Genomic DNA, 135814 nt, shown 5'->3' with positions numbered 1-135814 from the left:
CAAGGTAACGGTGGTTTAGGGCATTGGCTCTGATTCATGGCCAGTTTTCCATTTCTCAGGTAACAGCCGTTTCCAGTGATTGGCCATGTGCAGCAGCAGCAGTGTTCATTTCTGCTCTTTTGATAGCGACAATGCAGGCTCTTAGGTGCCGTATTAAATCTCCAAGACAGCTTCGTGAGTAGGACCTAGTACTCACCCCCTTTTGGAAGAAGCTTACAGAGGACAAGCTTTTCGTCCAGGGTCCTACAGCCTGGAAGCCCCAAGTCAGGGTTCAGCCTCAGCCCTGGCCCCGCCATGCCTCAGGCCCATGACCATGGTCCTGTGAGCACCTCCTGATGTGAACAGTACGTGTGCTGGTGACTTACGTGCCAGCTCACCCTTGCTGTTGGCTTTCTTGTCTGGAGATACTCTGCCTCTGGCCAGTGTTGGATGTCTCTGTCCGATGACTGATATTCGTGTACTGGGAACTTGTTTTCTGTCACTTGGGGTTAGAGTCTCTCTCTGTGTGATTACAAATCAACATTCACACTGTGGGTATGTGTGCTGAGGCTCCCCCAGCTGATGTTTCTCTCATGGCTTGTCTTCACTGGAGCTATTGGCACAGTGGTTCTGATCTTAGGATCACGGAGCCTTTGAGGATCTGTTGAAAGACCTCCTCATAAAAATCAGAAATGGCCTTGCCTGTAATTTCCAAGAGTCTCCTGTGGTTCATGATCCCAAATTATGAACCCTGCGTAGGTATGTCCAAACGTTTATGTGAAGCACGTAAAGCCTGCTCGTGTTTGTCTTTTGAATCTAGTTGTCCGTCGTTGTCACAGTGTTAATGATAATGGCTGACTGGACCTGTCATTAGTGGGAGAACAGAAGTCCCCATGCAGGCCACCACTGTCTGCTTGGCGGGATCTCACTTACACTTTTGACCTTGGAAGGCTATATGTCCAGAGAGGAGACGTTCGGATATCTGGTTGACAGGGCAGGTGGAACTGAAGGGGAAGCCCACCCAGCTACAGTGCACGGTGGACATGACACCTGGCCTGGGCGAGCAGAGGCAGCGCCTTGGTTCCCAGAGCGGCGGCCGGGGCCTCGCGGTGGGAGCTGGGACGGGAAGTGGCTTAGGCCTGTGCAGAGCTCCCTGTGTGATAGGACCCCTGAAGGGCAGGGGTCGCTGTGTCTGTGCAGCTGGGGCTAGAAAGTGCTGGCTGCCAGCCGAGGGAGCAGCTCCCAGAGGAAGGAGGCCCAGGCCTTCAGGCCGCATCCGCTCTCTGTGCGTGTGCCAGCCCCCAGCGGAGGAGCAGCCTGGACACTGGCCGCAGCTGCTGAGGTTCTGAGTCAGGGCTCCGATTCCCCCAGAGCTGCCCACTGAGACAGCCCCCACCAGCAGGGGGGCGTAAGAGCCTCCTCAGGACGGGGCCCCACGGACTGGTCAGCGCAGGCTGTGGTGGGGCCTGCCTGGGGAACCTGTGGGCCCACCAGGCTAGCCCATGTGACAGTTTGGCATCTCAAGAGCTGACCTTGGCCTAATTTGATTGCTTTAAACTTTTTATTTATAGGGATTTGTTTTTATAAATGGCTTGTCTTTTACCTTTAGGGGAACACGTTGTGATGTCTCAGAGCCAAAATCATGAGTGAATTTCGGATTCACCACGATGTCAATGAGCTGCTCAGCCTGCTGCGGGTGCATGGAGGAGACGGGGCCGAGGTCTACATTGATCTGTTGCAGAAGAACAGGACCCCGTACGTCACAACCACGGTGTCTGCTCACAGCGCCAAGGTGAGTGCCGCACCGTGCTACGCGGGCGAGGTGGTACTGCCCCCGGGACTGCGCGGGCGAGGTGGTGCTGCCCCCAGGGCTGTGTGGGGTGAGGTGGTCCTGCCCCCAGGGCTGTGTGGGGCGAGGTGGTCCCGTCCTCCAGGGCTGTGTGGGGTGAGGTGGTCCTTCCCCCAGGGCTGTGTGGGCTGAGGTGGTCCTGCCCTCAGGGCTGTGTGGGCTGAGGTGGTCCCGTCCCCCACTGCTGTGTGGGGCTGAGGTGGTCCCGTCCCCCAGGGCTGAGTCGGCTGAGGTGGTCCCGTCCTCCAGGGCTGTGTGGGGCGAGGTGGTCCCGTCCTCCAGGGCTGTGTGGGTTGAGGTGGCCCCGTCCTCCAGGGCTGTGTGGGGCGAGGTGGTCCTTCCCCCAGGGCTGTGTGGGCTGAGGTGGTCCCGTCCCCCACGGCTGTGTGGGGCGAGGTGGTCCTGCCCCCAGGGCTGTGTAGGCTGAGGTGGTCCTGTCCCCCAGGGCTGTGTGGGGTGAGGTGGTCCTGCCCCCAGGGCTGTGTATGCTGAGGTGGTCCTGCCCCCAGGGCTGTGTATGCTGAGGTGGTCCTGTCCCCCAGGGCTGTTTAGGCTGAGGTGATCCCATCCCCCACAGCTACGTGGGGCGAGGTGTTTCCGTCCCCCACTGCTGTGTGGGCTGAGGTGGTCCCGTCCCCCACTGCTGTGTGGGGCTGAGGTGGTCCCGTCCCCCAGGGCTGAGTGGGCTGAGGTGGTCCCATCCCCTGGGGCTGTGTGGGGCATAGAGTTTACCTTCCTCACTGGGTGGCCACAGTGGTGCCCGTCTGATGTCGGTTGCTATCTGTGGACCGAGTCTCTGCCCAGCTCTGCCCCAGTGGTTCCTCACAGCCGCCCTCCCCCTCCGGGTGCACTGATGAGTGAGTGAAGGCTTGGGGAGCGCTGGGCTGGCAGCCTGACCTCCGTCTGGAGGCCCACATGGTCCTGGTTTCTGTTCACATCATGGCACAGATTCTCTTCTGGGTGGAAAAGCAAGCTCCTGGCTTTAGCCATGTTGAAATCCTTTTAAAGTAGATTTTTAAAAATTCGAATAATGTGCAATTTAAAATCATAGGTTTTCTGTAAAAGACAATTTTGAAGTCTATCTTAAAAACACTTTGGGAACTTTCCTGGTGGTCCAGTGGCTAAGACTCTGCATTCCCAGTGCAAGGAGTTCAATCCCTGGTCAGGGAACTAGGTCCCACATGCCACAACTAAAGATTCCGCCTGTCTCAGCTAAGACTGAGCAGCAAAGTAAGTAAATATGAATATTTAAAACAAAGCATTATGAGAGTTCATTTATTTTGACAGCCTAATGATGGTACAAGGATAACTCAGAAAACCTACTGAGTAGAATAGAATTTGAAAACACACAGTTGCATCTACTTTATTATAAAGGGGGGGCATACAGTGAGAACACATAACTCCTGAACCTGTGAGTAGTGATGAATTCCAAAGGGAATAAAGTTAAATGTAAAGAATGAATGCATAAACTACTAACAAAAACATGTGGTTGGAAGTTGCTTAGGAAGGATAAAGTGAGGGACCCACAGAGGAGATGATGGCAAGTCTGACAAATTGTTTCTTAGTTTTATTTCAGAGATGGATGAATATTTCATCTCCCTAACTTCATTCTAGGTTTTTTTGCGGGGGAGGTTAGTTATTGCACAGCCTTGTAAAGTTCCTGGTTATGGTCTCTAAATCCCTCCAAATATGCTTTTGAGGTTAAAATAGCAGAATTTTCTCGTACTCCTGAGGACTTTCTGAAGAAATACGATGAACTGAAATCTAAGAACACGAGGAACCTGGACCCCCTGGTGTACCTGCTCTCGAAGCTCACGGAGGACAGGGAGGTGCGTGCCGGGCTGGGGCAGAGCCTGTCAGAGTCTGAGGGCTGGGTGGACAGGGGTCCTGCCTGGCCTGTGTTCTCTGCTATTCCCTGGTGGTGCCCCCTTGCTGACCGTCAGCCTTGGGCCTGCGGCACTGAGGCAACTTGTGCACCTGAGCGGAAGTGGCCCATGATGGTGATAAGCACGAGGAGTGTTCCCGTGACCCATGGGGCTGAGGGACTGTCCTCCGTTGCCTGTTTTCATCTCTTACATTGAGAGTCGTGACACTGAGACGTGCACGTGAAGAGTGTGAGCTGTGGCTCCCGGGTGTGCGGGGCTGGTCAATGCTTCCTCTCGAGGCACGAGGCCCAGGGTCTGTTCAGGGGACCTGGTGGCCCCACGGGGACCCTTGAAGGGATGTGGTCTCGCACAGCAGGGGAGGCCGGCCACGTGCGGAGAACAGGCCGAGCCTCGGAAAACGGGTGTGGGGTCCTGTCCGGTGGCCTGGGGACGTGGCAGCTCTTGGTGCGCAGCCTGAGGAGACCAGGCTGCAGCTGGAGGACCTGTAGGCGGAGCTGCGGAGTGCAGCGGGGCGGCCGTGCCCAGCGAGGGCGCCCATGTGTGGCCAGCGTGATGCTGGGGCCCCGTGCTTTCAGACCCTGCAGTACCTGCAGCAGAACGCCAAGGAGAGAGCAGAGCTCGCGGCCAGCGCTGCAGCCAGCAGCACCACCAGCTTCGGCGCCCCCGCCACGGCCTCCAAGATCTCCATGCAGGAGCTAGAGGAGCTGAGGAAGCAGCTGGGGAGCGTGGCCACAGGCCCCACGTGGCAGCAGGTGAGCAGGTGGCCACAGTGTTGGCGTGTGGAGACTTGCCTGAGGGCACCGGCTCTGGGATGGGGTCCTGGGCCCCGGGCAAGAGGTTCTGGTCAGCCCTGGAGGGGGGGGCGGCGCCTGCTGCCACCTGCGCTGCAGGCTCGGCCAGCACGGACCCCGGCTCTGTCTCCCTCGGGCACGTGGGCAGCTGGTTTGAGGTGATGCTCTATTTCTCTCTCTCACTGCTCCTCTGACTCTGTCTCCGGCCCTGGTCGGCTATCTGGGTGTCTCCCCCCATCTTGTTTCTGGGCCTTCGAGCCCCTCAGAACCACACCCTGAGGCCTGAGCCGCAGGCCCATGCGAGTTGGGCACGTTCTGTGTCCAGCACCTCGTGGCTCCTCACAGCTCTGCCCCCCCAGTACCCTCCCCCCAGTGCTTTTGGAAGCGGGGCACTCTCGGGGGCCACTGCTCCCTGCCTTTGCCAGCGGGGCCGTGTCTCCCTGCTTCAGCCCAGGGGGGCCCAGGTGCGGGCACCCCTTCTCCGGCCCAGCTCTCACTGGGCACTTTGCGCAGTGGCACCTCGGGTCCACACCGGGGACCAGGGGAAGCTGTGAGGGTGCGCTGAGGGACCCGGGGGCCTGTGTGTTGGAGGGGCTTCTGCTCTACCTTGGGCCCTGCTGCCTTGGCCCCGGCCCCCTCGCCGTGATGGGCCTGGACATGCATTTCACTTCCATGTGTGTTTGCTCCTCACACGTGCTCAGGGATGTGTCTTTTTATATGGTAGGTGTGTTAACTTTTGAGTGTTTGTACTAAAGGTGTGTGTTTTCTTTCTGTCTTTAAAAACCTCCCCACCAGTCTCTGGAACTCACGAGAAAGATGCTTCGAGACAAGCAGAACAAAAAAAACTCAGGGCAGCGCCTCCCAGTCTTCCCGGCGTGGGTGTACGAGAGGCCCACACTGCTCGGGGACTTCCTGACCGGCTCGGGCACGAGCACAGATGCGGCTGTGCCCATCGGTAGGTGGAGCACAGCTTCGGACAGTGGGGCCTCGTTGGGACAGGGAGGCTGAGCTCCTCGGAGGTGATGGGTGGATGGCGTCGTGCTGCCCCCGGGCCCTCTGCTGCCCTCGGCCACGTGGCAACACGCGGTACCCGCTGGCCTCCACATCCTCCCCCCACCGGTGGGTGGTGATGTGCCAGTGTCTGGGCTGGCTTGTGCCTGGCTCTCAAGAGCATGTGTGTCTTGGGGCTCGGGCAGACTTGGGGGTGGCGGGATCACCAGGGTCCTCCTTCCCGACAGTGAGTCATGTCCCTGCAGGTTCTGCCACCGGGACGATGGCCTTGGCCACAAGCGCTTTGGGACATTGGGGCATGTGGGTGTCTGTGCCCTTCCCCCGTGTCTCGTGACCTCCTGGGGGCAGAGAGCTGTGTCTTGGCGTCCTGCTCACAGCGTACAGGGGAGACGGGGGCGGGAGGCACGGCCGTGTTCACAGGTACTAGAGGAGACTGCCCTGCAGCAGTCTCGTGTGGCGGGACTCATGGAGCCTGGTCCCCGGGGCCACATCCAAGGGCGAGAAGCGGGGTGGGGAGCTCTGATGCTGCAGCCAGGGCCCTGCCTCCTGGGGCAGATGGCTGGGTCGTCTCCACGTTCAACATGATCCAAAGAGGTTTCGTAGGAAAACCCCTGAGGGAACCTGTTCCCCGAGCTCGTGAACTCTGAGTGTTGATTTGCATGTTTGGATCAGTTAGAAGATGCAGTAGGTTCCAGGCCTGCGTGAGGCTCTGCTCGGAACTTTCTGGGGAAGCTCTACTGGGTTAAGGGGAAGAGGGTGTGGCTCTGCGGAGCAGAGGCGGCCAGGCGCTGGTTCCTCGGGCGCGGCGGGCTCCCGGGGTTTGATGTGGCAGGTTTTCTGTGTAGTGGGGTTGCTGTGCGGCCGGCCGGTAGGGGTGAGCTGTGCCTGAGGAGGGCCCCTGAGGCCACCTCGTGTGATGCTGTTTCAGGGAGGATGTGGCCAGGACAGGTGGCCTGGCCCGTTTTCCTCCAGCAGCCACACTGCATGGGCACTGGTGGCGAGATCGGCATCTGTCCCGCGGGCCCTGTGTCACCTTTCTGGCCTCCGTCACACCCTGGCCTGGCACTGCAGGCCTCGGTGGCATCCGTGCCAAGATGCCTGTGATCATCACGGTCATCCTCGGCCCTCCCTGCTGTCCCCCTGACGCAGCTTCTCCCGGGGGGCCCTGCCTCCTCGCGTGGCGTGCAGCAGCCCTGCCGGGTGTCCCCCGCCAGCCACGTGGTGCCCCCCACAGTCATCTTGCCATCCGCGTCCCTTCCTACAGCAGAGGCATGCCCCCCGCCCATGACCAGGCCGTCCTTCCTCACGCCAGCCTCCAGCTCCATCTGCTTGTCTGGGCCATCCTGCCCACGGCTGGGCGGCATAGACTCGTGTCTTCACAATTCCTGGCCTGTTTCCGAGGCCGTGGGCGCTGACATTTTGTCGCTCCTAACCGTGCGTGTGCTTTCCACTGGGTCCCCAAGCATTGGGCTCAGGTCCTGCAGACACAGCCAGCTTCCTGGAGTCTGAGCAGCACGTGGCTCTGTCCCTCACCCCTCCCCGGCCCCCACCCCAGCTTTAGGGCTTCAGGTGGAGCTCCCAGCTCTCAAGTTTCGCCTTTCTGGGGGACCCCGTCTATAAGGAGGGATCTGCTATGCCCTGTGTGGCCCAGCGCTCTGTCTGACCTCCCTCTCCTGATTTCCTCATTCGCGACGGGCTCCAGCTTCCCTGGTGTCTCCTCCTGGCCACGTGGTGACGGTGACGCCCATCTTTGTCCCTCCCACGGCACAGCCTGGTCTCGGCCTTCTGAGAGACCCAGCCTCACCAGGTTGTGAGCATTGTGAGCACGACACGTGTCAGAAGCACTTTGTCACTGTGAAGATGAAGCAGTTATTTGTGTGTGGAGGGTTTTACTTGCTTTAAGGCTCTGAGAGTCAGCTCCAGACTCGTGTGGTCCCTGCCTGTTGGGTGAGCAGCGCCTCTGCTGGTGGTGGTTTTGGACTCTCAACGTTTGGTTCCCTGATGGGATCAGTTAACCCAAGTGGTCACCTTGGTTTTTACATCCACAGTGCTGGAGAAAGTTACATAGAGGGAGGTGGGTGGGGAGAGAGAGGCCAGTGGACGGGGGCTCTGGAGGCGAGGCCCGCTGGTGTCTGCACCCACAGGCACGCTGCCCCTGGCCTCCCAGGAAGCGGCCATCGTGGAGGATCTGCTGTACGTGCTGGTGGGTGTGGACGGCAGGTACATCACGGCCCAGCCCCTTACAGGGAGGCAGAGCCGTACCTTCCTCGTGGACCCCAACCTGGACCTGTCCATCCGAGAGTTGGTGAGCAGGATCCTCCCAGTGGCCGCCAGCTACTCCACCGTGACCAGGTAGGTGCCTGGCTCACTGCGGTGACTGGAAAGCACACGCAGAGCCCTACTGGGGCAAGGTCGGCCTCCCTGCTGGGCTGGGAGACCTGGAGGAGCGAGGGAGGTGGTGTCCACAGGCCCTTGGGCCGTCCCTCCTGAGATGCAGCTCTCAGCTGCTCGGGCTCAGGGCCGCCTTCCTCTCAGGTTCATCGAGGAGAAATCCTCCTTCGAGTACGGGCAGGTGAACCATGCCTTGGCTGCCGCCATGAGAACCCTGCTAAAGGAGTACCTGATCCTGGTCACACAGCTGGAGCAGCTGCAGAGGCAGGGCCTGCTGTCCCTGCAGAAGCTCTGGTTCTACATTCAGCCAGCCATGCGCACCGTGGACATCTTGGCCTCCCTAGGTGTGAGGGCCTGGCAGGGGGGACCCCCTAGGTGCAAGGGCCTGGTGGGAGGGACCCCCTGGGTCAAGGCACTTGTCTTCTGATTTTTTCAAGAGGTCAGAGGCCGTATAGCTTTGTGTTTTACGAATTTGCGAGAGGAAGACTCTGGGAGTTTCCAGAAACCCCAGCTTCATAGTTTGAATTTATCCCAGAAAGAGCACCTGTCCCCTGAGAAGGTGGGAGATGAGCTGAGGGCTCTCGCCCAGCGTGGCCAGGGGCCCTCGGCACTGAGCGCCGCCCTCTGCCTGGCAGCCACCTCGGTGGATAAAGGCGAGTGTGTGGGGGGAGCGACCCTGAGCCTCCTGCACGACCGGAGCTTCAGCTACACGGGCGACAGCCAGGCGCAGGAGCTGTGTCTGTACCTCACGACGGCCGCCAGCGTGCCCTACTTCGAGATCCTGGAGAAGTGGATCTACAGGGGCATCATCGATGACCCGTACAGGTGGGGTGAGGGGCCATGTGATGGGGGGGCAGCATCCCGTCCAGCTCTGCGGACCCCCACCCTCTGCACCCCCGGGAGCGAGCACCCTGCCCCGAGGGGTCATGGCTGCGTGTGCATGTGCGGGGGGCTGTGGGGTCTCCCGCGCGGGGTGAGCCCTGCGTCAGGCGCCCTGCCTTGCAGTGAGTTCATGGTGGAGGAGCACGAGCTGCGCAAGGAGAAGATCCAGGAGGACTACAACGACAAGTACTGGGACCAGCGCTACACCGTGGTGCAGAGACACATCCCGTCCTTCCTGCAGAAGATGGCGGGCAAGGTGCTGAGCACGGGTGAGCGCACGCCTCCCCCCCACCGCTGGGCTCCCCAGGCCCGTGGTCTCTAAAGGAAACCGCTTTGTGCCCTCAGCGCTTCTGACCCCAGGCATGTGGATTTCCACACAACAGCCGCTTCTTAGCACTTCTGACCCCAGGCGCGTGGGTTCCCACACAACAGCGAGTTCTCAGCGCCCCTGTGGACACCAGCCAGGGGACCACCCCACTGAGCTCGGCTCTGACACTTAACTGCTGGGTCAGTGTGGGCCCCAGGGATCAGGGCTCCCTCGAGGCCTGCTCCAGCAGACACCCGTCATGAGCGTTGTGTCCCCAGGCCACCGCACATCTGTCCAGTGTGGCCACCAGTCGGGGTCCCAGGCTCCTCCCCAGGTTTGATATTTGCTATGACGGCCCCCAGACTCGGGGAAACTTAGCAGATACGCTGGTCTGTTATAAAGGATATTGTAACGGATACAGACAAACAGCCAGAAGAGGAGGTCTGCGGGGCAGGTCTGGAGGGTCCCAAACACGGGAGTGTCTGTCCCCGAGGAGCTGGGGGCCACTAGGCCCCTCCCTCCTGGCAGGTGGACGTGCTCACCAGCCTAGAAGCTCTCCATGCCCCCTCCCGTAGGGGGTTCACGTAGGTTCCAGGACAGGGCATGACTGGTCCTCTCGTGGCCGTTGGTCCCTAACTTGACCTCCAGCCCCTCCCCTCCCCAAGTATCGGGGGACGGGCTGAGGGTCTCACTGTCCTGCCATGTGGTTGGTCCCTCTGGCCGCCGACCTGCCTCCTGAAGGTCTGCAGGAGCGGCCAAGAGTCCCCTCGTGGGTGTGAACTCAGGTGGGGTGAGAGGGTTCTAGGTGCTCAGTGCTGGAACTAGGAGCAGGACCAGACGCGCGTGTCGTGTTTCTCTTAGCATCACAGGCCAGCGGAGGAAAAGCAAGAAAGGGCCCAGGCCTTGCTGGGCCGGCGGTGTTTTTAGTCATCACCTTGTGGGTCAGGAACCTGATGTAGAGACACATGTGTTACGCGTTACCTAGAGACAGGCTCCAGCCAGGGCCCCGATGTTGGTTCTAAGAGCTGGGCTGAGGGCAGGGCTGGAAAGTGGTGGAGGGTCTGGCTCTCTGAGGTGATTCTCGTGGCCTTGATGAGGTAAGTCTGGGGTAAGGAGTCACAGGAAGTCGCAGCGCTCGGTGGGTGACGGCTGTACTGTGCTGCTCTGCTCTGGGCGCGGGGGCTGGTTTCTGGGACCGTTCTCTCCCAGTGGTCCTGTTCCCGACCTCTGGCCAGCGTCGGGGCTGCGGCCTCTCGGGTTCAGGCCTGCGGGTTGTCGCTTGTGTGGCAAAAGGTGCAGTGTGCTTTTCTCCATCCCTTTCAGGAAAATACCTGAATGTGGTCAGGGAGTGCGGTCATGACGTCACTTGTCCAGCAGCCAAAGAGGTCATCTACACGCTGAAGGAGCGGGCGTACGTGGAACAAATCGAGAAGGCCTTCAGCTATGCCAGCAAGGTGCTGCTGGGCTTCCTCATGGAGGAGAAGGAGCTCGTGGCTCACCTGAGGTGCGTGGCTTCCTCCTGGGGGAGAAGGGACTCGCGGCCCATCTGAGGTGCGCGGCTTCCTCATGGGGAGAAGGGGCTCGCGGCCCACCTGAGGTGCTTCTGGGCTTCCTCCTGGGGAGAAGGGGCTCGCAGCCCATCTGACGTGAGTGGCTTCCTCATGGGGAGAAGCAGCTCATGGCTCACCTGAGGTGCACAGCTTCCTCCTGGGGGAGAAGCAGCTTGCAGCCCATCTGAGGTGCGCAGCTACCTCATGGGGAGAAGGAGCTCGTGGCCCATCTGAGGTATGTGGCTTCCTCATGGGGGAGAAGGAGCTCATGGCCCATCTGAGGTGCGCGGCTTCCTTATGGGGGAGAAGCAGCTTGCGTCCCATCTGAGGTACGTGGCTTCCTCATGGGGAGAAGGGGCTCACGGCCCACCTGAGGTGTGTGCCTTCTTCCTGGGGGAGAAGCAGCTCGCGGCCCATCTGAGGTGTGTGGCTTCCTCATGGGGGAGAAGGAGCTCGCGGCCCATCTGAGGTGTGTGGCTTCCTCATGGGGAGAAGCAGCTCGCGGCCCATCTGAGGTGCTGCTGGGCTTCCTCCTGGGGGAGAAGCAGCTCGTGGCCCATCTGAGGTGTGCGGCTTCCTCCTGGGGAGAAGGGGCTCGCGGTCTATCTGAGGTGTGTGGCTTCCTCATGGGGAGAAGCAGCTCGCGGCCCACCCGAGGTGTGTGGCTTCCTTATGGGGAGAAAGAGCTCGCGGCCCATCTGAGGTGTGTGGCTTTCTCATGGGGAGAAGCAGTTTGCAGCCCATCTGAGGTACACGGCTTCCTCATGGGGGGAAGGGGTTCGCGGCCCATCTGAAGTGCACGGCTTCCTCATGGGGAGAAGCGGCTCATGGCCCACCTGAGGTGTGCGAGCTCAGTGGCCCGCCCGCATCAGGGGCCGGCTCGGCTCACATGACGCTGGGACTTGGCCAGGTGGGGACCCACCTGGTCCTCCCACCTGATGTCTCAGCGACGCCCCCCCGCCCAGACACGTCTGCCATGTCCCCGTGTCTGCAGCGGCTGCCTGCCCTCCAGGGGCCCGTCTGCAGCCCCCTCGTGCCCTCTGGCGGATTCTCCTGCACAGCCTGGCGCAGTCGGCCTGTGCCCCCCATTCCTTTGAGCTCATTGTGAGCTGACCTCTGACTCCTGTGTGAGTGTGTTTCTAGGTGGGGGCGCTCACGTCTTCCCTGCCCCACCCAGCCCCTCATGACCCGGCACCCACCGTGGGGAGCACTGGGCGAGTCTGGGCTCTCCCCCGCCCACAGGTCCATCAAGCGCTACTTCCTCATGGACCAGGGCGACTTCTTCGTGCACTTCATGGACCTCACAGAGGAGGAGCTGAAGAAGCCAGTGGACGACATCACGCCCACCCGCCTGGAAGCGCTGTTGGAGCTGGCCCTGCGCATGAGCACCGCCAACACCGACCCCTTCAAAGACGACCTCAAGGTGGGCCTTGGAGAGCGCTGCTCACGCGGGGGGAGCGTTCCCAGGAGCCCCCGGGCTGTCAATCCTCTGCCTCTCCATGGGCCTCTGCATCGGCACTGGGCGGGGACACTGGCTTTCATCTTCTGTAGTGTCTCTGGCCTCATATGTGGAGCTGGATGGGTGCTTGTTTCCGTTTTCTGGAAGTTTCAGGAGGGCTGATGCTAATTCTTCCTGGAAGCTTCTTGTATTGTGAGGGTTTAGTTGTTACCTCCGTCTCCTCCATAGTTACAGGTCTGTTCCAATTTTCTGTTTCTTCTTGAGTCTGTTTTGGTACTTTATGTGTACCTAGGAATTTGTTTTAGGAGTTAGTCCTCATAATCCTGTTTATTTTTATGAGGTTGACAATGTCCCCACTCTCATTTCTCTTTTTAATAATTTGTGTCTTTTTTTTCTTAGTTAAATATAGCTAAAAACTCGTCAATGTCACGAATCTTTCAGAGAGCTAACTTGGTTTCATCTATTTTCTCTGTTGTGTTTTATTTATTCCTGCTCTAATCTTTACTGTCTTTCTCTTTCTGCTGATTTTGGGTTTAGTTTGTTGGTATTTAGTTTCCTGAGTTGTGGAGTGAGGCTGTTGACTCGAGGCTCTTCTTTTGACAGGCGTCTGTGGCTCTGGATTTCCCACAGCTCTGCTTTGGTGGTGTTGGCTGTCATGTCTCCATTTCCATTCGTCTGACGGTGTTTTCAAATTTCTCTTGTGATTTCTTTCTTGACCTGTTTGTTTTTAGGAGCGTGTTTCATTTTCTCTGCTCATGTTTTCTGGTTTTAACATGTTGATTTCTGACGTCACCCTGCTGTCGTCTGAGGGCGTGGTGGGATTCCTGTTTTGTCAGCCTCATTGGGTCTTTGTGGCTTCACCTGTGGTCTGTCCTGGGGCGTGTTCTGGGTGCGTTTAGTGTCTGGGCCGTGCCCTGCGGGGTCAGTCAGCCCACTGCGCGCCCCGTCCCTGGCCTGCCTGGCTGTCTGCGTTGTGGACAGCGGGCTGTCAGGTCTCCCCTCAGAGTGGGGCTGCAGCCCAGGTGGGAGGCAGCACAACTGTTCCGGGGCTGTTTCTGCAGGAGATGTGTGTGCTCACCTGCAGTTCCTGCTTGCTTCTTCCCTCTCTTTCTTATCCGTCATTCTGTCCTCTCAGCCTTCTTACCAGTTACCATCCCGCCATCGCTGGCGCATGGGAGGCCCTCGTGTGTGTGGCGGAGGTGGGGGGCTGCACTCCCTGCCTGGGCTGCCGTGCCCACCTCAGCACACCCTCCCCCCGCTGGGCCTGTGCGCGGTGGGGCTGGGCGGTAACTCACGATTCAGGGCTTCTCCCTTGCCCTTGTTTCTCATCGATACCATCAGGGGTGTTTGTAAAGTAATTTCTCTGTACTCTTTTTTCTGCTTTGTTGGGAAATGGTTTAGTTTTTTAGTTAGTTTGTCAGTGGATGTCTGGTGCATTAAGCCATCTCCCAGACTTAGAATCTGTGTCTGGAGGTGCTTCTTTGGCTCTGGACTCAGTTTTCCAGTCATGATGCAGGGGTGGGTGTGGTCAGGATGTGATGCTTTCTGTCTGTTTCCCCAAGATTGACCTGATGCCTCACGACCTCATCACCCAGCTGCTGCGGGTCCTGGCCATTGAGACCAAGCAGGAGAAAGCCATGGTCCACGCCGACCCCACTGAGCTCACACTCAGCGGTCTGGAGGCCTTCTCCTTCGATTATGTGGTCAAGTGGCCCCTGTCTCTGATCATTAACAGGTGAGCGTTGGGCTCTCATGCCTGCTCGTGCTGCCTGGGTCGCACTCTGTCTCACGAGCCTCACGTGGGGTGTCTGGTGCAGCAGCAGCTCCCAGCCGCCCGTTGGAGCCCAACTTGTCCTGTGTTCACAGGAAAGCCCTGACGCGCTACCAGATGCTCTTCAGACACATGTTCTACTGCAAGCATGTGGAGCGGCAGCTCTGCAGTGTCTGGATCAGCAACAAGACCGCCAAGCAGCACTCCCTGCACTCTGCCAAGTGGTGCGTGCCGGCGCCCGGGGCGGGCCCTATGCACACTCAGCACAGACCCGCGGCACGCGCCTGCAGCCTCCGCCGCCCCACGTTTGTGCTGTGTGCACGCGGGACAGACCCCCGGCCCCTTCAGGGCGTGGAGCAGGTGGCGTGGGTGCAGCAGGAGGCCCGGGCACTCAGGACGCCACATGCTGACGCCCTCGCCCCGCGCAGGTTTGCGGGCGCTTTCACCCTGCGGCAGCGGATGCTCAACTTCGTGCAGAACATCCAGTACTACATGATGTTCGAGGTGATGGAGCCGACCTGGCACGTCCTAGAGAAGAACCTGAGATCTGTGAGTTCAGTCCTGCTGGCCACATGCCTTGGGGGGGTCTGCAGAGTGGGGTCAGGGGTCAGGGAGGCAGGACCCGGACCCCACAGCTCCTAGGAGGGGAGGCAGGGTACCCAGGACGCACGGCCTGGGCTCAGGCTGCTGGAGGAGCACGTCCTTCCCTCAGAGCCTCGGTGGTGGCACCCCGTCCAGGGCCCTGGGCCCCTTCCGCCAAGAAGGTCATGTTACCGAACTCCAGGACCAAAAGTACAGTCATCAGTGTTTTCTGCTTGTTTTCTGTCTTTAAAAACCAAAATCTTAGACCTTGTGGGACACATTAAATGTGTTCTTTTAGCAACATTTTAAAGGTTTTCCCTAAAAGACCCCAGGGTTGTGTAAAAGAGGAGCAGAGCAGCACATGTAGCAGCCCCGTGGGGACGTGCTGCCGTCCCCTCGGGCGCCCCCCAGCGGTGCCTCCCGTGCAGGCCTCCAACATCGACGACGTGCTGGGGCACCACACCAGCTTCCTGGACAGCTGCCTGAAGGACTGCATGCTGACCAACCCCGAGCTCCTGCGCGTCTTCTCCAAGCTCATGTCCGTGTGCGTCATGTTCACCAACTGCATGCAGGTGCCGCCGGGACTTGGCGTGCGGTGGGCATGGGGCGGGGGTGGGCGTCGGGGGGGGGCGGGCGGGCGTGGGGTGGGGGCCACGATCCGAGTCTGCAGCCCGCCCTGGCCGCACAGGGGCTGCGTTTCCTCGTGGAGGTTGGTCGTGGCTGACGAGCATTCCTCCCGATCCCCAAGAGATTCACGCAGAGCATGAAGCTAGACAGCGAGCTGGGCCGCCTGACCCTGGAGCACGGCACGATGCAGGGGCCTCCGACGGAGGCTGAGCGGGCCGAGGAGCGCACCCGCAAGGAGCTCGCCCGCAAGGTGGGTGGTGCCGAGTGGCCGTCCCCGAGGCCCTCCTTTCTCACCTCGGAGTTGACACAGTGTTCGGGTCACGGCACTTAGAAACCAGCTTGCTGCATCCTTCCGTTCCTGTCTTCCTTTGATTGATAAAAAGACTATCTTTAAATTACATTCCAAGCACAAGCCATGGAGAATCTCCCTTCCCAGCTTCCCAGGGCAGGGCCGTGTCATCCAAGGTTGTGTGGTTAGGCCGGGCCATGGGGAGATCCCACAGGCCTGTGGCCCAGTGGGCACGGAGCTCTGGCCCTGTGGCCTCTGAGCAGAGTCTGTCTAGTTGGCCGAGTTGGGCACCTGACCAGGTGCAGGTGTGTGTCCTATGGGGTGGGGTGCGGTAAGGTGACCCAGGCGGGCACTTCCAGGTTGCCCACTTGCCGAGGGGCAGCTTGAAAATCTGAGCTCCCTGAGGAAGCCCCGCGGTCCACGTCCTGGCTCCTGGCTCCCCGTGCTGGGGACGCAGGGCCACCTGCCCGGATGCGCCTAGGTCCTCCCCTCTCAGGAATTTATACGATGCTGTAACTTTTTATCTTTTATTGATGACTTTCTAAGACGCGTTCTTCTGTTTAAAAAGAGGAGCGGGGTTTGAGCTGTTGGGGGCGCCGTGTCTTGCAGTGCCTGGCTGAGCATGTGGACGCGCCACAGCTGGCCTCCAGCTTCGAGGCCACCATCAATAAATTCGATAAGAATTTCTCAGCCCACCTGCTCGACCTCCTGGCCCGGCTGAGCGTCTACAGCACCAGCGACTGCGAGCACGGCATGGCCAGTGTCATCTCCAGGTGGGCCCCCCGCCCCGCTGAGTCCTTGCACTGCCCTGCGCCCTCCCGCCCCAGAGCCGCTGTGACCGAGGCCACGTCCTTGGCCTCAGTGTGCTGGTGCTGATTCCCATCACCTGCTGAAGGAAGGCCATCTGGGTGTTCACACGTGTGTGCACGTCTGTGTATGTGTACATCGATTAGCGTGTGTTCGCGTGAGTGCTCACGTGTGCACACGTGGGCCAGCACGCATGAGACTGCTGTGTCAGCACCTCCCCCAGCCCAGTTGGTCTGTGTTCTGAGGGCCAGGCCAGGGTCAGCTGCACTGGCGGCTGCGCCCTGAGCCAGGACCGGACAAGGACCACCCTGTCTCCAGACAGGCAATGAGGAGGTGCTGGGAGCATAGGCAGGGCCAGGGCGGTGCCCTCCCGCCTGCCATGGTGGGCACGTGAGGCTGGCCACGCCTCCAGGGCCATGACGGTGCTCCCCTGGGGTGCGCTGCCTGTGACCCCAGGAGCGACAAGTAGAAGGTGTGATGGGAGCAGGAGTGTGGAATCGGGGTGGGGGGGGGCATGGGCCAAACTGGAGGTGGGGAGACTGTGGAGGACAGCATGGGGCCCGAGGCCCAGGCAGCGGGGAGGACTGAGGAGGCTGGAGCACGGGGCCCGAGGCCCAGGCAGCGGGGAGGACTGGGGAGGCTGGAGCACGGAGCCCGAGGCCCAGGCAGCAGGGAGGACTGGGGAGGCTGGAGCACGGGGCCCGAGGCCCAGGCAGCGGGGAGGACTGGGGAGGCTGGAGCACGGGGCCCGAGGCCCAGGCAGCGGGGAGGACTGGGGAGGACAGAGCACGGGGCCCGAGGCCCAGGCAGCGGGGAGGACCGTGGGGCGGATGGAGCATGGAGCCCGAGGCCCAGGCAGCCAGGGGGACCATGGGGAGGATGGAGCACAGGGCCCGAGGCCCAGGCAGCGGGGAGGACTGGGGAGGACGGAGCACAGGGCCCGAGGCCCAGGCAGCGGGGAGGACTGAGGAGGCTGGAGCACGGGGCCCGAGGCCCAGGCAGCAGGGAGGACTGGGGAGGACGGAGCACGGGGCCTGAGGCCCAGGCAGCCAGGGGGACCATGGGGAGGATGGAGCACGGGGCCTGAGGCCCAGGCAGTGGGGGCCTGTGGGCCAAGCAGCAGGGTCTGCGGCTCTGGGCCGGCAGTTTCTGCTCCTCAGAGGGACGGGGTGGGCCCACTCATTCGGGGTTCGGTGAGTGAGGTCTGGGGAGGAGGGGCGGTCCTTGATCTAGAAGCTCCTGTTGGGTGGCCTCCGGTTCAGCCAGACGCTGGGACTGCTCTGTTCTCCCTGAGGGCCCTGATGTCCTGGAGCCCGGTGTTCTGAGAGCTGCAGGGCCCCGGGGCTGGAGACACTCATCTCCCCTCTGACCTGGGTTCTCTCCCCTCTGACCTGGGTGCTGTCTTGTGTCTTCAAGCTCTGCTGTCACTGGGGCTGGAGTAGGTGGCGCCTGTGTGGGTGTGTGTGCACGTGTGCTGGTGACTTGAGTGCCCTGGGCCTCGCCGTGGGTGGTAAGGGGGTCGCCAGGGTGACTGAGGCCTCCCTGGGGACCCCGCCCACTTCCCCCACAGGCTGGACTTCAATGGCTTCTACACGGAGCGGCTGGAGCGCCTGTCTGCAGAGAGGAGCCAGAAGGTGGCACCCCACGTGCCTGGCCCGCGGGGGCCCCCCGCTCCTGCGCCCAGAGTGGCTGTCCCCGCCCAGTGACGCTGCTCACCTGTCCTGGCTGAGCCTCGGTGGGTGTGCTGAGGCCTCGCCAGGTGTCTCTGGGATGTGTGTGCTGTGTGTTCTGTCCAAACATAAAGTTGACGCACCTGCACGTGTCTCCTCTTCTTCTTGGGCTCACCCTCTTCTGCAGAGCACCGGCTGGTCCGGGCAGGCACGGGGCAGGGCCGGTGTGGTCTCTGCCGTCCTCTCCCGGATCGAGCAGAGTCACTTGGAAGGATGTTTTGCCTTCAGATAAGGCAAAGTGAAAACACATGGCCTTAGAACAACTTTAGGATGGTCACTGAGGTGCTGGGCACCGGCAAGATCCAGGTGTGGTGTCCACACTGGTCCTTCAGGCTGGGGTTGGCTCTGGGCAGCAGGGGGCAGCATAGCCCCTGGTCTGTAGCGGGAGCCGCCTGGGTGCGGGTGAGTCACCAGCCCGCAGCCAAGAGGGTGCAAGAGCTGCCTGGGGCTGCCGCCTGAGCGGAGGCCCCGCCCAGCCGAATGTCCTGGGTGTGTCCGTCGGTGAGCATCTTCCTGCTGCCCTGCCCCCCGACCCCCGACCCCCGCTCCCCCACAAAAAGCTGCCCCTTCCTGCAGAATTCCGTGTGTCTCATTTTCAAAATCCAGTTCTGACCACCTGTTTCAGGCGGCCCTTGGCAGAGAATGGATGCCCTGGTTCCCCCAGGGACAGGGGTGGGGGCGGCACTCAGCCCGGCTGTGCCCAGCAGAGGGCGCTCTCCGCACAGGGGGCTGGATGAGCCAAGACAGCTTCCTCTTCTGAGCTGTGTCGGGTGTAGGCGTGACCTGGAGCAAGGAGGTTTATCTATCTGCCAGTCCGTCCAGTAGGGCTTCTGCAGCAAAGGGTCTGCCCGAGGGCACCTGCTGGCCTCCCGCCTGGCCCCGAGGCCCTCATCCCTGTCCTGGGCTCTCCTGAGACACCTCTGGGGCAGGTGGTGCCAGGGGCACGGGTGGGCTTGGTGGGCGTGTCCTCTGTGCTGGGCGGGGCTGTCGAGGGGCGGCGGGGCTTCCTGGCTGCCGGTGGCTGCCCTGTTGCTGAACTGCCTGTTGTGCTCTGGGCAGCTCGCTCGGGGGCCGTGTACTCCCAGCAGCTGGTGTTTTTGCCCAAATGGGGTCAGGCTGCCTTTGAACTTCTGCTATCAGGTAACACGAAATACCAAGGAAGAGAAGTAAAATTGCCAGATGATTTGGGCGTTTCACACGCGTCGTTTTTATGATGTGAGCTCAGGGACAGAAGCCACCTCTGCCCCCACGCTGTCACCTGCGCCCAGGACACTCCAAAGTGTGTGTGAGCCCGTCCCACCTTGTATTCCTTTTCCTGCCATTCACTTCGGGGGAAATGATGGCCTGGTGAACTTTGATCTCTGGTCTGGAACCACTCGCACCACACCATCTCACCTGAGGCCTTGACATGACCCGATGTCTGACCATGTCAGGGAGAGCCCGTCCAGAAGGAGACGTGGGTGCCGTGGACGGCTCGGCTGCAGGAAGCCTGGGTCCCTGGGTACGAGGCCAAAGGGGGGGAGCCCCGCCCTGCAGGACAGGGGAGGGCAGGACTGGCAGAAACCAGGGGAGCCGCCCGCGGGCAGGCTGCCTCCAGCCGCTGTGCAGGGCACTGGCACAGTGGCCCACTCCTGGGCCACCCACCGGCCAGGCAGCCTCGCATACACCCTCCACAGTGCAGGGTCTGTGCCCAAGTGAGGCAGCTGCCCCTGCGTGCGCCCCGCCCCAGGCTCCCTGGTGAGGCCTCAGGGCCTGGGCACAGGGCTGCCCAGGGGCCGCTGGGGCTTTCTGTTCCCAGGAAGCGGGAGGGAATGCCCTCCCAAGAGACACCCCCCCCCCCCACCCCATACACACACAGACCTTCCCAGTCAGTTACCTCCACCATCCCAGCAGGCCCCCGGCAGTCCCGGCCTGTCCCTCACGCCCCTGGGGGACGCAGCGTTGCAGGGTGACGCGTGTTAGCCCGACCACCTGACCCTGGTTAATTCTGCTCACATTTAGGAAACTTCCCAGTGCTGAGCACTGGCTATGGTCGCTGACGGGTGCCCCAGGCGACTACAGGGAGACCTGGGACGCGGTGGGGGCCCCGCCCCTCCCGGTACCCGAGGTGCTGATTGGCCGCGACCCGGGGGCTGGTCGCTGCGGGTGGGGCGCGCGGGAACGAGCCTGACTCCAGCGCAAGACGAACCTCAGTGTAGGCGCAGCCGTGGCGGTACCTGTTCTCACCGCCCTTCCCGGACCCCGGATACCTGCGCTCGGGCCCCCGAAGGCCGGCTCGCACCCCACGCCCACCGGACCCCCGCCATGCGCGGCCTCGGGCTCCTGCTGCTCGCCGCGCTGGGGCTGCGGGGTGAGTGAGAGCGGGACCGCTCTGCCTGCGCCGCCGCCTGGCCCGCGGCTCCCTGGGCGGAACTCGGCTCCTCTCGGGGAGTCGGCCAGTCAGCGGGGAGGCCCGGGCGGTGGACGCAGGGAACCTGCAAAAGGGAACTGTGTGGGTAAACGGTCACCTGGGCGTTTCCTGCGCTGGAGGAGGGCTTTGCCGGGAGGTTCAGCGTGAAGGGCCGGCTGCCCCCGCTCCATTCCAGGGCTTGGGGGCGACTGCCCACCTCTGCTGGGACCGCCAGCCTGGCGAGGAAGGGAGGATGAGAAGCGGTGACCTGGAGCGGGGGGGTCAGGGACACCCCGCGGAATTTCCCGGCCACCTGGGGACCTGCCTCTTTCTGGGGGGGGGCTGGCTGTGCTGCTAGCCTTTACCCCCACCCTGGCTCCCAAGAGCCTCCTGGGGTTCTGGGGTGAGGGCACTTCCTAGGCAGGCGCCCTCCCCTCGACCTCTCAGTCCTGGAGCTTTGCCAGACGGTGTAACGGGGGCACGACCACTAACACTGGCAAGAGGAAGACTCTCAGGGGTGAGGCCGGTGGTCGGTTCTGGGTCTGGAGTGTCTGGTCGGGTACAGGGCAGCTTCTAGCTCCAGGCTGGGTGAGCCCTGCGGAAGAGGGCTCTTGCTCCGCCTTTAGATGCAGTTGTGTGATTATGGAGATGAAAAGTGTCAGCTCTGAGGGCTGGGCGGGCAGACCCGCTTCCCCCCACCCCCCAGGGCCTGTGTGCGTCCTGACCCCTAAGAAGGGGGTGGTATTCAAGCCACCCTGGGCTCCGGGTGGCAGCTGGTAAGCTCCTAGACGGGCTGGTGCTGGGCAGTGTCTCTGGGCACTGCCCGGGTGGGGGTCCTGTGGTCTCTTTAAGGCAGGGCCCCCACTCGGGCTGGGGAGCCAGACCTCAGGGTCTGCGGTGATTCCCCCAGAGAAGGGGCCGTGCACGGCAGGCTGGGAAGGGATTCCCGGGGTGGGAGGGTGTGCTGTGCACTGCTGACCCCCCTTTCCCGCAGAGGTCGCCCCGGGGGCCGCCCTGCCCCACGTGGAGCAGTACGAGGTGGTGCAGCCCCGGCGCCTGCCTGCACCCCGCGCTCGGCGGGATCTGCCCTCCCGCCTGGTAAGTCTCAGCGGGACGCTGGCCTAGGGGTCCCCCCCACCCGCCCCAACCTGGGCCCTCAGAGTCCGTTTCCGACTCTGAGCAGGGTGACAGCTCCCTGTGTGCCCCAATCGTAGTAAGGGGGCTGAGGGCCGGGGGGCGTCCAGGCCTTTGGGCAGACTCCTGGGAGCTCACCTCCGCCCGAGCAGCCTGCCCCCGGCTCCCAGGCCTGGCCTCACCTTCTTCTGTCCTGCTCACCCCGGAGGCAGGGCCACCTTGGGTGGCCCCGGGTGGCAGCTGGCGCAGCCCCGTCTTCCTTTCTGGAGCCCGCCAGCCGGCCCGGTTTCACTCTGAGACGTGGGGTGGCTCCGCGGGCAGGGGCCGGGCTGGGATTCCCTGGGGCTGCCTGGGGGCATTCTTGCTTGTGAGGGTGGAGACAGCCCTGACCTGACCTCCATGTCCCAGAAGGAGCCGCCCACTGCCTTGGGCCCCCAGCCCCCTCTGCAGGCGCCCTGCACATGGTCCGGGGACGGGGCGGGGTGGGGGGGGGTGTCAGCTGCAGCCTGGGGGCATCCTTCCGGTCGGCCCGGGGCTGGAAGGGGCAGGGCCTCACAGGAGCCTGCCGGAGCAGGGAGGGCAGCCCGGCCCCCGCGTCCTCTCTCGGGCCGGGGTCCCCCTCCCACACGTGGCCTGGGAGGGGCGTTGTCCTCTCCCGGAGGCCTGAGGCCCAGCTCTGGGTGGAGCTGCCAGCCTGCCCCACCCCTGGGTACAGCCCAAGCCCTGCCAACCCTCCAGGTTTGAGGTGGGCGTGGCCAGGCAGGGCCTCACCCTGGACCCCTCCCTGCCCTCTGCCCAGGGCCTGTACCCAGAGAGTGTGAGCTATGTCCTGGGGGCCCGGGGGCACACCTTCACCCTGCATCTTCGGAAGAACAGGTGAGCGCCCACCCTTCCCCCGCCCCGCCCCACACCATCTCCAGCCTCTCCTCTGTACCAGGGGCGGCCAGGGCACCACGTGGCTCTTTTCCAGGGACCTGGTGGGCTCGGGCTACGCGGAGACCTACACGGCCGCCAACGGCTCCCAGGTGACAGAGCAGCTGCAGAGGCAGGTATGGCCCCAGTGCTCCTGCCCTGGGCCAGCAGTGGGTGCGGGGAGCCGGGCGCGGGAGCGGGGTCCTCACACCCTCCTCCCGCAGGACCACTGCTTCTACCAGGGCCACGTGGAGGGGCACCCACACTCGGCCGCCAGCCTCAGCACCTGTGCTGGCCTCAGGTGGGTGCTGCAGGCCGGGCGCCCCTCGCCCTCCAGAGGAGTGAGCGGGGCCCAGGAGGAAGGGGTCGGCTGGGCGCAGCAGTGGGGTCCCTGGGGCCACAGCCTTAGAGCCACCCTCGCCTCTGCCTCAGGGGCTTCTTCCAGGCAGGCCCCGCTGTCCGCCTGATCGAGCCCCTGGCGGGGGCCGGGGAGGAAGAGCCACACGCCCTGTACCTGGCGCAGCACCTGCAGCAGGAGGCTGGCACCTGCGGTGTCAACGACAGCAGCTTGGAGAGCATCCTGGGGCCGCGGGTGTCTGCAGCCTTCAGACCCCGGGTGAGTGGAGGCCCACCGCTTCCTACTGCTCTGCTTGGGCCTGCGCGCCCCCAGGCTGTTGGCTGCTAAGCGAGGGAAGGGTGGGCCTGCGCCTGGCTCCACCCTGTGAAGGCAGAGCCCCCCCGACCCCCAACGGCTCACCCAGCGCTGGCGGGAGCGGGCGCCAGCTCTAGGGCCCGGGAGATGGTCAGCGTGTGCAGACGGGCTGAGGACAGGAGGGCTGTGGCTGGTGGCTGACTGGATTCTTGTCACCGCTTTTCAAAAGTGGTCAGAACCCAGAGAGACCCGCTATGTGGAGCTGTTTGTGGTCACGGACAGCACGGAGGTACTTGGGGCGGGGTGCAGGGGTGATGGGTGGGGGCGGGGTGCAGGGGTGATGGGCGGGCGGGGGCCCCAGGCTGCCACTGAGGGTCTGCCTTCCTCCAGTTCCAGCGGTTTGGGAGCAGAGAGGCCGTGCGTCAGCGGGTGCTGGAGGTGGTCAACCACGTGGACAAGGTGGGCGCTACTTCCGCCCTGGGGGCTTCCAGCAGGGGCCGCAGGACCCCTGGGCAGCTCACGCCCAGCCTGACAAACCCCGCTGGACCGGAGGGTTGGGGCGGCCGTGGTGGTGGGCTGGCTGCAGGTAGAGCCACCCGCCAGGGGGAAGGGGAAGCCGGGACCCTGCCCCAGTCCTCGAGACCCCTCGCATCACAGCGGACACCGTGGGGCTTCAGGCCCTCCGCCAGCCTCACCGCCAAGCCTGACCCTCGCGGTTCCCTGTCCTCTGGCAGCTCTATCAGGAGCTCAATTTCCGCGTGGTGCTCGTGGGCCTGGAGATGTGGAATGGTGGGGACAAAATTCAGGTCAGCTCCCAGCCCGACGCCACACTGGACAGCTTCCTGGCCTGGAGGGCCCGAGAGCTGGTGGGCCGGCAGGCGCACGACAACGTGCAGCTCATCACGTGAGCGAGCTGGGGGCGGGGCCACACCGCCCCTGGGGGAGGGGCCTGGGGCGCGGGCCGCGGGCTCGGGCTCGGGTGGCCCGGACGGACACTGTTCTCCTTCCTAGCGGGGTCGACTTCACCGGGACCACCGTGGGACTGGCCAAGGTGTCTGCCATGTGCTCCCAGGGCTCGGGGGCTGTAAACCAGGTGCGGGGTCTGCACGGGTGTGCTGGACCGAGTTTGTAGCTGGCCTGGGGGCGGGGCCGGCCGCGAGGCCTGGGGCTTGGCAGAGCATGTGAGGCGGGGCAGGGCACTCAGGTCCAGCATTCCGCCCCCTGCTGCACTCTGGCCAGCTGAGCAGCATTGACGCTGTTACTGTTATTTGTAATAACATTACCGTATATCTACTATTTGAAAAGTGACGTTGGTGGGAGCACCGCCAAGGCCCTCAGCCTCCCTGGGGCGGACAGTTGGGGAGGAGTGGGCAGTGAGGTGGGGCATCTGCCCTGGGAGCAACCCCAGCCAGGATGGCCCCCCTGCAGGACCACAGCCCGAATCCCATCGGTGTGGCGAGCACCATGGCCCACGAGATGGGCCACAACCTGGGCATGGACCACGACGAGAATGTCGCCGGCTGCTACTGCCCGGTGCCGCGGGAGGGCGGCGGCTGCGTGATGGCGGCCAGCATCGGGTGAGGCTCGGCGGTCCAGCCTGGCCCAGGGCCCCAGGGCTGGGAGGTGCTGTCAGCGAGCAGAGCCGGCTCCACCCACCCTCCTGATAACAGAGACCCCCACCAACTCCCAGTACCCCAGGGAGCCCTCCTGATAACGGGGATGCCCCCCAACCCTCAGTACCCTAGGAAACTCTCCTGATAACTGATAACTGGAAGGCCTCCCCCCAGCTCCCAGTACCCCAGGGAGCCCTCCTGATAATGGGGATGCCCCCCAGCTCCCAGTACCCCAGGAAGCCCTCCTGATAACTGGAAGGGCCCCCCCCCCCCAGCTCCCAGTACCCCAGGAAGTTCAGTCAGTGCAGCCGGGCCGACCTGGAGACGTTCGTGGAGAAGCCCCGCACGGGCTGCCTGGTGGACACCCCGGACCTTGACCGGCTGGTGGGCGGCCCTGTGTGCGGAAACGGGTTCCTGGAGCGCGGGGAGCAGTGTGACTGTGGCCGTCCCGAGGTACAGAGCCAAACACCGCCACCCTCGCTGTCTCTGCTCGTGGGCCAAGTTCGCCTCTGCAGGCTGGGTGTCTGTTCCTGACCCCTGGGTACCCTGCGCGCTCACGGCCACACCTCCCGAAACAACCGGCAGGGCTGCTGGGTGCGAGTGACCGGTCCTCCCGCGGTGGGGGCGGGGGGCCCGGCGTGCAGCCCACTCAGACCTTCGCTGTCGCCCCTGCCCCCAGGACTGTCAGAATCGCTGCTGCAACGCCAGCACATGCCTTCTGGCCAAGGGGGCCGAGTGCGCCCACGGCGCCTGCTGCCACGAGTGCAGGGTGAGCCTGGGGCCCGGGCTCAGGGCAGGCGTGCAGGCTGGGGGCCTCCCGTTCCCATGGTGATCTTGGCACCCTGGAACCAGGTGAAGCCAGCTGGAGAGCCGTGCCGCCCCGCGAAGGACCAGTGTGACCTCGGCGAGCACTGTGATGGCCGGTGGCCCACATGCCCCGAGGACGCCTTCAGGGAGAACGGCACCCCCTGCCCGGGGGGCTACTGCTACAACGGGGCCTGCCCGACGCTGGCCCGGCGCTGCCAGGACTTGTGGGGGCCAGGTGAGGCGGGCACAGCCGCAGGACCGTCAGGGAGGCGAGGGTGGCAGCGGGTGCCAAGCCGGAGGACTGACCCACTCCTGCCTACAGGCTCGCGGGTGGCCGTGGAGACTTGCTTCCGCTACGGCATCTCCGAAGGCTGTCGGGCTGGGGTCCCCCTGCAGTCCGGCAGGTGAGTGTCCCTCGTGGCCCAGCTCCCCTAGGGCCAGGGCCCGGGATGTCGCCCTCCCTGGGGCCACAAGAAGGTCCTCTACACAAAGGAGTTTGGGGCTGAGTCGGGGCCTCTCGGATGGCGGGGGTGGAGAGGGCCATCCTACCCTGCGGGACCCTCGGGTGCTGCCCTTCTAGGAGGGTGGGCCCCTGGGGCTGGGGTGTGGATGCCTGTGGCCTCGGAGCTCCTGGCTGAGCCTGGAGCAGGAAGCCCCGCAGAGCGGCCCCACGCTCGTCCCTCTGTCCCCAGGGTCAACAGGTGTGGCACTCTCTTCTGCGAGGGGGGGCAGGAGCCCCCGGAACGCGGATACTGCATCCTCACCACCTCGTCGGGCATTTGCCGGGCTGTCGTCCAGGACGGCAGCACCGCGTACGAGCCGGTGCCCAAGGGCACCAAGTGCGGCGAGGAGCAGGTGGGCTGGACATGCCTCCCGGTCAGGCCGCTGGGCTCGGGGTGAGCTTGCAGGGCCCAGAGCAGGGCCATGGCGGCTGCTGGAGCGCTCTGCCCTGGGTAGAAAGTCAGAAGGCGCACGGGGCTGCGGGAGAAGCCCCATGTCAGTGAACGGGTTTGAAGACGGTCTGCAAGCCCTAGGGGTGGGCCGGGGGGTCCTCTGGCCCTGGTGGCCGCAGACAGCTGGCTGGGCACGGTCCTTCCCCACAGCCAAGGTTGGCCAGCAGATGACCTGCAGGCGGGGCCATTGAGAGGGTGGGGGCCGTGGCCTGTTCCCCCAGAGCCCAGATGCAAGCTGGGGGGCGGCTCTGGCTGACGGTGGAGACTGGGTGCTTCGAGCAGGGGTCTAGACTGGCCATCTCAGGAGACCCCACTGCCCTCCAGGTTTGCTGGGACGGCTTCTGCCAGGACCTGCACGTGTACAGATCCAGGAACTGCTCCGCTCGGTGCAACGGCCATGGGGTACGTGGGCCCAGGGCACAGCCCGCCACCTGTCCTCTGGGCTTGAGATATGTGCTGGCCAGGCTTGGCCCCCGCCCCAAGGCAGACAGAGGGCCAAGGCTGGCGCCCTTGGGACGTCGGGAGCTGCCGGGACCTCCTGAGGCGGGGACTGTCGGGGATCTCCCGGGTGTCAGAGCCGGTGGACACGTGGGCAGGATAGTCAGGTGTGAAGCATCTGGTTCTGAACTCTGACACTGGGAAGGCCAGGGCTCCGGGGCTGTGCCCTCCTGGGTTCCTTCCTGGGGAGGACAGCCCACCGTCAGGCTGCCCTGCCTCCCGCGGCGCTGCCTACTTTGCTCAGAAAGCCCCACAGTGTCTGGGAGGGCTGCGGCTCTCGGCACCTGTGATGAAGCCTTGGTGGCGGTGGTCCTAGACACCTCGCCCACCCTCTGTCGGGGGGCTCAGGCAGCACAGCGCGTGGGGGTCCAGAGGCCCTGACTCCCGGCCGTCCCCCAGGAGTGCAACCACAAGGGCCAGTGCCACTGCCACCCGGGCTGGGCCCCGCCCTACTGCGCAGAGCCACCGTCCGACACGCACGCAGGTAGGCTGGGCCCACCCGCCTGGGCGCCTCCTCACATGTTCTCAAGCCTGACAGGGTCTGGTCGGGGGTCCTGGGCAGGGCTGAGAGGAGGCCGTGTGCCCCTGAACCGTGAGGGGCCTGTGGAGGGTGTGGCCTTGCAGCCTGACCCCACAAGTCCGGGGTGGCCCTCCTGGAGCAGGGAGGCCTGTCCCAGAAGGAGGGCTGCAGGTGGCACGGGCTGCTCCTTGCTGGATCCTTAACCCGCCCTGGGCCCGGGACACTGGCCTCCCAGCCCCACACCGTCCCCCACTGAACACAAGGCCATGCACAGACCTGCGGCCGCCGGGGCCTGGCCCAGCCACTCCCGCATCACCAGGGCCGAGGGCCGCCCGCCACCAAGCCCCCGACTGGTCCCCCGAGAGCCCAGAGTGCCGGTGTCACGTACCGGGTCTCAGAGCCTCAGACAGGCCTGGGCTTTGGGGATGTGTGGCCAGGGCTCTGGCTGTCGGCTTCGCCGAGGAGGTGATCCCCTCCTCGCCCCTCCTCAGCTCCGGGCTGGCCTGGCCAGGGTTGAGTTGCTGCCCTCCCGGTCCCTGCTGCCTCGAGCCAGGTCCGGCCCTAGTGACGCCTGGCCTTCTGTGCTCCCACAGCCCCTGGGAGCCTCCGAACGCGTGTGCTGGCGGGCGTGGGCACCCTGGTGGTGCTGGTGCTGATCCTGGTGGGCGTTCTCATCTACCGCAAGGCCCGGAGCCCAGTCCGAAGGAGGTGGGGGAGCTGTGCTCTGGGCTCGCAGGACGTCGGCGTGTGCATGGCCAGTCGCCTGCTGGCGCTGTTGGGGGGAGAGGGGACCCCATGCTGCTGGCCCCGCCCTGGGCCCCTGCCTTCTGCCATGGGAGCAGGCTGGGCTGTGGGGATGCGTTGGTGACGAGGAAGCTCAGAGAAGGCAGCACCGGCCCACCGCCCGGACACTGCGCTCTTGAGCCCGCTGTGTGGGGACCTCGCCCCGTGCTGGCTGCAGCAGGACACGCTTGCCCGTGGCCTCCAAGCGCCCCTGCCCCGGGCCTGGCCTGACCCCAGAGCACTCCCTGTGTGGCTGTGGCCCGCACACCCCCCGGGGCAGCTGCAGCTGAGCCATCTGGGGCTGGGCCAGGGTCCCCACGCCCAGGAGCCTCAGTTCCCTGGGCTGAATCCTGAGGCCAGGACGCACTGACCCATCTTATTTCTCCTAGGAACGTGGCACCCAAGTCGGCCTTGGGGCTCTCCAACCCCCTGTTCCAGGAAGGGCTCAGCAAACCTGCGGAAGGCGGGGCTCAGGCTCCCCCCGGCGGCTCCCTAGAGCCGGCCCCTTCCTCCCAGCCCCCCAAGCCCACAGCTTCCTCAGTGACCCCTAAGCGCCCACCCCCTGCTGTAAGCGCCAGCCACCCCGACAGACTCCTGGCTACCCCCAAATCTCAGGTTCATGGGGCTTAGAATGACCACCATTTGCAGGCGAAACCAAGGCTCTAGGACGAGGGGTCTGAGCACCCGCCTGAGCCGGGAGCAGCCTCGAACCTGAGGCTCAAAGCCTCCGCAACGTCCATCCCAGGATGGTTTAGAGGCGCAGAGGCCCGTGCTGCTGCCCAGCACCTCCACGTGAACCCAGGGCTGGGGGAGGGGGTCGAGGCTCAGGCCCTGCCCAGTGTGGAGCAGGATGGGGGACCCCCACAGTGCACACACTTGGGGCCTCCTCCCCACTCTGGGAGGGGCCAGAACCTTGGGTCCTCAGCGGGTGGGGGGCAGCTCTGAGCCAGGCTTCTCTGGGGGTGGTTGCCCTGGGAGACCCAGGCTCACACCTGCTCCCTTCAGCCTCCAGCTGCCATGGCCAGCCCACCGTCCCCTCTTCCTGTGTACCCCCCGCAGGCCCTGGGCCAGGTGAGCAGGGAGGGGGCACAGCGCGGGCCCCGGGGGAGGAGGGTCTGTGGCTGTACCTGGCGGGCCAGGCGCCCAGTCTCGCAGCCCAGCGAGGACATGAACAGTACCCAGGGGGGCCTGGGGGTTCTGACCACTCCTTCCCACTCCCAGCAGCTCAGACCTGCTCCTCCCGCCAAGCCCCTTCCGGTGCTGAAGCCAAAGCAGGTGAGAGGGCCATGGGGGAGGAGCTCAGGGGCGCTGTGGGCTCCACCTCCATCCTTTTGAGGCTTCTGCGGTTTGGGAAAGATCTCTTCCAAACGCGAGTCACTGGCGCCCCAGCAGACCTCCTGCCTTGGGGCGTGTATGGGAGGCCCTTCTGCCCACCGTGAGGTCTGGCTCTGGTGGGTCGCCTCCATTGCTGGGAGCACTGCTGAGGGTCCTACACACTCCTGGACACACTCTCACCTCCCCGCAGGCGGGGGCTCCCCCACTCTGACAGACGGTGAGGCCTGGAAGACCAGGCTTTCTCTCCCCTCCTGGGGCAGGGCTTCACCCACCAGGCGTCCCACGGGCCCCGTGTCAGCCTGTCCGTCTCCGGTGGTGTGGAGTCATCACTGGTTGCAGTGGTGTCTGTGGGGACTCGAAATCACTGTTAGGGCCCTCTTCCCCTTGTGGTCAAAGCTTGGAGGTGCTTGGAGAGATGCCAGCCTGGTTCCTCCTCAAGCTAACCCATGGGGCCTCTGTGGGTGGATCTCGCCTGGGACAACCATTACTGCAGTATTTATTCAATGAAGATTCCCTATTTCTCTTTTCTTTTTTACTTTTTATTTTGAGTTAATTTTAGAGTTACAGTAAAGTTACCAAAAAAAGTCTTTTAAATAAAGTTTTAGGAGGGGGTTTGACAGGCCAAACAGGGACGGGGGTTGGGCAAACAGATTTCCGGTCCAGGAAGCTGGGGCAGCCAGGGAACTGTGCTGGAGAAGAAAGTGCAGGTCGCCCCAGCCCTCAGCCCCTCGCCCCACTCAGCGGGGCCCTCTGGGCGCTGAGCTGCACCCCACCCTGGCCTGGGCTGAGCAGGACTCCTGCTAGAGACCTTCCTTCCCCACCCCAGCCAAGGTTGCCCCTGGAAAGCTGAAATGCAAACAAACGCACATTTTAGTGGCGAATCCTTGGTTTTAGACCTTTCAAAGACCCACATTCTGGTAATTTAAGAGCTTTTCCTGGGTAATGTTGGGGTGGGGTGGGGTGGGGTGAGGTGGGGAGTTGAGGGGAGAGGGCAGGGTGGTGAGATAATCCGACAGGCCCAGGAATGGGGGTCCTGCCACGTTTGGGTTTCATTCAAGGGCGGTGCCAGCCAGGGTGGGGCGGTGTCGAGGGCAATTTTCTGTAGAGCGCGCTCAGCGCAGAGAAGCCTACAGGCCAGTCTGGGGCGGAGCACAGCACCCAGGGAACTTTCTAGAAGTGCTGGGCAGACAGCGCCCGGGCACTGCCAGCCATCAGCTGTGTCTCCATCCTTCCAGGTCATCAAGCCGACCTGCGCTCCCCCGATTCCACCCGTCAAGCCTGGAGTGAGAGGGGCCCAGCCTGGACCCACTCAGGTGAGGCCCTCACTGCCAGAGCAGTGCCCACCGGCTGAGGCAGAGCAAGCTCGCTTCCCCAGGAGGCCGTAACCTCTGCTCTGTACTCTGTCAGAGGACTTTGCAATGCTTACCGCTTCTTCTGGCTGCTAATGTCTTTTTCTGCACTGGTTTAAGTACAGACGTCTACTGCTTGTGGATAGAGAATAGACTTGATAAAGCATCAGCTGTTAATATCCAGGGCTGTCGCCGCTCTGAGCACAGTCATGTTTTGGGATGAAATGAGGATCCAAATTTTAAGAAAAGTAAAAGGAAGTTAGATTCAGTTGTGCTCTTTGTAGCAGATGGTCTTTACTATCATTTTTCCTTCCCCAAGGTTGCTCTGAAACCTCCTGTCCAGAGGAGGTGATAGGGCCCAAGCTCAAAGCACCCTGAGTGGTGTGGTCTTGTGACCTCGCCAGCAGCAGCGACACATGCAGCCACCTGGCCCCAGGCCCTCCACCCTCTCAGGGGCTGAGTCCTCTCTGAACTGTCCTAAGAGAAGAGCCAGCTCCTCAGGGCCAAGACCACTCTTCCGTGTCTCAAGGTCACAGCCTAGCGCCTCCGGACCCGGGACTCCCTGGCTGGGCCCAGGACTCCCAGCTGGGCCATCGGCTGCTGTCCTGACCTGGGGAAGGAGGTTGGGGGAGGCCAGCCCCTCAACTGCATGTGTCTTCAGACCGCCACTGGTGTCTTATCTGGTACCTGAAAACCTCAGGTGCACATTTAGCAGGGCTCAAAAATTTAATAAAATGTTTATATTTTACGATTAAGTTATTGATCAAGTTTTAAATGACCAGAAGTTTTTACTAGATGAGTGTAAAGTGTTGCATGCGAAACAAGGGAATTTAATTTATAAGACCTAAGCATTCAACGTTTGTTAAAATAGAAGTCTACTGTCAGTGTTGTTCAGTCGCTCCCGGCCCTTCACCGTCTCGGGGACCCCCAGCCTTACTGCGTCGGGTCTGACTTTCCCTCCCCATCCCGAGCCTCCCGCGGGCACCGAGCGTGGCCGCGCCCTCACCTGCGCGCCCCGCCCTTCCGGTCCCGGCCCTGCCGGCCCCGCCCGGAATTCCGGTCCCACAGGCGCTTCCGGCGTCGTCTCCTGGCAACCGCCCAACAGCCGGCCGCGCCGCGCCGCGCCGCGCCGGGTGCCGCCATGCTGAACACAGCCAGGCCGCGCCCCCGGGCCCCGCCGCCGCTGCCGCCCGGCGCCCTCCACGGCCTCTACGCCTGGCTGGACGCGCTGCCGCTCAGCCGCCGCAAGCGCCACCTGGCCCGGGACTTTAGTGACGGCGGTGAGGGGCCGGGGGCCGGGGGGCCTGCCCGGGGGTCCAGGCCGAGAGCCGAGCGCTCGTCCTCCTCGGCCAGCGGGAGTCCCGGGGCCTGATTGGCGGGACGGCCAGGCAAAGGCCGCGGCCCGGGCAAGGTCTCCGCGCCCTGGGCTCCCTGCGAAGCCGTGACGTGAAGGCCCCCGGGGAGGGGCGGGAGGGCCGCTGCCTAGATGGCCCTAGGAGGAGGAGTGGGGGCCCAGGAGTTCCTCACGCCCCACCTCCGCCTGCCCGGGGGTCCCCTAGCAGCTCCTCGGAGCCCGCCGGCCCTCACGGTCCTCCCGCCGGGGCGCCCACACCCTGCGGGGACTCCCCGGGACCCCTCTCTATCCTTCTCCGCGCGGAGGCCCTGGGGGACAAATGATGCAAAAATCCGGGGCCCCTCGGCTCACCCTGTGCCCCTGCCCGCCCCGCCCCAGTGATGCTGGCGGAGGTCGTGAAGCTCTTTCGCCCCCGGCTAGTGGACCTGCACAACTACGTCCCCACCTGCAACACCGGCCAGAAGCGCAGCAACTGGAACGTTCTCAACAGGCAGGGCTCCAAGCGGGGCTTTCCGCCCTGCCTCCCTGCTGGGCCCACTCCTCGCTCCCCAAGGCTGGCCTGCATGGGCGGCCTCCACCCCGGGGACAGGTTCTCAGTCTGTGTCCCTGCGTGGGCTTCCCTGATACTCTGTCCAGTTCCACTTGAGCCTCCTGGGGGCTCCCCACCAAGAGGCCAGCAACAGTCAGCGTGACACACGCTCTGCAGTGCATTATTCTGCCCACTGACCTTGCCTCTCATGCACTCACCCGCCAAAAATTCTGGGTGACAGACTGCTCAGGCCCAGCAGACACGGCAGTCAATGGGCCCAGCGAGTCGAGAGGGAAGACGGATAAATGAGATGGGGCCAGTGTCAGTTGTGACGAGTCTGGTGAGGACACTGAGGCAGGACCACAGGAAGTGAAAGCAAGCAACCTGAGGGGGGACTTGGGTCTTATGCGAGGCTGCAGTGGGGAGGGCGTGCGGATCCACCCAGGGCCCTTGCAGGACACTGCCCTAGGGGACAGTGCCTTAGCTGGCTTGAGGCCTGGCAGGTTCTGGTGGGACTCACTCGGAGGGGAGAGAGACTGGGGAAGATGGAAGCGGGGTGGGCGGCTGCCCCCACCCCCAAAGCCTGGCGAGAGTGGCAGCTGCAGGCAGACGTGTGAGAGGTCAGGCTCTGAGCACTTTGGAGGTGAACGCACAGGACACCTGCAGAGAGCAGAGGAGCCTCAGGAAGATGAGTGCTACCTAGGGAGGTGGCAGTGAGCCTGGGACTCAGCTGACCTGAAGACACAACGCACTGTGTCCCATGACCCGTGGGGGGTGACCGGGAAAGAGATGGCCCCGGGCCTCTGTGGGTACGGGGGCCGGGAGGCACCCCAGTCCAGCGGCCCCGCACGAGGTGAGCGTCCCCGCTGGGCCTCGTCTCAGGGCTGCACCCGCTGCCTCTGCAGGAAAGTCTTCCACAAGCTGGGTCTCAGTGTCTCGGAGGAAGAGATCCGAAAGGTGGTCGTCAACACCCCTGGGGCCATTGAGCCCATCCTGTGTGCAGTGAGGGACAAGGTGGAGGCCGGCGAGGACCCACCCGGCACGGCTGGACACGTGGGTACCGTCGCATGGCCGTGGCCTCTGCTGTGTTGGGATGCGGGCTTGTTGCCTGGGATGAGAGTAAAACCAGGAAGTAAGTGAGGCCGAAGCCCCGTATCCCCGTGCCCGACCTGCCTGCATCCCTTTTCAGAAGCGCTCGGGTCCAGGCTGTGCTGCCTCCTCCAGGGAGCATGTCCCCCTGCCCATTTGTGATGGGGAGACACCCGCAGGCCTGCGGACAAGGATCGGGTCAGTCCCTCCAGGGGGTCTCATGGCACAACGCTGGAGCCCCTTGCAAGAAGCAGGACGCTCCAGTGGTAACGCTGGTGGGTGGGGCTCGCCTCCCCTGCACAGGCTGGGGGTGTCCAGACTGCACCCCCACCCCGTGTGGGGCCCTGCGCCCGGCAGACTGCCCTGCCCCCCACTGGGGTGGCACCCAGCGGGTGAGGCGCGCCTTGCTCAGGGAGCCCTGCTTCCGTCACCCCCGCAAGGGGCCCCCGCCCACAGGCCACGTGAAGTGGCCGTCGTTCAGGTTCAGGGGTGGCTTCTCCAAATGAGGAAGCTGTTCAGAGGTGTGGCGGGCTGCGCCTGCGGACCAGCTCAGGCCTGGCCCAGCCGCCCACACTGAAGGCCAGAGCTGACGTGTCCGGTGGTCTCACAGGCCTGCGGAGCCCCTTAGCACGCTCTGGGGTGGAGACCCATTGGAGTCAGAGAGCTCCGGAGAAGATGGGCCACTGTGCATGCAGAGGGTGGGCTCCGGATCGAACTCTCTGCAACCCCCCCCCACTGGCCCACCCACCCGCCTGCTAAAGGCCCGTGTCTACCTTTCAGTTGCCCAGCCGGGGAGCCCTGGCACCACCTGGACCCTGGGCTGCCACAGCAGCTGCTGGAGGAAAAGGAGCAGGCACTGGCAGTCCTGCAGGAGACCATTAAGGTACAGGCCTGGCCGTCCCTCCAAGCAGCTTGGACCAGCATGTGGCGAGGTGGGGGCAGCCAGGCAGGGCCCCTGACCTGGGGAGCCTGCGAGCACATCCCAGAGATACCCAGAAGCAGAGGGAGAGTACAGTGGGCCTCCACCCCTCGGAGACTGACCACCCCAGCCTTGCCTGTCATCAGATACCAGAGACCACGAGTCAGGGGCTGCAGACTCACAGGCCTTGGTACCCGGACATATTGGAGGGCAGGCTTGAGGGCCCTGGGGCCCAGTCAGGGAGCAGAAGGCAGCTCCCTAAGGCACAAGCCTAGTTCTGGGGGTGTATGCCTGTTCCCCCTCTCGCTGAGGGTCTCCAGCACTCCCGGGTTCAGGAGGTGCTCGGGTCCCATCACTGCCATTCAGCAACCACCACATGCTCCGGTGGGCGTCCAGGCTGCATTTTTGGACCCGAGACAGTGGGGGTGGGGTGTGCAGGCCACATGGCCTCGGGGTCGGAGGAGCTGTAGAAATGGTGATGACAAAGCGGTTCCTGCTGGCTCTGTGAATCTTGACGCAGTTTTCTTGAGGAAGCAGGAAAGTGGCATCATCCTGTGGTTTTCATCTGCTGGACGGCAGGGAGGAAGCCCTGTCTCAGCAAGGCCTGTTGCGGCCCTCACGCCCTGCCCATCTGGGCCTGTGCTGACACGGAGCCACGGCCACTGTGGGCCGCAGAGCAACACTGTTTGAACCGCACGGTGTTTTCCACTAGGTGGGCACCACAGTGCTGCCGTCTGCGCTGCAGACCGATGGCTACACCGTCCGGTTTTGACTTGGGGGAGGGGTTGGTGGCCCCCCCCACACCACCACATTGATCAAGGACCAACTTCATTTGATTTTTGAAACCCAGAGGGCAAGACAGCTCACCTGCTGTTTGGTGGTGACACAGTTGAGTTCCGTTCCCGTGACTGTCACTGACGTCAGATAAAACATGCGGGGGCGGAGGGGCAGCATCCCAGGGCTGACCCGGTGGGGGGGGGGGGGTGGTGTCGGGGTCCAAGCCTGCAGCGTCAGCTGAAACAAGGCGGCGCCCAGCCTCGGGATGCCCCTGCCCTTCACGCTCGCCGCCAAGGGGCGGTGTGGCCAGACTGGTGGTGTGCTGGCGCCCAGGGCCCTCAGAGGGTCAATCTGAGACGCCGGCCCCCTGCCTCAGCCAGCGGGAGCCGTCTGTCCTCTGGACACGCTTTCGGGGGCAGACGAACTTCCACATCTATTCACTCCTACTGCTGGGGCGTGGTGGGTGCTCTCCTTCCAGGAGAGGGACTTTGCTTGGGGGACTTTGGCCTTGCTTGGGGGAGGCTGGGGGTCAGCGGCTGTGCGTGAGGACAGCTGGGCAGGAGCGCCAGGTGGGCGGTCCTGACCATCTGTCTGCACAGGGACGTGTTCTTGGCCGTTTCCCTTCAGAAGTGACCCCTGCACGTGAGGCTGTCTCCTCGGCAGGCTTGCTCCGAGGGCCTGCCCAGCCCGGCTGAGCCGCTGGGCAGGGCTGCAAAGGGAACCGGCTGGGAGGCTCCGTGGGTCTAGGGCAGCCCCTCCCTCTCCTGGCCTGCCCTCCATCACCTGGGGTCTCAGACTCATTTCAGGGACCCATGTTGTTTCTACCCAGAGTGGCCTGCTTGAGGACCTCTGGTCTGATCACTGATGGTGTGGCCCTTGCAGGGGGGCTGGCTGGACACTCAGCCTGGGGCTGAAGCTGCCCGCCACAGGAGCGTGGACAGGTGTCCCTCGGGTGTGTGTTCCTGCAGGTTCTGCAGATGAAGGTGGCCAGGCTGGAGCACCTGGTGAAACTGAAGGATCAGCGGATCGGAGTGCTCATGCGACAGGGGGACCAGCCCCGGGGAGGGGGTACTCCAGGGCCGGAAGGGACCCGGAAGGAGTCCACCAGACTCCGACCCCGAGCCCACATGGAAATCCCCTAGACTGGGTGTTTCTGGGTGTGGCCACGCACTGTCCATCAGACTCGGAGCGCCGAGGAGGGCCCAAGCCAGCGTGTCCACAAGCAGAGGCCTGGCTCCTCCTGGCTGCACATCCAGGTGCTCAGCCAATGCGGCCTGAGGTTCCCCTGCTGCCCCCCACCCCCCTGCCGCCTCCCCCCACCAAGACCAGTTTGGATATGAAGAGGGGCCTAGTTCCCTGGAGCCCCTGAGCTGTCCCGGCGTCACTGTGAACGCGGAGCATCTGTGGGCAGTTGTGTGCTGGGGGGTCCGGGGTGGGGGCAGCGTCGCGAGTCAGCCAACCTGCCGTCCCAGGGGCCCTGCGGAAACGGCTCGTGGGAGGTTGTGTTTCCTGAAGGGCACCTGTGGGGACCTCACGGTGGTCATCCGACATAGCCAGTCAGCCCTCCTTGCTCCGGAGGCTTTGGGGGTCAACAGAGCCAGGACCCGCAGGACGGGCTCCCCCCAGTGCATGTGGGGCCCTGGCCCTGGGTGGGGGCATTGGGGTGGGGGCCAGGGTGCCCTGAGATGCTGAGGTTGGGGGGCAGGGGGCTGTGTCCTATCTGTCCTGTGTCCTGGCATTCTCACCTTCCTGCTCCAGCATCCAGGGTACTGCCCCCCACCCCCCACCAACTGACTCACTACCCCCTTCCCGATACACGCACACGCCCCGGGCCCCTACAGGGTTTCAGGAAGCAGCGTCAGAGCAGAAACCTCCGTCGGTTTTGGAGTCGCTCTGAGTCAGCCCACGTCCTGCCTGAGTCAGACATGCAGCCCTGGCCCCATAGCACGGGTCCAAGCCCCCAGGATTGGAGGGACCCAGGGTTTGAGGCAGAGAGTCTGCTTCCCCAGGAGGAGCTGTGGAGGCTGAGTTGGGGAGGGGGGCGTTGCCTAGGAGGGGCCAACTTTCAGATTTCTCCTGGGCACACCCTCACCCCTGGAGAGGAGCCCCAGGATGTGTGTCTGGGGGCGGGTCTGGGCTGCCGGCTGTGGGATCCAAGCTGCAAGCAGCCCCCACCGATCCAGCGTCAGGAGCCACAGAGGGAGATGGGCTCCTCAGCCTAGCGCGCGAAGTGTCTCGGGGCGGGGGCAGGAGGGGGATCACTGGGGGCGCGAGGCTGGGGGTTCCCTGGAGGACCCTGACCCCCCTCACCAGCTGAAGGCTCTGTGCCACCCACAGGGGCAGGAATGCGGAGGAGCAACCAGGGTGGGGGTCGGGCACAGGGCACACTGATTCAGCCTGGCCGGCGGCCGGGTGGCCATGTGCTGGGCAGTGGGTTATGGGCAGAGCTGGCCAGGCCTGGGCCCTGGGGAGACACAGAGGCAGGACTATCTCCAGAAGAACATGAGGTGAGGCTGCTCTGTGGCCACCCACTGACCTAAGCTACCCGTGCCATCTTCCACTCACTGCTGTTGGCCAGGGGCAGCTGTGTGCTGTTAGAGGCCTGTGTCACTGTGAGTTCACCCCAGCTTTCCCCTCGAACCCTGGGTGCAGAGACAGCCCCTGGAAGTTAATGACGTTAAAGTCAGGCTGCCCACCCCTGCAACCAGGACGCAAACACCAAAGCCTGTTCGGTGTCCGCCTCCACACCCGGGGGCCTGGCGTGTCATCTGGCAGACGTTTTTGCACGTGTTATTTCATGATTTTAAAAACATTTTTAAGGGGAGACCTTCGGAGGTGCAGAGGTGTGAATGACAGCCTGCAGGCCCACAGGGACCCCGCCTGCCCAGGGTGGGCAGAGGCAGCCGGCCCCTGGGCCTCTCCAGTCTCCTCCGGAAACGCTGCGGAGGTGCCCGCGAGGCCACGCCCTCACCACCCCGGAGCGCCCCAGGCTGGTCCAAGCACGCCCCATGTGGCCAGGGCCGGAATCACGCCCTGCTGACCCTCCTTAAAAAGGCAAGAGGCTGTGATGAGGGCCTGGAGCCCTCCTGACCTTCCTGCCTGCAGAGGACTGGAGGGCTTCATGCTAATTCCTGCGTCAGCCAGAAACCCTCCAGGCCTCCACCCACGAGAACGCAGGTGAGCGGTGTGGACTGTACCACGGAGCCCAGTGTAGACAGAAACGCCAGTGGCCTCCAGGCCTGTGGGAGCTCCTGGCCTACCCCCGCGGCCCCCAAGGCGCCCTCCCCAGCTTGGCACGTCTGTTTCCGTGGTTTCTGAAGCGTCTGAGCCAGCCTTTCCTTCCCAGATGGGTTTCGAGTGAGCGCCACCGACGCTGGGGAGATGCTGACCACGGCGGCGAGCTGGACGTGCTGCTGCAGATGCGCCTCGGGGTGGGGGCGGGGGCCATGCGGCTGAAAAGCTCCAGGGGCTGGGGCCGAGACCTGCCCGGAAGGGGGGCCTGGGGCCAGGGACGGGGCGAGCCCCAGAAACAGAGCTGGGAGGGGGCGTGAGAACAGGCGGACGTATGGGAGTGGGGCCTTGGGAGCCCAGCAAGGGTGACTTTTGAGCAAAGGCGTGAAGACAGCGAGGGGCTGCAGCTCAGACGGGGCGCACGGGGCGTCGGGGGCGGGGCGGTGGGCGAGGCTGAGGCTGCGAAGAAGACCGGGGTTTCCGCGCCTGGGAGGCGGGCCCGACCTCGTGGGCTGGGGCTCACTGAGAAGGCAGGGGCGCAGGTGCTTGACCACAAAGCCATCCTGGAGGGTGGGGTGGACGTGAACTCCGGGCTTCCCGCTCCCTGGCATCATGCTGAGAGCGAGCCAGGCTGCGTTTCTGCGCCGGAAGGGGCAGCGGCTGGTCTGGTGGTGTGGATGTATTAAGTGTTCTCTGACACGTGAGAAACACCTTTCGGGGGGAAAAACACCCTGGCTGCACAAAGTGTGTGAAAAGTGAGCTAGTGACAGCTTCCATGAAACCATCGCAATATTGTAATTACTCTCCAAATAAAAAGTATATTAAAAAACTGACCTAGAGGTTCACCCAGAAGGTAAAGTTTGTTTAGCTCAAAAAGTGAAAGTGTTAGTCGCTCAGTGGTACTCTTTGCAACCTGTAGTCCGCCAGGCTCTTCTGTCCATGGAATTCTCCCAAGTGAGGATACTGGAGTGGGTTGCCATTCCCTTCTCCAGGGATCTTCGGGATCCAGGGATCAAACCTGAGTCACCTGCATTGCAGGCAGATTCTTTACTGTCTGCGCCACCAGGGAAGTCCTGTTTAACTCAAAGCTTTGATTAAATTCAGGTAGTAAATGAGTGCCGATTGCAATTGACAGAGATTAGAAATGAAAACCCAGAGAAAAGACAGGAAAGAACAGCAACTGGCTGCTGTCCCAAGGCGGCTTGGGCCCTTGGTGCCCCACGGGGCAGCTCCACCCCCTCCAGGGGCCCACCACTGCCGCTGGGTGGGGCTGCCCTGGAAGGGACATGCTTACTTGCAGAAAGTGGTGAAAAGATGCCTGGAGAACAGGCTGGCAGAAGCCCATCGGTTCACAGTGATGGCTCTTGGGTGGGAGAACGGTTACTTCCGTGTTGCTGACAGTTCCATCAGAGCAATGTGTTCTACAATCAGGAAAAAGAAGGATGCTTCTGGCAAGCTAACCTGAGACACGGTCCTCTTGGGCCACGCATACACTGGACATCTGTCCTGTCCCCTCACAGACCCTGAAAAGGACACATTGTTCAAAGAGAGAGACACCCCCCCCCCCGCTCAGAGAACCAGCCAAAGCGGCAGCTGAAGTCACGATCCACTTCTCGCCTTTCAGCAAAAGCAGAGCCGCTGTCCAGTGGGGTGCTGTGAGGACTCTGGGGGCCCGAGCACCCCTGGCCTCGCCCCAGGGGAGGTGAGAGGACCCCAGGCACAGCCCCCTCTGCCCCCACTGCATGTTCTGTGGGTCTCAGTCCCTCAGTGTAACAGGTCACATGGGGTGAAGTGCCCCAGACTCCACCCTCAAGTCAGCTGAGTGGCCGTCCAGGCAGAAGGCAGGCGGAGAGACCAAGAAGGTGGGCGGGGGCGTGTCTGGACACCCCCACAGCGGCAGTCACCTGGACTGACGGCCCCCAGCCCCCCGCACTCAGCCACACCAGGCAGCTGGCTGGTCGGGCTGAGCCTTCTCTGGGCTCCCACCAGCCCGGGCCCCAGGAGAGACCAGGCGTTCCTCACTGGCCCCTTGGACCCCCTTCACCACTGCAAGGTCACAGGTCCTTACACACGTGCACACATGCTCACACTCAGCCCCCAGGGCTCCCCTTTGTTCGCACTGCCTGTGAGCCCTTGCTCTGACCCCCAGGCTGAGCGTTCAGGGCTCCAGCAGGCCTTCTCCTCTGCGATCCGAGGCTGCCTGCAGCAGGAGGTCTCAGGACTCCTGCCACGTTCCCAGGCCCCAGCGTGGTCCGGGGCAAGGAGTCAAGGGGCATTCAATGGAGGGCTCCCAGGGGGATAGCGCCCCCACCCAGCGCCCCCGCCCAACCAGCCAGGCCATGGGCTTCTCTGTCCACCAGGAGATGGGGAGGGTTCCCTGGGAAATACTTGGGGCCAGGAGGATGTTGGTTGGGGCTTCACAGGCTCTTGTCCTTGGGAAGCTCAGCTCACCTGCCGCTCTGGGCCTGCTTCCTCCTCCCACGGGGGTGAGCACTGCTGATGGAGGCGGCCGGGACCAGTCTCGGGCTCTGCGTCCACCCCTGCGTCCCCAGCACCTAACTGACCCCCAACACTGCTGATGGAGGTGGCCGGGGCCAGTCTCGGGCTCTGCGCCCACCCCCGGCGTCCCCAGGACCTAATTGACCCCCAACACTGCTGATGGAGGTGGCTGGGGCCAGTCTCGGGCTCTGCGCCCACCCCCACATTCCCAGCACCTAACTGACCCCCAAGCTTCTACAAAGGGGCCTTTGGTGTTTGTGGGGGCCCTGAGGGGCCTCGGTTCAGGGACACTGAACTGGCTTCAGGAGGAGCATCTGCCTGTGGATTAGTCGGCCGAGGACCCAGGAGATCCCAGGGGCCATGGAGGCCAGGGGGCCCTGGAAGACTCAGGGCCGTAGAGGCAGTAGCTGCTGAGGGGGGCGGCCTGAAGGTGACAGATCCTTCCCCAGACCTGGGGGCCAAGGCCCTCAGTGAGAAAGAGACCCGGGCTTCTGGGTTAGGGACAACAGTGATTGCCGGGGCCAGCCCTGTGTGCACAGGTGTGTGGCATGTGTGCACACTTCCGTGAAGGCCCAGTGGTCCAGGCGCTCAGAGGGGGCTCCCTGTGGCTGGGGTGGGGGCTGCCGGGTCAGCCGTGCAGACAAAGGGGCCACATTCTTCCTCCGGCTGGGAAGGCCAAGGTGTCCTGGGAGGCCGCCCGTGCCGTGGCCTTGAGAGTGGAGGGAAGTTCCCATGGCCAGGCTAGCGTTCCGATCCACCCAGGAGGGAGAGGATTATCTCCCAGCAAGGGAGTCACACAGACTCAGCCTTGAAACCCCCACCGCAGAGGCAGGAGGGCTCTGGGCCCAGCCTTAACCCCTTGTCTCCCAGCCTCAGAGCCTTCAGGCCTGGCCCGGCTGACACGCAGTTCCTGCCCGGGGACCCAGCACCCACAGGTGCCGCTCATGGGCACCCCGGGGCACGGGGGCCGCTCACTGCGCTCACGCGGCTCACAGCCTGGCTCTTGGCCGGACACCCCCAGCCCAGGAGGTCCCGGGAGCCGCCGGGGGCCCGGCCCAGACAGTTCCCCGGCAGCCCTCCAGGCCCCTGTCCTCTGCACCGACAGGTGTGGGGACACCCGTTTTAGCAACAAACCGCGGACGGCCAGGCGAAGGCTGGGTTCAGACCAACCGCACAGCGTCCACCGCTGCCGCGTGCCCCTGGCTCCCGTGTGTTCCTCCCTGTGGACCTCGGGCCGCGGGCCTCCCACCCCCTGCTCTTCGAGGGCCCTCGGGGGTCTCCAGTCTGTCTGGGGCAGCTCCCCTCGGGAGGACAGACCTCGCGGGCAGACACCCTTTGGCCTGCTGCCCCCGAGGGCTTGGCCAAGTTCAGTGTCTCCCTGACAGCGGAAGCTGAACCGGGGGGTCGGGGGCACCACCTGCTCATGGGGCAGGCCCCCGACCCGGCCTCGGGGTGGCGAGCGCCCGCGGTTAATAAGCCGGGGAACCGCCAGTCGGGGTGCAGGGCCGGCTGGGAGAGGGCGAGGCCACACTGTCTGGGAACCCGCCAGGGGTTAACGCAGCCACCTTCGGGGCTGGGAGCTGCCGAGCTGGGCAGACAGCTGCAGGGACAGCCCCCCGCCGGGAGTGGACGCAAGGAGGGAGTGAGCGGCCCTGAAGGATGCTCCTTATCGCGGGCCCGCTGTGTGCCAAGCACGTCCTTCAGGGCCGGCAGAGATACTTTCTGTCCTGTGGACAGAGGGAGAGCCCAGCCCAGCACATTCCGCATCCCGGGGGCCACTCGCAGGGGCCCTGCCGACGGCAACAGGGCCCAGGACCCCACATGGGCCTGTGTGGACGCCACAGAGTCGGCGAGCGTGCAGTCTCCCTCCCTGGGTGCCTGCTGGCGGCCGCAGGACTGCGGGGCAGGACTCCGCCTGAGCTGAGCCCGGGTCCCCGGCCAGCCTCCCTGGAAGCCAGCTGCTGTGCCTACTCCTGGGGACCATCTTCACCACCTGGGGAGGGAGCTGGAGGCGGCTCCCATTAGTCTGATGGTGCCGGGACGGTGGGAGCAGGCTCCACGGCCAGAGTGCAGGGAGGGGCCGGGGTCCCCGCCCTGAGCTTGGGGCCCACTCCAATTGCCAAGGGGCCGCGCAGCGCCTGGCAGCAGGGTGGTGCTCGGGTGCACCCGTCAGGCAGGGAGCCGCCCTAGCGTCCCCTGGCTGGGCCTTCCTGCTTGTGGCCACTCTGGATGGAAGCTGGCCCTGCGTCCATCCCTTTGTCCCTAGAGTCCACAGAGAGAGGCTTCCAGGGGCTGAGACTCCAGGGGCTGCGGTCTCCGGGGGCCACAGCCAGATGGGCTGGCTGGGACTAAGCTCCTCGTGGGAGGAGGGGAGGCCCAGCCCACAGCCACCACCTCCCTCTGACTAGCCCTACCCGGCAGCCCGAGGGGGGCTTCCACACACAGACTCTACCGGGTCAGCACCTGGTTCCCAGGGGCCTTGGGGGAACACCAGACGGTGGGCCTGGCCCCCTGCTCCCCGCTGGCCGCCCACCAGGATCCCCAGGCTCCAGCTGGTAAGGGACCAGCTACGCCGGCGTCCAAGCAGGGCCAGCGGGGTCCACACACCCGAGACCTAGAGCGGCTGCCCCCACCCCGTCTCCTCGCCGAGCCTCTCTGGTTCCTCGCGTGGTTTATAATCAGCAGGCACTGATGTTACAATCAGGTCAGCAGGACGACCAGGAGGGCCTCGGAGGGCTCTAGAGCGCAGGCCTCGCACCCCGGCCTCCCTGCCTGTCCACCTGCCTCCTGCCGCCTCCCTCCTGCAAGCCTGCCGCCGGCCTGAGGAGCCACAATCAGGGGCAGGAGTGTCTCCCCAAGAGCCCAAGGAGGCAGCTGTGAAGGGGAGGGTTGATGGCGGTGGGGACTCAGGACGGGCAGGCCCCAGGGATGGGGGGACCCTGAGTGGTTCTGGAGAATGAGGGGCCCACAGAGATGGCCCCAGGGCCGCCGCTCGAGTTGGGGCTTCACCCCTCAGCCTGGCACTCAGCAGGTGGCCCCCTCGAGCCTCTGAGCTCCCAGGAAGGGGCGTCTCCTCTTCCACCTAAGGTCCCCCCTCCCCAGCAGAGTCGGGGGTCTGACACCCACTCTGTGGCCCCCTCTAGCCCAGAGACTGGCCCCTTCCAACTGCCCAGGAGACCCCTGAGCAACTGACCCCCCACTGGGGTCGGCAGGCCCCTCGCCTGGCTGCAAGGTCCCCCAGAGGCCCTGGGGTTGTGGACAGGCTCCTGGCAGGGGGCACTGGTCCCCTGTATCCAGCCCAGCGTCTGCAGATTCTCAGCTACACCCCCAGCCCTGAGGGGTCCAGGCCCCAGTGGGGTGTCAGTGAGGTCTGGGCCAGGATGGCAGAGGCCCTGGCACATTCACGGGGGGTGCTCATTCTCACATGGCCTCCCTCGCATGGCCACCTGTGCCCTCAGCTCGCCTTTGCATCCTGGAGCGCGGCCCTCAGCCCCGAGGCCCACTGGTCGGGTGAGTGTGAGGGGCTGCTGCACACAGACACACACACAGACACCAGGCACTCACACACGCACAGACACACACGCGCGCGCGCACACACACACACACACAGACACACGCACACACACGCCCACACACACGCACACACACACACGCATGCGCACACAGACACACACAGAGACACACACGCACACACACGCGCACACACACACAGACACACACGCGCACACATGCACACACACGCACACCAGAGCCACCTCAGAGAAAAGCAAGGTGGGGCTGGGGGTGTCTCTGGACCTCCGGGCAGGGAGGGGGCCATCCTGGGTGCGGGGTCGCAGGCCACCCCAGGGCCGAGGGGGCAGAGGGCGTGAGGGCTACACAGCAGGACCCTGGGACTCGGGACGGGGTGGGGGGGTGTGGGGACACCTGATGTCCGGTCCGCTTCAGACTCAGATCACCCCTCTGTCATCCCCCACGGGGGGAAGCGTCTGTGAACAGGGCGGTGGACATCCATCCACGTACATCAGCTGTCCACCCGCTAGACGGTACTGACTGGCAGCCCCGTCCAGGGGCAGGAAGCTGAGCCCTCCTGGGGCCCTGGGCCTGGGGGCGGGGAGTGCATTGTGTGCAGGCGGCCTGGGGTCTTTGGTCGGCCGCCCTGGGTGCCGACTCCCTCACCTGTCCCCGCGTGTCCCCCCAAGACCCCTGGGCCCCTGGGGGCAGAGCTGAGCACGGGGTGGCCTGCGGGTCCTCTGGGCTCCCGGGGGCCGGTCCGGGGCTCAGCGCCCAGGCCGGAGGGGAGATGCTGCTCCTGAAGGCTGCCCCCGCGCGCGTGTTCCGGGCCGTGACGCAGGCTGCTCGCAGGGAGATAAGGCCCAGAGGAGGCTTGGGCCAGCGCTGGCCCTGTCCCAGGCCTGCCGGGGGCCTGCCCGCTGGGGCTGGGCGCTCTGCTCAGAGCAGGTCTTTGTGCCCCAACCTCCCAGGTGCGGGGGCGGCCGGGGTCCTTGGCACAGCATGCCTGTGACCGCACGTGACGGCCGCTGCCCGGGCCGCCCCACCAAGGTCTCCGCCTGGCATAAAAGGGCACCGGGCGGCTGCAGTCACAGAGCTGCGGTCCTCACACAGCTCTCCACCATGCTGCCCTGCTCGCCTGCCGCCGGGACCCCAGACCGGGCCCGACCATGACCAGGTAAGGCACGCGGTCCTCCCGGTCTCTCCCACAGCCGCTGACTGCCCAGCTTGCTCACACCCGGACCCCTGCAGCAGCGACCGCGGCTCCTTCAGACGGACCCGAGCCGGCATGGACCCCGGACCTGCAGCCACGCCACTCGCTGTTCCTTTTTCCTATGCATATACTTCTTTGAGGGTCTGGCCTAAAGAGGTGTAGGGCATGGGAAAATGGGGCCCCGAGGTTCCCCTGCGCCACAGCCTGCTCCCTGCCAGGCACCCGCCTCGAGACCTGCCTCCGCGTCCCCCACACCAGGTCAGGGCTTCTGACCTCCACTTTGGGGTGAGGGGGTCACGGGTTGTGGGACAGGATGGGGCGACCTTCACTTCCATGGGTGCCTAGAGCTGTGGGTGTGGTCCAAGCCCCGTTCCTGGTCTGCACCCAGCAGCATGGTGGGGGTGCGGCCCTGGGGATGGAAGGCGTGGGAACAGGAGTGGGACGGCCCGCCTGTAACCACGCGGGGCCTGACGCACCCAGCGGTGGGGGGTGTCAGCGGGGGTGGCCATGGGGCTGCTTCTCCACGCTCATCATGCTGTGATAATGAGTGTAATGCAAATAAAGGTAACTTCATGTAGAGTTCAGTGTGGAGAGTGTTGATGTGGTGCATTTAAAGCAAAGTTCCCTCATTGTGTGGTTTTTTTCTCATGCAAGCTGGTGGGGGTGGGGGGCACATCAGTAAGAATGGTCTTGGGGGAACTTAATAAAAATAAAACTTAATTTAAAAAAAAAAAACACAAGGGAGAGGACTCCTAGACATGTCAGCTGGGAGGGCGGTGGGTGGGGAACTTTCTGACGACCTTTTTGATAACCAGGGTCACGGGGACAGGGCACTCCCAAACGGTGGGGCGGGTGGGCCAGAACGCCCAAGGCTGCAGTGAAGACAGTCCATCCCCAGCACTGCCTGGGGCACCTGCTGGGTGGTGGGAGCTCCCTGACGAGGGCGCCTGGAAAAGGGGCAGAGGGGGTCCAATGACTGTCGGGCTTATTAGCTAATTGGCCCAGCAAACACAGCTCACAGACGTCCTTTATCAGCTGCAGTCCCAGGCTTAGCTGTAGGATGGTCCTGTGGGGGGTGGGAGAAGGGGACGGGCTGCAGCTCCTGGAGGCCCCCAGGCTCAGGCAGACATCCACCCCCAGTACCTGCTCCCTTCTGTCCATCCTCACCAGGGGACTGGGGCGGGCTTAGCTCCCCCAGGTATGACACCCTCAGTGCATGAGTAACAGGGGCATTGAGCCAGACGCCTGTGTTTTCTGTGATGGGGAGAGAGATGAGCTGCAGGCAGGGCTGGATCCAGGCCGTCAGTGGCTCTGCCTTGTTCTGCATCATTATCCTCCCGTCAGAGCTACAGGGAATGGCTCCTGGGCACAGGGCGGGAAACCCCGCAGACTCACCGTGGCCGGCCAGCATACCCTCCCTCTGCGTTTTGGACTTGTCCCAGCTGCAGGGGACGCATCCCTCGTGGGCAGCTCCCCGGGCAAGAACACAGGCCTGGGACTGTCCACCAGGAGGTGGAGCAGAGCAGGCCAGTGTGTCCTGCATCAGCTGAGTCCAGCAGAGGAGCACGGACAGGCAGCCAGGGCCAGGCCTGGGGCTGGGAGGCCTTCGGGAAAGCCAGGTGACGCCAGACAGGCTGTCAGTCCTGGGGGGCTTTGTCCTGTAAAAGGTGGGGTGGGGGAATGATCCTGCCCCGTAAACCTCAGCGTGGCTCTCTGGGGAGGTTTCCCTCCACCTGCCGCCTGGCCACTTGCAGTCACTACCAAGGCTGGGAAGGAGGGTCTCACCGGCCTGGGGAGGCGGTGACACGCAGCCCTCCATCTGCAGAGGCCAGGAGCCCTGGAGGCCGTGCGGCCCTGGGGTCCTGACCCCTGGAAAACGATGGTCGGGGACGACAGGTTCTCTGCCACCAGGTGTCACTGAAACTGGAGGACGGAGAATCTGTGTCATGGCCTGTCCACCTCCGCAGGGCAGGGCTGGGCCAGGCGCCCACCCCCAGGGTCACAGCCTGGGATGAGAATGGGAAGGAGACGGAACGGGGCTGGCGGGGGTTGGGTAGGGTGAGCACTTGAACTTGGTGCCGTGGGAACCCTGCACATCGGCTGCGCCCGTGGGCCTTCCTTCCGGCTGCTGCCCCTCTCCTACCCCATGGGCGCTGTCCTGCAGCAAGGACAGAGAACAGCGGGACGGGGGGGGGGGGGGGGGGGGGGCAGGCATGGGTCCTGGCTCCCAACACTTTCCCCATGAGGGGGGAGCAGGGCCAGAGGACCAGCCCCCGGAGGCCCCGCCCCCATCGCAGCAGGGCAGGCACCTCTGGGCCTCAGCTCTGCAGTCACTGTAAAAATTGATTCAAACCCAGGATGACAAACACCTTCACTTCCTCCTAATCCTGTTGGTTTTCACGTTCGTGCATTAAGCTCGGAGCACCCAGCACAAGAATCTGCCTTTATCTACTCAGACTGGAAGGCCAGCTTCCAGCACCTTTTGTGGAATAAGCTGTCCCTGATTTTGAGGGCCCAGCACCGCCCTGTCCTCCTTGGCCTTTGGTGGCTTGCTGACCGTCCCCTCCTACACAACCCTTTGGCTGTTTTCAAGAAGGAAGCAGCTCTAAAACATCCTCGACTATAAACTGTCCACAGTCCAGAGGCCAGGAGGGCCCAGTCCCAGCAGCAAGAGGAGTGGGGGCTGCAAGCCCGCCAGGCACCGCTGTCTCTGCAGGTAGACACCAGGCATAGCCCCGCACACCCCGGGTGTCTGGCCGGCCTCAGCTGCGGGCGTCCGGGCGCCCACACTCCTTTAGAAGGCGACCCCATCTCTGGAGGGGCCTACAGGCCCCGGGCGCCCCAGGACAAGGCCAGCTCGGCGGGCACCCCCGGTCCCGGCGTCTGGGAGGCAGCAAGCTGGGGGCTGTCCGCCGCACGAGGCCCACGCCAAAGCCGAGGGCTGGTTCCGCTCGGAAGGAAGAATCCCGGAGGCTGAACCAGAGCAGGGGGCTCAGACAGAGGCCCGGGGGCGCAGCGGCGGCGCAGCGGCGGCGCAGAGGCTCGGGGCGCGGGGCGCGCGCTCAGCCAGGAGTCCTGCAGGGGGCGCTGCTGTTTCACACGGCGACACGGGACCAGGTTTCAGCCGCCCCGCCCCGCCCACGGACGTCACCCCGCCCCCTGTCGCCAGCAGCCCCGCCCATGGATGCCGCCCCTCCCCTCCCCCAGGGGCCGGCCCCGCCCCTTCCGGCGAGGAACAGGTGTGGAGCCGGAGAGGACGGCCGCCCCGCCCCGCCCCCGTCGGTCCCGCCCCCTTCATCCGGCCCCGCCCCCTCTCCCGCCGGACAGGGCGGAGAAGCGCTCCGGGGCGCCCCTTCAGCCTCCCGGTCCGGCCCCGCGGGAGGACGGGGCGCACCTCGTCCGGGAGGCCGAAGCGCCGCCCAGGAGGGACACGGCTGCCCAGGAGGAAGCTCCAGAGAGGCCAGGGCCTCGGGAAAGCCGCCCGCCCGCCCGCCGACCTCCCACTGGGTCGAGGCGACGCTCCTGCCCGCCCTCGGCCGGCCTACGGGCCGGGCTCCGGAGCGCGGACGCCGCGGGGAGGACAGAGTGGACGCGGCCGCTCTCCCTCTGCCCACAACACGCAGGCGACCCCTTCCGGAAGCAGTTTCTGTCACCCGTAGACGAGGAGCTCTGACCCCGGGGCGGGGCGGGTGCCGCGGGGCCCGGAGCCCACCCAGGCCAAGCCCGTTCCCCGCTTCCCGCCCCGTCCTCTGGCGCCCCGGCTCTGTGACCGCCGCCGTGTGTCCGGCGGGTCTGTTCTGATTTGTAGGTAGGAGACGGGGCAGCACCAAGCTTCCCCGTGAGGTGAACACGTCTCCACATTCTTTAGTTAAACTTTTTAAAAATGGAAATATACAGTTAGCACCAGCTCCACTTTTGGCCGCGCAGGACCTGACATGGAAACGCAGTGGTGAAGTCACTGAGCGACAGGCTGAGTCTCCTCCGCTGCGAACAGAGGCTCCTCGGGGTTGGGAAGCCACAGGATGTTCACGGGAACAGAATCCAAACGGCACCGGGCCACGGCCATCCCTAGGCGAACCCGCCGGATGCAAGGTGGCCGGTGAGCTAGCCGAGTTTGGAGGCCGGAAGAAGGTGCCGGGCGCTGCGGAGGGGCCGCGGTGACCTCTCCGAACAGCGGGCTTCATGAGGCGCAAGACGTGCTAACCTTTAGCCCTCTTGTAGAAGTGGGCTCCGAGGACTTGGGCTTGGACGCCACGGGCACCAAGCGCTGACGTCGGCCGTGGCTCACAGGGAGGGTGAGGGCAGCTCCTGGTGGGGGTGGGGGGAATGAGTCCCAAGGGCCTGAGCAGGGAAGACCCCTATCCGAGAGGCAGCCCCAGGCCTGGGCAGAACCCCCCTGCGACAGGAGTACACGGATGGGTGACTCTTCTCCCGGACCCGCCCCAACTCCCGACCCAGCCTGGGGAAGGGGGGCCCCCTGCACACCCACCAGGTGTGGGCGTCCCCGGGGCACACACTCCTGGGGACTTCAGCGCCCCTGTGCCCACGGTCTGGGGGGGCTCCCTGCTGTACACCTGGGAGACCTCAGTGGGCCTGGCTGTGCGCTCGCCCCGCTCAGCTGCTCTGGGAGAGCCAGTCCACCGGGCTGAAGCTGCCGTGAAGGGTGGAGGCGGGAGGCAGCCCCACTCATGACTCGGCTCTGGACAGACGGGTGGGCCTGGGAACTGGATCCAGCTGGCTGGGCTGCACCTACAAGCTCAGGAGGTGGGTGGGAGGAGGGTTTACCTAGGTGACCCAAATCCCCCCTCCTCAGATAAACGGCACCTAACTACCTTCAATTCAGAGGGACAAAGGAGGCCATTTGCACCTCCTCCAGCTCCGCGTTGTCTGGGGGAGGGGTGGGGTTGCGGCCAAGAAAGCAGAGGTGGCAACTGAGGACTAGCTACGTGGTCTCTGCTGCCCCTGCCCTGCTGGCCCCGTGGCCGGGACTGCTGGAGGGTGAGGGTGGTCCGGCCCTCCAGCACCCTGCTGTCCAACCCGCTCTGGAGGTCTGCCCACCCGAGGGAGTCCGGGGTCCGCACTGTCACTCCTGGGACAGGTGGGCTCGGCCAGTGTCTGCCTCGGCAGGAACGTGGGCCACGAGGAGCCAGGCAGGGTGGGGAGGGGCTGGTCCCCGAGGCCCCCTTGGGCCCGCCCACACTCTCTGCCGAGGTTCGCTCTGGTTACAGGAGCTGCCCCCAGATTTGAGTGGCAGGTAGGAAGGGGGTCTGCTGGTTCAGGGCAAGGACATGTCTGTGCCCGGCTCTTGGGACGAGCCGAGAGGCAGGACAGGGTCTCCTGAGCTTCTGCTCTGCTGGGCCGCTACCCGGCGGCCGCCCTGCCCCCAGTAGCCAGGCAGGTGCAGGGGCTGCTCTATGGACAGTCACTCGACGGTCGACCCCCGTGCCCCCAGCGCTTCACTCCTCACTGGATGTGGCCGTGTCCCTGGTGCGCAGCTGGCCTCAGGGAAGGGGGTGGCGAGATCTGGGGGCAGCCCTCTCTCCCCCAACCCTGGCGGGCCCGCGTCTTCCCGCTCCATGCCACCGGCAGACTGATATGTGGCACATCCTAGACGACCCGCAGGGCACTGCTGCAGGGACCCGCCTGGGGAGCCGCTCCCTCAGGCAGACACGGCCCCCAGCCCCAAGGCTTTGGAACGGACAGGGTGAGTCTGCAGCCTGGGCTTCCGGGGCGCCCCCTGCCCACACCCTTCCGCCTGGCTGCCTCGCTTCTAGATTAACACCCGTCTCGCCCTTGAGCCTCTCGGGCTCAGCCGGCTTGGCCCCTGACCCGGTTGGGTGAGGCTGGGATTTAAGTCCCTCACCGTGTCAGGCGGGGTGTCTCCTGAGATGACTGCAGGATGTCCTGCGAGCTGCGTGTGCCCAGGGTGCTCCCAGGACGCTCGTGGGCAGGTGTGGACGTGGGTGTCCTGCCACCGCGACAGCAGCCGAGCTGCGGGGGCTTGGAGCCCCGGGGCCGGCCGCGGTGCCCCCCCAGGCTGGTCGAGGGATGGAGCCGCAGCCCCGTGATTGCTCCGGGCTCACAGACACCCTCTAGGTCATGGGTCCTCAGCCCCCCAGCCCATGGGCCGGTACCAGAGCCGCCCGTCAGAACTGGGTGGCACAGCCGGAGGTGAGTGGCGGCGGACGCAGGCAAAGCTCCCCTGCCCCTCCCCGTCCCTCGCGGTGCTGCCCGAATCACAGCCTCCTCCGTGCAAAACCTGTCTCCCCTGGAACTGGTTCCTGGTCCAAAAAGGTTGGGGACCACTGGCTTAGATGAAGGGGAACATTTGTTGGGAGTTACTGCATTGAGTCCTAAAAGCAGTGCTTTGTGAAATGTCAGGCATTAACATGTACCATGCCTTTCAAAACCCAGACAGGGTTAGCACTTCTTTCCTTCTGACTTTTCAGGGTCCGTCCACTGGCCTTTCGGGCCCACATGGGCACCATCTGCAGCAACCCCACCCCAGGTCTGCTGGGTGACCCCTTCTCTTAGGGGACCCACCTCTAACGCCACCCCACCTTGACTTCCCGGCCCCCACCCCGACCTCCCCTCGCGGGTCAGACGGCTCCTCCCCCCAGCTCCTCTGTGTGTGTGTGTGTGTGTGTGTGTGTGTGTGTGTGTGCGCGCGCGGGTCAGCCGGCTCCTCCCCCCAGCTCCTCTGTGTGTGTGTGTGTGTGTGTGTGTGCGCGCGCGCGCGCGCGGGTCAGACGGCTCCTCCCCCCAGCTCCTCTGTGTGTGTGTGTGTGTGTGTGTGTGTGTGTGTGCGCGCGCGCGCGGGTCAGCCGGCTCCTCCCCCCAGCTCCTCTGTGTGTGTGTGTGTGTGTGTGTGTGCGCGCGCACGCGCGGGTCAGACGGCTCCTCCCCCCAGCTCCTCTGTGTGTGTGTGTGTGTGTGTGTGTGTGTACGCGCGCGCGCGCGGGTCAGACGGCTCCTCCCCCCAGCTCCTGGGGTCTCCCCTCCCCTCCCCTCCATCTACCCTGGCAGCTCTGTGACAGCTGTCGCCCCGAGGGGCCTCAGCTTCCTCACTTGGTGGTGGTCTTCTGGGCTGCACGCCGCCCTCCTCGGGATCCAGGTGAGCGGGCGCAGGTGTGGCAGTGGCTCTGGGCCCTTGGCCTCCAAGCCCAGGTGGCAGCCGACCTCCCACTGGATCCCGCACCTGCGCCCCTCAGAGTCACGTCCCACTGCACAGGCAGGGGCTGGGGGGCGAGCGGGGGCTGGGCACCCACGATCTGCAGCCATCTACACTCCAGGGCCCTGAGGCTGCGACTCAACCTGCGACCCGTCAACTCCCCCCGACAGCGGGCTCCTCCTCCCCCAGCGGCTCAGCTGTCTGAATCCCTGGACCTGCTGGGCCCTCACCATCACCGTCGGGCCGTGACTAGTGCAGGCAAGTGAGGTCCCCCTTCCTCGACCCCTTGTTCACGTCCCCCGCCACCGAGAGGCCACGAGGCCCTGTGAGGCTCCAACGCTGCCCCCTAGTCCCAGTGCCCCCAAGTCCCGTCTCCCTCGCCCCGCTGTGCTCAGAGTCAGGGCTTCAGCCACCATGCCCCTCACCCCCCTCGTTGGAGCCAAGAGGGAGAATCTAGGCTTCTGGTGGGGAGAACAGAGGTGTGCGCCCCTGGTGGGCATGCCCCACCCCAGCAGGGGGGCACTGGTGCGAGGGCGTGGTCAGTTCACAGGCTGCAGCTGTGGAGTCAGGGAAGGGGCTGCCCATGAGGACTGGCCTCCCCGTCGGCTGGGTGGGCGCCTTCCCCAGGCCCCTTCCTTCCTAGGGGGTCAGATTGGAGAGCTTCCTGCTGCTGTGCGAGGGGCCTTAGTCCCGGCCTGGCCCCTCCGTCCCACCCGCAGAGGCGGCAGCAGGGCACGCCGAGTGGACAGGCAGGGGGCAGACCCCCGCCTCCCATCCAGGCTGCAGCCCACTCGCCTCACACCCTCCCCACAACCGGCCAGGTCTCGCTGGCCCTGCACCGGTCAGCAGCTCAGAGGCGAGTCCTGTACCTGGGGACCCCCCACGATGTCTCCTTGGCAGGTGGGGGCCCCGCCAACCTCCAGTCTCGTGAAGACCTCTGGTTGGAGGGGCTGGGCCAGGCTGGGGTGCCTTGGGAGGCCCACAGATGGACAGACAGACTACAAGCCCCCACCCACAGCCAGGCCCTGTGGCCTTGCAGCAGTCCCCCCGAGACGGGATGGGAATGACGTGGGGGTGGGTCCCCCGTCAGTCTGAGGGACTCTGAAAGGGGCCCCTGGTGACCCTGGAAGGAACCTTGACGAAGGTCTAACTCCAGGCCCTGGTCTTTGGTGAAACAGACTCTGAAGCTAGGAAGCTGAAATCAACGGAACTAAAACAGAGTTTTATGTAAGGACTGAATGTGGAGCTCTGAGCTCTGAGCACGTATAAACTAACTCAGATAAAGAATCCAGTGTCTCAGTCGCACAGGCCACCTGTGGCTGGTGGCGGCCGTGTGGGACAGTCGTTCTGGAACGTTCCTGTCACTCCAGAGTGCTCCTGCTTGGTGCTGTCATTAGAAACAATGAACCAAGGGAAGTCAGATAAGCCCCTCCTGTTGAACACGATGGAACAATGACCGCTGAAGTCTTCACGAAGGGGCCTCTGCAGGTCAGGAGAGTCCTTGGAGGATTAGGTCAGCGCCAAGAACTCAGAAAACAAAGGAAAAGGGAGTGCTCGCAGGCGTCCTGAAGGTGCAGGACCCCCAAGGAGCAGAGAAACCAGACTGAAACACACAGAGGTGCTCACGCAGATAAATGGCCAAAGGTGATGGGCCCTGGACACTCCCGCTGAACAGCGATGGAGGACGGGCCACCCTCAGGGTCCACACCAGCGACTCAGCAGGTCCTGGGGCTGGGCCAGGTGAGCGGGGTGAGCTGCATGCCTGAGTAGCTGCTTCTGATCCTCAGCGACCACAGCTCTGGGAGAGGCCAGCACCTGGGTGTCCGCTGGAGACCCTGCCAGCACCGGCGGCAGGGTCCTGTCTGTCCTGCTACAGGGATGCCAGGCAGGGGGCTGCGGGGCGGACGCCGGCTGCTTCCTTGCCGTGGCCTCCCGTGGGGGGAGCGGGGTCAGGGACGCTAACCCCAACTGCGAGGCCCCACCCTCATGGCCTGTCGCCTCCCAGGGGCCCTCCTGACTGCACCACCCTGGGCTTGGGATCTCAACACGGAATTAGGAGGACACGTTCAGTCTGTAACACTCAGCGCTGTGGTTTCTAGCAAGCTGGTCTAGCGCAGAACAGGGGCGGGAGGAAGGCAGCGCTATTGTGCCTCTTGGTACACCCCTCCCCGTTCTGTGCCCCCACAACGTGGGGAAGAGACTACAGACGTAGTGGGTGTCATGAAGACAATGGAGAACCACGCAGACCGGGGCCTCTGGTGAGGGTGTGGAGGAAACACTGGAGGGAGCCATGCTGAGCTGAGAGCACAGACACGTCTGCCCACTCAGTTCCTTCTCCGCCCAAGGTCTTCAGGCCCCAGCTGCGTGACCTGGAAAAAGGTGCAGGCTCGCAGCCAGGCGCCCCTTGAGTCTCCGGGGAGGAGACTGTTCACACGGCTGGTACGGACAGAGCCTGGTATGGATGGTGTGGTTAGAGGAGCAGGTGTAGGAGAGACAGGGTCTGGAAGATGAGCCGTGAGAATCAGGACAGGCAGTTCTGAAACACGAGGTGTATGGGAAGCTCACTTCAGTTACATTCAGGGACCGTCTGGACACCAAGGGAGCTCAGGCAGAGCTAACCAGGTGGAATGGAGCCCTGTCCGGGGTGTGGGAGCCCCTGGACTGAAAGGGTCAAATGCCTCTTTGGGGAAAATGCATCCCATATGAGGTGGTCCCATGTCACTGGAATAGCTGTTCTAGGGCTCAACAGCACTGACTCTTGATGAACGTGCTGTGATAACCGCTCTCTCTGGCCCCAGCCCCAGAGGGAAGGGAACTGGTGTGGGAGGCTGAGGGTGGTGAATTAGGTGGGAGCTGGATCCCAGCCCCTGGCGGCCCACACAGAAACAAACTGGGGCCAGGGGCGAGCTGGGTACAGCCAGCCGGGTGCAGCCCTGCGTTACGGGGCGGACGAGGCTGAGGGCCCAGGGCAGTCCTCCACACACAACAGGAGCACCAGCCGGGTGTGGGGTGAAGGGGAAAAGCAAAGCCAGCCCCAGGGCCCCGCAGCTGCCGGGGGTGGAGCGGGGCGAGGCCCAGAGTGGGGGACCTGCAGTCACCGCTGTTGATCGTCCAGGCCAGCGAGGCCACAGGCCACTGTGCATGGGTCTCGGTGTCACAGGACAGGCATGCTGTGAGTTCGCGTGGTGCGGACACAAGCGGAGGCTGGATGGGTCCCCGAGCACCGGGACAGGAGGGCACCAGCAGGTCAACAGCCACACTGCTGACCGCGCACTGTAACACCGGTTGTTAAAGGTAGGAACCTCACACTCCCTAGGATGGCTGAGATTTAAAAAACAGTAACAGAAGTGTGCTTGTAGATGTGGGGAAATTGGAACCCTTGTTCAGTGTTGGTGGCAATATAAAATGGGGCAGTGGCTGGAAGATAGTATGGAGGGTCCTCAAAAAATTAAAAATTACCATATGGGAATTACCATATGGTCCATTAATTCCACTTACACACCCCAAAGAACTGAAAACAGGGTCTTGAAAGATACTCGCACACCCATGTTCGCAGCAGCATTATTCGTAATAGCTGACATGTGGAAGCAGCCCAGTGTCCACCAACAAGTCAATGGACAAGCAAAATGTGGTCCATCCATGCAGTGGGCTATCGTTCAGTCTTTAAAAAGAAAGAAAACCCGCAGTGTTCTGTGTATATTATTCACAGCTTGGAGGACATTATTCTAGGTGAAATAAACCAGATACAAAAAGACAAATACTGCCTGATCCCACTTTTGAGGTCCCCAGTAGCTCAGATGGTAAAGAATCCGTCTGCAACGCGGGAGACGTGGGTTAGATCCCTGGGCTGGGAAGAGGGCACGGCAACCCACTCCAGTATCCTCACCTGGAGAATCCCACGGACAGAGGAGCCTGGTGGGCTGCAGTTCATGAGGTCGCAGAGTCGGACACAGCTGAGCGACAGGGCGCACACAAGAGCATCCCGCCAGGGGCGGGGGAGGGGTTGCAGAGTGAGTGTCCAGAGGTGCAGTTTGGGAAGAGCAAGTTCCCGAGCTGATGGGGGTGACCGCTTCACAACGTGAACGTCCCTGACGCCGGAGCTGCACACTTGAAATGGCTAAGACGGGAGACTTAACGCTCCATGTATTTCACCAGAGTGAAAGCGAAGGGGTGAGCCTGCTGGCTGAGGGGCCCCTGAGGATAGGCCCGGAGGCTGGCTGGGTCGATGCCCACAGAGGGACAGAAAAGGGGTGCTCAAGGCCAGGGCGCCATCCCCACTGTGATGTACACGTGCTGAGTCAAACCCAGGATGGCCCGCACAAGACCCAGCTCCCCCCACAGCCGCCCCCCCCCGAGAGCTACAGCTGAGGCAGGTCACGGGCAGGGCGGGGAGACAGGATCTGAGCATTCCCACGCGTCAGGAATGGCTTAAGTTACAGGTAAAGTCCCAAGTTGATGCGCTGGAGTGAGACAGGCTCGCCCCTCCCCAGACTGGAGGACCTTGGCGAGGCCGGGGAAGGGGTGGGCAGGGTCATCAGGCTCTGAGTAGAAGGCCCTGGACATGGCCCCCAGACCGCAAGGCAACATGGGCTGTAAGGCAGACAGGTTCTCCTTGGCACACCCCAATACCTTGGTCCTCAAAGACTCGGAGGCTTACATGGATCTCTTCAAACCCCCAAACAGCCCTTTCCCAGAGCAGAGGGTCCCGGTGACATCACCCCCTGCCCCGGGGGGCTTCGGGGATTTGCTGGGAAGCGGCCCAAGGCTGTCTCAGACCCCCCACCCTTGGCTCTTACCTTTGGGAGTGTGTAGGGTGTGCGGGCGTTTACAAAGGCCAAGAATCCCACTGGCCACAGTGTCCTCGAGGATTCGGAATCTTTCATACACAGCCCTCAGTCCTGCCGAACGGTGGGTGCAACTTTGTTCTGCCGGGTCCCTGCGGCTGGGGGCCCAACCGGGCTTCTTAGAAGACATTTCCAGAAAAGGGCTGGGGGAGGGGCTGAGTGCTTGGCCGCCTGGAGCCTCCGGAGGGCGAGGACTGCAGGGCGCTTGGAGACAGGCTTCCCGTTTACCTCGCGGACCAGAGCAACCACTTAAGCCTCTGAATGAGCCCGTAGCTGCTGAAAAGCCGCCGGGCATTCAGCCCGAAGGCGTATTGTTATGCGGGCCCGAGCCTCTGGCTGCTTCCTCCTCCCACCCGGCTGGGAGCACGTCCGGCCCCGCCCCGTCCCCGCCGGGTCTGAGCCCCCAGCGCAGGGTGGAGCCCTCAGTCGAGACTTGGAAAATGCTCCTGGGGCGATTTCGATAAAGTCCTTTTAAAGTTGCACGAACCCTGGCCTCCGCCAAGGTGGGAAAGCTCAGACCCGCCACGCCTGCTGCCCCGGGCCCGCCCAGTCCACGCACCTCTGTGGACAGGAGGGGACCCCCTTCCCGGGAACCTCCTCCCTGGACGGCCCGCGGGGGGCGGCGGGAGATCTCTCACACCTCCCCCACCGGTTCCGGCTGAACCCGGCCCCCGCCGGTTTCCCGGGCCCTCCCCGTGGCGCCCGGCCTCCTCCCAGCTCGTAGGGGCTCGCCCACCGCGGCCAGTCTGCGCTGGTGGGAAGTCTTGGTAAGCAGATTCTGGAGACCTGGAGAAGGCTAGTATGCGATGAGGGCCCCGAGCCCTCTCCTGACGGGAGACGGGCCTCCTCGGCTTGGTGGGGCCGGGCAGAATCCCAACTGGGCCCCTCCCCGGGGTCCCGAGGCCGTTCTAGCCTCCCGGTTATCTCCCGCCCGACGTTCTCCCCCAGTGCGCAACCTGCACACACAGGACTGAGTCAGAAAAAGCAATCTTTTTATTGAACATACCTAGGTTGGGGGGGGGGGGGGGATGGGGAGGGCAGCAGGCAGGGTCAGGGCTGAGGGGGCGGCCCTCCGGCGCGGGGACCACCGAGGGGCAGGCCTCACGGGCGCGGGTCGGCTAGGACGCCTCGCTCGGCCGCGGCGCTGCCCAGGATGAAGCCCACGGCCAGGGACACGGTCTGGTCGAAGGAGCCGCGCAGCTGCTCCACGTGCTGGTTCAGGGTCAGCAGCTGGTCACGCAGCGGGCCCAGGATGGACACGATGTCGCCGAGGTGCCCCAGGGTCTGCAGGAGGGCGGCGTTCAGCGACGGCGGCGGCGCGGGCTGCTGGGGCGCGTGGTCCTCCGGGCGGCCAGGCGGAGAGTCGGGGTCTTCCCGGGCGGGGCCCGGGGACGGCGGTGGCGGGGAGCCAGGGGCACGGAAGGACTCGGACTCTTCCGGGCGGCCAGGCGCCGGCGTGAAGGTGCAGAGGGCCGTCGGGGAGCCTGGGGCGTGGGGCGCGTCCGCAGACTTGGGCGGGGACGGACTGAACCTGAGCGTCCAGGCGGGATCCGAGTCGAGCTCTCGGGACGCGGGCAGCGGCGGGGCGCCTGGAACGCGGAGCTGCCGTTTGCCGGGGGCGCGCCCGCCCCCCACCCCCCGGCCGCTCCTCCCGCTCCTCCGTCTGCGGCGCGCCCTCCCCCACCCCAGCCCACCTACCCGGCTCAGCGGGCGCGGCGGAGGCCGGCCGGCGGCCGCGCGGGGGTCGTCCGGGCCCGGGGGAGCGGCGGCGTCCGCGCCTGCGCCCGTTGTCGCCCAGGAGGCCCATAAGCTGGCGAATCTGCGCGTCGAAGGGCCCGGGCGGCTGGCCGTGCGCGTCGCGGACCTTGTCTTTCAGGAACTTGTAGCGGCGGCGGCACTGCGCCGGGGTGCGCCGCACCTGCTGGCGGGCCAGCGCGGCCGACACGCGGCGGTAGGTGGGCAGCGCCTGGCGGCGGTCCAGCAGGAGCGCGCGCCACACGGCGGGCTGCAGCAGCGTGCCCAGCAGCAGCTCCGTCTCGCGCGCACTCCAGGGCGTGCGCTGAGCCGAGCCCGGGGACACGGGCGAGCCGGGGGACGCGGGCGAGCCGAGGGGCGCGGGGGGCGCGGGCGCCGCCAGCGCGCCGGGCGAGGCGGGCCTCCGGGGCGGGGTCTCCGGGGCGCCCCCCGCCAGCCGCGGCTCGGGGTCCGGGCTGGCGGGCGATGGCGGCTCGGGCGCGGGCGGCCGCCGCGGGCGCAGCAGCATCCCGGGGCCGGCGGGGTCGGGGCCGAGGCCCGGGAGAAGCCGCCCGTTCGCTCTCGGAAGACCCTGCGCGCCCGCCCTGCTGGAAGCCGGCGCGGAAGCCCCGCCGGGTCTACACGGCCCTCCCCCTGCCCCGCCCCGCCCCGCCCCGCGCGCCAAGTTCAACCCGACCTCGGCAACGCCTGGTCTTCGGGCCAGTCTTTGGGTTCCTGGGTCTCGAGCTCGTGGAGTAAGGCTCAGCCCCCGCCCGCCTACCGCGAAAGCGCCCGCCCAGCCGCCTTGTCTGTACTTCTTAAACCGCTGGATCAAGTCCAAACGAACTCGGCAACGTGTGTCGGCCGCGCAAGGTTCCATTCGTGTTTACGCATGTGCCGTGCCCTTTCACCGCTGCGTAGAGGAAGCCGTGGAACATTCTGGTTCCAAAGGCTCCTTTTTCCTTTGGTGCGCCGTGCTGCTGCTAAGTCACTTCAGTCGTATCCAACTCAGCGCGACCCCATAGAAGGCAGCCCACCAGGCTTCCCCGTCCCTGGGATTCTCCAGGCAAGAACACGAGTGGGTTGCCAGTTCCTTCTCCAGTGCATGAAAGTGAAAGTGAAGGCGCTCAGTCATGTCCGACTCTCAGCGACCCCATGAACTGCAGCCCACGAGGCTCCTCCTTCCATGGGATTTTCCAGGCAAGAGGACTGGAGTGGGTTACCATTGCCTTCTCCTTGGTGCACCCTAGATATTCCTAAATGCAGTCGTGTTCTGGTTCTACCAGACCCCCCGAACCCCGCTGCGGTTTTAGTTTGCGGAGGCGGTAGTGTTCACCGCTGTCTGCTGGACCTGATGGAGAGCTAGGCCATTGGTCGAACTTAGTGTCATAATTTACATACATTGCACATAAAGGGACTTTCTTATTCTGATAAAGAATGGCCACCGCCAACATTGTGTTTACTAGAGTGTTAAGCCTTATCCCTGAGATACTAAGGGTAAGAGAAGGGTGCCCAAAGCTACAGCTTCTGCTCAGCCTTCCAGAAGTCCCAGCCAGAGAATAAACCAACAAAAAGGTGTGGGAAGTATATAGCCAGGGAAGAAGTGAAACAGTCCTCCTTGCACATGATATGGTGGTACACGTGGAAAGTGCAAAATCTACAGGCACAGTCAGAAGTAATGAGCTTTGCAAGGTCATTGAATACAAAAATGAGCAAAAATCAATTGTATTTACTGTATATTAACTACGGAGAAGCAATGGCACCCCACTCCAGTACTCTTGCCTGGAAAATCCCATGGATGGAGGAGCCTGGTAGGCTGCAGTCCATGGGGTCGCTAAGAGTGGGACATGACTGAGCGACTTCACTTTCACACACTGGAGAAGGAAATGGCAACCCACTCCAGTGTTCTTGCCTGGAGAATCCCAGGGACGGGGAGCCTGGAGGGCTGCTGTCTGTGGGGTCACACAGAGTCAGACATGACTGAAGTGAGTTAGCAGCAGAGGCAGCATACTAACTACAGTAGTTTAATAAAACTCGTTGTTGTTCAGTTGCTAAGTCGCGTGCCACTCTTTGAGACCCCATGCACTACAACACACCAGGCCTCCTTGTCCTTCACTATCTCCAGAAGCTTGCTCAAACTCCCGTCCATTGAGTCCGTGATGCCTCCAGCCATCTCATCTTCCGTCGTCCCCTTCTCCTGCCTTCAGTCTTTCCCAGCATCAGGGTCTTTCCCAATGAGTCGGCTCTTCACGTCAGGTGGCCAAAGTACTGCAGCTTCACCTTCAGCATTAGTCCTTCCAATGAATATTTAGGATTGATTTTCTTTTGAATTGACTGGTTTGATCTCTTTGCCATCCATGGGACTCTCGAGGCTTCTCCAACACCACAGTTTGAAAGCATCAGTTGTTAGACACGCAGCCTTCCATATGGTCCAACTCTCACATCCATACCTGATTACTGGAAAATCAATAGCTTTGACTAGACAGACCTTTGTTGGCAAAGTGATGTCTCTGCTTTTTAATATGCTGTCTAGGTTTGTCAAAACTCTTCTCCCAAGGAACAAGCATTTTTAATTTCATGGCTGCAGTCACCATCTGCAGTGATTTTGGAGCCCAAGAAATTAAAATCTGCAACTGTTTCCACTTTTTCCCCATCTATTAACCATGAAGTGATGGGACTGGATGCCGTGATCTTAGTTTTTTTAAATATTGAGTTTTAAACCAGCTTTTTCACTCTCCTCTTTTACCCTCAAGAGGCTCTAGTTCCTCTTTGCTTTCTGCCGTTAGACTGCTATCATCTGCATGTCCAATGTTGATATTTCTCCCAGCAATCTTGATTCCAGCTTGTGATTCATCCAGCTTGGCATTTGCCATGATGTGTTCTACACAGAAGTTCAATAAGCAGGGTGACAGTATACAGCCTTGACATACTTCTTTCCCAATCTGGAACCAGTCTATTGTCCTATGTCTGGTTCTAACTGTTGCTTCTTGACCTGCATACAGGTTTCTCAGCAGGCAGAGTAGTCTAGTATTCCCATCTCTTTAGGAATTTTCCAGCTCTTTCTTGACTCCATCTTTGCAGTAACCGCAATGGTGTCTATGATCTAGTCGCCAACATGCAGCTTTTTGTCTGCACCCAGGAGCTACACAGTCGAGGTGACAGACCAGGAGACTGTTGCCCAGATCACCGCTCAGGTAGCTTCATTGGAGGGCTTCCCTCCAGAAAATCAAGTTCTGCTTCTGGCAGGCACATCCCCAGAGGATGAGACTACCCTGGGCCAGTGTAAGGTGGAGGCTCTGAGCACTCCGGAAGTAGTCGGCTGCATGCTTGGAGGTAAAGCCCATGGTTCCCTGGCCCGTGCTAGGAAAGCAAGAGGTCAGACTCCCAAGGTGGCCAAACAGGAGAAAAAGAAGGAGACAGGCCGGATCGAGAGGCACATGCAGTACAACCAGCACTTTGCCAATTTTGTGCCCACCTTAGGGAAGAAGAAGGTCCCGGATGCCAACTCTTCAGTCCTCTGTAATCTTGGCTTTCTCTAATAAAGCAGCTTAGCCCAATCAAAAAAAAAAAAAAAGAATTTCCCACAGTTTGTTGTGATCCACACAGTCAAAGGCTTTTGGGTAGTCAATGAGGCAGAAGTAGATATTTTTCAGAAATTCTCTTGCTTTTTCTTTAATCTCTTGGATGTTGGCTTTTTGATCTCTGGTTTCTCTGCCTTTTCTAAATCCAGCTTGTACATCTGGAAGTTCTCAGTTCATGTACTGTTGAAGCCTACCTTGAAGGATTTTGAGCATTGCCTTGCTAGCATGTGAAATGAGTGCAACTGTACAGTAGTTTGAGCATTCTTTGGCATTGCCCTTCTTTGGGATTGGAATGAAAAGTGACCCTTTCCAGTCCTGTGGCCACTGCTGAGTTTTCCAAATTTGCTGGCATATTGAGTGCAGCACTTTCACAGCATTATCTTTTAGGATTTGAAATAGTTCAGCTCGAATTCCATCACCTCCATTAGATTTGTTTGTAGTGATGCTTCCTAGGACCCACTTGACTTCCGCACTCCAAGATGCCTGGCTCTAGATGAGTGATCACACCATCGCGGTTATCTGGGTCATTAAGACCTTTCTTGTACAGTTTTTCGGTGTATTCTTGCCACCTCTTCTTAGTATCTTCTGCTTCTGTTAGGTCCTTGCTATTTCTGTCCTTTATTGTGCCCGTCTTTGCATGAAATGTTCCCTTGGTATCTCTAATTTTCTTGAAGAGATCTCTAGTCTTTCCCATTGTATTGTTTTCCTCTGTTTCTTTGCATTCTTCACTTAAGAAGGCTTTCTTGTCTCTCCTTGATATTCTCTAGAACTCTGCATTCAGTTGGATATATCTTTCCCTTTCTTCTTTGCCTTTCACTTCTCTTTTCTCAGCTGTTTGTAAAGCCTTCTCAGACAACCACTTTGCCTTCTTGCATTTCTTTTTCTTGGGAGTGGTTTTGGTCACCACCTTCTGTACAATGTTATGAATCTCTCTGTAGTTTTTCAGACACTTTGTCTGCACCAGATCTAATCCCTTGAATCTACTTGTAACCTCCACTGTATAGTCATAAGGGATTTGATTTAGGTCACAGCTAAATGGTCTAGTGGTTTCCCCTACTTTTCTTCAATGTAAACCTGAATTTTGCAGTAAACAGCTCCTGATCTGAGCCACAGTCAACTCCAAATCTTGTTTTTGCTGAGCTTCTCCATCTTCAGCTGCAAAGAATATAATCAATCTGATTTCAGTGCTGACCATCTGGAGATGTCCATGTATAGCATCGTCTCTTGTGCTGTTTGAAAGAGGGTGTTTGCTGTGACCATGTTCTCTTGACAAAACTCTGTTGCCCTGCTTCATTTTGTACTCCAAGGCCAAACTTGCCTGTTATTGCAGATACCTCTTGACTTACTATTTTTGCATTCTAATCCTGTAGGGTGGAAAGGACATTTTTGTTTGGGGTTAGTTCTAGAAGGTCTTCTTAGAACTGTTCGACTTCAGCTTCTTCTGCATTAGCAGTTGGGGCGTAGAATCGGATTACTGTGATATTGAATGGTTTGCCTTGGAAACAAACCGAGATCATTCTGTCGTTTTTGAGATTGCACCCGAGCACTGCATTTTGGACTCTTAATTGACTCTGAGGGCTCCTCCAGTTCTTCTAAGGGATTCTTCTCACAGTAAATATAATGGTCATCTGAATTAAATTCTCCCTTTCGTGTCCATTTTGATTGTTAAAACTCCTTGGTGTGGGATAATTCTAAGTCTGCACCTGGGTTATACAGACAGCAAAGGGCGCCTGATGTCTTTCTCGACCGTGGAACTTTGGCAAAGCTGAGAAGTCGATGGTTGCACAATTCTACTGACTAACCCACAGGGCGGCAGGCTCTCTGCTCACACTGCTCGTCTGCTCCAGCTGCGTTTAGTCATCCTGTGCCCTCGGCCTGCCCCCGGCCCTGGTCCTCTCTGGATCTTTTTCCCCATGTACTTGACACTTTGAGGAGACTGGGTATTTTGAGGCTTGCCCCTCAATTTGGGTTTGTCTAGTGTCTTCTCATGATTAGACCGGGATTCGAGGGCTTGGAATGAGACCCCAGAAGTGATGTGCCATATGCTTAGTGCACGTTAGGGCGCACGATGCCAGCAGGCTGGGCCACGGTGCTGACCCCCTCTCCAGTTACGGTGAAGCCTGCGTCTCCCGCAATGAGGGCACCCTCCTCCTGTCTGCCCCGCAGGGTCCACTTGCCCCCAACACGCAAAGGCTGGAGGCTGCACCTCTCGGGGCCGCCCTGTGTACTCTGCGGGTCCCCCGGTTCTTCCTGTTTCTTGTTCAGCTGTCGTTGACACCGGCGTGGGCTCAGACTGACCCTCCTGGCCCACAGCCCATCACTGTCACGCGTGGGGCGCACGTGGTCGGCTCTGGCTGGGGGAGCAGCTGTTTCCCTTTTGTTCTGTGTCCTTTTGACCTGATCTGTCTCTGTCCCTTTCTCCCCTTTAGCGCCTGACTCATCTGCTATACTTTCCCTACCCCAGCCCTGGAATCAGCCATTCAGCTGTTTCTTTTTTTTTTTGAGACCTGAATGGTATCTGGAAACCAAGATTTGGGGTGTCAGTGCTTTAGCGGCTGTGGTTTGGGGGGCATTTCTGCTCCCCAGGGGACGTTTGGTGATGTCTGGAGAGTTGCGGGTTGTCACAGCTGCGGTGGGGGGGGGAGGGCATGCTGCTGGCATCTAGAGGGCGGAGCCCAGAGATGCCAAGAAGACCCCCAGGCTCGGGAGGCCCCACAGCAGAGAGACCCCCACCCGCAGTGCCCACCAGTCCTGCATTGCAGCAGCAGGGCCCTTCCTGGTGATGACAAGCCCAGGGCGCCCCCTCAGTCCCCCCGTGAGGAGGAGCTGGCCGGCTGACCTGTGGGCTATGGGTGGGGGCTGGGTGGCTGGGCCCTGGATGGGCAGGCTTCGTGGCTGTGGTGCCCGGGGGCGTCTGCAGGCAGCGACTGTGGGAGGCTGGCCGTCTCCTCCGGAGGCAGCTCGCAGGCCCCAGGGTGTGGGGCTTGGTCCTGGGGCCGCCTTGCCCTTGGCTCATCAGCTGAGGTCACTGCCCCCCGCCCTCACGAGCAGCCCTGGGGATGTCGTCGTGGCTGTGAGGAGCTCCCCAGACCCGCGGGGCGGACAAAGCGCGGGAGCCCTGGCGGCCTCTTGGTAGAAACAGCTTTATTAGAAACTGGGCTGCGTGACAGCGACATGCAGACGGGCGCGTGCGAGCCAAGGCCGCCGCCCCCGGGGCAGAGCGTTCGGCTGGAGCGTGTGCTCACGTGGCCGCCGACCCTGCTGGGTTCAAATGCTGAAAACCCAGAACCTGGTCTGCAGAACTGAATTCTCATGTGAAAGCCACGTTAGGGCCAGGCGTGCCGCACGCCTCTCGTATTTCATGTATGCAGGAGCTAGGTGTTGGGAGTGAATATATGTGGGAAAACACCCTGACGTTAGAAATTCAGCATTTTATCAGGTAATGGTTTTCCTTGAAATACCACTAGCTGATTGTGCCGAAGAATCACTAATCCTAAAACTCAAAAGAATAATCTTGGGTCTTACAGCAATTTGCAACGTAAGAACGCTGGTGGCTGGGACAGTCCGGGGCTCAGGCCTCCCTGCTGTGGGGGTGTGATGATCCGCCCTGGTCCCCAAGCCGCCGGCCGAGCGCGTCCTGCCCGCGCTGGGCAAGCCGACACCAGCGGGCCGGTGAACAGCCCTGGGGAGCACCCGGTGCCCCTGAGGCGGCAGGCGCCTCTCCTCTCCGAAAGCGCCGTGGCCGCCAGCCGTGGGAGGCGCTGCAGGTGTGTGTTACATGCATGGCTGCTGAAGGTTTCCAGGACCACCCCCAGGCGCCCCCCACCCGGCGGGGTCGCAGAGGCCGCTGAGGCTGTCTCGGCTTTGGAGCTGCCGTCTGAGTCCTGCGCCCTTGGACGCGGGGCCTTGGCACAGGGGTTCCCGCCCCATGGGGACGTGTTCTCAGTGACGGGTGGTGGGCACTGGGGCCGTGGGGCACTGGGAGTGGCCGGTGGGAGCTGCGAGGCCCTGGCAGGCTGCAGGAGGCTGGCCAGGGTGAAGGCTGCGAGGCTTGGGCACCCCCACCCCCCCCCCAGGACAGAGTGAGCAGCCAGCGCTCGGGGCGGAGGGCAGGATGTCTGGCAGGGGCGAACTGTGAGCCCAGGGCTGGGCTGCAGCCCCCGGAAGCCTCAGGGGTTCACATGGAAGGTTCCAGAACCCTTGGGAATCTGTCGTTAGCAGGGGGACCAGGGATCCGTCTTGGCCCTCCGTCGTGGCAGACACAGGCAGACTCACGCAAGCACTGCTCGGGGGCACCATCCAGGTCACAGTCCGAGGGGTGTGGGGTGTGGGGCTCTGGAAGCAGGCTGGGCAGCTGGCAGGCTGGGCGGAAGCTGTTTGTCTCTGAGAAACATAAAGAGCGTTCGGGGGTTCGGCTCCTGGGGAGCCTACTCACCCTGGTCTGGTTTACGTCTTACATCTTTCAATTTACAGTCAGCCTCCCGGTGCCATCTCTGGGTCCGTGTCTGAGCCCATGCTCCGTCTGATGCCCCTCCTGGGCTGCAGGGGGTCCCCGTCCACCCCCGGCCTGCCCCATGTGCACCCCGTGCCCCGGCCCGCCGCCTCCGCTACTGGAACGTGGCTCTCATCCTCCGCAGCTTGTCCTGGATCTTCCGGGAGTGCTTCTCGCTGGCCACCTGCCGGGGGCCCGCCCCACTGTCTGCCGCCAGCACAGCGATGTCGGCCCCGCTGAAGCGGGCGATTCTCTGCTTGAGCTGGGACTGCAGCTTGGGGTCAGGGGCGAACGTGTAGGGGTTCTCCTGGAACGCATGGACCTGGCTCGCCACCTTGGCGATGTTTCTGTGTTGGGAAGAAACGGGACGTGAGTTTGCATGAGTCTCGGGGGCAGTGTTGCGGCCGGTGGGCACTGGCCAGTCCCAGCCAAGCTGTGTCAGAGTTCAGACCGCAAGGGGCCAGTTTGCTGTTTAATCACAGGTCAGACCTCATTTCAGGACCCAGGCGTGTTCATCCACCTGCCCCGAGTCTGTCCATCCCTCCCTCCCTCTGTCCGTCCATCCAGCTTTCATTCCACAAACGCTGACTGGAGATGTACTGTGGGAGGCCTGGTCAGTGCTGAAATCCCCACGATAAGGAAGCGTGAGGCAGCCCGAGGCAGCAAACGGATGCACATGGGTTATTCCATCTGGGCAGGTTTGGTGCTCTGCGCTTTGCCCCAGCCCCGTTCAGTGACGTGGCGCCCAGGGAACTGGCCACGCAGGGAGCCAGCCTTTGCCTCCCAGAGCTGGGCGTCAGGCGGCAGCCAGCACTCCGCGGGGCGTCATCCGGAAAATGGGGGTCTCTGAGCTGCAGGCCTTGGTTCTGCCTGGGGAGGCTATGGACTCCTCAGACACATGTGCCCACCCTGGTTTTGGGCGAAGATGCGGTGTGTTCCATGTGAATGCTTTCATTGCTAATGAGGAGACAGGTGTGCAAACACATGCACCCGTGAACCACGTCAGAAGAGCAGACACAGCGGAATCTGGCCAGGCCCTTCCTGGACTGTGGCCTCCCTTAATGCCCGCGTCCCCTTTGATCGCCATGGACCTCTTGCAGAAAGTGTGCACTGCGGATAATAGTGTTATCTCTAAATTGCTGCTTTCAGTGACTGAAGGGGTCTCGCAAGCACAGCTGGGGGTGGTGGGCTCCGTGCCCCCTGGGCCCTGCTCGCAAAGCCAGGCTGCTGCCACTGACCCCAAGGGGGCCGGGCCAGCCTCCGCCTGACTGCGGTGTGAATGGTGTGGGCGGGGCGGGCAGGATGGAGTTGTGGTTGGGGGGTCCTTGCAGACAGGCTGGCCCTGAGCTTGAGGCAGCGTGGGCCTGGGGCGCTGCAGAGGGTCGGACGTGGCCGGGAGCCTCTGGAGAGGCTGGCCTGGGCCTGGATGCTGAGGGCACTGGTGCCTCACAGGCTGAAGTGAGCAGTGACCCTCTTTGGAGGTGTCTGAGTCCCTGGTTGGTCACGGTGAAGGTGGTCACAAACAGTGCCCAATCCGCTCCTCCCCCGTGGGTCCCCAAGTGTGCCGGCAGCCGAAGGGGCGGGGGCCTGACAAGGGGTCCTCCTCGGTCAGCCCCAGGGCAGGGGTCCAGCAGGAAAGCAAAGGCAGGATAGAGGGAAGAGGCGGCTTCGGGGGGCTGGGAGGTGGCTGCACAGAGGTGGGGTTCAGGGTGTGCCTGCCCTCCCAACAGGAAGGGAGGGCGCAGTGACCTTGGGGCGGTGTTTGGGACCATGGACGCCAGCAGTGTGGGAAATGTTTACCTTGTGTTTGTGGAGGAGGCAGCAGCTGGGGGTCACCCAGGGGAGCGTGTGGCAGCCTGGGCCGGGGTGAGGGCTGGGTGGGGGCAGCTGGTCCAGGCCTCAGAGGAATAGGAGGAATGGGGAGTCCCCTCACCTGAGCTCCCTCACCTGTGGGCCCCTCACCTGAGCTTCCTCACCTGTGGGCCCCTCACCTGAGCTTCCTCACCTGTGGGCCCCTCACCTGAGCTCCCTCGCCTGCGGGCCCCTCACCTGGCTCCCTCACCTGCGGGCCCTCACCTGAGCTCCCTCACCTGCGGGCCCCTCACCTGGCTCCCTCACCTGCGGGCCCTCACCTGAGCTTGCTCCACCTGCGGGCCCTCACCTGAGCTTGCTCCACCTGCGGGCCCTCACCTGAGCTCCCTCACCTGCGGGCCCCTCACCTGGCTCCCTCACCTGTGGGCCCCTCACCTGAGCTTCCTCACCTGTGGGCCCCTCACCTGAGCTCCCTCGCCTGCGGGCCCCTCACCTGGCTCCGTCACCTGCGGGCCCTCACCTGAGCTCCCTCACCTGCGGGCCCCTCACCTGGCTCCCTCACCTGCGGGCCCTCACCTGAGCTCCCTCACCTGCGGGCCCTTACTAAGCTCCCTCACCTGCGGGCCCTCACCTGAGCTTGCTCCACCTGTGGGCCCTCACCTGAGCTCCCTCACCTGAGCTTGCTCCACCTGTGGGCCCTCACCTGAGCTCCCTCACCTGAGCTTGCTCCACCTGTGGGCCCTCACCTGAGCTCCCTCACCTGCGGGCCCCTCACCTGGCTCCCTCACCTGCAGGCCCTCACCTGAGCTTGCTCCACCTGTGGGCCCCGTTGGTCATGGTGAAGCCGCCCGTCTCCAGCTGCTGGATGTGCATGGCCAGCAGGTGGGCTGAGGGCAGGGTGGGCTGGGCCCTGAGGCGCCGTCCTTCCATCAGACACAGGCTGTCGCTCTTCAGGAAGACCTGGGACCCAGACGGGCATTAGTGAGCAGGGGTAAGGGGGGGTCCCAGGCGCCCAGCAGGGCCAGTCGGTGCGCAGGGGAACCACACCTCAATTTGCCATCCAATTCGAAATGCCCTTTGGCTCCCGGGCTGGGGGGGTCCAGGTTCTGCAGCGCGTGGGCACAGGAGGAACACTGACCCCCCCCGGAAAGCCGTGCGCTTCTGGCTGCTGAAGTGCTGGTTCCAGAAGCACGCCGAGGGACGCCCACCCAAGTCAGACCGAGCGCCGGCCAGCGGCAGGGCCCCGAGGGACGCCCACCCAAGTCAGGCCGAGCGCCGGCCAGCGGCAGGGCCCCGAGGGACGCCCACCCAAGTCAGGCCGAGCGCCGGCCAGCGGCAGGGCCCCGAGGGACGCCCACCCAAGTCAGGCCGAGCGCCGGCCAGCGGCAGGGCCCCGAGGGACGCCCACGCAAGTCAGGCCGAGCGCCGGCCAGCGGCAGGGCCCCGAGGGACGCCCACCCAAGTCAGGCCGAGCGCCGGCCAGCGGCAGGGCCGCGAGGGACCCCCACCCAAGTCAGGCCGAGCGCCGGCCAGCGGCGGGGCCCCGAGGGACGCCCACCCAACTCAGGCCGAGCGCCGGCCAGCGGCGGGGCCCCGAGGGACCCCCACCCAAGTCAGGCCGAGCGCCGGCCAGCGGCGGGGCCCCGAGGGACGCCCACCCAAGTCAGGCCGAGCGCCGGCCAGCGGCGGGGCCGCGAGGGACGCCCACCCAAGTCAGGCCGAGCGCCGGCCAGCGGCAGGGCCCCGAGGGACGCCCACCCAAGTCAGGCCGAGCGCCGGCCAGCGGCAGGGCCGCGAGGGACCCCCACCCAAGTCAGGCCGAGCGCCGGCCAGCGGCAGGGCCGCGAGGGACGCCGACCCAAGTCAGGCCGAGCGCCGGCCAGCGGCAGGGCCCCGAGGGACGCCCACCCAAGTCAGACCGAGCGCCGGCCAGCGGCAGGGCCCCGAGGGACGCCCACCCAAGTCAGGCCGAGCGCCGGCCAGCGGCAGGGCCGCGAGGGACGCCCACCCAAGTCAGGCCGAGCGCCGGCCAGCGGCAGGGCCCCGAGGGACGCCCACCCAAGTCAGGCCGAGCGCCGGCCAGCGGCAGGGCCCCGAGGGACGCCCACCCAAGTCAGGCCGAGCGCCGGCCAGCGGCAGGGCCCCGAGGGACGCCGACCCAAGTCAGGCCGAGCGCCGGCCAGCGGCAGGGCCCCGAGGGACGCCGACCCAAGTCAGGCCGAGCGCCGGCCAGCGGCAGGGCCGCGAGGGACGCCCACCCAACTCAGGCCGAGCGCCGGCCAGCGGCGGGGCCCCGAGGGACGCCCACCCAAGTCAGGCCGAGCGCCGGCCAGCGGCAGGGCCCCGAGGGACGCCCACCCAAGTCAGGCCGAGCGCCGGCCAGCGGCAGGGCCGCGAGGGACCCCCACCCAAGTCAGGCCGAGCGCCGGCCAGCGGCAGGGCCCCGAGGGACCCCCACCCAAGTCAGGCCGAGCGCCGGCCAGCGGCAGGGCCCCGAGGGACGCCGACCCAAGTCAGGCCGAGCGCCGGCCAGCGGCAGGGCCGCGAGGGACCCCCACCCAAGTCAGGCCGAGCGCCGGCCAGCGGCAGGGCCGCGAGGGACGCCGACCCAAGTCAGGCCGAGCGCCGGCCAGCGGCAGGGCCCCGAGGGACGCCCACCCAAGTCAGGCCGAGCGCCGGCCAGCGGCAGGGCCCCGAGGGACGCCCACCCAAGTCAGGCCGAGCGCCGGCCAGCGGCAGGGCCGCGAGGGACGCCCACCCAAGTCAGGCCGAGCGCCGGCCAGCGGCAGGGCCCCGAGGGACGCCCACCCAAGTCAGGCCGAGCGCCGGCCAGCGGCAGGGCCCCGAGGGACGCCCACCCAAGTCAGGCCGAGCGCCGGCCAGCGGCAGGGCCCCGAGGGACGCCCACCCAAGTCAGGCCGAGCGCCGGCCAGCGGCAGGGCCCCGAGGGACCCCCACCCAAGTCAGGCCGAGCGCCGGCCAGCGGCAGGGCCCCGAGGGACGCCGACCCAAGTCAGGCCGAGCGCCGGCCAGCGGCAGGGCCGCGAGGGACCCCCACCCAAGTCAGGCCGAGCGCCGGCCAGCGGCAGGGCCGCGAGGGACTCCCACCCAACTCAGGCCGAGCGCCGGCCAGCGGCAGGGCCCCGAGGGACGCCCACCCAAGTCAGGCCGAGCGCCGGCCAGCGGCAGGGCCCCGAGGGACGCCCACCCAAGTCAGGCCGAGCGCCGGCCAGCGGCAGGGCCCCGAGGGACGCCCACCCAAGTCAGGCCGAGCGCCGGCCAGCGGCAGGGCCCCGGGGACGCCGACCCAAGTCAGGCCGAGCGCCGGCCAGCGGCAGGGCCCCGAGGGACGCCCACCCAAGTCAGACCGAGCGCCGGCCAGCGGCAGGGCCCCGAGGGACGCCCACCCAAGTCAGACCGAGCGCCGGCCAGCGGCAGGGCCGCGAGGGACGCCCACCCAAGTCAGACCGAGCGCCGGCCAGCGGCAGGGCCCCGAGGGACGCCCACCCAAGTCAGACCGAGCGCCGGCCAGCGGCAGGGCCCCGAGGGACGCCCACCCAAGTCAGACCGAGCGCCGGCCAGCGGCAGGGCCCCGAGGGACGCCCACCCAAGTCAGACCGAGCGCCGGCCAGCGGCAGGGCCCGAGGGACGCCCACCCAAGTCAGACCGAGCGCCGGCCAGCGGCAGGGCCCCGAGGGACGCCCACCCAAGTCAGACCGAGCGCCGGCCAGCGGCAGGGCCCCGAGGGACGCTCACCCAAGTCAGACTGAGCGCCGGCCAGCGGCAGGGCCCCGAGGGACTCTCACCCAAGTCAGACCGAGTGCTGGCCAGCGGCAGGGCCCCGGAGGGACCCTCACCCAAGTCAGACCGAGCGCTGGCCAGCGACAGGGCCCCGAGGGACGCTCACCCAAGTCAGACCGAGTACTGGCCAGCGGCAGGGCCCCGAGGGACGCTCACCCAAGTCAGACCGAGCGCTGGCCAGCAGCAGGGCCCCGGGTCTGCTGTCAGCCGAAGACACATGGGAGCCCTCCCGCTAGCAGAGAGCTGGACCTGGGCTGGACGCAGGCTGCTCCTGGCACCTGGCCCCAACAGCCAGAGGATGTGTCCTCGCCGACTGTCTCTCGAGGGGCAGCCAGGAGGGTTAGCCCCGCGGGAGTCAGACCCGTGAGGCACAGTCGGCAGGCAGGGCTTCTGGAGCGTCCCTACCGCCTCTGCCCGGGAGACGGGATGGCCCCAGGGGAGATGGGGAGGCCGTACACGGTCCTGGGGGGCCGTGGGGTGGGCGCTGTGAGGCAGGCAGCCAGGCAACCTGTCCTGCCACCCATCACCCGCCTCCCCTGGGGGGATGAGAGCTCCCTGGAGCTCATGCACACCGGTACCTCCACAGCTTTCAGCTCCTCCATGACCTCCGCTATCTTCGCAGGCAGAATTCTCCAGGCCTAAAATAAAAGCGCAGATGAAAACCCCGGCCCCGCAGGGGCTTCCTGCCCGGCTGCGGCCACGGCCCCGAGGGACGCACCGGGGACTGTCGCACAGCCGCGTGCTCCAGGCCGCCTAGGATCTGCATGGCCGTGGCAAAGTTCCTCTGCTCGTAGCAAGACTTCGCGATCAGCAGAAACTTGGAAAGCAGGTTCACCTGCAGCTGAAACCAGAGGACGAGACACACATCCTGAGCTCCGAGGGTGGAGGGGCAGGGTCGCTGATGGGGTGGGCGGAGCGGGTGGAGAGGGACGGGGACGGAGAGAGCCAGAGCGACGGGCACAGAGGCAGGCCAGGTGCCCTCAGTGACCCCTGGACAAACCTCGGCTCAGGACAGACGGGGCAGCAGGGCACGCCCCTCCGGGAGCGGGCCCACAGGGAGCCCGGCAGCTTCTCGTCTGCCCGATGGGTGGGACGGGGTTGTGGCGCCTGCTTCCACGGGGTCACTGGTCTGCAGGGCAGAGCGCTGGGTCGGCTGGGAGCCCCCAGCACCCCCCCCCACTCCCGAGGGAGTCTCTGCCCACGACCCAGTGCACGGCCCCTCAGTCAGTGCTTGGATTTCACACGACTCCAGTGACTTCTGGAATATTCTGGAGGGTTCACTTGACCCCTCCTTTCAAAGGTGCCGCATCCTGCGGACTGTCACCACAGCCAGCACCGTCCTTCCAGGGGGGGATACCACCTGCAACCCACCGCACGCCCTGCTCCTGGGCTTGGCCGGTGCCTGGGTCCTGGGACGGCCTGGGGGGTCACTCAGCGCGTGGCCGCCCCCCTGCCTGGCGCGAGGACATTTACACGCCTGCTTCTCCCGTTGACGTCTGTTTTCTTCACAGGTCTGAACAGATGCAAAGCAGGAGGTCTCCAGCCAGTGCAGGCAGAGCTGTCCCCATACGGGGGCTGCCTCGTACGCTGGAGTCCCGCAGTGGGCTCCTCTGATGACCGGCCTCCCGCCCCAGGCCCAGCACTGTGGCTTGTGCCCCCCACTGTCCCCACGTGGGGCTGAGTGACACTTCCCGGGATGGCTGGTGCGCTGCATGCTTGGTCCTTTGCCGTCGGTGGACACGGGGTGGCGTCCTCATCTCAGCTGCTGTGTCCCGTGACTTCTGCACCCGCTGCTGAAGCCAGAGTCCTCATTTCCCTTTGTTCCTACCATTACTCATCTAAAACAAGGGCTTCCCTGGTGGCTCGGGTGGTGAAGAATCCGTCTGCAGTGTGGGAGACCTGGGCTCGATCCCTGGGTCGGGAAGATCCCCTGGAGAAGGGAAAGGCTGTCCACTCGTGTTCTGGCCTGGAGAATTCCACGGACTGTGTAGTCCCTGGGGTTGCAGAGTCAGACACGACTGAGTGACTTTCACTTCCACTTTCAGATATATCACGTTGTTTCCTTTTCTTTGTGACCTTTTGTTTCCACGTTCCCAGGGATGTGATCTGAACGGGATGCGCTGTTACCTCTAAGGGCTTTTGTTCAGTTCAGTTCAGTCATTCAGTCGTGTCCGACTCTTTGTGACCCCATGGACTGCAGCACGCCAGGCCTCCCTGTCCATCACAAACTCCCAGAGCTTGCTCAAACTCATGTCCCTCGAGTTGGTGATGCCATCCAGCCATCTCATCCTCTGTCATCCCCTTCTCCTGCCTTCAATCTTTCCCAGCATCAGGGTCTTTTCAAATGAGTCAGTTCTTCACATCAGGTGGCCAAAGTATTGGAGTTTCAGCTTCAACATCAGTCCTTCCAATGAACACCCAGGACTTATCTCCTTCAGGATGGACTGGTTGGATCTTCCTGCAGTCCAAGGGACTCTCAAGAGTCTTCTCCAACACCGCAGTTCAAAAGCAGCAATTCTTCGGCACTCAGCTTTCTTTATAGTCCCAACTCTCATGTCCATACATGACTGCTGGAAAAACCATAGCCTTGACCAGATGGACCTTTGCTGGCAAAGTAATGTCTCTGCTTTTTAATATGCTATCTAGGTTGGTCATGACTTTCCTTCCTAGGAGTAAGGGTCTTTTAATTTCATGGCTGCAGTCACCACCTGCAGTGATTTTGGAGCCCAGAAAAATAACGTCAGCCACTGTTTCCACATCTATTTACCATGAAGTGATGGGACCAGATGCCATGATCTTAGTTTTCTGAAAGTTGAGCTTTAAGTCAACTTTTTCACTCCTCTTTCACTTTCATCAAGAGGCTCTTTAGTTCTTCACTTTCTGCCATGAGGGTGGTGTCATCTGCATATCTGAGGTTATTGATATTTCTCCCGGCAATCTTGATTCCAGCTTGTGCTTCATCCAGCCCAGCGTTTCTCATGATGTACTCTGCATGTAAGTTAAATAAGCAGGGTGACAATATACAGCCTTGACGTACTCCTTTCCCTATTTGGAACCAGTCTGTTGTTGCATATCCAGTTCTAACTGTTGCCTCCTGACCTGCATACAGATTTCTCAAGAGGCATGTCAGGGGGTCTGGTATTCTCATCTCTTTCAGAATTTCCCACACTTCATTGTGATCCACACAGTCAAAGGCTTTGGCATAGTCAATAAAGCAGAAATAGATGTTTTTCTGAAATTCTTGCTTTTTCAATGATCCAGCGGGTGTTGGCAATTCGATCTCTGGTTCCGCTGCCTTTTCTAAAACCAATTTGAACATCTGGAAGTTCAAGGTTCAGTATTTTTGAAACCTGGCTTGGAGAATTTTTAGCTTTACTTTACTAGTGTGTGAGATGAGTGCAATTGTGTGGTAGTTTGAGCATTCTTTGGTATTGCCTTTGAGATTGGAATGAAAACTGACCTTTTCCAGTCCTGTGGCCACTGCTGAGTTATCCAAATTTGTTGGCATATTGAGTGCAGCACTTTCACAGCATCATCTTTTAGGACTTGAAATAGCTCAACTGGAATTCCATCACCTCCATTAGCTTTGTTCATAGTGATGCTTTCTAAGACCCGACCCACTTGATTTCACACTCCAGGATGTCTGGCTCTAGGTAAGTGATCACACCATTGTGATTATCTGCGTCGTGAAGATCTTTTTTGTACAGTTCTTCTGTGTATTCTTGCCACCTCTTCTTAGTATCTTCTGCTTCTATTAGGTCCATAGCATTTCTATCCTTTATTAAGCCCATCTTTGCATGAAATATTCCCTTGGTATCTCTAATTTTCTTGAAGAGATCTCTAGTCTTTCCCATTCTATTGTTTTCCTCTATTTCTTTGCACTAATCACTGAGGAAGGCTTTCTTATCTCTCCTTGCCATTCTTTGGAAGTCTGCATTCAGATGGGTCCATTTTTCCTTTTCTCCTTTGGTTTTTGCTTCTCTTCTCTTCACAGCTATTTGTAAGGCCTCCTTAGACAGCCATTTTGCCTTTTTGCATTTCTTTTTCTTGGGGATGGTTTTGATCACTGCCCCCGGTACAATGTCACGAACCTTGGTCCATAGTTCATCAGGCTCGCTCTCTATCAGATCTAATCCCTTGAATCTATTTCTCACTTCCACTGTATAATCATAAGGGATTTGATTTAGGTCATACCTGAATGGTCTAGTGGTTTTCCCTACTTTCTTCTGAATTTAAGTCTGAATTTGGCAATAAGGAGTTCATGATCTGAGCCAGTCAGCTCCCGGTCTTGTTTTTTCTGACTGGATAGAGCCTCTCCATCTTTGGCTGCAAAGAATATAGTCAATCTGATTTTGGTGTTGACCATCTGGTGATGTCCATGTGTAGAGTCTTCCTGTTACATCCTCTGGCCCAACTTTTGAGTTTTGACTGTTTTCTGAGGCCAGAGTTTATGCGTGTAGAAGTCGTCTCCGGGTCGTTCTGACGGCACAGCGAGCGGCACACAGCGCGGGGACCGTGTATGTTTCAGGCTCAATCACCACGTCCGCCCAGGGCACTTCCTGCCCTCATCCCGCCCCGTCCGGTCCCTGCAGAGGCCACACCGCCCCGTGGACAGCCCTCCCTGCATCCTCTGCTCACAGTGATGCTGGCTCCGTCCCCTGGCCACTGCCCGGGTGGGTCTGGAGTCGGCTCTGGCCTGCGACCGGGGCGCCAATGCCCCTCCACGTCCCCCCAAAGCGCTTGGAGGCCTGTGTGACACCCCTCACAGGGTGAGGGGAAAGCTGCACATTGGTGTTGCTCTGACGGACATCGAGGATTGGAGCAGATGGGGGCGAGGGTAGGCTCCCAGTGCCCGCGTCCCGGCACAAGTGAGGAGGGGTCAGTCTGTCAGCTAATAAACCCCTGAGGTTGGAAGCTTCTCCCTGAAAGAGGAAAGGCTGGAAAACTCTGCATGCGTTGGTGGGCCTCGGAGCTCCCTAGGGCTTCAGACAACTCGGGACTTGGGAGAGGAGGCGCTGCAGAGGCTCTTGGTGCGGCATGTGCACGTCAGGCTTCGTCATCGGTGGTGGGGTGGAGGCCGGGGAGCCGCAGGGTCCCCTGCCTTGAGTGCCCTTCATGCACGCCTGCTCCAGGGGCTTCAGCTCGGGATGCCTCCGTGCCCCACCCCCCCCAGCAGGAGGGCTCGCACAAAGAGGTGCCCTTACAACTGGCACCCCCAACCCCGTGCTGGGGCCAGACCCTTGGGCACCGACCTTGGAGGTGTGACTGGTCACGATCTCAGCGGCCACCCAGGTGCTGACGTCATCTGCGCTTCTTAAAAGCTGTAACAGGTATTTGTCCTGGACGTAGTTGGGCAGAAATAAGCTGCAGGTTTTTGCTGACAGAGACTCAGAAGAGCTGGCCCTGCAAGAGATGCAGGCACGGGTCCAGCATGTCCCAGCCAGGACACGGGGTGGCGCTTGGACCCCGAGAAGGGGTTTGGTGTCCAGCCCAGAACCACAAGGCACTGCCTGTCAGCCAAAGTGTCCGGAAAGGCATTTCCACCCAGCGGAAATAACAGGGTGGAGCCTCAAGACCCTCCGCCACCCCAGCGTCTCAGGCTCTGCGGACCTCGGTGGACACTCACTTGGGGACCGCTGCACTTTTGTCCGTGACGCCCAGGGCCCGCGAGTTTAGGAAGTGGACGGGGTGGCACTTCTGAAACAGCTCCTGCCAGGACGAGGACAGAGAGGGCGGGCAGCGCCCCGTCTCAGGGCTGGGTATCGGTGGGGGCTCTCCATGTTCACCCAGACGGCGGCAGGGGGTGGGGGTCGCTAGGTCCCTGTCCCTGCCGTCGCGTGACGGGGCCCGGGAAGGGGTGCCTGGGGGCTGGCCGCCCGCCCGGTTCCAGCAGGGGGGCCCCACCTGCTGCAGCAGCGTCAGCTGGCTGAAGAGCTGCTGGGTGCTGTACTCAGTGAGGAAGTAGGGCCCCTTCTCGCCGGCCTTGGTGTAGGGCCCGTAGAAGTCCTCCAGGAAGCAGGGCTTGGGCAGGGCCGACGCGATGCTGTACTGTCGCTCCTTATGGGGCAGCGCCGGCCCGCTGCCCCGGGACAGCCGCCAGGGGAAGCTCTGCAGGGCGGGTCCCCCCAGTCAGGGCGGGCCGGGGCAGCCTAGAGCCGCAGGGCAGAGCCCTGCCTCCCGCCTGTGGCCGCACTGACCCCAGGATTTCAGTGGCTGCCCCGCGGACGGAGCTGTGTGCTTTGGTGCTGTCTGCATGAGTCATGGTGAGGCCCCCCGAGACCCTGCCCCTGTTCCTGGCCATGTCCTGGTCCTGCCCTTGGCCCACGGGTCAGGGAGGTGGTATGGTCTGGGGCGCTGGTCCTCTGTTGTCCTTGCCCGGGGCTGACAGGAAGTGCCCGCCTCACAGGGCTAGTGCCCTGGAGCCGCAAGACGGACTGTGTATTGCACGCGCGCACCTCTGCCTGTCTGTGCTTCTGTATAAAGGTATGCACGTGTGTGCCTGTGTGTGTCTATCTTCCCGGGAGAGGCCGCACCTTCCGGGAGACGGTGTCCTCCGAGAGCCTCTTACACAGGGCGTTGAGGGGCCTGGCGTCCCCCTCCACCTCCTTGGGGTCCTCCAGGTCTGTGCCGCGCAGGGTGCCCTCGGCCTGCCGCTCGGTGCCCACCTCCAGCAGGCCCAGCAGGTGCTCCGCGGAGCCGTCCAGAGGCAGGATCTGGGCAGAAGCACGTGGGGTCACCTGCTGCCTCCCAGGGGTTGCGTCCCCCCCGCCCCCCGCCTCACCTGGGAGGAGAGGTAGTCCTGGAGCCTCCCCAGGAGCCCGGCGTTCCTCACGAAGTCCACGGTGTAGCAGTCCTCCAGCCAGGCCTGCAGGAGGCAGAAGCTCCGCCTGTAGATCTTGGTGAAGGTGGAGGTGGGCTCCTGGTGGGCCCTGGAGGCAGAGGAGTCCTGAGCCGGGCAGGGCCCCCTGCGCCACCCCTAGATGGGACAGGGGTGGGGGGAGCGTGGCTCTGTCTTTTGGGGGCACCTAAGCCCCACCCCACCCGCCCTCCCGCCTGGGCAGGAGAGGGGCCGCTGCAACCACCGCCCCCTCCAGCCTGCCCCAAGGTTGGGAAGGCATTTGGAATGGTGGGGTAGGCTCTGTGGGTAGAGAAGATGGGGGCAGGGTCTCTGAGTCCCCTCCTGGGGCCCCCAGCCTGACCTTGTGCGGGAATCTGGGGGCAAGGACAAGCCAGCTCAGAGAGGGCGAGCGCATGTCCAGCACTGCCCACCAGCCTCTCCCGTGCTGAGCCTGCCTGCTGGCCGAGGCCCTTGGGACCCCTCTACACCCTCCAGCCCATGGGGGTCCCACCTTCCTTGTCCCCACCCTGCTCCTCCCCCACCGTGGGCATCAGTGGCCGCTCCCGGCCTGTCTGCGCCCCCTTTCCGCCTCTGTCCTCGCCCCGGCCCTGGGCGCCGGCCCCCGGGGTACCTGGACAGGGTGCTGCTGATGCGGTCCAGCAGGAAGTGCAGGAAGTCGTGGGGGCTGCAGAAGTAGCGGAAGGTGTACAGAAACTGCTGCACGTAGCCCTCCAGGAAGGCGCCGCTGCAGGGGCGGGGCGGGGCGGGGCGGCCGTCAGCGCGGGCCGGCCAGCACCGGGCCCTGGTGTCTGTGCGGGGGTGAGTGTGTGTGCAGACGAGTGTGCAGGTGTGTGTGGGTGTGTGTGGGTGTGAGTGTGCAGGTGTGTGTGGGTGTGGAGTGCAGGGGTGTGTGTGAGTGTGCAGGGGTGTGTGTGTGCGCATGTGGTGTGTGCAGATGAGTGCACAGGTGTAGGTGTGTGCACGTGAGTGCAGATGTGGGTGTATGTGTGTACAGATGTGAGTGCGGGTGTGTGTATGGGTGTGAGTGTATGTGTGAGCGTGTGTGCAGATGTGAGTGCGGGTGTGCATGTATGAGTGTACCGCTGTGTGTGCAGGTAGGTATGTGGCTGTATGTGTTTGTGTGTGTGTGGGTGTTAGTGTGAGTGTGCGGCTGTGTGCACACGTGTGTGTGTGTGTGTGGATGTGTGTGAGTGCTTGCATGTGAACATGACAGCCCTGTGCTGGAGGCGCTGGCTGGACCACCACTCAGAACCAATGAGCCGGGGGTGCAGGGTATTGATCACATTAGAAATTCCCAAACATTTTCAGTTTGAAGACGTTTTTTAAATTTTATTTTTTTAAAGGTTTTTTTTTTGCTGCACCATGCGGCTTGCGGGACCTAGTTCCCTGAGCAGGGAGCAAGCCCTGCACCCCCTGCATTGGAAGCTCAGGGTCTCCACCGCTGGATGCCAGGGAGGTCCCTGAAGACTTTCTTAATCTCAGTTTTTGAGGCTTTCCCTGTGGCTCCTCATAGAAACCACTAATTCAGAGAGCTGAGTGCGTGCAGGGGCCCTTCCCCAGCCACAAATCACTGTCAGGAAAGAGGCAGGGGGGCGTTGGGTCCTCGACCTCAGGCAGGGCCCCCCTCGGGGCCAGGAGAGCGGAAAGGAGATGAGGGTCCAGGACTGAGGGCCCCGGAGCCCGCTGGCCCCTGCCGGACACCAGTCAGGCGCAGGTGGGACCGGGCAGCCGTGTCTGGCTGCCGGCAGAGGGGACACCCTCTTGGGGGCGCTGTGCTCACGCGTGACACACACGCCCCATGACACACACATAACGTCTCCTGGAGCAGTTCAGGGGCTGAGGTGCTGAGTGACACCCCACCCCGCAGGGGAGGTGGAGGAAGCGGCCCCCGGCAGCCCACCTGGGGAGGGCGACTGGTGGGGCAGAGGCAGCTGCCCCCGGAGGGTCCTGTCCCCCACTGGCTGTCAACAGCCTCCAGCCCAGAGAAGAGCCCAGGGGTTCCGGAGCGGCGTGCTGAGCCCCTGGAAGCCACCCGGGGGTGACGCTCCCACCATCGCGTGAGAGGAGGTCTGTGTCCAACCCGGTTGGGGCTGGGAGGGGTGGGCTCTTTAGGAAGCTGCCCACAGCCTGAGCCCCAGGTGGGGCTCGTGGGTGCATGGAAAGAAGGGGAGGTCAGGGGTGCCTGGGGACCCCTGGGAGCGAGCGGCCTGGCCCCTCCCTACTGCAGGCGAGCCCTTGCGCCTGCGTTATTATTTGGGGTTGCATGAGCCTAAGGGGCTTCCCCGGTGGCTCAGTGGTCAAGAACCCGCCTGCAGTGTAGGAACCATAAGAGATGAATTTGATCCCTGGGTCAGGAGGATCCCCGGAGGAGGGCATGGCAACCTATTCCAGTTTTCTTGCCTGGAGAATCCCAGGGACAGAGGAGCCCAGTGGGCTACAGTCCCTGGGGTCGTGTAGAGTCGTTGTGACTCAAGTGACTTAGCAGGCGTGCACGTGAGCCTAAATCCTGCTCACGCCCAGCGGTGCTGTGGAGAGCTGGCTGGGTGCAAGCTGCCCGCAGCCCCGGAGCCCCGTGTTAGTTAAGGGGCATCCGACCTAGGAAGCTGGGTGCGGTCACGGTGCCTTGGGGGTCACAGTGCCTCAGGGGTCCCGCCTGTGTGGAGTCAGGAGTCTGCCAGGCTGTCAGCCATGGTGGCCGGGTGCCTAGGGTCTCCTTCAAAGTGCCCCCTGCACACCTGACCCAAACCCACAGACCCGTGCGGTTGGGTCTGGGCCCCTCAGCCGGGAGCCTGGCCAAGGAGGCCAGTGGGCACTGACACAAACTTAGATTTCTGATGGAAACTACATAGAAATGTGCAGAGCCATCTCAGGAGTGCGGGGAGACGCCCCTTCTCCTCCACCCGGCCCTGGGCCTGCTCCGCCCTGGTTTCCGGGAGCCTGGGGGGCACAGGGGTCCCAGCGTCCCCCAGGCCTCACCTGGAGTAGAGGTAGGCCATGAGACCCAGCGGGGTGCCGGCCTGCAGAACGCGCGCCTTGGGCTGCCGGCTGCCGCGCGGGTGCTTGCTGACGTTGTAGAAGATGAGGGACGAGGACTCGTCCAGGGGGCTGAAGTCTAGCGTGTCACAGTGGGCAGCCGCGATGTTCACGATCACGGGCAGTGCGCAGGGCTCCAGGCCCCACTGCTCCGCGTACACGACCTGGGGCGCGAGTCAGCGCTGTTTGCCTGCCCAGCCGTCCACTCACCCCGTCCCTGACCTGGGGCAGCCGCTCAGAGGCGGGTGTGTTTCCGAGGGCTTAGTGGGAGGAGCCTCTGGAGGGAGGGGCGGGGGCCTTGCCTGGAGGTACTTCTTGGCCAGCCCGAGGAACTGCACCTTGGACCGCATCTCCTCCAGCTGCCCTTTCAGCTTGGACAGCATGGTCTTCACCTCGGAGCCTGGGGGTGGATGGACTCAGCACGAAGCGCCCGACCCTCTTGGGATGCCTGACCCCAGCCCGGCCCTGGTCCCGTGAGGCTACCTTTGTTCCGCTTCTCCTTCTGTAGGAGCTTCTGGTAGAACTTGAGGGTCTTTCGGAAGTTCCTCTTCTCGATCATGAGCTGCTGCTCCAGCTCCTGGAGAGGGAAGAGTCGTGAGCCCCTGGCGCCTGCCCTCGGGGGTTCAGGGGAGGCAGACTTGCCCACAGGGCCGAGGCGGGCCTTCGGGACGTCTGCATCTGGTCAGTGGAACTGGGAGACATCTCAATAGAGTGGAAAAAACCAGATTCGATGGACTTGCTTGAAACAAGGCGGCTAAACGTGTGTGGTGTCGGTGACCACCAGCCCTCCCCACCAGGCCGCCCGGCCTCCCCGCAGCCGCCCAGGAGGAAAGGCGGGCAGAGCAGGGCGGGCGTATCCAGGTCAGAGGGGCTGCCTTCCGGAGAGAACTCCAGGCGCTGCGTCCCCGGCTGGGGGGACCTGGGGCCACGCCTCTCATGGTTTCCTCGGTCCCGGGGACTGGCCGTGAGTGAAGGTCCATGGGCACCTGTGGTCCCACGAGGCCCCTCTGGGGCCCCAGACCCACCCACTGAGGCCCGCGCCCCACGCTTGCCGCCGCTCGGGACCCTGTGCGATGTGGGCTGGAGGCCCCCCACTCTGTGCTCAGCCGCTGGCTTTGCATGAAGCTTGGACACGCCCAGCAGTGCAGACCCCGGCAAGCCCCCCAAGCCAGTCCTGCCTGGAGCCCCCAGGAAGGAGCCCAGCACTGCGCTTCCACGCAGAGCCCCAAGGACAGCAGGGGCGTCAGCCAGGCTGAGACCTTAAGGATAAATGCGTGAATGAGGATTCGCAGGGTGGTTGGTGTGAGCAGGCGTCAGCCCAGTGGGCACAGCCTGGCAGCCACACTGGTGGGCTTGGCCCCAGGCGGGTTCGGGCGATGGGTCCACGTTTAACACTGGGTCTGTTGAATTTAGGTTATTTCCTCCTGCCCTAACCCGACCAAGGGCTGTTCTCATAGAATTAAAGGAGCATCCGTTCATTAGACAGATAAACGGGGATGACCTGAGGCACAACTTAGGCCTGCTGGCCACTGGATTTACGTGGACCTGAGGCAGACAATAAATAAAGCAGAACGCACAAGGTGGAAACCCCAGAAAGTGTGGACAAAGAGAAAAGGGAGGTAAATGTCAACCAGTGCCTCCCACTTAAACGCTCGGAGCAAAGCCTTGTTAGGACAGCAAGCTGAGTGGAGACACGCGCGACCACAGGCCGCGACGCAGCCGGGCGGACGGCGCCCCCGCGTGGTCAGCGGCGGGAGGTGACCAGGCGCCCTCCTGCGGCTCTGCCCACCCCAGCCTCATGCACGCGCGCCTGCTGGGTGGCAGACATGAAACTTGTCCACGGGTTTTTTATGCCTTTTGTGTTTTCCCGAGACCCCTGTCTGTAACAGACACGGTGGGTCTGCGAGTGTGGAGCTGGGGTCAGGGTCACCCGGGCCAAGAGCAGAGGCGCACAGACACTCACCTGCCTGCACTCAGGTTCCAGGGGACATGCCTTCCGGGGGCAGGAAGAAGGGAGACACGGTCACCGGTCGTCCGCCCGGCGTTTCCCAGCCCACCGCGCCCCTCGGGACCGACCCCCGTGTGCACTGCCGGCAGAGCCGCTGTGGGACCTGGCGTGGGAGCCTCGTCCCAGCCGTGGGGTTGCCAGCAAGCCACAGATGGGGCCCAGCGCGTCTGGGACCCGAGCTGGTCTCCACGTCCACCTTTAAGGACCACCTTCATGGGATGCAGGGGGCAGCCAGGCTCATCCACGGTCCAGTCTCCCTCCAGGAGCTGCCACACCTGGAGAGCCCGGGATCCAGGACAAGGGCCCCTCGGACCCCACCAGGCACCTGCCCAGGAAGCAACAGGCAGCACCCTCCCTGGCCCTGAGAACGGCGCGGGCTGGAAACAGGCTGCCTGTCCACACTGATATAATGCCACCAGCAATTGTGACTGTGACGTCCAAGGTCGTGACCTGTGGTGTTAGAGGTCATGACCTGTGACATTGGAGCATGTGACCTGTGCCATCAGAGGACACTCAGGTCGGCCCACTGTGCTGCCCAGCACCGTCGAGCGGGGGCTGTTGGCAGGTCCGCGTGGAGCTGCCTCTGCAGGGGCCACATCCTCCTGGCCCTGCCGCCCAGGGGCCCTCATCAGGGGCCCCATCTCTCGGTCCAGCTGAGATCAGTGTGGCAGCAGTGCCTTGGTGAGATGCTGTGGGTGCCTGGGCTCGGAGTTGAGGGGCTGCCAAGGAAGCCCACCAGGGTTCGGGGACGCCCACCCCCCCCAGGGCTTCTCTATTAGGTTCAGTTACAGTGCATATGGGCTCCCAGGTGGTGCAGCGGTAAAGAACCCGCCCACTGGTGCACGAGACAGGAGACGTGGGTTCAGTCCCTGGGTGGGAAGACCCCTAGGGGAGGGTGTGGCCGCCCACTCCAGTGTTCTTGCCTAGAGAGTCCCGTGGACAGAGGGGCCTGGCGGGTCACTGTCCCTGGGGTCACAGAGCCGGGCACAGCTGAGCACACACGCGACCCGTGGTCGCCAAGAGCACAGGCGGCTGCTGGCTCTCAGGACTGAGCCGGTGGGGCTCGCTCTCTCATGGGGCTGGGTGGCCAGGTGAGGACACTGGGAAGGTGTGGCTGGACGGTGCTGAGGTGCGGGGCTGCAGGGGGGGGGGGCGGGGGGGAGTGGGGCGCCTGGCCGCTGGCCGCTCCATCCTGTCTGTCCCCTGTGACCGCACCCCGCGTGGCTGTGGGGGGGGTGGGAGTGGAGCGCCTGGCCGCTGGCCACTCCATCCTGTCTGTCCCCTGTGACCGCACCCCGCGTGGCTGTGGGGGGGGGGTGGGAGTGGAGCGCCTGGCCGCTGGCCGCTCCATCCTGTCTGTCCCCTGTGACCGCACCCCGCGTGGCTGTGGGGGGGGTGGGAGTGGAGCGCCTGGCCGCTGGCCACTCCATCCTGTCTGTCCCCCGTGACCGCACCCCGCGTGGCTGTGGGGGGGGTGGGAGTGGAGCGCCTGGCTGCTGGCTGCTCCATCCTGTCTGTCCCCCGTGACCGCACCCCGCGTGGCTGTGGGGGGGGTGGGAGTGGAGCGCCTGGCCGCTGGCCGCTCCATCCTGTCTGTCCCCCGTGACCGCACCCCGCGTGGCTGTGGGGGGGGTGGGAGTGGAGCGCCTGGCCGCTGGCTGCTCCATCCTGTCTGTCCCCCGTGACCGCACCCCGCGTGGCTGTGGGGGGGGTGGGAGTGGAGCGCCTGGCCGCTGGCCACTCCATCCTGTCTGTCCCCTGTGACCGCACCCCGCGTGGCTGTGGGGGGGGGGTGGGAGTGGAGCGCCTGGCCGCTGGCTGCTCCATCCTGTCTGTCCCCCGTGACCGCACCCCGCGTGGCTGTGGGGGTGGTGGGAGCCCTGGTCACTTGGGAGGGGAGGCTGCAGTCAGGGCTCCTGGTCATGAAGGGGCAGACTCCCAGTGGCCAGGCAGAGACCTTGGGTTCAGAGCTCTGGGGGGCTGCCCTGCATGCAGGCTGGCCAGGCCTGGACACTCCAGTCCAGGGCCTGCCATCACCCTGCTGACCTGGGAGGAGCCGGGGCTGCCCCTGACCCAGAGGGGCACACAGAGTGTGCTGCCCACCAGAGAAGCCACCCTGGGGCCTGGCCAAGCTGACCACCACAGGCCAGATGCTTCTCACCTCGTGATGCTGGCCCTGCTGCCCAAACCCGGCTGTGGTCCCCAGGGCAAGGTGACCTCCTGCCAGCCGGCCCTTGGTGACCAAGAGCCCAAAGAGAGAAAAGCTGGTTCCTGCCCCCGAGGTGGGGGGTGCACACAGATGAGCACAACCCCCCTTGGAAGCAAACAGTGGGAGCGCCACCCAGCATGGTGGCCGCGGGAGCAGGTGGGACCTGGGAGCCCTGGCTGGAACACGTCCTCGTGGCCCACGGCGCGCCGGCCCGAGCACCACCCCCCATTCCCCAGTCAAGGGCAAGCACGGGGTCAGCACCGCCCCCCAGGCGGAGACAAGCATGGGGCTCACCGGGCTCTGTGCGTTGGCCGCAGGATCCCTGGGGCCCTTCTGTCCGGCCAGCTCCTGCACGTAGCTGTGCACGTCTGCACCGAAACAGTCGGCCTCGTAGAAGGCACTGCACCAGCCGGGGCTACAGCTCGGCACGCCCACCGGGGCGGGGCTCACAGCCAGGCCGTGCTCTGGGGGCCGGGGGGGCTGGGGCTCAGCCTCGGCGCCCCTGGCCAGGCCCCCGCCCCGCGGCTGGGCCTCCGGCTGCCGGTCCCTCCCGGCTTTGACTGACTGCTGAGGTCGGAACCCCACTTCGAAGTTGCCCTGAGAGAGCTCGTCTGAGTCCACACCCGGCTTCTCCTTCCCTGGACAGAGGAGAGGGGGTCACGCATGGTGATGCGGGTTTCGGGAGATAGTTCAGCCCTGACTGTTGGGAGAGGCATCAGGTCCCGAGGAGGGGCTGGGAGGGTCCTCAGGGTCAGGGTCCCTGGGTCCCCTTCTGAGTGGGCCGCTGTGCGGGGCAGAGTCAGGGAGGAGATCCCAGGGAACCTGGGACTGTTCTCAGACGAGGTAGAGGGACCTGGGAACCCGGGGTCCCAGCGAGCAGCGGGCTGTTCTTGGGCATCTCCACCCAGCGCACATCCGAGTGTGTGCGTGGTACGGGGGCCATCCTGGGCGTGAGCGCAGCCACACTGCCTGGCCCCTAGGGCCCTGACGTGTCAGACGGCGTTTGGGGACGTGACCGAGACTTCAGTTGTCAGGAGCCTGGGGCTCCAGCTGCAGGAAAGGCCTTGGGGTCTTAAGTGGCTCGTGCCCAGGAAAGATGGCGTTGTCACACCGTCACCGCACTGCTGACCCAGCCCTCGCCCTTGCTGCCCACTGCGGGCCTGGGGAGCACTCTCCCCACCTGCCCCCACAGAACGGACCCCCTGGAGGAGGGTCTCACCCCAGAGCCCCGTCTCACCCGACCTAAGACGCGAGGCCCTTCTGCTGGACGGCGAGCAGCTGCTCGGAGCGCGGATCCCGCTGTCCTCGGGCTGTGACCCCGTCTCTTCGGAAGCACTGCCATCAGAACGGAGAACCCTGCAGGCGCCCCCCAGGACCCCTCCCCAGGCTGACCAGAGGTGCCCCCGGGCGGGAGGTGGGGGCCTCAGGACAGAGGACAGCCTGACCGCAGGCACTGTGGACACGGGCCTTTTGACAGCGGGCCTTCTGGGCATCTGTCTCCCCCCGGGAGGGGGGCTGCTGCAAAAACAGGGCTGGGGCTGAGATGGGGCTCCGGCTGGCTTGGGAATCAGGGCACCCAGCTGCCCCAGGCACAGGTCTGCTGGGTCCCCCAGCCACGTTGCCCTCTGCAGCCCCCCAGGAGGGGCTGGGCCGCAGGCACCCGGCCTCTCCTGTGAATGATGGGGGCCGGGAGCGCTGGGGAGGGCCGGGAGCGCTGGGGAGGGCCAGGAGGGGAGCCCGACGGCCCTGACTCCCGCAGCTGCCGCCTCACCTCCGACCCAGGAGGGAGCTGGGCAGGGGGACACGTCCCTGCAGGGGCACCCGCCCAATCCCATAGGGACCCAACTCCCCTTCCTGCCCGAGGAGCGGTTCCGCGGGGAGCACTTCAGGCGGAAGGGGCCCGTGGTGGCTGCCCCGGGGAGCGCCCAGCTAGACGCGGGCTGGAGGCGAGCCCCCGGGGCACGTGGGGGCGGGGCCCGGGGGAGGAGCCGGGGGTCCGCTCCAGGGGTGGTCTTACTTCCCCGAGGGCGGCGTCCGTCCGTTCACCACCTTGAAGAGGTTCTGCAGCAGCTTCTCGCCCCAGTAGAGGTCGCAGAACTTCTCCGATATGGCCCCGCAGAACGTGGCGTAGGTGAGGTCTTTCAGGGCGTAAATGTACTCCCCTGCGTTGGCGGAGGGACGGGTCAGGATGTGGTGAGCGATTTTCCGGGTCCCCCTGGTCCCAGGGGCTTGCAGGGCCGGGCGCACAGCCAGGGGAGGGGCGGGCGCGTCTGGGACCCTCCTCCTGCGGCCGCGGAAGGGCTCTGCTCCGCTCGCGCTGGGCCGCGACGTGGCGGCGGGCTCCCGTGGTGACCTCCCCCGTGCCCGCGTGCCCGCCCCTGCTCCTGGGCCCTGTGACCCCTCGTACCCATGATCAGAGCCTCCAGCCCGCGGTCCAGGTAGCCGTCGAAGGCAAACTCTTCCTGGATGAGGCGCGTGGCCTCCTGCAGTGACGGGCAGGCCGCCCCCTCCGGGAGGGGCGGGGCATCCACGCCGGACGGACAGAGCTTTCGGTCTGCTGGCTGGGGCGACTCGGGCTGGCGTCCTGGGGCGTCCCCGGGACTGTCTGGATTCCCTGTGGCCGGGGAGGGGCCCTGTGGGGCTGACGGGGGGCCTTCAGGTTCCTGGCCTGCCTCCTGGGTGGTCTTGCTTCTAGGCGGCTCGGCTGGGTGATGAGGGCTGGGGGGCGCTGTGGGGGGCCTGGGGGGCTGGGGCAGAAGCCCAACAGAAGATGCTCGAATTGGGACAGGCTCATCTGCCCCTCCATCCTGGGAGGACACCTGTGTCTCCAGGGGCGGGGTTGGGGCTGGAGATTCTGGTGGCAGCATTGAGGGCCCCTCTGGTGGGCTGGTGGGGGCTGGGGGCCAGGGGCACCCCTGGGCCGAGCTTCTTGGTGCTGACTCCCTGAGGGGCCCTGAGGGGCTGGGCGCCGGCTGCACAGCTGTCTCCGGGCCAGGGGCCTGCTTCCCATCACCCTGCAGGTCCAGCTGGCCTCCGTCCTCTGGCCGCTCGGCTCGCCCTGAGGTCAGGGTGGGCCTGTCCCTGTGAGCGGAGCAGACGACACTCAGGGGGTGCCTGGGACCCCAACAGCCCCCGGGAGCGGCACTCACCTGCAGACACCTGCGTCCACAGTAGGGATGATGGGCCTGGAGTGAGTGTCCGGGGAGGCAAGCGCCTCTGGCAGCAGCTCGGCCCCTCGGAGGCCAGAGGGCTGACCAGGCACTGGCCCCTGCACGGCCTTGAGCCTGCTGTTGCCAGCGAGCCACACGAGGTCTGGGGACAAACACAGGGTGACCGGGGTGGGTGAGGGCCTTCGTGGGCGCTGCCTTCCTGGGGGCCGGCCATAGGGAGTACCGGCCATCGGGAGTGCGGGCCTGCGTGGGTGCTGCCTGGATGGGCCAGCAAGCCCAGGGCCGCTGCAAGGGAGAGTCCAAGGAGAGAGCCTGAAGGAGGAGCGTCCGGGGCTGCCCTGAGCTGGGAGGGAGGGCGCGGTACTTGGCTGAGTGACTGGAAGGTTGGAACAGGCCAGTGACCCGGCTGCAGACGGGAGGCTCTGCGGGTCCTGTGGGGGGTGCACTGGGAGACACGGGCCGCGACGCGGGGGCGAGTCCCCTGCTCCGGCCGCTGGACACTGGGAGGCCTGAATGACAGGGTCAGAGGAGCCGGGGGGAGTGAGGCAGGGCGGCCGGGGGCTAGCTCTGGACACGCCATCTGGGGTCCTCGGCCACATCCAGCATCCACACGGGGCTGGATTCCTGGAGGCAGGGGAGGCGGGGAAGGCCGGTCCCAAGTCCTACCTGAGTGAGGTTGGGGTGCAGCCGCCAGGCTGGGGTCCAGCTTAACCACCGAGAAAGCGTGCTGCAGACCGATGGTCTCCTCTTCCTGGTAAACCTGGGACGGAAGGACACGGCCAGCTCCACTGAGATGAAGGTGAGGCCCTGGGGGCGCGGCCTCCGCAGCCCAAGCCCCCCCGTTGTTGACGGGCCTGGCTTCGGTCTCTCTGGAGCGGGAGCCCCCAGGCCACACGGGTTTCCCGGAGCAGCGGGTTCCTCTGGTTCCTGGGGTGGGGGCTGGTCATGCCCGGGGCTGCCAGGCCTCATGTGGATGAAGGTAGCCAGTTCGTGTCCACATCCGAAGGACAGTGTCGCCACTTGATGTGGCCCTGCCTGGTCAGGCCTGGAGGCTGAGGGTCACTCTGCAACCCCCACGACGTGCCAGGGGTTCAGCAGAGACCAGGGCGGGGGCCTGGCCCCCTGACAGCGGCACAGTAAGGCCAGAGGATGGGGCGTGACCTGCCGCCCTGGCCAGGAGTCTCCACCTCCCTGAACTGGATGAGGGGGAGCCTCCCCCCATGGCCCAGGGTAGCACAGAGGGTCTGCGGTGCCCGGCTTACCCGACAGGTCAGCGCCCGCAGGTGGGCCAGGATCTTACGGCTGTCCATGCCCCGCTGCAGGAGGTACCCACTGCAGGTCTGAAAGCAAGCACAGCCAAGCGTCCAGACACTCGGCCACGCCGTGCACTCCCGGGGCAGAGCCTGTTGGAGTGCGCGGTGGCAGCCGGAGGCCTGGGGGCTTCTCAGCAGGAGGACCCCACGGCACCCCTTCATGGGGAGAGCCTGGGGGCCTGGGCTGCAATTCTGAGTCCCTGGCTGTCCTGGCCATGGTCAGCTGGGACGCCACGGAACGAGGGGCCACACCCAGCCTGCTGGACCCATGGAGGAGGATGGGGAAGTCAGGCGTGTAGGGGTCTGTAGGAGATCAGGGGTCCATGCTCAGGCCCAGGCTACCCCCTTCCACCTGGCTGGCGGATGCACTGGAGACCAGGACAAGCTGGGGGAAGATCAGGAGGTGAGCAGCAGAGGCCCCGTCCATAAGTGAACCTGCGCCCTCCCCGTCTGACACCGCTCTGCCCCAGAGATGAGAGCCGGTCCCGGCCCCAGGCCTTGAGTCGGGGCCCCCGCGGTGCAGGTACCTCGATGGCCTCCGCGGCAGAAGGCCGCTCCTGGGCGCTGCGTCTGGCCATGTGCAGGAGGAGCGTCTTGAGCCTGCGTGGCAAGGCCAGCTTGCGGTCTTGGGGGACGCTGAACTTGGCGGCCGTCCATAGGACCGCGGCCACACAGTATACGGAGGCCTGGGTGGGGAGAGGGGCGGGCCGTGGGCTCAGAACTGCCCCCAAGTGGGGGGCGTCCTCAGAGCCTGGAGGCCTCACCACAGACCCCGAGCTGCAAGCCAGGCTCTGCACGGCTGACCAATACCCACAGGCGTCAGAGCCTCAGCGTGAGCAGGAGGACCTGGGCCCCGGCCACACCTTTCAGCTTGCTTTCCACAAGGGGAAGGTGGCCTCATGGGGGTTCGAGGCCCGGAGTCCCCCGAAACCCTACCGTGCTGCTAAATGCTGAAAATGGGCTGTCTGAACAAAAACACATCCTCCCGGGGCCCACAGAGGTCTGTTCTACAATGTGCTGACACATTGTAGTGTCGAGGAAGGGCCGCTGCTCCTCTCTGTAAGCGTGTGGAGTCGGCCGCTTCTCCCCGAGGACTCCCTCCGATTTGTATCCGACTCTTGTGTCTGCAGCCGACCTGTGACCAACATGAGCTTCCGACCTACACGTGGCCGATACCTTTGTTTCTCTCGAAAAGTGAAAGCGAAACCAGAGGCACACCACAGACGTGCTGAGTCAGGTGACTGTGGCCGAGTCCCCCCAGGGTTGTTCCCAGACCTGACGCACTCTTCAGTTCGATCTTGTTGTCAAATTCCTCCACCACGTCCGTCATTAAGTCTAGTCAACTGACAAGACAAGGAATCAAGCCCTGAGTTCAGCACTGGTGGATTTCCATGGCGTGAAGACTCGTGCGAGGCCAGGTCCCAGCCATCAAGGTGGTGCCGTGGAGTGGGGAGGGGAAAGACGGGGGGGCCTCTTCCTATGGGGCTCTCACCCCGAAGCACAGACACAGCCAACTATGTCAAGTCATGTTGTCCAGTTGCTCAATTGTGCCCGAGTCTTTGCGACCCCACGGACTGCAGCACGCCAGGCCTCCCTGTCCTTCACTGTCTCCCAGAGCTTGCTCAAACTCAGGTCCATTGAGTCGTGATGCCATCCAGCCATCTCATCCTCAGTCACCCCTTCTCCTCCTGCCTTCAGTCTTCCCCAGCATCAGGGTCTTTTCCAGTTAATCGGCTTTTCACATCAGGTGGCCAAAGTGTTGAAGCTTCAGCTTCACCATCAGTCCTTCCAATGAATATTCAGAGTTGATTTCCTTTAGGACTGACTGGTTGGATCTCCTTGTAGTCCAAGGGACTCTCAAGAGTCTTCTCCAGCACCATAATTTGTTCTTTGGCCCTCAGCCTTTTTTATGGTCCAACTCTCACATCCATACATGACCACTGGAAAAACCATAGCTTTGACTAGATGGACCTTTGTTGGCAAAGTGATATGTCTGCTTTTCAGTATGCTGTCTAGGTTGGTCATAGCTTTTCTTCTAAGGAGCAAGAGTCTTTTAAATTCATGGCTGCAGTCACCGTCTGCAGTGATTTTGGAGCCTAAGAAAATAAAAGTCTGTCACTTCATCTGTTTGCCATGACCTGATGCCCTGATCCTAGTGTTGAATGCTGAGTTTTAAGCCAGCTTTTCCACTCTCCTCTTTCACCCTCCTCAAGAGGCTCTTTAGTTCCTAATTTAGTTTGGATCACTAGGAAGTTGCTAATTTTGAGTATTTATCAACTTTTAATTTTGAGGTAATTAGATGCGCACAGTTGCAGGGGATGACCCAGAGAGGCCCAGGCGCCCTCACTCGGCCGCAGCGGGGACGCCCGTCCAGGCTGGGTGCGGTGTCACAGCCAGGCCCCCGGTGTGGACCCTGCGAGATGTGGGGCTTTGCCATCACCAGGATCCGACCTGTCCCCTCCAGCCTTAGTTGCTGGCAACGATTCATCTGTTCTCCATTTCTTAATCTTGTCACTTCACATAAATGAGACCTCACGCTATGCAGCCTTTGGGGCTGACGTTTTCCTCTCGGCTCCATCACTGCTGCCGCGGCTCTGCTGCTCTGCGGAAGACATCTGAGCCGAAAGACCTCCAGCCGTGGCTGTGGCCAACAAAGCCGCCGTGAACAGTCGTGTCTAGGACTTCACGTGAACACAAGTTTCATCTCTCTAAGAAACATGTCTGGGTCGTCTGGGTCCCCGTAGCGATGGATGAGAGTTCCCGTTGTTCCTCACCCTTGTTGGCCTTTGCTGCTGTCAGGGTTTTGATTTTAGCCTGTCTGCTGAGCGTGTGGTGGGAGTTCACTGCTCTACTTTGCATTCGCAAGTGCCATATGAAGTGCGACATCTTTCATGTGCTTACTTGCCATCTGGTATCTTTGGTGAGGTGTCTGTTCAAAATTATTGTGATAATATACAGTCTTGATGTACTCCTTTCCCAATTTTGAGCCAGTCTGCTGTTCCATGTCCAGTTCTAACTGTTGCTTCTTGACCCCTATACAGGTTTCTTAAGAGGGAGGTCAGGTGGTCTGGCATTTCCATCTCTTTTAAGAATTTTCCACAGTTTGTTGTAATCCACATAGTCACATAGTCAAAGGCATTAGTGTAGTCAATGAAGCAGAAGTAGATGTTTATCTGAAACTCTCTTGCTTTTTCTATGATCCAATGGATGTTGGCGATTTGATGTCTGGTTCCTCTGCCTTTTCTAAATCCAGCCTGAACATCTGGAAGTTCTCGGTTCACATACTGTTGAAGCCTAGCTTGGAGAATTTTGAGCATGTCCTTGCTAGAAATGTGAAATGAGTGCAATTGTGTGGTAGCTTGAATATCTTTTGGCATTGCCCTTCTTTGGGATTGGAATGAAAACTGATTTTTTCCAGTCTTGTGGCCACTGCTGAGTTTTCGAAATTTGCTGGCATATTGACTGCAGCACTTTCACAGCATCGTCTTTTAGGATCTGAAATAGCTCAGCTCGAATTCCATCACCTCCACTAGCTTTGTTTGTAGTGATGCTTCCTTAGGCCCACTTGACTTCAGACTACAGGATGTCTGGCTCTAGGTGAGTGATCACACCATTGTGATTATCTGGGTCATTAAGACCTTTTTTGTATAGTTCTTCTGTGTGTTTTTTTGGCACCTCTTCTTAATTTCTTCTGCTTCTGTTAGGCCCATATCCTTTATTGAGCCCATCTTTGCATGAAGTATTCCCTTGGTATCTCTGATTTTCTTGAAGAGCTCTCTAGTCTTTCCCATTCTATTGTTTTCCTCTATTTCTTTGCGCTGATCACTGAGGAAGGCTTTCTTATCTCCTTGCTATTGTTTGGAACTCTGCATTCAGATGGGTATATCTTTCCTTTTCTCCTTTGCCTTTTGCGTCTCTTCTTTTCTCAGCATTTGTAAGGCCTGCTTGACAACCATTTTGCCTTTTTGCATTCCTTTTTCTTGGGGATGGTTTTGATCACTGGCTTTTGTACAATTTTAAGAACCTCTGTCCATACTTCTTCAGGCTCTCTGTTGTTGACTTTTAAGAGTTCTTAGCATATTTGGGATGCAGGTCCTTTGTCAGACATCGGTTTTTCTCCCATCTGCGGCCTGACTTCTCATTCTCTTAACTACATCTTTTATGGAGCAGAAGCATCTAATTTTGATGAAGTCTAACATGGATTGTTTCTTTCATAGATCATGCCTTTGGTTTTGTTTCTAAATCTTTGCTTAGATTTTGTCTAACGTTTTGTCTAGATTTTCTCCTTCATTGCCTTCTAGAGGTTTTATAGCTTCGAGGTCTATGATTCATTTTGAGTTAATTTTTGTGAAAAGTGCAAGGTCTGTGTAAAGATTTTTTTGCATGTGGATGTCCTGTTCTAGCACCACTTGTTGAGAAGACCATTGTTTCTCTAGCATTGCCTTTGCTGTTTTGCTGGAGACCAATTGACTGTATTTGTAAGGGTGTTTCTGGGCAGTCTTGTTCCATTTATTTGTTCCATTATTATTCGTCTTTCCTTTTGCCAAGGCCACACTTGATTACTGTCGCTTACAATCAGTTTTAGAACTGGGTGACGTGAGGCCTCTGACTGTTCTTTTTCAATATTGTGTCCGATATTCTCGGCCTCCTGTTTCTTCATATAAACCAATAGCTACAAAATACTTTTTGGATCTGTAGATCAAACTGGGAAGAACTGACACGGTAATAACATTGATCTTTCAATCTGTGCACATGGGCTACCTTTCCATTTTTTTAGTTCTTTTTTGGTTTCTTTCATATTAGTTTTGTAGTTTTCCTTATATGTTTCTTATACACATGCATGCATACTAAGTCGCTTCAGCGCATCTGACTCTTTGTGATCCTATGGACTGTAGGCTGCCAGGCTCCTTTGTCCATGGGATTGTCCAGGCAAGAAGACTGGAGTGGGTTGCCATGCCCTCCTCAAGAGTATTTTTCCCACCCAGCAATTGAACCCGTGTCTTTTACATCTCCTGCATCGGCAGGCAAGGTCTTTACTACTAGTGACACCTGGGAAGCCCTTCTCATAGACATATTTATACATAAGTGATTTTTGTCGTGCTAGCATAAATGGTATTGTTTTTTAAATTTCAAATGCTAATTGTTCATTGCTGATAAAAAGGAAAGCAAGTGATGTTTGTATCATTCCTCTTCTACCCTGCAATCTTCCTATAACTGCTTGGTTCCAGATTTCTGTTAATTATCTGGGACTTTCTGACATAATTTCAATCATCTCAGCTGTAAACAGTCTTCTTTCTCAATCAACATACACTTTATTTCCTTTTCTTGTCTTATTGCTGCATTACCTGAGCTACTACAAATCTGTACACGTGTAGATGAACACATTTATACATGTGTAAAAGATGTTCTACTTCATATGGCATTTGGGGAATGCAAGTTAAAACAATGAGTTACAACCACACACTCAGTAGAAAGGCTAAAATCAATGTACGATATTGAATAGGAGTGATGAGAAGGGACATTCTTGCCTTTTCCCCAGTCTTAGGAGTAAATTATCTAGCGTCTCACTGTTAATTATCTGTTGGCTATTTTTGTAGATATTCTTTATCAAGTTGAAGAAATTTTCTTCTATTCCTAGTTTTCTGGGAATTTTTATTATGAATGAGTGTTGAATTTTGTCAAAAGCTTAGTATCTACTGATACAAACATATGATTTTTCTTGTTTAGTTTATGTGATATATTACATTGATTTTCAGTTGTTGAGTCAGCCTTCCACGCATGGAAAAAATGTCACTTTGCCAGTTTTAAGTTTTGATGAAAAGTTCAATTTACCCACTTTTCCTTCTATGGAAAAATTTATGGATAGTGCTGTTGGTGTCAAGTCTAACAACTCTTTGCCTAGCCCTCCATCCCAAAATTTTCTTTAATTTTTTTTAAATCAGCATTTGGGGGCCTTCAGCATACAAAGGCTGTACATTCTTTGTTTGATTTACATCTAAGTATTTCACTTTTTTGACTATAAACATATTATGTTTTTAATTTTAGTGTCCACATGTTTATTGCTAGTATATAGAAATACAATTGATCTTTGAATGTTTATTGTATATCCTGTGATCTTTCAGAACTCACTTCTAAGTTCTGGGAGGCTTTATTTTTTCTTTTTTGTAGATTCTTTGCAATGCCTCTGAAGTTTCTATGTGCACAACCATGTCATCTGCAGACAGTATTATTTCTTCCTTCCTGGGTTTATGCTTCTCACCTGCTTTTCTTGCATCATCGTAGTGGCTGGAACTTCCAGCACAACGTTGAATGGGGTGGTCAGTGGGCACCCTCACTTTGTTCTGGACCGTGGCCTTTCCACCAAGTATGGTGCTAACCGTATGGTTCTTTTGGTAGACGCTCTTTGAGGCAGTTTCTTCTATTCCTATTTTTCGGTTTCTTTTTTTTTAAAAAATAAATGGGTGTCAAATTTTGCCAAATTCTTTTTATGCATCAATTAATGTGATCGTGGGGTTTCTCTTCTTCAGCTGGTTATATGTTGGGCCACACTGATTGGTTTTCAAACACTGAACCATATATCCCTGAACTCACATCCCTGGAATAACCCCACTTGGTTATGGTGTGTAACTGTTTTTACACATCAGTGAATTCTATTTGCATATGTTTTGTTAAGGGTTTTTGCCTTTATATTCATGAGGGATATTGACCTATATGCATATTTGTTGCATTATTTTTGGTTTTGGCATCAGGGTAATAACAGCGTCATAAAATGGTTTGGGAAGTGTTCACTTCTGTTTCCTGGAAAAGACTGTAGAATTGGCATTAATTCTTCTTTAAACTTTCAGTAGAGCACCCAGGTAAAACCATCTGAACCTGGAAGTTAATTTTTGAGAGTTTAAAAATGTAAATTCAATCACCTCAGCAGTTACGGGACTATTCAAGGTCTATTTCATCATGGGTGAGTTGAGGTAGTTGATGTCTTTTGAAGAATTGGTCCATTCCATCTAAGGCGTTGCATGTATGTGTGTGGAGTCATCTGTGGTGTTCCATTATCCTTTTGATGCCTGCAGGGTCTCCGGGAACGGCCCCTGAGTCATTCCTGATGTTGGTAGTTTGTGCCTCCCTTCACGTTTTGCTCCATCAGTAAGTTTATTAGTTTTATTGGTCTTTTCCAAGAGCTGGTCCTTTTCTCCTTGGTCTCCTCTGCTGTTTCTCCATTTTCATTTCATTGACTTCTGCTCTCATGTTCCCTGTTTCCTTCTTTATGCTTTGGGTCTATTTCAGTCTTCATTTCCTTGGTTCTTGAGGTGCGAGCTTAGATTACTGAGTTGAGACTTCACTTCTTTTCAAGTTTTCAGCATACAAGTCCTGTACATGCTTTGTTTGACTTACAACTATTTCATTTTTTAGTGATTATTGGACGGGAGGTGGACAATGGCCAAGTCCCAGCTCTTCCTGAGGCCTCCTTGGAGACCGTCCCTGCTGTGGGGGGGCCCTTCTCGCTGGCAGGAGGGCGGGGGGTCACAGGCTGGCTGCTCAGCCTTCTCCCAGCACCCGGACGGAGTGGGCTGCCTTCCCCTTGTCCTGCCGCTCTGGCTCCAGAGTGTGGGCTTCCCCTGCGCTTGAGCTGTGCTCGCTGGGGTTTCTGAGATGCCCTTCATCCTCCACGTGTGAGGCAGGTGCCCCTGGGCTCTCGGGACCACCGCTCCCGGCCAAGGACCCCCCGGGGCAGCCTCTGCTTCCCACCTGCCTGCCATCCACTCCCGCTTTAGGAACCGTGTGCTTGGCCGGGGCAGGAACTAACCCCTCCCCCATGCTCCCAGAAGCAGAAGTTCTACCTTGGTTTTGAACATAATTTACTTGATTATAAGTTTGTACAAGTTAATTTTTAATAATGGGTATGTTTGACAAGTGCCTTGCAAACCCGTGGGGTCCTGGGGTCCACGGAGAAGTGCAGGCTGGGTGACCCCATCACCTTCCGGGAGGCACCGACCAGGTGGATGCTCCCCGGCCCCGCAGCGCCTCCCGACCCAGGGGCTGCACTAGGGGGGCCGCCTGAGCTCCCCATGGTCCTCACACTGCGCCGGTCCTCTCCCCTTTCCCCACCAGGCTCTCGGGAGGAGGTGTGGGTACCACGGGGAGGGGGTGCGGGAGGTCGGGGGAAGGGGTGTGGGAGGACACGGGAGGGTGTGGGAGGTTGGGGGAGGGGGTGTGGGAGGCGAGGGGAGGGGTGTGGACACCACGGGGACGGGTGGGGAGGGGTGGAAGAGCTGGGTACCTTCTCAGTCGTCAGCTTCTGCTCTGCGACCTCGGGAGCCAGGAAGAACTCGTTGTAAGCGCCTGAGAGAGAAGACCCCAAACCCCGCTGAGCCTCCTCAGCCCGGCCGTGGGTGCTAGTGCAGCCCCAGGTGAGCCCGCTCACGCACCGTTGGCAGGAGGTGGCCCGAAACACACAGCTCCGTCCTCGGCCACCAGCACGGAGTCCAGACACAGGTAGGCTGCGGGGGGCGGGGGGGGGGGGCGGAGGGGAGGGCGGGTCAGGGCCCTCGCGGGCCGGCAGAGCCGGGGTCAGGGCGGGGCAGCCCTCCCCTCCGGATGCAGCCTTCCAGGGGCCCCAGGCAGGGCGGCTGCCGGGGTGCAGGTGCTGCGGGAAGAGGGGGGACAGAGGAACGTGGGCCGCCCGCTGAGTGCTGCCGGGGAGGGGCCTCAGGGGAGGCTGGGGGCCGGCCCCCGCAGCCGAGGCTCATGGGCCAGTGGAAGCCAGACCACAGCAACTGCCCCATCCATCACGTGCCAGAACCACAGTGGGGCCAGAGACCGTCTCTCTGCCTGGCAGGGCTGAGCTTCGGGGACCACACACCATCACAACATCCAAGACCACTCCCCACCGGCCAGTGGGGACAGAGTCAGCCCTGCTGAGAGGGCATGGCTGAGCCCCCCACACGGCTCCAGCTCTGCCGCAGGGTCCCTGCTCTAAGGCCCACGTTTTAAGCTGTGCTCTGACCCCCTCGGTCCTGAGACCAGAGCTGACACCCCAGGCTGCCCCCGGCTCACAGGGTGGACACGGCCGCCCGCCCCAGGCTGTGCACACAACACATGGGCAAGGGAAGCCACGCGGCCCCCCGGTTCCGGGCCAGACACGCTGGGGTGGGTGGCCGGGCGAGGGCCCGCGGAGGGGGTCACCTGGGTGCTGGCCGAGCGTCCGCAGGGTGCTGAGGCACGCGTGGGACAGAGCCCAGAGCTCGTACTCCTTGAAGGGCCGGCCCAGCTTGGTCAGGAGGTCCTGCAGGGAGACGTCCTGGGGGTGGGGGAGTCGCATTCAGGGTGCAGGCACCTAGGAGGGGGTTACGGGGCAAGGACCACATCCAACACGGTGGGTGTGCCCCCTCCCCTTACACGACAGGCTGGGGAGTCCCCGCGTCTGCACAGCAGGTATGGGGGTGCGAGTGGAGAGTCCAGACCCCTGTGCATGACCAGCGGAAACACAAAATGTGAAACAGTGTGGAAAAACTGCATGGAGGCCCCTCAGAGAAGCAGACGTGGAATTACCATCTGCTCTGGCAATCCCACTTAAAAGCGGGTCTTGAAGATGGAGTTGCACACCTATGTTCAAAACAGCATGATTCACAAGAACAGAGAAGTGGAAGAGCCCAAGTGCCTCTGGGCGATGAATAGACAAGCATGATTGGTCCATCCACATGAGGGACATCACTGAGCCCCAACGAGGAAGGGAATTCCGACACAGCGACAACGCAGATGAAGCCTGGGGACACAGGTCAGTGACACGCCAGCCGCAAAGGGACGTTGATTCCTCACACATCACGGACTGAGGGGTCACAGCCAGAGGCAGGAAGCAGATGGGAGGGTGTCAGGGCTGGGGGAGGGGAACAGCGGTCCATGCTCCAAGCGGGCAGTTTCAGTTTGGGAAGATGAGAACGTTCTAGAGGTGGTGGTGGTGATGTCCACACAGCAGTGTGAGAACCTAATGCCACCGACCTGCACACTTGAAATGGTTAAGACGGTGATTTCATGTTCCGTGTGTCCCCCTTTCCTTGCAACCCCGACCCCATAAAAGTCCCAGAATCAGAAGACTGAGTGCAGCTGGGAGGGAGTTCTCTGCTTTGGGGCCACAGGAGGAGCTAGGCCGAGCCGCCACCCTCAGACACAGACGTGCGTGTTTAGAGGAAGGTTCCGGAGGTAGTGGCTTCACCGCTCCCGGACCCCACTCTACGCCCAGTGTGCAGCCGTGCTGGTCCTGCAGCTTCCCCGCCTGCCTCACCCAGGCTGTGCCTGGCCAGCGGCCTGAGTTCTGGGGCACAGGGCTCCCCAAGTCTCCTGCTGCTTGTGGGGCTGGAGCAGTCAGCTTTGCCACTGGGACGTGCTCTACAGAGGTCTGGGGCCTAGTCACGGGAGGCCTTTGGGACAGGAAAGCTGAGACCATGGCTGGCCTCCCCATCAGCTCTGCCCCAATGCCACCAACCCTCCGCACGTGGTCCCCAGCCTCCGTTTACCCATCTGGGACGCAGGCTGTCGTGAGGCTGTTGAGCATTTGAAGGGGAGTGGGGCCCCTCAGGCCTGAGGTTTTCACCCCGGAGCCTGGCTCTGCGTACACGAGTGTGGCCATGTGGGCAGACACTGTGGGGCGGGGCGGTGGGACAGTGTGCGTGGAGCAGCCAGCTTGTCAGTGCCTGCTGGGGTCTCTAGGAGAGATTTCCGTTCTAAAGTAACCATATTTTTCATGTAAATTACCCTCAGGTGCTTGTCAGGATAGGAATAAAAATATAACTCAGCCAGCCCTCCCCTTGAACCTCTGGGTCAGCAGTGAAGTTGCTCAGTCGTGTATGACTCTTTGGGACTCCATGGTCTGTAGCCCACCAGGCTTCTCCGTCCATGGGATTCTCCAGGCCAGAACACTGGAGTGGGTTGCCATTTCCTTCTCCAGGGGATCTTCCCGACCCAGGGAGTGAACCCGGGTCTCCCACACTGCAGGTAGACTCTGATCGTGTGAGCCAGCAGGGAAGCCCTGGGTCAGCAGAGGTGGTGGAACGAGGCTGGGGAAACAGCGCTGCCTCACAGACACACATGTGTTTGGGCCACAGACCCCCAAGTGGCTTTGTCCCGAGATGTTCCCGGGGACCCACCTTGGGGGAGTGACTTCCTGGGGCCAAGACTTTCGCCCACAAGAGGGCTGATGGCTGCTGCAGGCCACTCACCTGCAGATCACCCGTGATCATGCTAAAAACACACTAACCTCCCGGACACTGGCTCTAAAGGAGTCCTCTGTCCTTCCCAGCTTATAAAGAGAGAGTGCCAGGGCCAGAGGAGCCTGGTGGGCTACGTTTGTAGGGTCGCAATGAGTCGGACACGACTGAAGGGATGCACGCCAGGTCTGGAAGATCGCTGCACCTCACTCCCGCTACAACCACCACCCTAGGGAAGCCCCGCCCTTCACCTAGAAGACCCCACCTCCTTGCGGAGACCCCACCCCCAGGAGGCCCTGCCTCCTGGTCACGGCAGATGCTCAGAACCCAGTAGGAGAACACAGCACGCTGCTGAGGCTCCGATGGTAGAAAATCCACCTGCAGCACAGGAGACCCAGGTTTGATCCCTGGGTCAGGAAGATTCCCTGGAGGAGGGAGTGGCAACCCACTCCAGTATTCTTGCCTGGAGAATCCCATGGACAGAGGAGCCTGGTGGGCTGCAGTCCATGGGGTCACACAGAGTCGGACACTGAGCGACTATCACCTTTCCAACCAAGCTTGACAGGTAAGTAACCTCAACCTACATTTTTAATTTCTAACTTAGAAACACTCCTGAGTTCCAAGACTGGCAAAGCAGAGCCCAGAGACAGCCCTTGGGCCTTCTGGAAAGACTGCTCCCTGTGCGTCTTTGAGAGAAAAACTAACCCCGCAAAGGCGTGCCTGGTTCCCCGTCTTAAAGCTTGGAGATTGAGCCTAAGTGAAGCTGAGGCTGCCCTCCTTCCTTGGGGTAAATGCCCAGCACTCGGAGGGCGCCCGTGAGTGCACGTGGGACCCGGTCACCCACCTGCTCAGTGGCTGCCCTGTCGGGCTCCCCGGCTCCGGTCGCAGTCCCCTCGTCAGGCTCCGGAGTCCCTAGGTCTCCACCCGCATCTCGAGGGCCCTTGGAACCAGGCGGGGGGCTTTCCCGCGTGGGGCTGCCGCCGCCCACCCGCTTGTCCCCTTCGCGACGGAGCTCGAGCGCTTGCTCCAGCCACAGTCTGGATGCAGGCTGTGCCTGGAAGCTGGGAAGGTCATGCTTCCCCTCTGGAAAGGCCTTCTTGGGGTCTGGAGGGAAAAATTCCGATGCGGGCAGCTGGGTTTTCACGCTGGTCAGCGACAGGCAGAGGGCGTTGGACTCGGGGCCGTCGGGCGGGAGCCGGGGGAGCGTCCGAACCTTTCTCAGGCGGCTCCTGTCCAGGTCAGCCGGGGGCCGCTGGACATCCAGGAGAAGGCAGGCCAGCCCCTCGGGCGCCAGCCCCTCCTGACCCGGGCTCTCTCCATTCTTCACAGGGGAAGACAGCAGAGCCTTGGAGGGCGGGGTTCCGGGGTGCTCCGGGCCTTCTCTGGCGGGACTCGGGGGCCAGCCCTCCAGGGCAGGCATGGCCTCGGGGTCAGCAGAACGGTCCCCCGGCTGCCTTTTGGGCCCTGCACTTCTGGGAGCCAGTCGCCCCCTCCAGGTGATGTCGCTGACATCTAGCGGAGAGCAGGGCATAGTCACTGCGGAGGGCGGCGGCCTGGGTGGGCCTCTCCCTGCCTCCCCTGCCCACGGCCACCAGTGAACGCATTGCTGCAGGACCCCTGGACCGCCCCCCCCCTCCCCGGGGTACTGGCCCAGAAACGCCCTGGCCTGCCTCCTTAATCGCACCATCCTGGCTAATTAATGAGTCTCCAAGGCTACGGTGCCCCCGCCCCCCCCCCCCCCCCCCACGCAGGATGAGCTTCCTGCGGGGGAAACGTTGCCTAAGGCGTCTAATCACTTCATCCAAAAAGCACATCGTTTTACTATTACAATTACACAAGCGATCCTCCCCAAAGGAATAAATTAAACCTAGTCCCGCCTCGTCTTTACGCAAAATCTTCGGCGCACACATGTCTGTGTGAACTGCTCTAGAGACACTCGCCCTCCTGCTCCTGGGGGCCTGCAGCCCCCGCCCCGAAGCCTCCCCGCTGTTAGAACCGCCAGCGGGCCCGGTGCCACTGCAGCGCCACAAACGCAGACTTGGTGGGAAAAGCTGCTGCTTGGCTGGGAGAGGGGCCCTGCCGCCCCCAGAGGCCCTGCCTCCCCCAGGGCCCTCCCTGGCTCCGTGCTTCGAGCACAGCGCAGAGCAGACGCTGGCACTAGTTCAAAGTGCCACTCAAGATTACACCCCAGAGCCGTGAAAATCCTAGATTCTTCAGCAACAGCGTGTGCGGCAGGAACCAGGTGGGCGCCAGAGCACGGCGCTGGGTCCACGGCCCCAAGGCCCACGAGCAGGACAGAGGTGAGGGTCCTGGGCACCCACTTCCCAGATGACCTGACTCTCACCTCTGCTTGGGTGTGTGTGTGTGTGCGTGTGTGAGCTTGTGGGTGTGCGCTGCGTGTGTGCGGGGCTGTGCCTGCTGAGTGGTCTAAATAAGTGTGTCCGAGTTTGCACAGACACGCATGTTTCTGTGTGTGCTGGGGTGGGGCACATGTGATCTGTTTGGATGCGCGTGCATGTGAGTGTGGGTGCTTCCACGGTGAGTACGCTGGTGCTGACGTGTGCACACCCGCATGTGCACGGCTGCGTGCGCGGTAGTGCCTGGGCACGCGTGCTGGCGGGCTGGCGGGTGTGCTTACCTTGCAACGCCGCGAAGGACTCAATGGAGAGCACCCTCCTCCCGGCGGCCGACAGGCTCCGGCACAGGCGGCAGGACGACGTGAGCTGCATCTTCTCCTCACACAGCGCGATGATGCTCTGCGGCGGGCGGGCGCTCAGCCCGCGCCCCCGCCTCGGGGCGGCCCCCACCCCCGCCCGCTAAGCCGTCCAGGCTCTGGGCTCACGGGTCGGGGCTGGGGGCGCTTACGCAAACCCGCAGATTCTGTCCCGCCCGTGACTGTTACAAGGCGCACCCTTCATCGCCGAAGTGCAGAGTAAGTCAGGAGCCCGGATGACCGGGTGGTGGCGTACCCGCGTGCTTGCCGGGTGTGCGAGGGCGCAGGGCTCAGGGTATTTCCTGGGGTGAAGCGGAGCAGGACTGAGCGCTTACCTGGAGGTCGGGCCGGTCCCCGGGGTCCTCCGCCTGCATCTGGCCCAGCAGCGCCTCCAGCTCCTGGCTCAGCCTGGGCTGGGGCTCGGGCTCCGGCACGTAGTCGAGGGCCGCCTTCAGCGTGGCCCCCAGAGAGTAGATGTGAGCCTGCAGCACCAAAGACCCGCTGGGGCCGGGGGTGGGGCCGTTGGGCGGGCCTGGGGGGCGGGGCCGTGGTGGGCGTGGCCACGCAGTGAGGCTATGGGCGGGGCTGTGGGGGCCATGGCTGGCGTCATGGGCGGGGCTGTGGAGCGGACCTGGGGGCGGGGCCGTGGGGTCGCGGTCGCGCAGGTCCACGCACAGCACCTGTCGCACGCGGTGTTGCTCTTCCGGGCCAGGAGCACCCCCCCCCCCCCCCCCGATCTTTCCAGGGCAGCTCCGCGCCCCATCCCCCGCCCCCAAGACATCTCCATTCTCGCCCTGACTTTTCCTCTCTGTGCCCACTCATGGACTTCGTTATTTCTCTGCTGAGCTGCTGCCTGTTTTGGGTGCACTCCTGGCGGCTCAGATGGTAAAGAATCTGCCTCCCAATGCAGGAGACACAAAAGACGCGTGTTTGATTCCTGGGTCAGGAAGATCCCCTGGTGAAGGGCATGGCAACCCACTCCAGTATTCTTGCCTGGAGAATCCCGTGGACAGAGGACCCTGGCGGGCTATGGTCCACTGGGTCGCAGAGTCGGACACCACTGAGGAACACTTTCCCTTTTCACATGAAGGGGTTCATCTTGGTCTCTGTGTCACATATATGTTCTCTCTGTCACTGATCTTTTAACTTTGTTCATGTGCCTTTGACATTCAAACATTCTACTGTTTATTTTTCATTTGTGAAATCTGCTACTGTGACCATCCTCTGCATCCACTGCAGTGACCATCCTCACGTGGATGTCTTCATGCAACCACACCACGTTCACAAAGGCTCAGGCCCTACAAGTGGGCTTGCCATTCAGGGTTAGCCAGCTGCTAAGGAGCTTCGCTCATGAGTGAGATAATTCTTTTTTATTGGCTCCCTTGGAGGACCTTCCCTAGCCCGGGACAATAAAAACTACTTCTGTGTTTTTCCAATACATTTGTAATTGTGAAGCATCGAGCTCTGACCCACCTGGGATGTGTCTTTTTGCTGGGCACTGCAGGGATGGGGGTTTGTCTCCTGGTGGAGAGCCACGAGCGCAGCTGAGTAAGAGCCCACCCTCTGCCGGCCTGAACCTCAGCCTGCCGCCCTCGCTCCCCGGGGCCTGCGCGCTGGCCTCCCCTCCTCTTTGTGTCTCCCTCTGTCCAGACTGTGTTCTTTTAATCATGGTAGCTTCAGAGTGCATCCTCACACCTGAGGACAAATTGCTCTCCATCTCCCCCCGCCCCGGGGTAGATTATTTTCACATTTGTCAAGTTTATATATAAAGTTCCACCATTCCCATTTAAAAAAGAAACCCAGAATGGTTGGGATTTTAGTGTAACAGCACTGATGCTGCAGAATTTGGGAGGACCTGCGTCATGCAAGATAAAACACTTGGATGTGGGCAGGATGGCTGTCTCTAGGTTGTACCATCAGCAGCACTTTGGTTCACCTGTGGACAAAGTTCCCCGTGGGAGCTGTGGGATCCGGCAACATTTGCCAAGGGACCTGGCAGGGGTCCTGCCCACCTGTTCCTCAGGTGAGAAACAGACACGCCTCTGGCTTGGTTGTGGACCCCTTAGCTAGACTGACCAGGGAAACAAGAGAGGACGCAAGTGAAACCAGAAATGAGAGAGGAGATACTACAAGTGATGCCACAGAAACAAAGCATCATAGGAGACCACTAGGTATACACCAAACTGGATAACCTAGAAAAAAATGGATACATCCCTAGAAACATACAGTGTACTAAGACTGAATCATGAAGAAATAAACTGAACCGTTACTAATAAGGAGATCGAATCAGAAATCAAAAACCTCACAACAAAGAAAAGCCCAGGACAAGACGACTTCACTGGTGACTTTTTCCAAACATTTATTTAGAGAAGAATTAATGCCAATCCTTCTCAAATTCTTCCAAAAATCAAATGAGAGGGAACTCTCCCAAACTCATTTTATGAGGCCAGCATTACCCTGGCATCAGTTAGATAAGGCAATACAAGAAGACTACAGACCAACATCCCTGATGAATACAGATGTAAAAATCCTCAACAAAATATTAGCAAACTAAATTCAAAAGTACATTAGAAGATCGTATGCCATGGTCAACTGGAATTTGTCCCTGGGATGCAAAGATGGTTCAACATAGGCAAATCAATAAATGTAATTCACCATATTAAAAGAATAAAAGTTAAAATCATATGATCATCTCAATAGAAGCAGAAAAAGCATTTGGAAAAATTCAGCATCTTTTCATGATAAGAACTTGCAATAAATTGGGTATGGAAGGGATGTACTTCAACATAACAAAGGCCATATACGACAAGCTCACAGCTAACATCACACCCAATAGTGAAACGCTGAACTCTCTCTAAGTTTAGAACAAGACAAGGATGCCCATTCTCACAATTCCACACTGGAAGTTGTTGATAGCCAGAGTGATTAGGCAAGAAAAAGAAATAAAAGGCATCCAAACTAGAAGGGAAGAAATAAAACTGTCTCTGTGCATGGTATGATCTTACATCTGGAAAATCTTAGATTTCATCAAGAAACTTTTAGAACTAATTAACAAATGAAATAAAATTTCAGGATACAAAATCAGCATACATAAATCAGTTACATTTTTATACATTAACAATGAAATATCTAAAAAAGAAATAAGACAATCAGGAGCTTCCCTGATGGTCCAGTGGTTACAGAATCTGCCTTGAAATGTAATGTGGGTTCAATCCCTGGCCATAACACTTAGAAGTGAATGATACTGAAAACGCTATTAGGCAAAATTCATGTTTGGATGGAAAGTCTTAGCTTTAGGCATTGACCCTAACATTAGGAAAGAAGAAGAGCTCAGACTAATGAGCTGAGTGTCCGACTCATTAACTTGAAACAAGCACAAGAAGAAAGAGACTGCAACGGAAGAGCAGGACCGATGGAGGAGCAGATGGGACAGGAAGCATCGCAGGATGCAAGCGGGCTCTCTGAAAAGCTGATGGGAGAAACTTCCCTGTAGGGGAGGTCGCTCCGGCTCACACATGGTTTGGCTTGAACTTTGTGCTGACCAGAGAAGCCTGCGTTTTTAAACAATTTATTTTATTGAAGTACAATTGATTTATAATGTGTTAACTTCCGCTGTGCAGCAACGTGACTCATTCATGCATATATATATATACTTCAAAAAAGTCCTTTTCATTATGGTTTATCACAGGATATTGAATGTGGTTCCCTGTGCTGCACAGAAGGACATTGTTGTTTACCACCTTATACGTAACAGTTTGCATCCACTAACCCCAAACTGCCACTCTTTCCCTCCCTTTTGGTAACCACAGGTCCGATCTCTATGGCTATGAGCCTGTTTCTGTCTTGTAGATAAGTTCATCTGTGTCATATTTTATATTCCACATGTAAGTGCTATCATACGGTCTTTGTCTTTCTCTGACTTACTTCACTTAGTATGATCATCTCTGGGTCCATTCATGTTTCTGCAAAGGACATTATTTCATTCTTCTTCATGACTGAGTAGTATTCTGTTGTATATACGCACCACATCACTTTCTTTTCTTTTTTGGCCATGCCATGAGGCTTGAAGGGTCTCAGTTCCCAAACCAGGGATGAACCTAGGTCACAGCAGTCAAAGTGCTGAGTCCTAACCACTGGACCACAGGGACATCCCTACATCTTCGTTATTCATTCATCTACAGCAGCTTGATTTATGGGCTGTTGAACACACATCGTACGACTGCTTTAACCATTAGAGAAGAGGATGCCTTTAAAAATCAGAATGGAGTTGCTGTGGTTCAGGCATCCAGGGTGGATCCAGGTGGCTGAGGGTTCAGACACATTCCTGCATCCCTGAGAACTTGGATTTCAGGATGCTGCTATTAGACTCAGGGACACCACCAGCTGTTCTCAAAACAGTATCTGCCAGCAGCTGCCACCTGCAACCTTAGGTCTCAAGCCTCCCCCTGGGACTATGCAGCCATTTCAGACCCCAACAAATCCTGCTTAACCAGCACCCTTCCTTCTTGCAGCTTCAACCCTAATTCTTGACAGACAACTTAAGTAATTTTGTGGGTTTTGCCTTTAAGAGCCTCCACATTTTGTATTCTGGGGACACGATGCAGGTGCTTCTTAACTCTGTGTCTTTCAGGCTGCAGTCCTCTGTTTGGCTCAAATAGCAGTCTTTGCATTTCTATTATGGATTGTTATTATTTCTGTTGACAAAACTAACAAAATATTGGATATAGAAGGGATGTACTCCTTCCCGCAAGACTGGTAAGAGAAGGCACAGATAAATCATCCAAGGAGTGGAATGGGACACCTAGAATAAGGCATTCATTAAGAAAGAATGCCCCCTGCAACTTTATAAACACAGATAAAAATGGGTAAATTTTTAGAAATATGTGGTTTATCAAAAACTGAGTCAATAAGAAATTCAAAAGTCCTATAATTATTAAAAATAGAGCAGCAATTAAAACTCTTTGCTCCAAGGAAATAGATGGCTTCCTAAGTCTGACCAGACTTTCAAGGACCAGTCCATTCCATTCTTATGTAAGCTGTAACACAGCAAAGGAAGCGGGGGCGTTTGCACACGACAAAGATACTCCTGATGCCAACGCCATCAGAAACATCAACAGAATGGAAAACCACCAGCCACTCTTGAAAATATGCAGAGATGCAAAGCAGGCATCAGTTGATCAAACGCAACGGCGTAAAGAAAACACAGGATGCTGCCCATTTAGGTATTTCTAAGTCGGAAAGGTTGATTTAATGTTAGAAAATAAATTGGGAGATACTGACATCTTAATAATCATTTCGGAAGTGCAGAAGCACTGCACAATAGAACACGATGCCTCTGCAGGGGCCTCAGGCAGAAGCCGTCCTGCTGGGAAGGTAGGAGGCGCTCTCAGGATGGGGGAGAATCACTGCCCTGCTCACCCCGGCTCCAGCCCACCCAGGACACTTGGGGCAGCGGACGTGGCAGCAACACAGCCTGGCACCTTCTGCTGGGGACTCGATCAACGGCAGGCAGACTTTTCACCACTGAGCCGCCTGGGAAGCTTCCCTGGTGCTCAGACTCTAAAAAATCTGCCAGCAACGTAGGAGACACAGGTTCGATCCCTGAGTCAAGAAGATCCCCTGGAGAAGGGAATGGCTACCTGCTCCAGTATTCTTGCCTGGAGAATCCCATGGACAGAGGAGCCTGGTGTGCTGCACGCAGTCCATGGGGTTGCAAAGAGTCGGACACGACTGAGCGACTAATACTTTGATCAGTTAAATAGAACGTTATCAGAAATAATTAAATAATTTACCACAAGGGCTGATATAAAATTAAGATGTTAAAGTGAACTGCACTTCTGTAGACCTGACACAAAAAGCAGAAAAATGTGATTACAGAGATGACCATCCGTTTACATAAAATCAGAAGCATCTCGTTCCTGAGAATAATCTAGTAAAAGACATTCAAGTAAAACACAGGAGAGGTTTTAAACCGTTACTGAGACAGTAAATAAGAGCTAAATAAATGAAGAGGAATAATGTGCTTCTAGAGGAGACCACATACTATAAGGGTTGAGTTCTCCCCAAACTGAGGTACAGATTCAGACCATTCTAGTCAAAATGCCAACAGAGCTTTTCATGGAACTTGATACTAAATCCAAGCCCTCTGTGGAAGAAGAAAGACTTCAGAACAGCCAGGATGCCTCTGAAAGGAACAGGGAGTGAGCCCTTTCCCTTGTGGAGCTGGGATTGCTAATAAATGCAGGGTGCAGACCCTCCTGGACTAGAGCAGAGGTCTGGGAGGTAGACCCACTTTTGTCCGGACTGGGGTGTATGTGGCTTCGCTGGAGTGTGCCCAAGGCTAGCCAGTAAACAGCTGGAAAGACTTTTCTACACAGAAAAAGATGAACTTGGATCCTTGCCTCACATTACATAAAAAATCCACCTCGGGTGGGTTTAATGTGAACAACAAAACCTTTAAAACTCTTGGTAGAAAATGTCAGCAAATATCTGTTGGACCTTGAGGTTGGGAAGGTTTCTTAAAGCAAAAAACAAAACAAGCCACTAACAGAGAAAACACTGTCAACTACAAACCGGCACCTGCCGTCCACCTCTACAAGGATTAAATCAGGCACCGCTGCAGCTGCCGACCGTCAACACTCCTGAAGGAGCTCGGGGTGGACAGCAGGAGTGAGGCCCCTGCTCTGGGGAAACTGGCAGGACAGGTCTTCAGACACTTAGATGCCGGCAGGACCCAATTTTATGAGCCCAGTTTCTGCATCCTCTCATTTCTAGAAAAGCACTGAAATCTTGCACGGTGAGTCTGCTCCCTGTGACCAGCAGACCTGCTGCAAGGATATGTGCTTGGGCTTCCCGGGTGGCTCAGCGGTGAAGAACCTGCCTGCTGATGCAGGAGACACGAACTCGATCCTTGCTTCAAGAAGAGTGCGCAGGCGGAGGGACAACGAAGCCCGTGAGCCACGACTTCGGGGCCTGTGCACTGGGGCCTGGGGGCTGCAGCGGCTGAGCCCGCCGCCCTAGAGCTGGTGCTCTGCAGCAAAAGACCCTGCAGTGAGGAGCCCGCAGACTGCAACGAGAGAGCAGCTCCTGCTGGCCACAACTAGTGAAAAGCCTGCACGTCTGATGAATACATAAAGAAATAATAACATCTAAAAAATTAAAAAAAAGAACAGGAGCTTGACTACACATAGGTGGTGCAGTGGTAAAGAATCTGCCTGCCAATGCAGGAAAAGCAAGAGACACGGGTTCCATCCCTGGGTCGGGAAGATCCCCTGGAGGAGGAAATGACTACCCGCTCTGGTATTCCTGCCTGGAGAATCCCACGGACAGAGGAGCCTGGGGGACCCGGTCCACAGGGTCACAGAGTCGGACACGACTGAACGGTTGAGCACGCGCCCATGCCACGCCCCCATCACCAAATCACATGCGTACTGACCTCCCCCGCCCCTTTGGAGCAATTTCTTAGACATATCTGAAATGCTGTCTCCTGGGCTATCGTCTCATTTTGTCCTAAATAAAACTTAACTCGCAGCTCTCACATTGTGCATTTTTTTAAGTCAAGAACACCAATAATTTGACTCTATTATAAATGACAGGGCTCCCTTGGTGGTACAGTGGCTAAGAATCCACCTGCCAATGCAGGGGACATGGGTTTGACCCCTGGGCTGGGAAGACTCCATATCCGGAGAGCGACTAAGCCCGTGTACCGTGTACCGCCACTAGTGAGCTCGAGTTCTGCAGCCGGAAGCCACAGCTACTGAGCCCGCACTCCCCCGGGCCCTTGGCGACTGAGCCTGCACTCCCCCAGCCTGCGAGCTACGGCGACGGAGCCCACGCACCTGGAGCCTGTGCGTGGCAACGAGAAAAGCCACTGCAGTGAGAAGCCTGCGCACCTAGAGAAAGCCGGCACAAGGCAAGGAAGACTCGGCGCAATAAATAAATGAATAAATGAATAAATCCAGGAAAAAAGTTTCTAAAAAAAGATGGACTGATAAACTTTTTCTTTTTTTTCCATCAGAGGATGCCTTCAGGCAGCTTTTCTCAAAGCATGGTTCCAGAGGCCACACAGCTTCACAGCGGAAGGCTGCGGGGCTCCCAGGGCTGTGGGCCGGGCGCCGGCACGGCAGACTGACTGCAGACGCCGCGGTGAGAGCCGGGCCTCCGCGGAGCTGGGCCTTCAGGAGGGTTACAAACACGGAAACAATGCCACTGTCCTCACTGTTTTTGTGGGTGAGAATACTGTCACTTTTCATGAACATATACGTGTTAACATTGAATGGGTTTATGATCGTTATTATTAAATGAGTTAGTAGGTGGACTTTTTCCGCATTTCTCCATTTTATCTGTAACACAGTGAGTACTGTCTGGTGTATACACGAAGCTCTTTGGATACTTGATTTTTAGGAGTATTAGGGTTCCAAGAACCAAAGAGTTTGAGAACTGCTGCCTCAAGGAAGTGAGATGTCACATTCCACAGTCAACACGACATTTGCAATCCTGACAAAATGGAGGAAAATACGGGGAGAAAAGTGGAGAAGAGCTGGAGAGAGCTGGAGAGAGATGGGCCCGCCCGCGGGCAGGCCCCACCCCACCTACACGACCCCACCTACATGACCATCGACCATCGTCCGGGGCCACCCTGTGGAGGTGCTGGTCTCTTCCAGCTGGGGGAGCGTGCCCCTGGGTCCTCCCGGCTCTGCAGTGACCAGGCTGGGAGCTCGTGCTGGACACTCCGAAGCTGCGCTGAGCAGCACCGACCCCAGCAGGCCCTCACCCCTGCCCAACGAAGGATGTGACACCCAGCGCAGAAAGGGAAGTCCCAGGAGCTGAGATGCAGCGGCAGGCTCTTTTCAGGGAGCGAAACTGGCACAGGTGGGCCCTTGCCCTCTAGGTCTCCGCCTGCCTCGCTGCACTGGGGGCGCCCAGGGGTTCACTTCACTGGGCGGGGCCCGGCGGCCTCGGTGACCTTGGCCCGGGTGTCCCTGGTGTGGCCGTGGCTCACACTCCGGGGGTGGGGGGGATTCTCCAGGCCACAAGCCTCCCACGAGCAGCCCCCGCCAGTCCTTTAGAGGAGCTGTGACTCCTGCCAGCCACCACTGGTAATTTTAGGTGCTTTTAACATCTTAAATATAGTCAATTCACACTCAGACAACATGCCAGTGAGGAGTGACAACAACGCGCAGTGAGGAGCCGGCGGCCAGATGCACGAGGTCGCCGGAGCCCAGCCGTGGAGTGAGTGCCCCAGGCAGCCCCTCGGGGGGGAGACCCCGCCGCTCTCGGAGGGGGCCAGGTGCTGGCCTCCTCGCTGCCACTTACCTCAAAGGTGTTCCCCGTCACGTCGAACTCTGGGGGCACAAAAGCTCCCTCAGGGTCATCTGGGGAGGGAAGAGAAGGTGCCATTCACACGGTGACCCACCAACACACGTCAGGTGAGACGGGCCACCAGGCTCTTCCTGGATGGGGGGCTGCGTGCACCTGGGGCCTAGCCAGGACTACCCACCAGCGGGACCCAGCCCCCCTGCCTCCCCTCACCCAGGCCCAGGCAGGTTGCTGTGGAAACCCAGCTCCAGACCACAGTGCCCAGGGCAGGGCCCGCACCCCCGCAGGCACCTCTGTGCTCATGTTCCCGCGTGGGCCTCACCGCTGAGCTGCTCCATGAAGCACACGTTCCCGCTGGTGTTGAAGGCCAGCGTGTCGGGCGTGATGCACAGGGTCTGGAAGATGGCCGAGTGGGCAACGCTCCGCATCGCCAGGCTGCACTCCAGGCACACGGCCCAGGCCTCCTGCTCACTCAGGCCGCTGTCCCGCAGGGAGAGGATGTCGGCCAGGGACACATTCTCCTGCCGAGACAGCCTGGGCTGAGCCCCGGGCGCCAGCAGAAGGGCGGGGGGCCTAGGGACGAGACCCCGTGACTGCCTCCACGTCTGGATCTGACGCAGCTGTGGTCCTGGCACCCACACTCACTCACACATGCACTCACGTGTGTGCACCCAACACACTAACCACTGTCGTGCGTGTGTGCATGCACAGCCACATGCTGTCCCCCTACACACACACACACCTCGCACACATTTACTTAGTTATCAGAGGCACAGGCATGCAAAACATGCACATCCACAAGCCTGTGCCCACACGTGTCCACACAAGTCACACCTGCACGAGCAGGCCTCACAGTACACAGGCGCACACATCAGACCCCCTGCACCTCACCGCCCTCTTCCGGGCCATTGTTTGATGCCCTGGTCAGCCCTGTGAGTCTGTGTTCACACACCACCCACCCAAAGAGAGGAGGGGGCACAGAGGGAGCCAGACTGGGAGCTGAGGGGGGAGCATGCGGGCAGTGGTCAGGAAAGGGCCTGGACACCCAGCCTCAGAGTGGGAGTGGAGAGCGGAGTGAGTGGGGGTGGGGAGCAGGGGTGAGTGGGGTGGGGAGCAGGGGTGAGTGGGGGTGGGGAGCAGGGGTGAGTGGGGTGGAGAGTAGGGGTGGGGAGCAGGGGTGAGTGGGGTGGGGAGCAGGGGTGAGTGGGGGTGGAGAGTAGGGGTGAGTGGGGGTGGGGAGCAGGGGTGAGTGGGGTAGAGAGTAGGGGTGGGGAGTAAGGGTGAGTGGGGTGGAGAATAGGGATGGGGAATAGAGGTGAGTGGGGGTGGGGAGTAGGGCTGAGTAGGGTGGGGAGCGAGGGTGAGTGGGGGTGGGGAGTAGGGGTGAGTGGGGGTGGGGAGCAGGGGTGAGTGGGGTGGAGAGTAGGGGTGGGGAGTAGGGGTGAGTGGGGGTGGGGAGCAGGGGTGAGTGGGGTGGAGAGCAGGGGTGGGGAGTAGGGGTGAGTGGGGTGGGGAGCAGGGGTGAGGGGGGTGGGGAGCAGGGCTGAGTAGTGTGGTACAGAAGAGAGGTCCCCAGCTTCCTATCCCTACCAAGCTTCTGCCTCCAGCCTCCAATGCCCCGCCCCCAGCGTGCAGGGTGTTCTCAGGTGCAGCCAAGCTCAGGTCCTGAAAGGAGCCTCCACCTCCTGCCTGTAAACTTTCCCTCCCTGCACTGGGTCCCCAGAGCCACGGCCAAAAGGGAAGGCTGGGTAGCGGTGCGCGTGCAGTGCTGGGGGACGGAGGCGGATGGGGCAGGTCTGCTCGGGTGACTTGGCTTCTCCCACCGTCCACAACCTTCTCAGCTCAGGGAGGGGCTCGGTGCCTCCTCCGGGACCTGCCCTCCTCTTTCTGTTGGGCGTGGCGTTAAGGTGGGTGAGGACAAGACGGCCACAGGGCTCATGGCTCCCAGAGAAGGGGGGCGCCCGCGCCAAGCTCCAGAAGTGTGTGGACCCTGCGGGAGGGTGGACGGGCTTCTTAAAAGGAGAATCCTGAGCAAAGAGTGGAGCACATGGTCAGACCGGGCCAGCAGACAGTGAACCTGAAACCTCAGCTTCCGAACCTGCCGGCTGCACCTGATTCTCCCGTACGAGATCGTCCACATTTGCCTCAGGCAGGGAGGACTCACAGCTCGAGCGCCAGGGGGTGTTGCAGGGCCTGGCTAGAGAAGTGCCGGGCACTATGTGCCCACAGACGCATGCCCGCACACCAAGAGGCCCATGCACACGCACACAGACACGCACAGTCCACAGCCCGAGGACCCCGTGGGCTTGGCTCTAAGGAGGACGCGTCTGAGCTGGTGCCACTGTGGGGGCCTCGCTGACTCTCACTGGCCATGGCCACGCGGGCACCGGGCCCGCCTGCTCTCACAGACAGACGTGCTGCCAGGAAAAGGTGCCCAGGGCAGGCGCATGGCTTCCGGCTCAGGGCCAGGCCTCTGTTGTCCTGCCCAGGGAAGACCCTCAGGGAAGCCGGAGACCTGCACCCACTGATGGGGGAGCCCCTGCGGGGTCTCTGTGTGGCTCTGTGGGGTGACTCCCACAGGCCCGGAGTCAGTGCTTCCATTCAGCGGAGCCCGGCCCCCCAGGCGGATGGTCTCAGACCCCCCGAAACCCCACTACTGCAGCGGGAGGCGGCATTCAGCTGAAGCAGGTTCCGGCACACCCAGGGGAGGTCCTGCCACGTGACGAGGGACCCCGTAGACCCTGAACCTCGGGCCAAGCAGGCCCCCGTCCACACCCAAGGCAGTGGGGCTTGGAGGCTGGCAGGGGCATCACGGCCAAGGCAGACATTTGTGGGCGGTGGGGGCAGGCGACAGTGACACATTAGGAACAGACAAGCCGGTGAGGCTCTGGCGGATGGACTGGCTCCGTGTCCTGGGTATAGACCCAGCCTTCTGGGCCGGTCTAGAAGGTTCCCCAGAACCCCGCGGGAGCTCGCTCCCCACCGCCAGCACTGCCCAGCAGGACGCTGCCTGGTGGCCACGGGCTAGGGCTGCGGGCGGGCCTCCCGGGGCGGTTCGAGCGGGCCCCCTGGCGGCTGTGTGGGCAGAGGCTCAGCGTCTGTCCCGGCTGGGAGGAGAGCAGGGGCGGCAGGGAACGCAGTCTCCCCAGGCAGCACCCCTGGTGCCACGCTGGGTCCCAGACGGGCATCTCCTGCCACCGGCCGGTCACAGAGAGGTGCTGGCCAGCGGGGGCGTCTGTCCCTCCAGGGCGGGCCGTGGGCCAAGCTGCCTGGGCCACAGGACCCCTCCACGGGCCATGGTGCGTGTTTTTTTTTTTCATTATGTGCGTTTCAAACACTGCTCCTCTGCCTGCAGACCCCTCAGGCCCAGCCCAGCTCCCAACCCACAGGCGCCGGGGAGACAGACGTCCTGCTGGACTTGGGGGGCCAGTAAGAACACTCCCTCAGGGGAGCCTTGGGACCGGGACACCCTGCCCCGCCAAGGCCCCCGAAGACCAGGGCCGCCTGGTGGCTGACGTCTGCCCCTCCCAGGAGGCCCTGCCTGCTCTGCTCTGGCCTTTGCGGGTCCCAGCGGCGCTGCCTGCTGGTGGCCAGAGGCCAGGGGCCAGGACTCGGCTGGGAGGGGCCGGCCCTGAGCTCTCATGCCCACATGTCTCCCATGGGTCCCCAGGGCAGGTGCCCAGAGAGAAGCTGCTGGGACAGGGGGGCACCCACACTCTAGTACCGGACCCCTAACTGTTTTCCAAAGCGGTCGGTCTGCTCCACGCCCCCCACCTGCAGGGAGGGCGGCCTGCCACCCCACGCCCCCCACCAAGCGGCCACCGCCCGCTTTCTAGTCCTCAACCTGGCCCTGGCGGGAAGGTAGTCACGGCTGTGTATCTTGTGTTCTCTGAGTCTAATGAAGTCGAACGTTTTTATATGTTCACCAGCAATTTGATTTTGTCCGCGGTCACAGTGGGGGAGGGACCGCCCAGAGGCTCCTGCTGGGGTCTCCTGCTCACGGGAGTCAGCTGATACAGTGAGCTGTGTGAGGATCGAACGCCCACGTCTCCTGCGCATCCCCACCCGCGGTTCCCTCCAGGGGCTCTCGCAGCCCGGCCCTCCGTCCTCTCACACCGGACGGCTCTGGGGAATCGCTCTGACAGCAAAGTCCTGTCGTGGGCAGTCCCACGTCACTGGCGGGGACTTAAAGCCTTTAACACGGACCACACCCACTGTGTGCAGGCACCAGAGTCTGGAGCAGGGACAGGACATCGGCTGGAGCCCCAGTGACAGAACCCCCGGCTTAGAACACACCCAGGGCAGTGCCTCCCATCAGGAGAGGCTGTGGCGAGAGGGGCCAGTTGTCCGGACTTTCTTGCTGGATGGACCACCACCGCGGCCTCCCACGACATCTGGAGGTCACGGCCACGGACAGCGGGGACCCCTGGCCCACACACTGGGCTCGGGGGGCTGCTCCATCCCCAGGGCGCTACAGCAGCTACCAGAGGGCGTCAGGGCTCTGCAGTGGGATGGACGGCGGGCTCGGGGTGGAGGCTGCGGGTCCAAACCCCACTCTGCCTGCCCTGTTTACTGGGCACCCGTCACAGAGGAGGCCCTGGAGGCACGGGGCGGTCGGTGCAGAGAGGCCGCGTGGAGAACCACGTTCTGTGTCTGCCTGGAGGGTGGTTCGGGGGACATGAGGCTTCCAGCAGACGCTTTAGGAACCCCCCCTCGGGAGCATCCGCAGGCTGTGTGCCGAGAGCACCCTTCACTCCGCCATAAAGCCATGGAGATACCCACAGTTATTTATTCCCTTGCAGTTCCCTCCGCAGCCCTCTCTCTCTCACCAAATCCAGGCCACGGCGGGTGGGGGTGGGGTGGGGAGGCACCCCCCCCAACCCGGGCACTGCCCCTCCGCCCCCACAGACTCTGAAAGACTGTTTCTAGGGCATGAGCCCCTCTGTCCTCAGAAGCAGCTCGGCTAAGGATGTGGGCAGGGGCCAGGTGGGGGCAGGGGCCCCGAGGCCCGCAGCGACGGTTGCTGTGAACCTCCAGTTCAGGAGGGCGGCGGGTGGGTCTGCAGACCCCACAGATGGGCCTGTGCTGGGATGGGGGCTCTGCAAAGACCCAAAGCCTGGGGAGCAGCTGAGCCCTCCGGCGCCACCTCTCCTGTGGCCAGGACTGGCCTCTTCAAGGGCCATGGGGTCTCCATTCGACCCCGACCTACAGAGCTACCCGACAAAACCAGGCCCAGGGGCAGCTTCTCCGACAGGGTTGCAGGCAAACCGGCTCTAGAGGCGCTTGGCCGGGTTAATGGCCAGAAGCCCCATGGGGCAGCCTCCAGCCCGGGGGATCCGGCTGGGGGTTCAGGACTTGGGCTCCTGATTGAAGGCCCTGAGTCGGTCATCGGTTACGGGGCCCCCAGCCCCCACACCACCAGCTCCGAACAGGCCTGACTGGGCTTTCTGCCCAGAGGCCCCACTCACCTTCTAGGACCGCGGCGAGGGGAACACCGGGCTGGGCCCGGGGCCAAAGCGCCTCGCGCTCATTCCCCCAACATCTGTAACCCCGGGCCCACCCCTGCAGGGCATCCGCACCTACGGCCCACAGCTGCTGTCCGGTGGCGCGGGGTCCTGGCCCCTCTGCGGGGAGGGGAGGTGAGAACAGCTGCGGGGTCCCCTGCAGCTGGGACCTGGCCCGCGGGGGCCGGGGGCCTGGGGGTCTCTCTGCGAACCCCTCGGTGGGGGCGGTGGGGGCGGTGGGGGTCCCCCCCGGTGGGGGAAGGGGCTCACCTCGTCTTCTGGCAGAGTGGGGAGTGGCTCGAAGTCGTAGAAGTCCAGGTCCTTGCCGTCCTCCTCATAAAAAGCCGCCGCGGCCCGGTCCATGGTCTGCATCCTTGGGCGCGCCGCCGCCGGAGCCGCAGCGTCCCCGCCGCCCGAGGTCCGCGCGGCCGGCGCCCCTCCCAGCCTGTCCTAACCGCCCGCGGCCCCGGCTCCCCGGCCGCCGGCTCTACTCCGGGGCTGGCTCCGCGCGCCGGGCTGGTTCCGCGCTCCCGGCTGGTTCTGCGCTTCGGGCAGGCTCCGCGCGCCGGGCCGGCTCTGCTCGGGGGCTGGCCCTGCGCTCCGGGCCGGCTACGCGCTCCGGGCTGGCCCTGCGCTCCGGGCTGGCTCCGCGCTCCCGGCCTGACTCCGCGCTCCGGGGCTGGCTCCGCGCGCAGGGCTGCTACACGCACCGGGCCGCCATGGCAACGCGCCCGCGCCCCCCCCCCCCGGCGCCCCCGCCCCGCCGCCCCCGGCGCCCCGCCCGCGCGCTGCCGCAGTGTCTCCAGAGCAGGGCGGGGGTGGGGACACCTGGACGCCGGACTAGGGCTCCGGGCGCTCGGAGGGCCGTACTCACTTTGGCCGGCAGCTGGGAGCGCCTGGAGCCTCTAGGGGCCTTCTGGGGATTTTGTCCCTCGGGGATGTTGGCCGTTTCCGGGGGCTGTGCTGGGGGCGCTGGAGGTCTGTGCGCGGCGGGCGCCGTTCGGGGGCGGGGCCGGTGTTCCTGAGCGGTGCGCCGCAGGCTGCGGCGGGGTCTGCGCCCACCTGGAGCGGGGCTCGTGGTCCACCCCAAGGAGGCTGGCAAGCGGGTATCTCACCTTCCGCCCGTACCCCGCTCCCGCCCCCACCGGCCGAGGGCGGGGCTGCCGCAGTCCCCGCGCGGGGGCGGGGGTGGGGGGTGGGGTGGCGGTGCAGAGGCTCCCGGGGAGGGTGGGGGGACTCCGGGGAGAGGGGCGCCGGGGGTGGGGGGGGGGGGGGGACGGCAGGAGCGCGAGTAGGGTGGAGACCAGGAAGGGACCCGTGTGATCAGCTGCGCTCTGGCTGGCCGGCTTCTTCAGTTAGTCCGGTGGGTGATACGTAGGACCAACACTTAGAACTTCATCCCGACCTTGCCAGCCGGCTGTGGAAAAGAAACTGGGACAGACAACCCCTCCCTCAATTTGGCGACTTCCGGGCCGACATTTCATCGCCCCCTTAGTCTCTGTTGGCCAGTTTCCCCGGCACCAGGGCCAGCCTTGCCCCAAGCTGGGACCTGTGGCTGGGCAAAGAGCAGGACACCCTGACCCCAGCCAGGCAAAGATCCAGGGCGCTCCCCTCCCTGGGGAGTGAAGATCCAGACCCCGCCCCCGCCCCCCAGCAGAGATCCAGACAGCACAGCACCCCCAGTTCCCACAGGAGGGGACATGTGGTCTCACCAGCCTGTGTGGGCATGGCTGGCAAACCCCCCCCCAGGCGGAGCAGTGGGCCAGAGCTCCCACAGGAGAGGGGGCACTGCTGCCAGGCTGCCAGCATCACCCTCGCAGCCTGGCCGGGCACACAGCAGTCACTCTGTAAACACTGCTGTGAAGAAGCGGACTTGTGGTAAGCCCTGCAGGGTCCCAGGATGCGGGGGACCGATTCCATCCTGGCTCAGGGCTCGTGGCCTCGGGGCCTGCGATGTGACCACAGGTGGGCACTCAGGTCAGGGGAGAAGCCGGGGACAGTGAGGCCCCAGGCTGGGGGCCAGGGCTCCGCGCAGCCTCACTTTGTGCAGCCCCCCCCGCCACCACCCTGGCACCTGAAGCAGAAAGGGCTCTGGCTGTCTGGAAGCCGAGAGCTGGACTCTCAGACCCGGGGTGTCTGGGCTGTGGGCGGGCACTGCCTGGAGCCTCAGAAGGAGGGAACCTGCCCCAGAGCCCGGGGCACCAGCTGCGGCCTGGCCCCGACCCTGTGTCCACAGAGCTGGGCGCCCTGGCTGCAGGGTCCCCGTGCTGCGTGGTTGGGGGCTGCCGCCTCCCCCTCTCCAGGGCTGGTGTTGAAGCGCTGCTGAAGCCAGTGTGTGGCCTTGACTCCCTGCCCGCCACCCAGCCTCTATGCCCTCCGGGGGCCTAGGGCTTTATGCCAACTCTGTCACCTGGTTCTCGGGTCTCCGGGCTGCCAGGCCCAGGGCTTGGGGGCAAAGATCACCCCCTAACTGAAGGAGCCGTCTCTGTGGGTGCTTCTGGGTCTAATGGCATTGTCTGCTTCGGGAAGAGGTACATCCGATTTGGGTAAAATACAGAGCAGGCGGGCTGTCGATGCTGGCTGAGTCCGCTCTGGCTGTTGCAGCCTTCAAGTGCTCAGTGGGCATCATCCATCTCCTTGGTCAGACAGGGCCTGGGCCAGTGGGGCGGGGACTGAGGATCTGGGCCAGACACACCTGGCAGGGGCCACGCTGCCCTTTCTTCTTCTCCTGGAGAGTTGTGGTCACTGGTCTTCCTTGTTCAGTGGAGTGACCAGACGCTTGTGCTGGGTGTTTTGTGAGTCTCACTATGTGTTTACACACTTGCCCGTGCTTACGGCAGGCTTTGCTCCCAGGAAGGGTGTGGCCCCTGTGTCCTGGCATGGTGGGTGCTTGTCGGTGTGGTTACGTGACTGTGACGTTGCTCTTGAGAGAGAGAGCTTCCAGATTGGGCCTCTTGGCCTCCCCAGAGCCGATGGGATGGCACAGGTGGGACAAGGACCTCCAGGCAGAGCTGGGCCCACGCAGAGTTAATGTCAGCCCCAGACAGGCCCGAGTCCTCATGAGCAGACTGCAGGAAGGGCCCCTTGCCCTGGCCGAGGTGTCTCCGGCACTCGCCTGGTGAGCTAGCCCGCTTCCTGGGGGCCCTTGGTGCCACCAGAATCCTGCAGAGGCTTCCGAGCTGCACCGTCAGCTCCATGGCCAAGGCCACGACCTGGAGGGTCCTGCCTCCTCATCCCTCTGACCCACCGACTCGCTCTGCTGCACCCCCATCTCCTCCAAGACCCTCCGTTGGCCTGCAAGCAGGCCCTGGACCAAGCACCGTCCCTGTGTGCCCAGCCTCGGGCCTCCCCGGCTCCTCCAGTTCGGTGACCTCCGTGCTCAACGGAGGCTTGGCCCTCGTCACACGTGGACCCCGCCTGTTCTTCGGAGCCTGTCTCTCCTGGCTTCTGCGTGCAGTTCCTCTGAGTGCAGGGGTGGGGGTGGAAGGGAGCACTGAGGGTGGGTTTTCAAAGCCTTGGCTCCTGTTTTCCCAGAAAGAATCTTGAAAAGCTGTCACACCACTTGTACATTTTGAAATTGACATCCGTGGCTTTGAAAAAATAAATGTAAATCATTGTAAAGAATGTTATTTCTATTGTGGTATAAATATTGACATTTTGCAATAAAGCTGTTAGTCATTCCTATAAATGTACCCAAGGAGCTAAAAACCGAAGTGGTTTTGATACCCACTATCAATCAGTTAGGGAAAAAAAACCATAAAATACTACATAAACATGTTTTTCTTAAATAGTCAGGCATCTCTGTCATGACATTGTCCTCAAACTCATTACAGTCATCTGACTTCGGCCAGAATTTTATCCTACCGTGGTATATTTTTATGCTGGAAAATTTCTGCAGATTCTCCATAATACTTCACAACAAAAATGCATGTAAGTTTTGATAAATTGAATACTTATTAGATAAAAATTTTTAAACATTTTTGTTTTCAGTGACTATAAGACTCACTTTATGGTATTGAAATTCTAACCACGTCTCTCCCTAGATAGAGACGCGCACTCGAGGACCTAGCTGGCCGGCCGGCTCCTGCTGGGGCGCCTGGGCCCGGCCGTCACCCGGGGGCCGTCACTCATGCCTGTTGCTTCGTCCCCGTGCTGCTGCCTCCCTGGGGCGGGCTTCGTCCCCGTGCTGCTGCCTCCCTGGGGCGGGTGAGGGCCTGGCTAGCAGAAGGAGGCCCTTCCACTGCTCTCCCATGGGGCAGGGCCGGTCCTGCTTCCAGCTCCCCCAGGACCCCAGCCCCACGGCGCCCTCCTCAGAGGTCTGCACCCCCCGCGCCCCTGGGGAAGCTCCTCCTGCAGGTTCTGTCCGCGGGGACCTGTGCCCGGCTCTTTGCAGCCCTGGTTCCCCCACAGGTGCACTCTGTTGACGTGACCGGCGTGGCGGACCCCGCAGGGACCCAAACCACTTCCTTTCACTCACGGATGCCGTGTGTCCTTGCAGTCACGCAGACGTGCATCTGAGTCACGCTTCCCAGGAGACGGCGCGGCCAGGCTCAAGGGCTCGCATCTCCGGGCACGTGCTGCCTGCACCCCTGCGGCCGAGCGCCTTGCCTTCCCAGAGGCCACGTGTCGGTTCTGGGGGACAGGGTGAGGTCGCTGTCCACAAAGGCCCCCCGTCTAGCTGAGCCGAGCTGGAACGTTCCTGATTGGGAGCATTCAAAGACCCCAGATGTGATTTCTCACAGCTGGGGAGCTTGTGGGAGCCTGGGGTCCCCTCATGGATGGAGCCGGCAAGGCGCCTGCTGGAGGTGGGCAGAGTGACGGGAAACCCTGGTCAGAAAACTGTGTCTCTAACACACGCTTTCCTCCCCAAAGGTGTGCGCTTCTGGTGCTAAATCAGAGTCCCTTTAACTCTGTCCGTAGATGTCCTCTGCCCCTCCTGCTGCGGGTCTTTGCTGCCCCCATGAACACCCAGGGGAAGTCGTGGCCCCAGAGCTCAGAGCTGGGCTGGAGCGCTGGGGGCCCACCTTGGAGCCCCTTGGGTCTGGCCTGGACACCTGCCCTGCACCAGGGGTCGGCAGTAAGCCTGCCTTCTGCTGGACACAGAGGAAGGGACACAGATGAAGCTGCCAGCATGCTGTGGGGGAGCGGGTCCCGTGCGAGCAGGAGTCACAGCCCGTGGAGGGCAGGTCCTGGGGGCGCTGGAGAAGGGGCTGCAGGAAAACTTATGGTCAACTGTAAATCCCGATGTCCAGGGACTGAGGCGTGCCCCCCGCCCCGATGTATCAGGAGGAACAGCAGCGGTGCCCCTCACCCCCATCCACCCCTGAGGTCCGACAGCAGCCACCGTCCCGCCCTGCAGAGGAGTTTCCTGCTCTCTTTTTTTCATAGAGTTTCACCACTAAGCATATGTTGTTAAACACATAATTTGGTTTTGCTCATTTTTTTTTCTTTTTTGGTAATTTGTATAAGTGGAATCACACTGTGCACATTTTCTTTTTTTGTCTGGATTCTCTCCCTTAGAGTTATTCTGGGAGCAAGAATCTCGTTGTTACTGAATTGTGTTAAATGCATGAAACCACCGCTGACAGACATCTGGGCGGTCCTAGGTCTGGGGTGTCAGCTGGGACACATGCTGCTCGAATTGTGCAAGCAACGTGCACGTGTTCTGGCCAGGTCAGCAATGACGCTGGTGTTCAAGTCCACGCACATGCCCAGCCTCCATCTGCTGGAAAGACTCTGAGCGCGCACGTGTGTGAGTGTGTGTCCAGCAGTCTGTGGTCAGCCTGGCAGAAGCGCCCGTGGGGAGTCCCCGCGCCCTGACTCCGCCCCCCACCCCCTCCTTTTCCTCCTGAGCGTCTCAGCGTGGCTCAGAGTGGCTCCCAGCCGAGCCGACCTGCTGGGGTCTGGCTGCAGTCTGCATGCCCCCAGGCCTGAGGGGCAGCAGGTGTCCCAGCTCCTGATGTGGGCACCTCCCTGTAGAATCAGGCTCCCTCTCGTCTCTCACTTATATTTTGTAGTTTTCATTGGGAGGACTTGCGTTTCTTCTACTGGATTTATCATGAATATCGGATGTATTCTCGTACTGCTGTAAATTGTTGTCTTTGTAAAAATATTGTTTCCTGTTTAGCGCGGCCTACAGGGGTCAGACTGGCTCTTGTCCATGACCTGTGTCCAGTAGCGTCTCACCCTATTGAGTAGTTCTGATCTGGGCTGACGTGGGCTTCCTTGTCAATCACACTCCCCAGGAGTAAGCTCAGCTTCCCGGTTTCTCATCCCCACCACGCCTCTTCCACCCTGGGACCGTGGGGCCCAGCACAGCATCGAGCAGACGTGGCGAGATGGTCCTCTGGGCTGAGTTCCCAAGGTGAGTAGTTGGGCTTCACTTCGTCATGGTCACAGATAATTCTGCTGTAGATTTTTATAGGTTAATGAAGTTCCCTTTTATTGCTAATTTGGCAAAGGCTCTATTTTGTTTGTTTAGAGGGGGCTTCCCAGGTGGTCCTAGTGGTAAAGAACCTACCTGCCAATGCAGAAGATGTAAAAGGTACGGGTTTGATCCCTGGGCCTGGGAGATCCCCTGGAGGAGGGCATGGCAGCCCTCTCCAGTATTCTTGCCTGGAGAATCCCATGGACAGAGGAGCCTGGCGGGCTACAGTCCATGGGGTCTGAAAGAGTCAGACACGACTGAAGTGACTTAACAGACACACTTCTCTTAAAAAAAGAAACACGTTTTTCGGCTGCGTTGAGTCTTCACTGCAGTGGGTAGGCTTCTTGTTGCAGCACGGGGCTTAGTTGCCTGGAAGCAGGTGGGATCTTAGTTCCCTCACCAGGGATTGAACGCACGTCTCCTGCATTAGAAGCCGGATTCCTAACCACTAAACCACCAGGCAAGTCCCTGCCAAATCTTCTAAAATCACAGACGAATGTTGAATTTTATCCAATGTGTTTTCTACGTCTGTGAAGGTGACGGTTTGACCTCCTTTATTCTGTTGCTGTGTTTGTGTCTAAGTCAGACTAGTTCTGTGCTCTGGGAGCAGACCCACCCGCCTCTGACACATCCTGTCTTGCAGATGTCCTTCATCTCTGTGCCTGATATTTTTTGTGGGGAGTTTTGCATTTATTTTCACTGGCCATAGATTTGTTTTTCCCATGATGCCCTTACATCAAGGTTATGTTCACCTCACAAAACAATTGGAATGTATTTCTTCTTTTTCTATTTTCTGGAAGGTTTTTGTAAAATTCACACGATTTCTTCCTCAAATGTTTAGTGGAGTTCTCTGTGAAGCCATCCAATTGACTGTCTGGACCTGAGGCTTTTCTTTAATGGGAAAGTCTTAAATGATAGATTCAATTCTTTAATGGTTCAGTTCAGTTCAGTTCAGTCGCTCAGTCATGTCTGACTCTTTGCAACCCCATGGACTGCAGCATGCCAAGCCTCCCTGTCCATCATCAACTCCCGGAGTTTACTCAAACTCATGTCCATTGAGTCGGTGATGCCATCCAACCATCTCATCCTCTGTTGTCCCCTTCTCCTCCCGCCTTCAATCTTTCCCAGCATCAGGGTCTTTTCCAATGAGTCAGCTCTTTGCATCAGGTGGACAAAGTATTGGAGTTTCAGCTTCAGCATCAGTCCTTCCAATGAACACCCAGGACTTATCTCCTTCAGGATGGACTGGTTGGATCTCCTTGCAGTCCAAGGGACTCTCAAGAGTCTTCAACACCACAGTTCAAAAGCACCAATTCTTCAGCACTCAGCTTTCTTCACAGTCCAACTCTCACATCCATACATGACCACTGGAAAAACCATAGCCTTGACCAGACGGACCTTTGTTGGCAAAGTGTCTCTGCTTTTGAATATGCTGTCTAGGTTGGTCATAATTTTCTTCCAAGGAGTAAGTGTCTTAATTTTATGGCTGCAGTCACCATCTGCAGTGATTTTGGAGCTCAAAAAAATAAAGTCTGCCACTGTTTCCACTGTTTCCCCATCTATCTGCCATGAAGTGATGATGCCATGATCTTAGTTTTCTGAATGTTGAGTTTTAAGCCAACTTTTTCACTCTCCTCTTTCACTTTCATCAAGAGGCTCTTTAGTTTTTCTTCACTTTCTGCCATAAGAGTGGTGTCATCTGCATATCTGAGGTTACTGATATTTCCCCTGGCAATCTTGCTTCCAGCTTGTACGTCATCCAGCCCAGTGTTTCTCATGACGTACTCTGCATATAAGTTAAATAAGCAGGGTGACAATATACAGCCTTGACGTACTCCTTTCCCTATTTGGAACCAGTTTGTTGTTCCATGTCCAGTTCTAACTGTTGCTTCCTGACCTGCATACAGATTTCTCAAGAGGCAGGTCAGGTGGTCTGGTATTCCTATCCCTTTCAGAATTTTCCACAGTTTATTGTGATCCACACAGTCAAAGGCTTTGGCATAGTCAATAAAGCAGAAATAGATGTTTTTCTGAAACTCTCTTGCTTTTTCGATGATCCAAGGCATGTTGGCAACTCGATCTCTGGTTCCTCTGCCTTTTCTAAATCCAGATTGTACATCTGAAAGTTCACTATTCACGTATTGTTGAAGGCTTGGAGAACTTTGAGCGTTACTTTACTAACGTGTGAGATGAGTGTAATTGTGCGGTAGTTTGAGCATTCTTTGGCATTGCCTTTTTTGGGGACTGGAATGAACACTGACATTTTCCAGTCCTGTGGCCACTGCTGAGTTTTCCAAGTTTGCAGGCATATTGAGTGCAGCCCTTTCACAGCATCATCTTTTAGAATTTGAAATAGCTCAACTGGAATTCCATCACCTCTACTAGCTTTGTTCGTAGTGATGCTTCCTAAGGCTCAATTGACTTCGCATTCCAGGATGTCTGGCTTTAGGTGAGTGATCATACCATCGTGGTTATCTGGGTCTTTAAGATCTTTTTTGTATAGTTCTTCCGTGTATTCTTGCCACCGCTTCTTAATATCTTCTGCTTCTGTTATGTCTATATCATCTCTGTCCTTTATTGTGCCCATCTTGGCATGAAATGTTCCCTTGGTATCTTAATTTTCCTGAAGAGATTTCTAGTCTTTTCCATCCTGTGTTTTCCTCTGTTTCTTTGCACTGATCACTGAGGAAGGCTTTCTTATCTCTCCTGGCTATTCTTTGGAACTCTACATTCAAATGGGTATATCTTTCCTTTTCTCCTTTGCTTTTCACTTCTCTTCTTTTCACAGCTATTTGTAAGGCCTCCTCAGACAGCCATTTTGCTCTTTTGCATTTCTTTTTCCTTAATGGTTATACAACTCTTAAAGCTGTTCCTACATTTTCATAGGTCAGTCTTGTTAAGTGGTGCTTTCCTAGGGATTTGTCTGTTTCATCCAGTTTTTCAGACTTACTGGCATTAAGTTGCATGTTTTACCTCCTCTTTATCTTTTTAGAATCTCTGGGATCTGTCATAATGCCTCCCTCAATTCCTGACATTTGTTGCTTTGTTTTGTCTTGATTAGATTTGCCAGGGCAGTGCTGATCATACTGTTTATTAAAGAATATATATTTAACCAGCTTCTTCTCTTATCTTCATTATTTCATTTAATTTACTTGGGGGAAAGTTTTATTTACTATTTTTTCAAAATTCTTGAGATGGATATATAATTCACTAATTTTCAGCCTTTCCTTTTTAAAAAATCGTATTTATTTTTGGCTGTTCTGGGTCTTTGTTGCCACCTGGGCTTCCTCTCTTGCAGTGAGTGGGGCTGCTCTCCAGCCGTGCTCCAGCTTCTCCTGTTTCGGGGAGCGGGCTCTAGGGTGCACGGGCTTCAGGAGTTGAGGCTCTGGGCTCTGGGGCACAGGCTCAGGAGTTGTGGTGCCCAGGCTTGGCTTCCCTGGGGCGTGTGCACGCTTCCCAGACCAGGGAGCAAACCTGTGTCTCCTGCACTGGCAGGCGGGTTCTTCACTGCTGGGCCACCAGGAAGGCCAGCTTTTTCCTCTTCTTATATAATTTATTTAAAGCTACAACTTTTCTCTAAACACAGTTTTAGCAAGACAAGGTTTAAGTTTTTTTAATTGAAGTAATTACCTATAACATCATGTGAGTTTCGGGTGTGCGACATGGTTATTTTATATTTGAATGTTGCAAAATGATCACCACAGAAAGTCTGTCACCTCACCTGGTTACCAGTTTTGGGGAGGACTTTTAAGATCGAATGACAAGGGCTTCCCTGACGTGCAGCCTTTTTGACCGCTGAACAGGCCGCCTGTCTGTGTTTCTGTTGGCGCTGCTGCAGAAAACAGCTTTCCCCCTGTTGTGACCGCCTGCTGCAGGGCCGGGCCCCAGGGACATCTGTGCCCCCGGGCTGGGGGCTGGTGAGGGTCCTGATTGTGCCACTGCTGGACAGAGATGGTGTTCCCACCGGGTGGCCAGGTAGATCTTCCCGCTGGTTCACGGGACAGGCCCAGGTGCTGGGGGCGGGGGAGCCCCGGGGCCTCCAGCCTGCCTTCCTGGAAGCCCTCCCCACGCTGGGCGGCTGCTGCCCTGACCGAGGGATGAACTACTGGGACCTGCTGTGCCTCCCTGCAGGCTGTCCGTGAGTGGCTCCTGCCAAGGACAGCAGAGGCCTGGCACTCGGGGTCGGGCTCTGCTGCTCCCCTGCTGGCCAGTGGCCAGTGGGCCTGGGGCCTCTTGCTGCCGGAACCAGGACCCTTCAGAGACAGCCTGCCACCCGTAGGCGGAGACCTGGGGCATCTCTCCACCCCCACCAATGCTCTGGATTCCCTGCAGGCGTTCTGCTTCTTTGCTTCTTTGCCTAACCTTAATCCCTTTGAGTTAATAACAGGAAGGTGGTCCCTTCATCCCACAGCCTCCATGGGCAGGCCCAGCTGAGACTTCTTCGCCCCAGACCAACACTGATCCATCATAAGCAAATGTTGACAATTAAAAACAAAATTACAGAATAAACTCAGTTAAACCCAGTTTAAACAAGACGTTGCCAAGACACGGAACTTGTTGGCTCTTTTCCCCATGTGAGACGCAGAGCTGACTTTATGGCGTGGGTCCCCGTGAGCAAGACGCTGGAATGTTCCCCACGTGAGACGCAGAGCTGACTTTATGGCGTGGGTCCCCGTGAGCAAGGCGCTGGAATGTTCCCCACGTGAGACGCAGAGCTGACTTTATGGTGTGGGTCCCGTGAGCAAGACGCTGGAATAGCATTGTCTTCCCTGGACGGGTGTTGATGTCTCAAGTTTCTTGAAAAACAGCAGAGGCTCCATTTCATTCACTTCAATGGGGGACATTTCTCAAAAAAAAAAAAAATAGTTGAGACTCAGATACACAGTTATGTTTTTCCTCTTCTGTCTATTTCTGCACATACTGAACTCCATGACCCTCGGGTCATGGTAGGAGGCAGGGCACAGGAATGCCCCAGGGTCTCTGTCTCCCCTTTGCTCCAAATTCCACACAAGTTCCTGCCTTTCGGGGCTGCCCTATCTGCTCTCAGCTTCCCCTCCCCAGCGTCTCCAGGGCGCGGCTATGGAGGTTCCCACACAGCCGGGGACGTGGGCCAGGCTCCTGGGCCATCTCAGGGGTCCCCACCCCTGGCCAGTGCCTCCCACCGTCAGGCTCATGGACTGGATTTTCCTTTTTTCCCAAGGGTTCAGTTCCATCATTTTCGCCCCAACGCTGGTGGGGTTCTCCCCAGGTGGGGCTTGCTCGGCCTGCTGGCCATGACCCTCTTATGATGCATCTCCGGTGGGGGGGTTGCCCTCCCCTGGAACCCGAGGCCAACACTTTCTGTGCAGGATGATTTCTTGCAGCTCATGGAGAGAATTCCACATGTTCGTGAACATTCCAGGTGTGCCTTCCAAGCGTTTGTACTCACTGCCTCAGTTTCTGGAGCCTTTGTAGGAAACGAGAGGATGGCTTCCTGCCTGTTGGCTTCATCCCGGGAGCTCCGTCCGAGGCCTTGAGGACGTCTTCACTTGGAAATCCCTACCCATCCATTGATGCTACTTCCCGGGTCCAGGAGGAGCCCTGTGACATCCTCCTGTGAACGTGGCCCCCATGCCCCTCTCCTGCTGCTCCGGGTTCCCAGCCCACGCTGAGGTCACTGGGGTCCCGGAGCCCCTACCCGCTCTGGAGCTCTGAGGACATGGACCAAGCAGAAAACAGGGCCTGCAGGCAGTGAGCAGAGCCTGCCGCAGGCTCGCTGCGTGAAGACAGAGGGTCCCTGGCGGATCAACCACCCCAGCCCTGCAGGGGCAAGCGAGCTGTCTGAGCTGATCCCCCGGAGCCTCCAGGAGAGCATGCGGCAGATGCTGTGTGATGCTGGGAGTCACTTGACTTCTCTGAGCCTGCTCCCTGGGCTTGATGCAGGCATTTGACAGGTGACGCGTGAAGGGCTCCTGGCCCACGTTGGGGTTGGCGGAAGGCAGGCAGGGCGTGGAGACTGCGGGTGGAGACGGGGCCCGGTGGGCCCTGGCGGAGGTGGGAAGCGGTCCCGTGTGAACCCTGGGGGTGTGCTTCCCCCGGTGGGTCCTGAGTGGAGGTGGGGGAGGATGAAGGGAGGAAAAGGAGTCCCTGACCTGTCCTGAGGGTGGGGTGGGGTGGCCACTGTCCTCCGTGAACCCCGTGTCTCCTGCACACGCAGGAGTTCCTGGGACCGTGAGCCTAGGGGCTGGAAGGGGCTGCACCCCCGCGTGGGCCCCCACCTCCCCCAGGGCGCCCCCTGCCCTTTGTAAACTGTGGAGTGCAGTGCACACTTCTGGCCCCTCGCCCAGCCATGGGGCAGGCTGACAATCACCTGGGCTGCCCCGCCCCCACCTCAGTGTTTCCGGTTTTCTAGCTCCTGTGTCTCCAGCTCGAGGGTGGGGTGGCCGCTGCCGCGCCGGCAGGTTGATTCTGGCGTGTCTGTCCACACTCTGTCGCCGCACCTGGCTCAGGTCATCTCTCTGCCGGCTCCGGGTGGTTCTCTCTCTCCCTGTGGCCGCGTCGGTCACTGTCTGGGGAGGACCTGGCGGATGTCCTCTGAGCCGCGTGTCAGCAAGGCTTCCCCGATGCCCACACTAAGGCCCCCAAGGCCCACCAGCAACACTGATTCTGGCTCCATTTAAGATTTTGATGCTGGTCATTGTGAATTTTCGCATCTTTTTTTTTTTTTGAATCAGTGTGTTACAACCTTACTTGTCTTGATTACTGAGTTTGAGGGCCTCTGAAATCTTGCGCTAAGCATCTGCTCGCCCAGCGCCCCCCAGGAGCTGGCCACTTCTGGCCTGTGATCCTCATTGGTTCCACCCTCGCGCCCCTGGGGCTCTGGGATCCTCGCCTCCCCACCCCCACCCCTGGGCTCTGGGCTCCTGGCCGCCCCCCCCACCCAGGGCTCTGGGCTCCTGGCCCCACCGGGCCCCTAAAGCCTGTGCTCGCTGCTTTGGTCCCCAGGCCTCCCCCCCGCTCCCCCAGAGGAGGTCAGCATCTGACCAGCTGTGCAGGTCCTCCTGCCTTTGCAGGCCCCCAACGCTCGTCCAGGATCCAGCTGTGACCGTGTAGACAGGCCACACGGAGCCCACTGCTCCCCAGCCGAGTCCCAGCCGCACGGGGTCACCTGGGGGTGTGAGCAGGGCCTCCACGCCCTCGTGTGCAGACCTTGGCCCGCGCTGTCCTGTGTAGCCGCTATGTGGTGCAGCCGCCTCTCAGCCATGTGAGCCCCCCACCTGTGGCCCTTCTGCACCCCCGGCCTCCGCAGTGTCCCTGGGCCACGCCGTCCACCCCCGCTGGCGTGAGCGCCGTGGCACCGCGCCCATGTCCTCTCATCCCGTCCTGTCCCAGCTTCTGGGGCCACAGACCCGGCCTCCGGCAGGCGCCCCTCCTCGGCCCTAGGACACTCTTAGCAGGTGGATCCGACAGGCAACTTTATGGCCCAGGCGCCTGATGATGGCTCGTGGGGAAAGCGGCTGCTGAACCTCGGCCTAGAGAAGAACCGGCTGTGCAGGCTGTGTGCAGCCAGCAGGCCGGGGCGGGGCACCCACACTGCCTGGCCGGGACTCAGGCGGGTCTTGGCCGGTTGGCCCGCGTCTGGCTGCTGGTGACCCTGAGTCCTGGGGCCCGCCAGTATCCCCTCCCCGCCCGGGACCCCGAAGACCTGGGGCCAGTGGTGGGGCTGCGGGGCTCCGGGTCCTCTCCAGGGCGCTGTGGCCCCCTTCCCGCGGCTGGCTGTGCCCCTGCCCAGGGCCCCGGGGCCTGGGGGCGCCTGGCCTGGCAGAGGACAGGCCTCCCGAAGCTGCGGACCCTGCTGCTGCCCCTGCTGCCCACCGGAGCCCAGCGCGATGGCCCAGCCCGATAGCTGCCTCTGCAGACTCGACCCAGGCCCCATGACTAGACCCCAGAGACTGCTCCTGGGCTCTGCCCCCACCCGACAGCCTGGCGCTCTGTCCTCTGAGCTGACTCTGTCCCAGGCTGGGGGTCCGGGGGCCCGAGACTTCTTGATGATTTGTCTCACAGAGCCTGGTGGCCCAGATCCCGGCCCCATCCCTCCTGCGGGCCTGGCTGCGCCGACGCCAGCAGACCCGGAGGGGCTCCCGGGGCTGGAACGTTCAGAGGTGGCTCAGGGGCTTCTGGAGAGGTTGGGGGGTCAGCAGGGTCCCTTACTGAGCACCAGCGCTCCCTGCAGACGGCAGGGCTGACCGTGCCTGTGGGCAAATGCTTTCTGGGCCCCCAACAGCAGACACTCAGGAGGGACCATGATGCTTGGGATGAACCTTGATGGTGGGGATGGACCACAACGCTGGGGAGAGGGCGGCTGAGGCTCCCTGAGGCCCCTGCCGGCGGAAGCTGTCAGAGCCGCCCTGTGGGGCAGGGAGACAGAGGCCAGGCCAGGGCAAGGGTGCTGCCACGCCCTCTGTGATGGGCACGCACATGCACACACACTCTCACATACACACGTGTACTCTTGCACTCACATGTACAACACAGACACCTCCCCATGTACACAGTCACATGATTCACACACATGCACATGCATGCACTCAGAAGTGCACACACATTCACGCACGCATATGTGCACATGTTCACTATCATGCTCTCATGGATACACTACACACTCAGA

General features: G+C 61.2%; 4 protein-coding genes and 1 pseudogene across 8 annotated transcripts in view; 3 read left to right on the top strand and 2 right to left on the bottom strand.

Moving 5' to 3' along the window:
* The window catches only part of TUBGCP2 (tubulin gamma complex component 2), an 18941-nt gene extending 942 nt beyond the window's left edge, over positions 1-17999 (top strand). Inside the window, exons 2-18 of one of the 4 annotated variants that reach the window (XM_061162958.1) lie at positions 1589-1771; positions 3562-3657; positions 4290-4466; positions 5301-5460; positions 7661-7868; positions 8052-8251; positions 8543-8732; positions 8913-9058; positions 10420-10600; positions 11889-12069; positions 13668-13840; positions 13972-14100; positions 14305-14425; positions 14887-15030; positions 15207-15335; positions 15984-16147; positions 17752-17999. In XM_061162958.1, the coding sequence (XP_061018941.1) occupies positions 1622-1771; positions 3562-3657; positions 4290-4466; positions 5301-5460; positions 7661-7868; positions 8052-8251; positions 8543-8732; positions 8913-9058; positions 10420-10600; positions 11889-12069; positions 13668-13840; positions 13972-14100; positions 14305-14425; positions 14887-15030; positions 15207-15335; positions 15984-16147; positions 17752-17887 (2685 nt within the window). In that variant the 5' untranslated portion in view covers positions 1589-1621 and the 3' untranslated portion in view covers positions 17888-17999. Of the gene's footprint in view, positions 1-1588; positions 1772-3528; positions 3658-4262; positions 4467-5300; positions 5461-7660; positions 7869-8051; positions 8252-8542; positions 8733-8912; positions 9059-10419; positions 10601-11888; positions 12070-13667; positions 13841-13971; positions 14101-14304; positions 14426-14886; positions 15031-15206; positions 15336-15983; positions 16148-17751 lie in introns of all 4 variants that reach the window. The other 3 variants (XM_061162957.1, XM_061162955.1, XM_061162954.1) reach the window with 3 other exon arrangements.
* A 2083-nt stretch (positions 18000-20082) lies between these two features.
* Positions 20083-31604, top strand: ADAM8 (ADAM metallopeptidase domain 8). 2 transcript variants are annotated; one of them, XM_061162953.1, is made up of 24 exons: positions 20083-20261; positions 21295-21398; positions 22234-22310; positions 22405-22483; positions 22571-22647; positions 22779-22962; positions 23228-23287; positions 23389-23457; positions 23733-23902; positions 24010-24091; positions 24427-24575; positions 24887-25064; positions 25291-25380; positions 25464-25653; positions 25741-25822; positions 26111-26273; positions 26696-26773; positions 27269-27353; positions 27983-28097; positions 28562-28739; positions 29178-29243; positions 29397-29447; positions 30743-30820; positions 31176-31604. In XM_061162953.1, exons 1-24 carry the CDS (start codon positions 20216-20218, stop codon positions 31206-31208), a joined length of 2484 nt encoding a protein of 827 aa, XP_061018936.1. In that variant the 5' UTR covers positions 20083-20215; the 3' UTR covers positions 31209-31604. The 2 variants fall into 2 exon arrangements, with proteins under 2 accessions (XP_061018936.1, XP_061018935.1); XM_061162952.1 differs by having other exon boundaries at positions 29394-29447.
* Positions 31605-59093: 27489 nt separating this feature from the next.
* Positions 59094-60255, bottom strand: UTF1 (undifferentiated embryonic cell transcription factor 1). Its single transcript, XM_061161357.1, has 2 exons — positions 59691-60255; positions 59094-59581 (listed from the first exon to the last, which is right to left on the bottom strand). Exons 1-2 carry the CDS (start codon positions 60253-60255, stop codon positions 59094-59096), a joined length of 1053 nt encoding a protein of 350 aa, XP_061017340.1.
* Positions 60256-62841: 2586 nt separating this feature from the next.
* Positions 62842-63265, top strand: LOC133069917 (ubiquitin-like FUBI-ribosomal protein eS30 fusion protein; annotated as a pseudogene).
* A 4370-nt stretch (positions 63266-67635) lies between these two features.
* Positions 67636-121112, bottom strand: KNDC1 (kinase non-catalytic C-lobe domain containing 1). Its single transcript, XM_061161355.1, has 30 exons — positions 121011-121112; positions 115559-115757; positions 115234-115292; positions 106254-106400; positions 105844-105961; positions 104050-104717; positions 101188-101302; positions 100431-100502; positions 100283-100344; positions 92532-92690; positions 91954-92031; positions 91358-91451; positions 90671-90833; positions 89929-90602; positions 89539-89683; positions 88759-88856; positions 87816-88159; positions 83788-83881; positions 83607-83704; positions 83248-83468; positions 80882-80995; positions 80194-80341; positions 79946-80125; positions 79317-79520; positions 79039-79121; positions 78665-78815; positions 74131-74253; positions 73991-74050; positions 70414-70571; positions 67636-68146 (listed from the first exon to the last, which is right to left on the bottom strand). The coding sequence occupies exons 1-30, from the start codon at positions 121110-121112 to the stop codon at positions 67915-67917; spliced, it is 5163 nt and encodes a 1720-aa protein (XP_061017338.1). The 3' UTR covers positions 67636-67914.
* Between the last annotated feature and the right edge of the window lie 14702 nt (positions 121113-135814).

The sequence above is a fragment of the Dama dama genome, chromosome 15 (assembly GCF_033118175.1).
Source record: "Dama dama isolate Ldn47 chromosome 15, ASM3311817v1, whole genome shotgun sequence".
Classification (NCBI taxonomy): domain Eukaryota; kingdom Metazoa; phylum Chordata; class Mammalia; order Artiodactyla; family Cervidae; genus Dama; species Dama dama.
This window is presented reverse-complemented; position numbering and strand designations above follow the sequence as displayed.

Bases quoted from the DNA above. Each gene is read 5' to 3' on its own strand.
- UTF1 (XM_061161357.1), bottom strand. From the start codon at position 60,255: ATGCTGCTGCGCCCGCGGCGGCCGCCCGCGCCCGAGCCGCCATCGCCC. The intron at 59,582-59,690 runs GTAGGTGGGCTG...TCCGCGTTCCAG, and splicing joins CGCCGCGCCCGCTGAGCCGG to GCGCCCCGCCGCTGCCCGCG.
- ADAM8 (XM_061162952.1), top strand. From the start codon at position 20,216: ATGCGCGGCCTCGGGCTCCTGCTGCTCGCCGCGCTGGGGCTGCGGG. The intron at 24,576-24,886 runs GTGAGGCTCGGC...CCCCCCCCCCAG, and splicing joins GTGATGGCGGCCAGCATCGG to CTCCCAGTACCCCAGGAAGT. The intron at 25,065-25,290 runs GTACAGAGCCAA...CCCTGCCCCCAG, and splicing joins GTGACTGTGGCCGTCCCGAG to GACTGTCAGAATCGCTGCTG.
- KNDC1 (XM_061161355.1), bottom strand. From the start codon at position 121,112: ATGCAGACCATGGACCGGGCCGCGGCGGCTTTTTATGAGGAGGACGGC. The intron at 100,345-100,430 runs GTGCGTGAGCGG...CTTCTCTCTCAG, and splicing joins CGGGCCACCTCCTGCCAACG to GCGCTTACAACGAGTTCTTC. The intron at 80,996-83,247 runs GTGAGGCCTGGG...CCGCCCCTGCAG, and splicing joins ATGGCCTACCTCTACTCCAG to CGGCGCCTTCCTGGAGGGCT.